The sequence below is a fragment of the Phasianus colchicus genome, chromosome 12 (genome assembly GCF_987193195.1).
Source record: "Phasianus colchicus chromosome 12, bPhaCol1.hap1.1, whole genome shotgun sequence".
NCBI lineage: Eukaryota > Metazoa > Chordata > Aves > Galliformes > Phasianidae > Phasianus > Phasianus colchicus.
Window position 1 is genome coordinate 15527553 of NC_143447.1, and position 104817 is coordinate 15632369.

The 104817-nt window shown below is 41.0% G+C and overlaps 1 protein-coding gene and 2 long non-coding RNA genes across 23 annotated transcripts; all 3 read left to right on the forward strand.

Annotated features, from left to right (window-relative positions):
• Nucleotides 1-286: 286 nt before the first annotated feature.
• On the forward strand, nt 287-10273 carry LOC149916288 (uncharacterized). Of its 3 annotated transcripts, none has more exons than XR_016470523.1 (6): nt 287-348; nt 2769-2871; nt 5063-5182; nt 5733-5814; nt 8202-8323; nt 8909-10273. It is a non-coding gene; the product is annotated as an uncharacterized LOC149916288 (long non-coding RNA). The 3 variants fall into 3 exon arrangements; XR_016470524.1 differs by lacking the exon at nt 287-348 and adding an exon at nt 2461-2531; XR_016470525.1 differs by lacking the exon at nt 5733-5814.
• A 45-nt stretch (nt 10274-10318) lies between these two features.
• Nucleotides 10319-23461, forward strand: LOC149916289 (uncharacterized). Of its 5 annotated transcripts, none has more exons than XR_016470530.1 (5): nt 10319-10824; nt 11526-11579; nt 15588-15826; nt 20770-20864; nt 22372-23461. It is a non-coding gene; the product is annotated as an uncharacterized LOC149916289 (long non-coding RNA). The 5 variants fall into 5 exon arrangements; XR_016470529.1 differs by lacking the exon at nt 22372-23461 and adding an exon at nt 21028-22311; XR_016470527.1 differs by lacking the exon at nt 22372-23461 and having other exon boundaries at nt 10319-10512; nt 10628-10824; nt 20770-22311.
• Nucleotides 23462-26281: 2820 nt separating this feature from the next.
• LOC116225415 (uncharacterized) lies at nt 26282-88530 on the forward strand. 15 transcript variants are annotated; one of them, XR_016470438.1, is made up of 10 exons: nt 26282-27142; nt 27414-27536; nt 31377-31677; nt 33641-33790; nt 38307-38405; nt 48502-48592; nt 60183-60333; nt 61917-61992; nt 70928-71031; nt 71553-71676. XR_016470438.1 is itself a non-coding variant. In XM_090149066.1 (8 exons), exons 1-6 carry the CDS (start codon nt 44992-44994, stop codon nt 71577-71579), a joined length of 453 nt encoding a protein of 150 aa, XP_090005192.1. In that variant the 5' UTR covers nt 44660-44991; the 3' UTR covers nt 71580-71630; nt 72651-72850; nt 88401-88530. The 15 variants fall into 15 exon arrangements, 8 of the variants coding, with proteins under 8 accessions (XP_090005192.1, XP_090005194.1, XP_090005196.1 ...); XR_016470437.1 differs by having other exon boundaries at nt 48505-48592; XM_090149066.1 differs by lacking the exons at nt 26282-27142; nt 27414-27536; nt 31377-31677; ... (1 more) ...; nt 38307-38405; nt 60183-60333 and adding exons at nt 44660-45069; nt 45196-45258; nt 72651-72850; nt 88401-88530 and having other exon boundaries at nt 71539-71630.
• The last annotated feature ends 16287 nt before the right edge of the window (nt 88531-104817 follow it).

The following is a 104817-nucleotide window of genomic DNA, read 5'->3' on the forward strand; positions in this document are numbered from 1 at the left end:
CTCTGAGCCACCTCTCCATTCTATTAGCAAAGGGACAGCAGGGCTCAACCCCAGCAAAGCTCCAGGTGCAAAGCAGTGTACAGCTCCCGAGGATATGCTGAAAATTGTTCTGGGGATTTGCACATCCTTACAACAACGGAGAGTCTGTAATGAAATGTTTGCTTATCATCCATTTAACCCACTTGGAAGCAATCTGAGCCTGCATTGTAACCTTGGGTCAAAACTATTTTGGATAGCCGAAACTCATGATAAACACATGCTTTTGGAGGTTAGGAAGCCATCACTGGGAGACATCAGATTCACTTCTTTACTATTAGAAGGGAAGAAAATCCAGGAGTGTTCAGAGTGGTGAGTTTTGTATAAAACATGAAAAGCAGGCAGGAGGAGGGGGCAGGAGGAAGGAGGAATCTTTTTTGATACCAAACAACATTGCTTCTGCAGCAAATCCTTTTCCTTGTCATTTAAGATTGCACTTGAAATAAGGAGCCAGCTGCACCCGGGGGGAGCAGAGGGCAGCCTGTCCTTTTGGGTGCTTGATTGGCTCTTTCGTGTATACCTGATAATTACTGGGGAGCTAGAATCCAATTGTCCAGCTTCCACGTGCTCTGAGTAATGCTATAGTCGTGGCAGCCCAGTTCTGTCTGAGACCTCCAAAAGCAGGGCACAGAGCACAAGCCTTTCCTAACAGCAAGTTCTGTCTTACCTGAACGTCACTGTAACCAGACCTGCTCAAGGTCTGTGCCTGCAGTGGGATTTTCAACTTGAATTAAGAATGCTTGATTTAGGAAGTACACTTTTATTTCTAAGCTTCACATTGGCATCCTTCTGCTTTGTAATAAGAGAGCAGTATGTCAGGTGCAATCTCGTGGATGTCTCTTTTAACCACTCCATTGGAGTCTGGGACTGGAGACTGAAACAATGATGGGGCATTTCTTCCCAAAAATCACAGACCTGTACCTTTAAGCCACCCAACCTGAAGCAGTTTTCTGACTGAAGGGCAGAGCTCTGTGCTGCAGCTTTTCCCTTTCTCCCCAGTACCAGCCATATACTCAGCACAACCAACATCACACCCTTGCAGAACTGCTGCCTCTAATAATCCCATTCTACAAGGTTTCCTACCATAGCATCCAGCTACAGGTGCAATCAGCAAAGCAAGCTCGAGGGATGCTAGCAGAGCAGAAAGGCTGCATTGCCTCTTCCTGGGGCCTCTGGGTTAAGTGGGCTCTGTTTCCAAGTTGGAAGGTGCTGGTTTGTCGTTTTTTGTTTTTTTTTTTCCTCCTTTACTTTTATCCCTTAATGGTCAGAGATGGCAAAATCCCTCTGGGATCTGTGCATTCAGCTTTGTTCTTTCTCCCTCTCATGCTGTCGCCAGTAATTAAAGCTGAGTGAAAAACCAAACATGCTATTTTTTGAATAGATATTTGAAATTTAAAGTGGAAAAAAAAAAGTTGTGAAACTTGTCAGATCAATGATTTGACACATATTATTTAGCTGGCTCTAAATATTCTGGAGTGAGAACTTAGCTAACAACTTGTTAACAAAGCATAATTCGTAATAAAACCAATCTCTCTTTCCTTGCTGCAATTTGCAATATGGAGATGATTCTAATAACTGTCTTAAATACTGATGTGGTCCTTTCCACTGCAATTTCTAAGAGTTTCTGCCACTATAATGCACAGCGGTAGGATGGAAATGAAAACAGAGGTGCTGTCCTGTAAAACCCAATGCTCATGGTGCTGCTGGACTTCTCTGAGTGTCAAATTGGACATTAGGAAAAACTTCTCCAAAAAACTGGTCGGGCATTGGCCCAGGCTGCCCAGGGAGGTGATGGAGTCACCGTCCGTGGAGGGATTAAAAAACCTGGGGATATGGTGCAGAGAGATGTGGTCAGTGGGCACTACTGATGGTAGGTGGACAGCTGGACTAGGTGGTGGTCTTAGAGGTCTTCTTCAATTTCTATGATTCTGCCTTGCCAAGCCACACGCAGGACATGTGTTGCACAGTTAGAGCCAGATCAGTGCTCAAAGCAATGGCTCATCCTTCTAAGAGTAATTGAGCAATAACGTCTTTGATGAAAACATAAAAGTGGTCATTTTTCTCATGTCAGATCTGTGCTGTAGTGTACTGGCTCTGGTCAGGCCACGATGTCTTTGGGCATCTTTTAAAGATAGATCAGCTGTCCTGTCTTTCTCTAAAGTGCACCTGTTCCACCTCACACCTGTAAACCATGGGCATTTCCATACAAAATGAAAGGAAGAGCACAGCTCGTTACCAGATTTAACTCTGTAGAGTGATGTAGCATGTAATCTCTATTATTTTTCCTGTGATTTGTTAGTGACTGTTGCTAGGTAATGCCTTTTCCACTAAGCATAAGTGAGCTAATGTGAGGGCTTCGAGAATGTTTCATTATATAATTAAGCCCTTGGTGGTGCTGCCTTCTACTTTACAAAAGTCTAATATCTTTTCCTTGTGAGCAAATGGAGCCGTTACAGAATTATGCATGGGGAAACTGAAGCCAACACATTTTCTTGGTAATGTTACCGTGTCCTCCCTTCTTTTATTATTTGTTACACACAGCTATCTACTTATCATGGCAGATTTGAAAGTGTTTAGATGGAAAACACAACAAATGCATGGAATGCATTACCCACCAGAATCATCAGCGGGTGCCATTGATGCGTCTCCGGATACCAAATGGCATTAAACAAATGTGGTACCATTATTTGACATCTGAACACTCAGTCTAACTGTGACCTTTTGCCTCCTAGGGATAGGACTGAACTGTAGAAGAGCTGCTTCAAGAGGACGTCACCAGACTGAAAGACAGAGGCGAGATTTTTCCTTGACATCTTCATGCTGGTGAGCCTCAAGGTACAGTTTGCTTTGCTTTTCTTTTGAAGGTGGGATAAAGAAATGCATGGAGGGCATTAAACTGAGAAGATGTAAAAAAGCAAACCCCAAAGCACGGCAGGAAGATTTTGTTTTCCATCAAGCTTCACACTAAATATCACTATCAGTGTCTTCAGTTGGAGGGGGGAATATTTGGACTGTGAGGCATTAAGCAACCCTGAGGCAAATTTGCTTAGCATCAAGGATGCCTAGCAAATAAGCAAGAAAAAAACCTGTACAAGGCAGCATTGATCAGCCTTGGCACTGCAGCTTAGTTGGAGAGTGTCAGGGTAAGTGAAAGGAAGTGCCTTTGCAATTTTTGTTGTAGACTTATGTCACTCATTCCCTTCATGTTCCCCGTTCAATTTGTAAGAGATGACAAGTCATTTAAAGTACTTCTGTTTATAGAGAGCCTCAGTAACCCAGCGCCATGGCCAGGCACTTTCCATGAACTACAGATCCTGTGCTGACAGGTGGGGTTTGTGAGCGATTATTTGATGGGCAGTGTGGGTGAGCCTGGAGGGGAATAGCAGGAAAAAGTGGTGCTGAGTTTTTGGAGCAATATTACCTAACATCAATTGTCTTCTTGCTATGCAATCTTCAGGCTACTGCAAAGCATAGAATGGGTTTTGGAATGCTAATAATTATTTGTTAGGTGTATCAGAGTGCTCAGGATCCCAGCCACAGGTTCCCTTACATTTGAAGGCTGTAAAAACCAAAGAACAATAAAAGAGTCCTCAACCAACGCACTCAACAAGTAAGAGGGCCATTGATAACAGATGAACATCAACAGTCAGAGTGCTGCACTAGGAATGACTATAGCAGAACGTCAGCATGAAATGCAGTGCTCATGGAATACATTTAATGTAGCCAAAAGGGATTATTCTTTTTCTGGACAGTCCACTCTTCCCCCTGTCTCACAAGATGGAGCAAGGTGCATTCAGAGTCAGGTGAGAGAGATGAGAGTTCCCAGCCTCTTAACAGCTAGACCGAAGCAAAGGGCAATCTCCAGGATGCCAGCCTGAGGCATCTCACCTTGAAGCAGAAAACAGCGTTGCCACTCAAAACAGCAAGTTCCCATCCACAGTTAGGGCTGATCTTAAAGATGAAATTCTCTTCGATCTCCATCACACAGGTCAAAGCAGAGAAGTTCAGCACTTCAGAACATCAAGCTTTTCATTCATCTACATGCAGGACATCATTCTGAAATTCCTTTTGATCAATAGGAAAAAAAATAGAAAAAACAATTTGATAGCTTTATAGTAAATGGGGTTGTCATCTTTCTGTTAAAATGGAGGGAAAAGAGAGCCCTGTAGTCTTTAGCTGTTGGCTGTGTGTGCCCATAAATGCACATCCTCACCACAACAGGTAAAGTATGAATGAGAGCCATGAACAAATATTGATAATCATTTCCTTCTGTACTCATGCAGGAGCTTGGTCACATCATTCTTGCTTCGTTAATTTACAACCAAGTCGTTAGCTCTATTAGATCTCTGTTTACTGGGATACCACGGGCTCAAAACCACTGTTTTTCACAGCAAGTGGAAGTACATCATGACTGTAATTTACTGCACGGTGTACCTATGTGCTCCCACATTAACTGTAATGTGTTGTGCCCATGCCAATGTTTCAGCAGCATTTGGCATTTCACGAATGCAGTATTTATCACTGAAGTTCATACAAAGTTGCAAACCCTAACAAGGCTTATCAGCTTTTACAAACCATCTCTGCCCACTGGAGTGTGACATGCTGAGGATAATTCCACTTGCTGTGCAACCACCAAATGCAAAAGGAGAAGGGGGGGCTTTAAAGCAGCATTTCGGATCACTTTTCATGCAATCAAATGTCCATGTAGCCTTCAAGTTCCCACAGGTGAGATATAACCTGCAAGTTGGGCACTTAGAGCAGTCTCTCAGTCACTTAAAGTCTTGTTGACATTACTGATGCGGTAGTTATGCCCTTAAAAAGCACAGTGTGTGAAGGGAGCTGGGTCATAATGCTCAGCTCCAGTGCTTGCCCTAGGTGGTCGGGGCACACCAGGGCTCTCTGCCTCAGTTTACTCACTGCCAAGATGGAAATTGTTGTTTCTGAATTTATTTCATATCAGGAAGTGTGTTAAATATATAAGCATATAAAACTCTACTTCTTAATTATTTATATATGTATTTTTCAGGTTGGATATTAGGAGAAACTTCTCAGAAGGAGTGGTGATGCAGTGGCACAGGCTGCACAGGGAGGTGGTGGAGTCACTGTCCCTGGAGGTGTTCAAGAAATATGGGAGTGTGGCACTGAGGTACGTGGTCAGTGGGCATGGTGGGGGTGGGCTGACAATTGGACTGGGTAATCTTAGTGGTGGATGTATTCTCTGACAGGGAGACATGAAATGGTTGAAGAACAGGCTAGGAATTTGAATTAGGACAGCACTTTGAATTAAAAAAAGTCACATTTAACTGCATTTGCAAAATCCAAAACTTAGGTAGTTTGGTGTGTGCTGATGCACAGCTGCAAACGCATTTCCTTCCTACAAGTGTTTCGGGGACACTGGTGTGTCTGTTTAATTGCCATTCCTGCATTTATTTGTTGTACTCTGGCCACAGCAGCCCGTGCTACTGAGCAGTCACAGCCCCAAGCTGACTCCTTCAGCTGGCCGCAGGAGCCCCATGAAGAGCATCCCTGCAATTAAAACAGACACTGCCACACCTACGGGCAATGTTTCCATTGCCTGTTATTTATCATCCACTGTGCGTGGCAAAAATTTCCATAGTAGCAGTTTGAACAGCTTCAACAAATGTTGTTCATCAAAAAGGAACACTGATACGGTTTTACTCCAACATTTTTTGCAGTTAGTGGGATCCCAGGCACAGGCATTGCTCCCTGCCTTCCTCCACGGCTGACTCATGCTCCAACCTTGGTCAGGACACCAAGGTGCTGTTGCTGTTTTCTGTTTCTCATTCTTTTAAATGCATGTTCTGTCCTCCTCGCAGTTCTGACATCATAACATCCTCTTGGCTCTAACAGTAATCTGTCTCATTTCAGATACACATTATCCTCTACAAAATTATCTCCCCACCCTCGTCCCCTGAAAAAAAAAAAAATAAAATCAAACTAGTCTAAACTCCAACTTAAAATTGAAAATGGAGAGCTGTGTGGATAAGAGGATGCTTTCCCATTGTGAGCTGATAGCATTTTTTCTCTTGAAGCACTCCTGGGAGTGCTGGACCACCCAGCAGCCCAAGCTGGGATGTGTCCTTCAGCTTTCTGCCAGGGATGGAAAGGATGGTTTCACTCCAGGTGTCGGATGGCTGCAGGACAATGCCCTGTCCCTGTCCACCCCATCCCATTCCATGCATCCTTCCTGCCTGCTCCCCACAGCTGCTTTTTGCATTACTTCTGCTGCCGGCTGCTTGCTGCCTCGGCTCCAGCAACAGAGGAAGAGGAGGAAGCAAGAGCAGACAAAACAGTCTTCCTACTGCATTTCAGCCTGGCTAAGCAAACATTTGCAGCAGCTAAAAACGGCATACAGAAGGAGATTCATGCTCTAGACCTGTAATCCTGGGCTGGAAAACTCTATTCAATCAGCAGATCTTGCTGCCGTCCTGTTAATCCCCTCTCCTTTCCCACCTTGCCCCTGCCAAAGCTCAGAGCCCATGGCCAGAGCTGCTTTGCAGCAAGATACTCAATTCCTCCTCATTTTTCATTCCTCAAACATTTTTGAAGTACTGACCAGAAGCATTTAATGAAAAAGTAAAAAACAGGCTTTGCTGAATTCTGCAAGGAAACGAACCTGAGAATTTCCCACAAGATTCAGGTTTTAGAGGGTGATGCATCACTCACTTGAGGATGCTTTGTTCTTCTCTGACTGCACAAGGTGCCCAGACACCTTCTGCAGGTGTAGGCAGGCTGAGTCAGGCCCCAGCTCCCAGGTCCATCTGCTCTGCACAAAATGGACAAGAGGTAATGGCCTTAAATTGTACCACGGGTGGTTCAGGTTGGATATTAGGAAGAATTCTTTCTCAGGAGCAGTGATGCAGTGGCACAGCTGCCCAGGAAGGTGGTGAAGTCACTGTCCCTGGAGATGTTCAAGAGCCGTGGGGATGTGGCCCTGAGGGATGTGGTCAGTGGGCATGGTGGGAATGGGTTGACTGTTGGACTACAGGATCTTAGGGGTCTTTTCCAACCTTAGTGATTCTGTGATTCTAATGGTGGTCCCTGGCCCTGTTTCATACCAAAATACCATGTGGCACGCACTAAATGCCATCCTCTGAGTTATTTAGGTGTAGATGCTGCACAGTAAATATGTATCATTAGCATTTAGCTAAACGCTTGAGCCACCACCACCTGAAGAGAGCTTGGCATCAGCAACTCTGCTCCTCCACCAACAGGTTTCTGGTGGCACCAAAAGGCATCAGATGTCAAACCCTGATGGCAAACCATGAGGGAAGCCAATGTTCCTTCATGGAGATGGCCCCAACCTCAGATCCATAAATAAGTCACCCTCTATCCAGCTTGTCTATGTGCCATCTTGAGCACAAACACGGGGAGGCTGTCAGTCTGAGCACAGCAGCAAATCTTCACCGTCACAAAGAAGCACAGAAGGAAAAGCAGTCTGTAAGATAGAGAAGGACACATATCATGCCTTTACTTTGTACTGCAATCTCTCGGTATTTTGTATGTGCTTATTGCTCTGAGTTTGTATCCCTTTCCCACCTGTACTTACACTGTCTTTTTTCTGTGGCTTGTTATTATTTCTATTGAGCAATCTTCAGCCGAACTGGGAGATCTTGCAGTGACTCACTTACTTGAACATTATTGCCTAGTTCTTTACACAAGACAGATTGGATATGAATGAGATCTCTTGTCCTCATGAGCATTGTATTTATTTCACAAGACATTTTCTTCAGAACTCTCCCTGCAATAAATTATGTGGTATATTTATTTTTTCTTCTACCATGCTATAGCTCTGTGCTTTTTTTGTTGTTTCTCATTTTTCAGACACTGCTTCTTCTATGATCTGCTGTTGTTGTTTTCTATTTTTTCTTCTTACAATCCCTTAACTATATACTTGGGACTCTTTCCCTTGTGCATTTTTAGCACGCTGCATGCATTTGACGTAGTCAAACTGAAAGCTTGAGATAAGTATTTAAAGTAACAAAATGAATTTCCTCTTTTATCTTTCAGACTTTGTGTAATGACTGGGGGGGGGGGGGGGGAAAAGAAGGAAAAAAGGCAAGCAGGTGATATGTTTTAAATGAAGCCCAGAACTGTAAGGAAATATACTCTTATGCATCATTTTCTGTTCACCATAATGTCAGCTGGGTGAAAGGCTTCAGAGTGGTTTACTTCTGAAGAATCACTTGCCTGGATTTCAGCAACTGCCTTTGGGAAGAGCCTGGAACAACACATCTGCTGACACCCCTGTGTAATCAAAGGGAGGGTGAGTATACTTGGGACTGATGACCCTGAAATAGGACTTGGGGGTATCATATGTCCGAGGTATTTATAGGAATCCCATCTTGGGACGATTTCTCATTGCCAATGTATCCATCAAAACTTCGTCGTGTTCCCTTCCTTCCTAGCACTCCTGCTTCATCTGTCAGTCCCTCTTGGCCTTTTAACTCCCACATTGCTTGGTGGGGATGTGATAGCTAACCCAGATTAAGCCCAATTCTGGACTTTCTTTGGTGCTGGAGGAAAGCATGGGTTGAACCTGCTCCAATGCAGGTCATCCAGTCCACGATTTTGAAATCCAGTTACAAACTGAACCTGAGCATTGCTGCTCAGTTCTCTTTCTATTTTCAAATCAATTATTTGAAAGCCTTGCCAGTCACTGCTCAGGGCAGAAGGCTTCTAACCTGCTTTACCCCACTATACCAGCTGTTTTTAACTTAAGTAGCATCTCTGGTTGACAAAGGAACATGTTAGGAGGGGATTTGTCTCATACATGTCATGTAAAGTTAGAACTGACTTTAAGAAGGTACTGATGACTCTTTATTTTATTTTTTTTTATGTTTTTGTGTAGAAATTTAAGTACCAAAACATCTGCTTCTGAAGGGAGCCTTGGGCGATCTCTATATTAAAATGCACTGAAGAGTTACCTGTGGGACAATGCCTGTCCTGCCTGAGCCTTCGTGTCCAACACGTGCAGTCAGAAGGAATAAGAAAAATACAGAAGATCTCAGACCATTCCTCCAAGGCTGGTGTTGTACCATGGACAACTAAGAACTACTTTACTGGTTCATGCTTAAAACTAGAACTAAACTTCTTCACCCAGAGTGCAGCGCAGAAGTAGGACATGTCATTCAGGGAAGGGGTGGGATTTCTCTCCCTGGTGACTTTCAGGGATCATCTACACAAGACCGTCTCCGAACTGATCTAGTGTTGATGTTAATACTGCCTCAAGCGGAGGTTGGCCTAGAAACCCCCAGAGGTCCTTTTCAAATGGTTTTGGGTTGGTTTTTTTTTTCCCTATGATTTTACAGTTCTGGTAAGTGTGTGACAGTAAAATAACCAGATGGATTTTTTTTGGAAGTATAGAACAGATACCCTGAAGGCAGAAAGCAGTATGGGGAGAGAGAAGACAGGGGAAGAAAAAAAAAAAAAAAAAAGACACTCACTTCTTTCCATTTATGAGTTCGAGAACCAGGACTCCTACAAGGAGTTGAGAAATTTGTCTTGATTTGGAGATGAGAAAAACAAACACTTCTAAGTAGCTTCTCACACTCAGCCTGCCCTCCTTGTGATCCTCGTCCTGTCTGGAGAACGGTAGACAGTGTTTCAAATGTTGGGGTCAGGCTGGTGCCTGCTCTGTCTAATCAGTTCAGTGTACATATCTTTCCAGTAGGGATTAAATATGTCTTGTCGCCTGTGGTTTTATTAAAGGGCAGAGAGGAGGCAAAGGAGCCTTTTACTTCTGACAACATTTCGGCTGCTTGCCTGAAGTATCTGCTGCTGGGAAATGGGAGGAATGGCCAGACCTCACTGGTGGAGGACTGTGTCCATGCTCACTGCCTCTGTGCATGGGGAGAATTCTGTGGGAGAGTAGAAACAGGTTAGAAATGGGATAGTTCAGACAGCACCCAGCGTCCTCCTCCATTACCTCAGCCTGGGATGGGAAACTTAATTTCACCCTTGGCACAGGCCAGTCTCCTTTGCTCCCTTTCCCCTGTGTGTTCCTCTTACTGGATTAGGCAAAACCCACTGCTGTCACTGAGACAGATGATTTTTCATGCAAAGTTCTCTCAATGTGCTCAGGGCAGGGCCAGCTCTGGCTCTTCTGCCAGTAGATGTCCCTGCTCACACAGCTTGCTGTCTGCCCTAGGAAACTGGCTTCCGAGATGCTAAGCTTCACATCTTTTCTGATCGGAACTGTTCATATAGAGGTGTTGTGGGGTTTTTTTTTTTCCTTCCCTTTTAGGCTTCTGGTGTAAAGTTTAATCGAAACCTTTAAAGGCTGACACTGAAATTAAAAAGACAGATCATTTTTTATTTGCAATGAATTCTTTCTGTGATCTGTAAGTATTTCCGTGTTTGTTTATAAGGGAAGTTGGAGTGCTGACCCCAGGCAAAGACCCTTTTCTGTTACTCTGTTCTACCCTTCACTCCTGCTCTGCATCATGCATCCATGTAAGTTCTATGGTTAATAGGGCAATACTGTTAATATTGGACTGGATGATCTTAGAGGTTTTTTCCAACCTTAACGACTCTGTGATTCCATAGTTTTCTCTTTCTTGCTTTGCAGCATTTTTTCAAGCAGACATTGTTTTGGTGCAGTGCTTTGAACAAAACAAGAGCAAACAAAACCCAACAGTGCTGAATGCTGCACCCTTGCTGCATGGTGAAAGTAACTTGAGTTTACTGAGAGTCTCGGAGTTCAGCTTTGCAATACATCTCCTCTAACATGAGGATTGATCAGCTTGCTTTCATAGCCACATATAGGTGAGTTTTGTTCTTTTGCTTAGTGTTCTCTATTATAGCCTTGCAATTATATACTCCTGAAAATTACCACCGGAAAGTTATCCTTAAAAGAGCAAAGAGCACCACTGCTCTCCACAGAAATAAGGGGATGATAATTGCTACGGAAGAAAAGGAGCTTTGCATAACACTGCCTTTTTCACCCCTTTGCTGTAGGTGCTGGGTTGGGTTTTCCCAGGGCAAGGCAGGATGGCTCTGGCTGCGCTCTCAGATCAGGGCTGCATCTCTCCCCGGCATCCAATTGCTCTGGCTTCAAAAAGATGAACACCACAGCCATGAGCGGGGGAACGGCTCATTAACTGATTGGTGGAATAGAAGTAATCATTGATTTCAGAGCATTCTTTTCTTGTGCCTTGCCTTTGTCTTCTTGGGCAACTTTCTTTAAAATTTATGTCCCACGTTGTCACATCAGGAGGAAAAAAACATGAGAAATGTTTTGTTATTTCAAATTTATTGCATATTACGTCAGCTGGCATTGTGGACTCACAATATGTAATGCTTCATAAATTATGAAAAATAAATGCTTTATGGGCTTACTACGCACTCTGTTTGAAAATCGTTGAGCTGGGGAGACTCAGTGACCCCCGTACAAATTAATGTGCACATTATTTTCATTATTGCAGCTCATATGGGAAGTTTGAATATCTTTATTTCTTTCTATAAAGGGAAATGAAAATAGAAGTTGCTTGAATCCTGTTAGCTCTTCTGGCAAGAAGCAGGTATGGTTTCACCCAGCTCGTAACCTATTGCTTCCCTCACAGTCCTTGTTATTCCAGGCCAAAGCTTAAGCTCCAAATCGGAACTGCAGGGACTTAGAATGCTCTTCCAAAGGTCAGATCCTGCAGCCAGGCAAACTAAACCTCCACCTTGGTAGGATTGTGTACAAAGACTGCAGGGTTTGCAGAAATGTAGGAAAGCACAAAGCAGCCTCCTACAGCAAAGAAGGCGGTGGGGCAGGGTTCTACCCAACTTCCTTACGTGTGATGGGCAGACTCAACCAGACAGTGCAGCTCAGCCATCAAGGGGCCTCACCAGCAGCAAAAAGAGAAATCTCAACAATGTTAAACCTGATCAGAAAATGGCAGCCTTCAGCTCCAAGCTGCAGGAAATGGATGCAAACGTCCTTATCTGCCTGCACGGGAAAATGTGTTGTCCCATTTTCTGAGGAGCAAAAGTTCACTGCAACATGTGGTGCATGGGAGGCGTGCATGCTTGAGGGGAGAAGGCACCATAACGTTAGGTAAGGGAACGGTGAAGTGCTCTCAGCTGATTTTTTTTTTTTTTTTCTTTTCCCCCTTTGCACCCGACTATTTCTGTGCCTTGCAAAAGGAGGTCAGGTGTTGCAACTCTCCCCCTTTTGGGGCTGTTTTTTTGGTACTGCACCGATCCACCACTGTGCTTCTAATAAAGTCATCAAGAGCACAACTAGGAGCTCCCTGTGCAGCTTATGTGATGGAAATTGTTGCTCCAGAGGGCTCCTTAACTTGGGGCTAGATGGACTGAAAACCTTTCCAAGTTATTCTCTCCTAATTCAAGTCAGCTGAGGCATCAAAATGTCGGGCAGATGGACAAGAGCTTTTGCTGGAGCCAGCCAGCTTGCTGCTGCTGCTAGGGCTATTGCAGTCAACACTTAGAGGTTTCATTTTATTTATTTCTGAGCTTTGCAGAAATTAGCCTTTACAGAAGCACATTAAAGGAGACTCTTGAGTGCAAGAGCCCGTGCTCTCAAGTCCCTAACTTTGCAATAAAATGGATTAAACAAAGCCCCTTAATTGTGCCTCCTCCCAATAGTTTTTCTCCTGTCTGTAGAACTCTGCAGTTCTACAAGGAGATAATTCTGTTTAGAAGTTATTGCCTGAACAAGGATCAAAACAGCCGTTTGGCTGGGATGGAGTAAAAGTGATTTTCCTGGCACCCATATATTCTCAAAACGATTCACTCCAACCATGCCAACCCCGGGGACTTTTTGTGTTGGGGACAGGTAGGAGAAGAGACCAAATAACCGAATTACACCCCAAGTTCGTACTTTCTTTTTGTCGGTAAAACGAAGGCGTGCGTTTGCCTCTCGCATCCAGCGGAGGGCAGTTGAGCTCCACGAGAAGGAACGAAGCGGAATTACACGGCGGGGTGAAACTCCCAAGGAGGCAACGGAGGATGGAAATTAACCGTCCTCTGCCTGCCTGCGTGAAGATCGCTTAGGAATACCTGCAGAATTAAAAAGGAGGGAATGGAAGGCTGCTCGTTTTGAACTGCTTTGTTAACGGGGAAGGAGAGATCTAAAAGTTTTGTTCAGCAGTCGAGGAAAAAGTCTTAATTCGTATATACGTGTTTCAGAGGGTTCTGTTTTATATGTTAATCAGAATTTCCAGTATGTGGGTATTAATGAGGGAAGTTCCTGATTTTCCGTTGGCTTTTTGACCTCAGCAATATTTAGGTTTTAATTTAGCACTCATAATTTCAGTGTGAAGAACAATTTTTAAAGGTAAACGTTCTTTTCTTGTTGTCTCAGCTGTAGCAGAAAGAATAAAGGCAGATCTCAGGAGCTGAGCCTGTAAGGCAAATCTGGCTGGGGCTGAAACTGGGACCAGTTTGGAAAAGTTCCTCTACAGGAAAACTTTTAAGCAAACATTCCAATCAGAAACAGCCCTTACCACGTTCCTCTTAAAATCTGCTCTCCTCCAGTTTATAGCATGGACCCTTGGGCTACGGCAGTCTAGAAAAATCCGAAATAAAAACCATGCTGTTTTCTGGGTCTGATCATGCAGCACTCCTTCAAAACAAAACCCAAGGAATACGAGGTTTAGGCCTTCCTGACACACGTTGTTCTTTTGAAAACTCTCCAGCGTGTCTTTATTTCAAATGCATCATTTTAGGTGCGTTCGCTTTGAATGGAATCACAGGTGGGTGGAAGCAGAAAGCTTTCAAATGTTTGCAATAGCAGTTGCATGTAAACGCTGTGATGGTCAGCGTTGCAGTTATTTTTCACATTAGCAGGCTTATTTATTTCTCATATTTGATTTGCTTCCCCTTGCTGGCGTCGTGCTGCTGTAGTAGGAGATCAGGCACAAATAAGTGCTTACACTGAAAATTAAGTTTCTGTAAGTAACTATTTTAAAATGGTTGCTTTTATGTTTACTGCTGAAGGATCTCGAGCACTCCTGCCAGAAAGGAAAGTATTTATTATCTCTCTTTTACAGATGAGGAAACTGAGACACTGTGAAATTAAAAGCTTGGGGAAATTAGTACACAGTAAATTACGGTGTGAATTTACTGTGTACGAACCACCCTGCACGAACTCATCAGGCGGACTGGCAAAGAAAAAGGATTAAAGTCCTTTAAATTATCTTGCATTTGCCATGGACAGACAGCTAGCACGGATCAGCCCCTTTGGAACCCGCAGCGAGCCGTCCGTGAGGCAAATCCCTGGGAGGAGAGGAAGGACAGAGGGATTGCAGGCTGCATCCAGGGAGCACGTGGGTTAAAGCAGTGAGTTAGAATGGTGAGGTGGGAAAGTAGTTCCATCTGTCCTGGGAGCCCCACCATACACCTCTTCCAGCCCTTGGGCTGGGTCCACGTGTGAGCATCCAGGCTGCACGGTGACCACCTTGCCAAGTCCCCTTCACTCCCATCACTGCCATTTCTGGTCGTGGCTCCAGCAGGGGCTCGGGAATCTCTGAGTGCGGCCTCCTCACCTCACAGCACGCTGTAGGGCCAATGTTGAAGCATCTTTGGCAGGAGTGTTTCCCATTGTTGCTGACCCCAGCTGGGCAGAGGAGCATAGAGGGAGCTGGGGTGGGAGCTGGTGGGAAGACAATTACTGACAAGTTCGTTCCACTAATAAACAAAGACATAAATGACGACACTGTAAAGAAGAAGCAGGATTCTGTGGAGAAAGCCCTAGAGAGAGACCTAGTGAGAAGAGAGATGTTTAGACGACAGTTTTACATTACACCACTTTGTGAAATATGTGCTATTTTAGCTCCGAGCTGGAGTCCAGTTAGAGCTGCATCAGGACTTAGGTAGCAGAATGTATTTTAATGCCCTGTGAGCAGGAATAGCTGATAACTAGTACATTTAAATGTGAAAAGCAGAACTTTTCTCTGGGGGATGTATTATTTTTTTTCATATGAATTTAGTCGTCGTAGTTTACATTACAGCTCTAGCGCTCCACTGGCAGTCATTTATCTAATGACTTACATCTTTCAGGCTGCAGAAAATGTAGGATAAGAGAGGGAGAGAGAGCAAGAGGTGGTAGAGGGGAAGTTCTTTATAATTTGCATTTCAGGGCTGAACCTAGGATCATAAATATACAGAAGTTGGATCCTTCCTAACATCCCTCAGCTATCTTTTTTTTTCTAGAGCATTACGATATGAAAACAATGGGATTAGGGCACTATATGCTTCAATCTCTCTCACTCCCGATCCCTGAAATAAGTGTAAATAGAGCTGGATTTGCTTCTGGTATAGCTGAAATTAAGACAAAAGGGTATGTCTGAGATAATTCATTTTTTTTTGCCTGTAAAGCTTAATCATAGAAAATGCCTATCTGTGCTGGGGAAATGGATTGCACGTAATATGAAAACCATCTTTTATAGAGGCAAACCAGGCTCACTGGGATCTAATGTTGTAAAGGAAGAAGTTTCTCAGGTATAATTAACCTGTGGAATGCCCTACTGTGAGATGCTCTTGAAGTGTTGGCACTAATACCATCTGTCTTCATAACTTAGGACATCGGTGACTCGCTAGCTGAGAGCGAGAAGCAATCTGTAGTGTCCCATGACTCTGCTGGATGAACAGTGTGGTCACAGTGACTTTTGGAGTGACGGTCACTGCTGGAGTTAAAGGAAGTTTTGGTTCCCAAAACCAGAAAGAAGGAAGTGGAGGAGGGAGCAGCGTGAGAGCTATCACAAGAATGTGATAAGGAAGGGAAGAACTGCACACGTGCGAGGCGATGCCAAGGAGTAAGGTAGGTTACAATGGTGTTACCCATATTCCTCAGTTCTCAAACAGATTAGAAGTTACTGATTGAGATGGTGGCTGATGCAAAAGGCAGGCAGTTGTGTCATCACTTTTCTGAAATATCAGAGGTCTTCGAGCCCACGTGAAGGATGTGTCTCATGCACTGGAGTGTAACTGCGGGTTGCTGTGCGTGTCTGTGGGGCTGGGGTTGGGAGAAGGACCACCAGACCGTGGCTGAATTGAGTTGTTTTACTAAAATGTTGAATCTACTTCGCTGAACAAAAGCTTATTTGGAGAGAGAGAGAGAGAGAAAGGTAGAAATGAGTATGTGGATAAAGAATTGCCAGAGAGATAATCTGAGGATAAAAGCGTTTGGAGATGAGCTGGACTTCTGTTTGGTGAGGACCTATAGAGCAGTACACGGTCCAGCAATGCTGGTCATCAGGAACTTTAATACCAAAACCATGAGAAACGTTTGAACTTCAGATGACTCCAGAATTCAATTGCAGTTTAGCAGGTTTTTAAGGCTGATGTTTTATATATGTAAAGCATACATAAATACGCACACAGACAATATATATATTCATGTGTGTACATATATATTTTTATATATATGCTTTAGTTTTTTTCTCTTCAGTCAAATAAACTCAGTAGCTTTCCCTTAAGCTAGAACTAGGGGAGCCTTTTTGGTAGAGAGAGATTTGATGGAGCCATGCAAAGCATTGAGGAGTCTGCATGAGAGTTCTTCAAAGATTTCATTCAAGGCCAACTCATCATTAACCTGAATATTTGATTTGAAATCATGCTGGTTTCACATGTCACGCTACCCTGGCACTGCGTGAAAGTGGTGAGAGGAGGGACTGGAGGAGGGAACGAGAAAGCAGGGAAGGATTTGGTTATCAAAGCAGAGGACTTAGATTCAAAAGTAATCGACAGAAGGAGATTACTTTGGCTCACAGTCCAGACAGGGGCTCTATCCCAGTAAATAAGCCACCCCCTCGTACAGACACAAACCCCTACGTGTGCATTACCAGCCTTCATGCAGAGACAGGGAGATGGTGCCATCACTTTGCTGCCAACCTGGCCAAACCTCGGGTTTTTGCTGAAGCCTGACTCAAGGATATTAATAAAAAGAAATGATTTTACCCTTTCTGGTCTCACTTACAGCAGGCTGCTAATAATGCCTTATGAGGCCGCTACACAGTTCAATCAATAGTTTGATTTTTCTGCCCTAGAGCTGTCAGAAACACAAACCCCATGCTTAGCTGGCTGAGTGAGGACCTGACCACAGCGATGGAGAGGAAATGTGGGACAGCAGAGCTTTGTGACTTATGGGTAACTTGGGCATGGACCGCTCTTGCCAAGCCCTATCTTCAGCCTGCTCCCACGGCTGCATCCTGCCAAATCCACCAATGATGCTCAGCACCAGTTATTTATTTCCATGTCACCTATGGAAACGTTCAGGTTTGACAAAGGGGGAAAAAAGCGATTCAGCGTCTTTTGATAGAGGGAGGCTGATTTTCATTCGAGACAGAATGGCTCATTTTTACCTTTTTAGCTCCTGGAAGAGTAAAAAGTGAGAGGTCAAACCTGCATCACCATGACAACCCCTGCAGTGAGGAGTTTGAGCAGATGAAGGGGAGTGATAACAGAGCTGAAGTTTCTCCCTGTTCCTGTCGTGGCAGGGATTTTTGCTTTCCTTCTTTCTTCTCCTTAGGCCTTGTAAGGTGTGGCCCCCATTCATTTCGCAAGGGTTGAAGGATGACGTTGGCTGGTTTATAATGCTGCCACTCTCCATTTGGGGTCAGGCCTTGATATAGCACTGCCTGGTGTTAGTCATATCAACCATGTGAAAAAGAGCATCGTTGGAATGCAGAAGATCAAATATCACCTCACTTGCATTTCCTACTGTAGTGCAGATACATGATGCCAGCAAGTGCACTCGTATTACCAAGTTTGCATCAAAGGAAGCTGTCGTCTCTGCCTTTCCTCACAGAACCTTTGGTGTGTACAAATAAGCTCAGTAAAACGGCCCTTCATTGAGGAGAGAAGGGATTGCACTAATGATGCAGTCCAACATAGAGTGGGGGCCCAAGGCAATGTGCTCAGGAGGGATTGCAGGTGAAACTGGGAGCTTATTTGAGATGCTGAGCTCATCTCCTTATTTCCTAGACCAGCACAAGAAGGAATGTGCAAGAGCAGACTGCAGACAGTTGAGGTTACAGCCCTGAGTAAAAATGAGTGAAACTGAAGTGACACAAAAAATCCTCCGAATTCCTTTCTACCTAGAAACTGAGCCTAGTCCAGTGAGAGGATGGGACACCAAAACAGCAACAACAAAAACAGATTACGCATTTTTCAATTTTTTTTTTTTTTGCTACGTATTTACTAAACCCTGTATTGCCGTAAGGTGAGAGGCCCTAGACAGGAATGCACTTCCTTTGAGTTGCATATGTAGCACCTGCAGCAGGCTGTTCTCAAACCCCATCTAGAGCCTCTAGATGCGCTTGTGAACACCAAGCTTCTTTGGAGTCTTCCTGAGGTTGGAAACATCCTTTTGTTGTACAGCCACACTGTTGTGGTTTGCAACAAAAGAATGGAAGAGAGGACAAGGAATGCCAAAGCAGATATTCCAGTGTCAAAGATATTAATTTTACTGGAAGATCTGTCTCAGAGTCATGAAACTTCGGTGACATTTATACAGTGATCAGTCAGTTATGCAGAGAAGAGGAATAGTCAGAGTTAGCACTAAAGAAGTTGTCAATGGATATAAAATCTCCAGCTGAAGCTGTTCTCTGTGTCCAAAGGATGACGCTGAAGCTTTCTCAGAGGCGATGAATTACTGCGTTTCTGCTTTGTGAAGGGTTTCTCATATCTTCTTCCAAGTGGTAGACACAGCCCTTGTGTCAGAATGGAGCCCATCAACCAAACAGGCAAACTGCAAAGAAAGAGTTTGGCTATGGTCGGCCTACCACAAGATTTGGGACAATGGCTACATTAACATACCCACTCAGCAGGAAAGCAGAGCTGGGCTATTGGGATCAGCCTGCAGATAAATCAAAGCAAATCTGAGCGATAGTGATATGATGTTGCAATAGTAATTCGCTCCTGATGACGATTTAGAAGAGAAAGCCAATTCAGAGTTTCACAAGCATACAGCCCTGTGGGACAGTATGAAAGAAAATAATCAGTTTAGATGGAAAGAAAGTGGAGGTTATCAACTGCATAAATAGAAGCCTGGCAGAAAACAGACGAGATAATTTCTGAACAGGCCTTGGACTGTAGTCTGTGTTTAGACAACCGATTTATGAACTGCTGGACACTTGTATATTAATCAACAAATCTGAAAAATTAGGTTAAATATGAAACCCCTCTACGCAAGTGCATTGCAACAACACTGATTTAAACAAGATGTTAGAGCATGACAGAAAGTGCAATTTCATCCTGACAATGATGAGCCAGAAACCTCAGCTTTCCTCTTCCCGTGGTGTGACTGGGCTCTCTTCAGTCAAATTTGAGCATTCGTTATGATCTTGGAAAGGGGCTGGTCTCCCATCTGCTGGTGCAGCTCCAGCAAAACTCTTTTGGGGATCTCATTCTCTGTGGACAAAATAATACATGCCAATCACCTTGGCACCAGATCACTTGGATGCTTTAATTACATTTATTTTATTTTTATTCCTCACCACAACTCTGCTTAGACGTATTCAGCCATAGTGGAGTCAATGAAATCTGATGCTGGTCTGAATTTACTAACAGCTCCTTGAAAATCAGCATATTTCTGTGTGGAATGTTCTGCAAACAACTTGCAACGATCTCCACCTTTTCACCCCTCCGTCCCCTAAAGAAAAGGAGAGAAATTAAATTATAGAGCTTTATTTTACACTTTACTTGGATAATATTTGAACATAAAGTGATATGTGACGACTGTGTTTTCTTTGAAATTGTACATTTAACATTGTAGATGATGTAGGTGGAGCTCATAAACTTTGAACGATTTTAAGAAAAGAGCTTTCCTATGGTATCTGAGTACTTGGTCACAAAGAAAACCAGCCCAGGAAAGGCCAAGGGACCTAGTAAAGAAAGTGCGAAATACCATATTCAAAATGGAATTAGCTGAAGCTCCAGAGAAGAAAACCACAAACAACACATTTCTCTCTTCAGAGCTACTCACGCATACCCTTCATCCATTTGTGCTGGCATGGCAAGCAAATATTGCTGTCCAGAGGTTAAAGTTCAAATGCATCACTTGAGTCAATGAGGAGTTCCACCAGGGCAGGATGAGCCATTTCCTTTGGGAGTGGTGACGGTGGGGTGGGATGGGGTGGGGAGAGATGTGGGTGTGTGGTGTCGGATGTAGACACAGCCCTTGTACAGCAATTACCATGAAGTTTAAATAAATACAATAGCCTAATTTTGCGTGGAAGTACACTTTAATTAAGTTGCTGCAGAACAATGAGCTGCTTCCATAAGAGCTGTGAAAATCATCACAAGGGACTGTCCAGAGGAAGAGAGAAACAAACAAGAGAAGCTCTCTTTGTATAGAAAATATGCACAGGAAGTATGTTGAAAAGCTGCTCCCAGTTAATTTGCTTAGGAAGAATTAATAACAAACTCCAGCCTTTTGCTCTGTTTTCACTCCCTATCCCAAAGTCTCATTGTGTTTACCAGGCTGAGGGAGATGCAATTCATTTGCAGAGTAATGCCAGAGCGTTGCAGCATACTGGGTGTGATGCACACCAATGAGTTTAGCCAGGTTGAGATGAGTTGCTTCTGGGCTGGAAAACCTCATGTAAGGTCAGTGCTAGATGTATGAGGAAAAAACCCTAAAGAGAAACGTCTAAAGAGTTTGTGATGCATTCCTCCTGTCAGTATGGTCAGATGTAGAGTGCTAGAAAAACATCACATTTTTCCATTACTTTCTTTAATTCTTCTAATTTCTTTAATTAGATCTGAGTTCCTATTGTACTGGAACTGCTTTGTGAAAACAAATTTGCCTGAGTGTTTCTACCAAACCCTGAAGGCTTGAGCACAGGCAAACACAGGTAAGGTTCAGCCCTTGTTCACCGCAGTATTGTCTTCCTGAGACCAGAATGCCCAGTGAAGGACACTGAGCAGCTAGCAGTCCCATCAGATATGTTATAGCTTGGGATGACTTTGGGCTCAATAACACCTACAGAACCTGTTGAAATGTTTCCTAAATCCTAGCCAGATGTAAACCCTCCCATAACAAGGGTAACAGAGCAGCCTGATGTTTCCAGAGTGTGATTTTGCCTTGAAGCCTTGGTGAGTAACGGGTATAAATTACCAATGGTCTACTTATTTTTTGTTTTACCTCATGTTATATTATTGGCTATTCTGCCAACCGATAGCTTGCAGCTATGCAAGCCTCAGACAGACAGGCTAGATCTAGGGAAGCACAGAATGACTTGATGCTTGTCTTATATCTAGATTGTAAAGGCTTAGACCAGGAACCGCCTTTGTTTGCTTTTATGTTTTTTTTTTTGTGTGTGTAGCTAGGTAACATAGCTTGGCCAACTCCATGACAGTTGTCTTGGGCATGGCTGCACTGCAACCAGAAAGTCATTACCAGCAGACAGTCAGCCCTCAGTGCATGCGAGTTTCTGATGCTTGTTTGAGAGCTGAAGCGCTTGTGGAGGTTTAATCGAAATCTGAATACATGTGACTGAAATTGGCTCTCTGTGATTATTTATACAAGTAAATCTGCTTCTCAGAAGTTCCCAGAAATCAAATGCCAGCCTTGTCTGATCATTTTTTTAAAGGAGTAAATATTTGTTGAAAAATTCTTTGCTATATTAATTTTGCTCTGCTGCCCTGATAGGGATGAGGAGGGACTCCTGGTGTGCATCAATCAGCCTTCAGTGAAGAGGGACCAAAATAGCTGATTACTTGGTCCATAACATGCTATCCTCAGAACAAAACCCAGACCTTTCAGGTGTCCCAGCAAAGATCTTAAAGTAGCTCATTTTCCCTCATACATCTGCATAGGCAGCTAAAATATTCCAGGAAATGTTCCTCATATCAACACTAGGTACGTCAGGTAAAGGTATTTTAAGCAGGAGGTAGTTTAAGCAGAGTGACACATATTTCCATGTTTTCATAACCCCCGCTTGAAAGCACATCTGCCAGTAAGTGGTTTGTAACTTGACAGTCAGCCACGGCTATTTTTTCAGTGCTGTATAATGTTCTATAATGTTCTCATTCCCTGTTGCTGACCTTTTTTTCTTTTCTTTCACTTTCTCTCTCTTTTTTTTCCCCCTCTTTTTGTGGTAACCCTTTTACCTTCTTTTCCCCTGCTTAGACCCATTAGCAGGATGTTGTGCAATATGGTGCTTGTCATCTGTTTCAAAGACACAGTGATGAGATACAGGTATGCCAGATGGATAAACCTAGTGTGACTAATTATTGTGTATTTGCCTTTAATTATTATCATTTATTACCAGAGAAAAGACAATAGAGGTTCTCAGACTCAGAAGGGAATGTCGGCAGAAGGGGATTGTTTTCTTTCTTTCTTTTTTTTTTTTTTACAAGAGAGTGGTACATCAGCAGGAAAAGTTTTCTTCCTGAGGAGAAATGTAAGTAAACGTTGAGACAAGAGAAGTCAACGTGACCCGTGCAAGGCTTTCCTTTCCCTGACATTCTTGAGAATCAGATATCTCAGAGGTAATAGTTTATTTGTGATTATAGATCAACTTTTCCTTTGCTTGAATGGGTTAATGAGTATGTGGGTATCCTTCAGTCATCAACACGGGTATTTCCCCTGAGAGAAATGAAGTCCCTAAGTTGTAATTTTAAAATAAATTAGGCTCGGGGTAGCAAATATCATTGAAGATTTCAGTGCCATCAGGCTGAGCCTCCTAGTCTTTGAATTGAATTTGCCTCCATATTTGATGCAAACATATAGGATCTCTCTGGTGCTTGGGATATGTGTAGATATTTCTCTTTCAGTTATCATAACCTTATTATCACCAAGAATCCTTCAAAAATGCATATAAAACATTTCAAAATAAAGAGGACATCTCTGTTGCGTCTATGTTAGTCTAGGCCACTTTGCTCAGCTCAGGATCTACAGCCAGGCATCCTGGGCTACTTTGAGAATCATAGAATCATAGAATGTCTTCGGTTGGAAGGGACCTTAAAGCTCACTCAGTTCCGACCCCTGCCGTGGGCTGATTGTCCCCCACCAGACCAGGCTGCCCAGGGCCCCATCCAACCTGGCCTTGCATGCCTCCAGGGATTGGTCACCCACAACTTCTCTGGGCAACCTGAACTAAAGGTTGATATCATTAGAAAACTTTTGGAAATGTTAATAATATAACCCCCAAAGGTGCTTTCATTTTGCAGCTGAATCATTTATTATTTACTAGCACAGGCAAGATTATGATGGCTCATAACTTTGATCTTCTTGCTTATGGGGCACAGCACTTTAATTTGGGAGCAGCCATACTGATTTGGTAAATAGATTGAGGAAGAGCTTCAGACGTGGGCTTTAAAATTCATGAGGATCTGATTTAGTACATCTTACACCGATATTTTTGCATATTGACTCTGTGGCTAAATCACGTCATAACCTAGAGGACCAGTAATCACCATGATCTATCATAGATAGTACAAGGCATAATCAATGTTGCTAGTCTGCTGAAATATTTCTATATATAGTATTTGTCAGAAGAATACATGCAAAGCTACTGAAAGAAACAAAGTCCGTACATGGACGATTTACAAACAGGAGAAAGGGCTAAATTTGCCACTGTTTGCCCTGAATAGCTTACCCAGATTACAGGCCAATTTTGTTTTGGACAGAAATATTTTCCATTGCAGAGTCTGCTAAAGTCAACAGAGTGCTATTCCTTTGGCTGCAGGATGGGCTGAAGGCTGGGTCATATTTTGGGTTTGGCAGCTCTGTCCATCTCCCTTTAACCCATTTGACCGCAGTTTGACTGGGACTTGACTAAGCACTTAATTCTGTGATTGCCTTGATTGTGGACTCCTGCTCCTAAACCTATTGCAATATTGTTAATATAGAGCAATAAAAAGCTGCCCCTGATAACCAAAAAATATTGTATTAAGTTGACAGACCGGGTATTAAAAATGCAGAACCAGCCTAATGAAATAACTTGCCTTTGGTTGCAAGAACCTTCATCATAAGAAGATTTAAGACTAATCTGACTTGGAGCTGCTTCATTCCAATTATTTTTCAGGAATTCTGGGGGCTTTATTTTTCCTTTCAACATCATTATTCAGTCTTGACAGTTCTTATTTTGTTAATTTTTTTCGCATATTGAGTAAATGAGAAATCAGTTCACAACCATTCTTAAGGAGAAATGAAATGCTCAGTAATCCAATTTTGATCAAAATGCATCTTTGCTTTTCAGGGACCGACCAGCCTGTGCAGTTATCTCCACTTGCACAGAGTTGATAATAAAGCAAAGTAAAGCTCACATTCTTTTCCCAGTGAGAGAAAATCTCACTTGGTGGGAACCGGGCATTGTTCGGCTGGAGAACAATGTGCTGTTCCCCCAGCGTGTGGCAAAGCAGAGAATGACAAGATGATTTCTCCCTGTGCTTCTACTTTTGTTTCTCAAATGTTTACAGGCCCGGAGTAAGCCTTTTCTTCACCCTAGCTGGGTGGTTCTCTTTCCTGCAAACCTTTCTTTCTCTCTCTCCTGACGCCTTGTGTTTGCAGAAGATAGTTCGCTACTGCAGCGCTTTTCCCAAAAGCAACCTTGGGAAGAAGAGACAGACCCAGCTGTCTTCACAGACCTGTTTTAAAGCTCCTCCACCTTCCCTTTCAGCATCCATTGCCACTTCGTTTTGCAAAAAAAAAAAAAAAAAAAAAAAAGCCCACAAAAGAACAAATACAGAAGAAGCCAAAATGCACCACACAAAAAAAAAAAAAAAAAAAAAAAGTGTCTGCACGTTGTGTCTCACATGGTGCATAGAAGTATTTCTGTAGTCCATTGTTGTTGGTTTTTTTTGGAATTGTGCTGGCTTCAGTGATTCCAGCTTAGTCCCTAACTAGTATTTATTCACCTTTGCCCTTTAGAACCTATACCTAAAGGAGCCACTGCATTTCTCTAGTGCAACATCAGCAAAATTGGTGGCTTTGAAATGTTTTCTAGCAATCAAGAAAAGCTGCTCCACTTCTATGAATGTTCTTCCTTTCTACCACCCATTTCCTCACCAACTCCTCCTAACTATTGAACAGTTTTCTCCTGTTCATTTTTCTCTGCCATCAGTTCACTTCTCCATGTTTTCAGAGTTCCTGAGTGTGTTTCTGCACCTTCTGACTTCAACGGCTGTGCACTGATGTTTATTCAGATGAATAAGCAATGGAGAGAGAAAAACTAAATGGTTTGAGGACTCTATATGAAGTATATGAACAGTTATTGGATGGAGGTGTTGGATGGGTATGGATAAACATGTATATGCACAAACGTATTGGATGATAGGTATACAAATGGAACCAGATGCACTGTATCTGGGCATTATCTTCCATTAGGGTCTCAAAGCACTTTGATACCCTGCTGAATTGTTTTTAGATTCCTCCACCTGGGCTGTGGTGCAACTGTATTTATGCTGCTTAATGAGCTGATTCCAGGGTTGAGAGTAGACTTTGGATTTCCAAGCTTCCCATTAATTCCTCAGTATTTTATCTGTATTTTAAAGAGCTCTAGCAGCTTAGAAAAATAATGGCCACTGTCCATTAGTTCGAGAGAAGGCAATGCAAAGGGCATTTTTCCAGGATGAGGCAGAGTATTGAACAGCAACAAGTTTTATCAACTGACAGAGCTTATTTCCCAAGTATCTGTCAGCGTATCATCACCCATCTGTTTAAACCACTTGGGATTCTGAGCCCACATGATTCTGTGAAGAAGGTTGTAACAGAGCAGTGCACTCCTGTGTGCTCCAAAAGAAAGTTGGCCACACACCTGAGTCTGGGTTGTCACATGAAGCAAGTATTAGATGCGAGAATCCGTTGTTCAGTAATCATCTTGACGTTATAAGTAACAGCCAATTGTTTCCTAAAGGGGGAAGATGAGAGAGAGAACAAATCACTATGGGATATTGTGAAAAGGATCTCTTCCTAGACCGACAGTAAGTGGCTTCTTTTCCATGGCACTAGGAAACAACCATGCTTACAACTAAAAAACTGAACTTTTCAAACATATTCTGTTGCCTTTCCAAGTTACCTTTATTTACATTTACTCATCACTTATTACTGTCTTATTTGTATCTATTCTTTTCAGGACAACTTGTGGTTTCTTGACTCTTCACCCTTTCTATTTTCCTCACCATCTAACCTTAGAACATTCCTCTTTTTTCTCTCTGAAAATCTGCCTGCTGGTATTTTCCATGAATCCATCTGCATTGAATTATTTATAGTTACAATAAAGTCTGCTTTTGTCTAATGTTTATTTTCTTTAATAACAAGAAACATGGGGAAAATGTTCCAAAGAACCGAAAAAGGACTTGACTTTTCCTGGACGCTAGGCAACGGTAGCCAAAAAGCACAAAACAAGCCATAGGATGTTCGTAAGATGATTTCTAAAAATAATAATACTTAGTACTTTGGTATCTAATGCACTTTTTTGCCTTCATCATATTTCCTAAATCTGGGCCTCAGTTATAATGTTGTCATGTCACTCTAAAGGCTGCAGTAGACAAGGAACTACTGTAGAGGCAACCAGGAGCAATAAGCAGATGGATACAGCTGATAGAGGCCAGGCTTCAGCTTCTTCTCCTTGTCCTAAGTGTTTTATATAGGTCATTGAACTCTCTTATGCTGGTCATTCCTGGCCAGTGAGTTTATCCTGTGTCTGGTAGAAATTAGAGCAAACAATGTATCTTACCTGATGAGTTATTGCTAGTTCTTTCTTACCTTTTACTGCTTGTTTAAGTTCAGTTTTCATTATGATTGAAAAGCTTTTTCCAGTGGAGGGTTTATGTTGCTCATATGCCTTGTTTTCTCTTCAATTATGTGAGTTGTGCAAGCATTTCCCCTTGAACACTTTCCAGCACCCCCCCACCCCATATCTCACCCCTCCATGTCCTCCTCCTCGTTTACTCAGCTCCATTCTCTTATGCATTTCCTGCACTGCCTACAGTAATTGCACGTAGCGTGGATGCTATGGAGGAGGGAACATGAGAAGCAAGAAGGTAAAGAAAGGACTTCTGTGGAATCTTCATGAGCTGAAACGTGACAAAGGCTGAAGTTATAAAATAAGCAACAGGAGGAATGGAAGAGAGGAGCAAGTTAAAGTCCAGGTCCTGAGTGACAAGAGACACCCTCAGCATGGAGGTATGTTGGATCTTGTTCCCTAGAGGGAGCAAGGGGAGGAGATGGGAGCTCAGGAGATGTGGTCCCCACTCCACCTGCCTAAAGCAAAAGCCAGAGGGTGAGGCTCACTGAGCCCTCCTTACCACTTCTCCTGGCAAAAGGTTATTCAGGTTGTAAGAGTGGTTATTTTTCTCTCTCAATCATTCTGTTTACTTCTCTATTCCACACTCCTTGACTACTCACATTATTGCAATTTCTTGGTTAAAATATCTATTTACTGCTTCTGTTCCAGCTTTCAGGCTTAAATCACAGCAGAAAAGTAGGATGCTGGTACCACAGAACTAGTGTGCACCAAACTTTGGGCTGTACCTACTGGCCAGGGATGAAATCTGCCTCCAGGCCTAAGCTCCCCAAGGTGAGTTATGGCTGTGGACACCACCCCTCTTTCTGAGAGCATCTTTTAAGTTCATAAACACATACCAGCAATCAGCCTAAATAAGAAACAAGCCCTTAGGGACTGGTAGGTCCAAAAATCAGCCCCCAGAACTCTCTGAAACTACACTTGTTCGCATTAAAAGGTACACAGATGCAGAACGCTTGAGCTGGATGAGCTGCACATCTGTGGCACTGTACCTGCTTATTTATTTGTTTTTCACTCTTACCCTTGCTTACTTTAGCTGATCTCCAGCTATTAAATTATGATGGAGCAAATGCAATAAAATGACCGTAGGACAGAAAATCCTGCCTGAAGTTCTCCCATGGCTCAGCCAGAACGAGGAGATGCACAATTCAATTAAAAGAAATACAAAGTTTTCCTCTTTTCACCTTGCCACTTTTCCCATCTCTTCTGTGCTTTGTATATCCATACATATATATAGAAATAAATACACATACGCACGCGCATACGCACATACACGCACAAACCCACCCCTCCCCTTTCCAATCCTTCCTTTAAGGTTTAATTTAACAATAACATTTGCGATCGGGGTCCTGAGCATCTCAAGGGCATTGCGCTTGAAATTGCACACACTCCGCACCATTTATCATAGCCTGACATGTGTCATGTTCCAGACTGCAGCTCCAAGAGGTTACAGCTCACGACTGCTCCTTTGTTGATCAGCTGCCGAGACAACTGAGGCACCTTTCTTTCTTTTTTTCTTTCTTTCCTTCTTTCATTTTTTTTTTTTTTTATTATTAAAGCTGCACCGTCCTCTTTTCAAAGGGTTCGTTCTGACACAATAGAGAAAGCAAACAAATCCTTCTCCACTCTCTGCAGCCTCCCCTTCTAATCTTTGTCAGCACCAGTTCAGACCCCATTTACCATGGGTTTGATAGGAGAGCCTGTGATGGTTAATATTACTGCTTAATATTGACTATGGGGTGCATAAACTCTTTTCCAGTTACCTTTCTACTCCAGAGTGCTGCTAAGAGCTAAAGATAACAGATATAGAGTTAAGGGAGTTTTCCAGTATTTTCCAATGGCAAAATCCAGGCAAGATTTTGCCAAAACAGCAAGCTTCTTCCATTGCTGAGCTTCAGTCTTGCAACTTCTTGGGCAAATTATTTTTCTCTCCTCCAGAGCTTCTGATTCCTTTTCTGAACTCCTCCTCACTTCATTGCTGTCTTGCAGAGCTCTTGCTGCCTGCAATGCACTTGAGACCCGCATGCATCTTTGTAGAAAAGATGCCTACTGCAATTCAAGGAAGCAGGCTGTTCATAAGGCATATTGACAAGCGCTACTGAATCGTATTCATAAATCACTTGTAGACCTTCTGCCAGTCACCATCCAATCAGCCCTCATACAGGATATGAGTGTGGATGTTATCGCAACTTAATGGGTCAGGGATGCAAGGTGCTATTGGAAGAAAGAAGTGGGTTTCAGTAAGTCTAGCATCTGAACAAAAGAGGATTTTCTTTGTAGTTTTTTGTGTTCTAGAGAAGGTATGCATGTCAGGTGAGCTGGCCATTTCTTTTGTAACTATTTGAAAACCAACATGATTTTAAGGCAAGAAATGCTGAGCTGGAGCTGATATATCCATTTCCTCTCCCCATTTTCAAATTCAGGTCTGTCCTGGAAGACTCAGAGCTCAAATATTCAGATCATAAAGCTTGGCTGTGTTTTGGAATGATATTTGATCTTTCAGATTCCTATTCCCCTCTGAGCTCTAAATCATGCAATGTTCATTGCCACCTGTTAGCATCAAGCACAGCCTCTGGAGACACAGTTGGGGTTGCCTTACATTCTCCCTTTCTCAGCTCTTGTTGATAGATATTTTTGGATGTTTCCTTGGCTTTAGAGTCTTTTGATTAATAAGAAGTGCCAGATGGGATGGCTCTACTACTACCACTACATTTGTGTCACGCGCCAATTAGATTCACAAATGGAGCTTTTATTTTTTGCCCCTTGCTGGCAAGATTTGGCACTCCATTCTTCACTGTGTGTTCATCACAGCCACCCATCATGACCCTCTTTGCCTTCCAGTTCAGCCTGGGTTTCATTTGTAGTTCAACCAAAATGGCACTTTTCTGTGTGAAGCTGGCTCTTTTTTTTCCCTTTACAGAGTTTCACAGCCATAGCTGGGTAGTCCCGCACTCACAACATCCTCTCTGAGCTGCTCCACGTGGCTCTGGCTCCCCTTACATCGCCTTCCTGACCTTGACTCCTGGTTGATCCCGGCTGGCACTGCATGGATGATGTAGTGCTGCCAGCTGGGACGGCACAACGCCACGGCAGGGCTCAGCCAACTTTCAGTCACATAACTCTCCCTGTCCCAGGGAACGCAGCCACCTGCACGGCCTCGCCTTCAAGGATAGAAAAAAAAAAAGGGCTTGCAAAAAGTGAGACGAGGCGCAGAGCACTGCCACGCATCAAGGCAGAGATCACCATAAATGTTGCTGCCCCATCAGTTTGCCAACTTCAACAAGGGCCTGATGCTGGCACCATTCCTCTGCCCCAAGCAGAGTGAAAGGTTAATACTGATGGGATACATGGACTTAAGCATATGTAATGACTCCCCACAACTCCTAGTGAGGCTTACTCAGGATATTTAAGAGGGTTGGAGCCACACTATTTATGGAAGGGGTTGTGCCCCAGGTGCTCTCTCTTTCTAGGACAGCTGTTCCCTTGAAAGCCACTACTGGTGTTTTAATTCCTTGCTCCAGAAAGTGCAGTGGCCAGTCTAACCCATAGTAGTTTTAAATGTAAGGTAAATAATCTTAAGGGTGTTTCGTGGATTTGTAGACAGAAGCAAGGAGGCTACAGGAACAAAAAATGAGAGTCAAACCCCATAAGAAAAAAATCCCTTCATGTCCCCTGCCTCCAACAAAAAATACTCAACATAATATTGCTCAGAAATGAGTTTCCTTTGGGCAGGGATACGCAGATACTCTGAGCATAATAGAAACACGATGAAGAAATTGGCTCACACAGCAATCAGAGAAGTGGTCAGTTCTCCAGCGGAGACTGTCCTCTGAATATCTCAACCATGAAACAGTGCTATGAGTGGATTCAGAATTGGCTGAACATCCTGGTCTCCCTCTGGAAGGAAATACGGCTACAGCAGCCTCTATTTATTGAGATGGCATTGGGGGAGCCTGGAAGTTAATTGGCTCCTCGGATATGAAGAATAAATGTAACCTTGAGTCCCTCTCCTAATAAGAAAAAGAGATAACCACCAAGCCCTGCAACATATAAATAAGTGGAGAACCAATAATGACTTCAAAAAAGTATTTAAATGCAATCAGACAAAGCTGCTTGAGACATCAGAGGAAAGAATAATGGCGTGTGTACAGTAGACACAATGTAGATTACAATTTATAACAGGATGCAGGATGGAGCCAGCACTTGATTAGGGGACCATGTTACAAATTTTTCAGCATATGTCCTCTGTTTTTCTTTGCCTTGGCATAGATGGCTGGGCACTGCTGGTAAGTAAATCAGATCGTCAGAAAATGCCCATGTTGATGAGAACTGAAGGATCCAAGGAAATTAACTTGAGTTGTATTTTAGACAATTCTGCCATATCCATTCCTTGCCCAGAGCTGTCAACTGCGAAAGAGTTGTGCCCACTCACAGCTTAATCAGAGATAAAAATTATCCCTAGTTGATGAATATGTTCACCATGAAGCCAGTGGCAGAGCACAGATTCCCAGCACTCTGCATGTCTCGCACTAAGACATGACATATACTGATGTGTTTTTTTTTTTCCTCTGAGCAGCACCCTCATACTCAACACTTTGCCCTGCTCTTCCCCAGATACACAGAAAGCCTGGGCAAGGGAAGTTCTCCAGGATGAAACATGGGAAGCTCCTGCTGATGAGCCTGTAGGACCTTACAGTTCTTTGTGTGTCTGCTTGAAATGGCTGCACAGGAGCTGTTCACCTGATTGCTAGGGATGACGTCAGGAAGGAATTCTTCCCCTCCATCTGATCACAAAGGCTGATTCTTTCATCTTCTGCGATTCGAGGCTTGGATTCCCTCCTGGATGTGTCCGCAATCACACTCTCTGCTGTTGTTAGGACCTGATATGTCGGCATGGCTCTCGCTCTCTCCTCATGTAAGTTGTGCTCTGCAGTGGGCTGGGGGAGGCTGTGACATGCCATTTCTTATGGACAGCCAGGCTGTTAAATGAAGCACTCTTCCTGGTTTGGGTAATCCTTTCCACTTTTAAACGTATTTTTCTTGCCATCCTTGTATCCCACAATCCACAGAACACCCTAAATTAAAGAAACCAACACCAGAAAAATAGCCAACAAAATCAGGAATGCGACAGGCAGAGGAGTAAAGCAGAGAGTAAATGGTTGACAAGGGATGTTTATGTGTCACTCTGTGTTATTTTGGCTGCTCTGCTTGTCCAAATTCCCCCTAGGAAATGGAGAGAGCACAGGCAGCTAAATGAAGGCTCTCGCAGGGCAGGGGCTGGCCGGATTGCAGTGTGCGTGCAGACTGGTGTGGGTACAGCGGTGTGTATGGCGGGGAGGAGGGAAGCTTGTCACTGTGTTTTCTTTCTAGACAGACATAAACACTCCTGTTTATTTCCAGCGTGCCATCTAAATTCAAAATTAGCATAAGCTGATGATGTTAATTGAATTATATGCATGCAAGCAGTGCTTTATCAAAGGTAAGGGACATAAGGTCATTCCCCTAAGGGCCTCCAGGGAACAAGTACCCATCTGAGATAATATTGAGATTGGCATAGTTGGGTATAAAACCACTTCCAAGTATGAAGAAATTGAGTTCTTTGTCATTAGGAAAAAAAAAATCCTATTAATACTGTAATTCTCCTTTTAATAAATCTGCTCTCATTGAGGTCTAAGAAAGAGCCCTCCAGGTCCAACAAGGGGTGGCATGGGCTGCAGCTGGCAGTCTGGCTGACTTCCCAGAGCAGAGAGAAATCATATTGAATTGGCCATCTGAGCAAGGCACTAGGATTTTGTTCCCTTCAGGTCATTGTACCACAGCTATCGTGAAAGTGTCAGTGTGCTTCCTTGTAGGCTAACAACGACACTGAGACAGATGAAACAACAGAAAGTTCTCTACTTTCTAAGGAATTTTATGAAGATATAATTCCACAAAAGATGTTATTTCATTTAATTATCCTCTGGAGTCATACTGAGAGCAGAGCCAGAGGGTCTCAGCTTGCAAGCACCAAAGGAAGGAAAATATTTCCCATCTTACTTAGCCAGTAGCTTAAAAAGAGAAAAAAGGACGGAGGGAGTCTCTAATATACTGTGGCCACCACTCTTGATATTGGTTTTCATCGCATAGTTAAAAAAAACTTTTGCTTTTCTAAGCATGAAAATTGGAAAATCTGAGTTGACAATTCTCTCTCTCTCTTTCTTTCTCTTTTTTTTTTTTCTTTCTTTCTCATTTTTTTTTTTTTTTTCCCCCCTGGGTAAATCTGTGAAATCCAGAAGTGAAATATATCTCAAAAATCACCGTCCTTTTGTAGGCAAACCTTCCCTGCCTGGCAAATAGGGAATTTTGCCCTCCTTAATGGGAGCTACACTATCTGATGGCTGCCTGATGAAGTAGGAGCTCAAGGAGGCCACCTCTACACTAAACAATCCCATACATCAGAGGCCACCCCTTTGAATTCAACATTTTTTTCTGGTGCTAAGAGAGGATATTGAAAACCTGGCCTTAAACCACACTTTTCAGGTAATAAGCAGCAATGAATGGAAGAGAAAAGGAAGTCAGGAGGCTTATAGGATTTAAGGAGCTTCTTTAGGAAGAAGAATCTGCCCTGCTGCTGATGGCCACATGCTCATGTGTGCCTGGAGATGTGCAAATAAACATAGGGTGTAAAGCTGTTAGCAGTGGTTCACGGCAACAGACTAACTTCTGTCAAGGAAAAGCAGGTTAGGTAAACTTTTCAGGTGTTTGGAGGTGAATCTTTTCATTTGTGCACAGCCCTTGGTTGACCCAACTATTTCACATCATTACCAATTGCTTTGTTCGTATGTATCAAACTTCCTTCTTGTGCTTTATTGGTTTTTGCTCTCGCTGACCTCTTCCAGCAGTTTACTTTCTAACATCCTGAAAGCTTCATCATGACTGCTCAGTGCACCTCACCCTGGGCTGAGATTAAAAGTTAAAAAAGAGAAAGAGTGAACACAACGGGAGAGAAAACAGAAGAGATTTTGGCAGCAACCTGGTGACACACTGAAGTAAGTGAAATGGGATGGGTAACCACCTGGAATAATGGTGGGGGGAAAAAGAGAGAGAAGAAGCTCAGGGAATTGGCTCAAACAGCAGGGCCTGGGCAAGAGGATTAGGGGAACTAGCAATGTGAGCAGACCTCAGGAATGGAGAAAGCAGAAAGCATATCATCTCAGCTCTCTGTTCCAAAGAGAGATGCCAAGACCAGTTAAAATGGAATATGGGCTTGTCTGAGTCACAACACAAAGCCCCAGTTCCTCGGATCCAGTGCTGCTTCTATCCCAGACTAAAACTTCTAAGGTACAAGAGGAGTCACAGAGTTATCCAAAGTGAGAGGAAGAAGGAGAGAAAGTGGAAATCAAACGGGAGAGCAAATCTGCTTTCCACATCTTACCGCAGCTGCAGGACACTTTGCTGTAGCACGGCCAACAGAACATCAATAATATCCATCCCCAGGGGTGCCTCAGAGTGACATTTGCGGCCTCTCTCTGCACACTGGGGTGTGGGGGACAGAGGGAGGTGAGAGTATGTCAGCCTGGCCAAAGCTCACTCAGGCTGAAAGCAGGACCTTCTGCCATTTCTATTCCAGGAACTCACCGTGGGGTTATGTTTGGGTTGCCTAAACAGAACGTTGCTGCCATTGGTAGAGGATAAACATTTTATTCAGTAGCAGTGGGGGGAGATTTGGGAGTCTGACTCTGCTCTGAATGCGGGTGACAATTGAAACATTCAGTATTCTTGCCAGGAAATATCTCAAGATCCATTTAGTGTCAATAATAGAAAAAAAAATATTTTGACAAAACTGGAATATTTCACTTTTTTTTTTTTTTTTTTTTTTTAAATTATCGAGTATATGGTAGAAAATTAAAGCACAAAGCCAAATATTGTTGTGTCCTCTCGGAAAAGTTGGCCTGGGTTCTCTAGCACAGTCAGAACCTTTCTTGCAGTTTTCCTCCAAAAAGTAGTGCTGACAAAATCAATTTGTTGTTATGAAGTTTTTCACTGCTGTTGGAATCACATAACTTATAGTTGGTACATGTATGATTGTCTCTAGCTCTAACACACTCCAGGTGTTTGTTTCTCAGGTTATCATCTGAAAATTGCAAAATTTAAGCTTTGCTTTACGTTTACAGTACCATGAAATGTCATAAAGCCCAGTGATTCTTGGATTGGGACTTTTGATTTCAACACATGGGAACAAAACGCTGTGAGTTCATGGTAATTGAGAAGGAATTCCAAGAAAGACCAACTGGAAGTCTATTGCGTGATACTAAATCACCAGAACTGCATGAAGTCTCTTAGCAAAAGACACTGTGTAAAATTCAAAGGATTTTTGTTTGAGAAGGAAAAAAAAAGCACTTTTCCTCCATTCTTTTTTTTACAAAGTATATGATGTTGGGTTTTTTTGGTTGTATTTTTTTGTGTGTGTATATTCTGCTTAATTTATAATGCTAATGAAGAATTAAATTGCTACATCTTCAGACTAATGACCCTTTTCAAGGCTATTTTAACGGTGCCTTCCCATCTTTTCCAAATCCCTGCCTTGCATTTAGGAGACAGAGGGAAGTTTAGATTCCATGTCTGCCTTTGGTGTTTCTGCCAACAGCAGATTTGAGGAATGCAATGCCATGTCCCAGGGTACAAAAAGCTTTGCTTTGGCATCCTTGACATCTTTGGTCCTTGTTGTGGCTATCTCATAATTCATGCAAGTGTTGCTATACAACTGCAAGCTTTTCATGAGGTCATAAAAGTGATTTATAGAGGTTTTCCCATAATCTCCAAGAAAATTAAAGAAGGCTGATGGAGCTATTCAACTCAGTGTTGCCTCAACAATGGTTTCATTCAGAAATGACACTGAGCAAGATTGAGGTATTAAGATAGCAAGAATGTCCTTAGGAAGTCTTTTCTGTCTGTAAAAAATGGGATGCATTCAAACTAAAAAGAAGTGTTGTTTCTTCTGTACATTTTGATGATTTTACCCATGACAACTACTTTAAGATTAGTCAGAGACTTTCTTCCTTCACTTTCTGCTTCCAAATGCAAAAGGCTGATTAACCCACTGCAGATCCCCGCTTCGCAAAATAATTTCTTCTGAGATATCTGAAGGTAAAGATTACCTTTCCTTCGACTACTGTTTTATGTTGATTTTTTTGCTTTTAAAATAATTTTACAGTGATATGGCAAGATCTATATAATTGGAGATATGTAGATGCTTTTGTAAAAGATAAAAACTGAAGTATAACACAAGCATCAAGCTATTGCTGTTTCCAAGCTGTTTAAATAGGACATTTCAGAACTGTGAGGACTTGGTGCTTCCAACCTTACTTTTGAAGCTGTATGTAAAGTGGTTTCATTTTTACAGAACTATGTAGTCCAAATGAGCTTTCACTAAACTGCCTCCAACCTCAATATATTCCCTACTTCCGACATGGAGAAAGCTTGGATGTAGTTCCCACCTCTGAGACTGGGGCTGAGTGCCAATTACACAGCACCCAGTGGCCTATGACTCTCTTTTTCACTTCTAAGAATCTCTCTTTCCTAGCTAAATCTTCAGGACACATTGCAAACTATTTGCTCTGGAGTTGAAAGTAACCTTGAAAACACTACTCCATAGTAGTAACCAATGGGATTATCCCATCCTTTCTCAAAAATGGTGGTATATCTTTCCTATCTTTCCTTCTCAAACTCTTCCCAGCAGGTTTCTGAAGACCTTTTTGAGGTAGGTGATATAGTTTTTTTCCTCTTACATTTGAATATTTCATCTCAAACTTCACAGAGAGACGACTATCTCCTAACTGCGTGTAAAAAGCTAAGAGTGTTTTTTATGTATGTTCTAAAGCATTTGATGCAATCTATACAATGATTATATATAAATAAAGAGAAATTCTTTTAAAAATTGCCTTTTTATTGGAAGAAGTGGGCCTTTTAGAGGAAAGAGACCATAAAGGTCATACATAAATCAAGAAGGATCTAAAGGTGAGAAATTTGAAGTACTTTAAAGACTATTTGAAATGCAAACATTAACACAAAACAGAGGACAGAAGACACCCTGACATCAGAAAATTAGTCCTCAGAATGATTCCTCGAGTAATGTGAAAGTACAACTGAAAATACTGGGCCAAATTCTGTTCTCACAGTTTGTGAATTAAAAGTAACTTGGCAATGTGAGTTCATTAAAAGGGAGATGGCATCAACCTTGCCACGTTCAAGGCAGGTTGCAAGTAGATTCAAGTATATAAATAAAAGATAGGTTCTTTGACACACACTACCAAATGGTATTTCAAGGCAGTGCTGTCTCACAGCCAGTGTATTCTAGCAGGCTCATAAAAGAAAACAATGAAATGTGGCCTTGCATCTTATTTTTGGTTCATGTAAGATTAAAAAGAAAACATTATTATTACTATAATAATAATTATTGTTGTTGTTTTATTGTTACTATTATTAATCCTTGCAGTTTTCTCATGGCATTCCTTAAAGCCTCAGCTACTGGAATGAAGGAATCATTGGAAGAATTTCAAGTTTGTTTGTTTTTATGTTGTGTTCCAGTTTTCCTAGTTACAAAAATAAACTCAAAAACATATTTTGAGTGCAACTAACAAACGAAATGAAGGCACATAAAAGGCATCTGATGTTACACTTCTACATCAGACGTTATAAAGAACAAATCTCATTTAAATGTCCATAGTGTCAGTAATTAGAATGAACCTGGCATTCCTTGTTACCCTGTGAAATTACTTGCAAGGCCTTTTCATATTGTTTTCTTGCCATTGCTTTCATGCTCCGTAGAGCATTAAGAGTCAGTGATGGGCAGCTCTTGTGTTAGTCAATCTATGAGTCGTGGAGTATTCTCCATTGGCAGCTATTGGAAACACCTCCAGGTGTTTATTGTTAAATATTTCCTAAAGACCTTTGTATTAGAGAATTCTCCTTTCTGCCTGCTCTCTAGTACCTATAAGGCCCATCTTTTCCATAAAAAATATAAATACTTTTTTTTTTCTTTCCAGAAGCCTCTGTAATATACCTTCAATAGAAGCTATGGATGAAGTATGCTTCCAGTCCAAAGGCACTCAGTCCTCCAGCTTTGAGCAGTGCAGTGCCATTTCCTCTCCATTTGTTTCTATGGAGCTGACTGTGTGTGCGGTCATCCATAAGGGTGCTGAGATACCCTGGAGAGAGAAGGGATGGCTGGAGCTATTTTTCATTATTTTATACTACACTTCATAATAAATGAGATCCATAGCATGTGAACACTGGTCCTGTAGCTCATCATATCAGCAAGCACAAGGAACCTTATGTGCTAAATAAAATAAGTAAGCTTGAGAAAAATTGTCTGGTGAGGCAGTAGAGTGTTCAGTGTTCAACTGTACAGTGCAATCTCTCTGACTGAGAATGACATTAAGACCTACAGTAACTACAGAACAACCAGTTTTAGAGCTAAAGCAGTCTATAATTTCTATCTATCTACATTCACAGCCTTTCTTCCACAACAAAGATGTACTGACTTAAATCTCCATTGTCTTACAGAGGCCTTTGGGGTAACAGAGAACAGCAAGCAACTTGTGATCCACAAAGGAGAATGGCAGCAAAAGCAACAGGATTGAACTTCTGCCAATAGTGGTGATGGTGAGTGCTGGGTATCTACAGAACAGATTGCACAGGTGTGTTTTTTTAAGGTGCAGCTTATAACAGGTCTGGGTTTTAAGAAATATCCACAGGCTTACATGTAGGATGTATGTCTGTCCACATCACAGTGCTATAGTGTTGGATGGTCCTGCTGAGAGCCTGAAGAGTATTTCCAACTCTGGTAGGCATTTTGACCAATAATCTGAGGATGTGAACTATTGAACAGCTAACCAGTGCAAAGAAAATTATGGACATCTATTCCCAGAACAGCAGTTAAACTCCAGGAGATGAAGTATGCTGTTATTTCCACAGTTCAGTGATGCTTTGGTACCTCCTGCCTTTGCATAACGATCTGGTTTGGGAACCACTAGCAGCAATTCCCAAGACTTACTTGATTTTCTGTAAGCAGAAGTGCCAACAAGAGCCTCCAGAGTGCCAAAATTCAGTTCTAAAAAGCTGCACTCCGCACCACAGAGCATCCCAAAGAGAAGAAACTGAGAGAAAGTATATAGCATTTTAAAACAGTGCCAATCTGCCCAGAATAAAATGTTTAACCCTTTACTACAGGAGGCACAGCAAAAACATTTCAATTTGATAGTTTAGTTACTTTTCCTGATCTATTATTAGTGATGTTATGTGTTTGCCCTCATTCTGAAGAAGGAATAGGACTCGTGTGTTAGCAGCTGAGTGCAGTGCCTCCATCTGATGGCTATTCACACTAGGTGGGGTTGGCTTTCTAATTTTGGTGGGATTTGCAATCTCATGGCAGATTATAAACACCTTATAAAATCTTCCCGGTCAGAGACTTCTGGAGGTGAGGGCTCTGTATAACAATTCATTTGGCATCATAAAACTGTAAAATCACACTCAAAAACACACATACACACACACACAAACACTCACTTCTACCATTTCACAAAGCGCTGTTTTTTTCACTGTTTGCCTTGGAGTGAGTCGAGAGAATTCTGGTTTGGTTAAACTTTCTGCCTCTCAGATAAAAAACAGCAGCAATTTTCTGCTTGAATTTCTCTGTGACTAAATCCATTGATCATCCTTTCTCTCTGTGAGTGAGGAGTGTGTTTTCTCTTTAATAACTCCTATCCTTCTCCCTGAATATTTTTTTTCTCTCCTCTTGGCTTGTTTGTGTTGTGTTGGTCAGTCCACTGCACTATTCCTCCGAGAGACAGAGAAAGCGCAAAATTGAAGTTATTTTATGCTTGGTCTCCCTCGGTCCCAATTTTCAAATCTTCATGTCAATTTTCACACATCAGTGTCATATGGTGAACGCTATGGAAATTTCAGTGGGGTCCTTGGGAGACAATTTATACGTGACCCCCTATTCCCTCCCCCAGCCAGGCTGTAGCCCCTGCCTTTATGAAGAGTATGTAGGTTTATAATTAATGTGGATTTTTAAATATAACCACATTCAGAAATTTTCCCGTTGTTTGTCTCTTCTGCAATGCAAGTGCAAAGGAACACAATCTCTCTCCCTCTCTCCCCTAATAAATTGGCTCAAGTTAAATGAATAAAAATTACGGCATGCTGAAGGAAAAGATCAACTCATTACTCATTTTACTTTTTTTTTCCCCCCTAAAAGGTATGTTGAAAAAGGTTTATCATGCAACTAATTTGGTAATCACCAGTTAGCAAATGCACTCATTGCCACCTACCTAGGTGAATCAGAAGGTTAGTAGCAAATGAAACATGGTGCAGTTTGGATGGGTAATTATATCTTCCTGTAAACTAATGAACATACATCACCTTAAGAGTCCTTGGTGAGTAAAATCCTAGCAACGGATGCAAAAGCTCAGCTGACACCATTGGAGCATTTCAATCATTGACCTTAAAATGGGCCCCTGACATCAGAAAGGGGTGCACTGAGCCTACTGCATTTTACCGTGTTAATTATCCTCTCTGTGGGGGGGAAAGAGATGATAGATTGTCCAGATTATATCACAGAGCATCTTAAACCTCAGCCATTCATGAGGAGATCTAAACTGCCCCCTGATCCTCAGTCTTTTGATTTTACTTAAATAGGGTATCAGTGCATCGCATGGACCTGATTCTCTGTCTTGCCTACCACTAATGCTTAAAGGAAGACTTTCTAACCATGCCATCCATGCAACCATGCCATTCCCCCCTCCTTTCTTTTATTTTTTTTTAATTTTTTTTTTTTTGCAAAACAGAGTAGTAGCAGGGAAGATCTGCTGCTTGACTTCCAAAGGGCCCCATCTTCCCTCTGCCCCACATCTTGTATGGACACTCCTTCTGCCGGCCCCCTGTTCTGCTATCTGCCCAAGAAACTTTTTACCACTTGGTTCCTGTATCTCCTTCCCTTCAGCCTTGTCTGATTTTTTTGTAATTTTGGGAAGCTCTTCAGCATCACAGTGTTAGCGGGAGCGGGATGGCTGAAGGAGTTTTCCTCATGAAAAATCTGGGACTCCAGTTTGGACTTTGCAGGGCAATGCCAGATCCAGGAGATGTAGTAATCAGATCACATCATCGTCCAGTTTGTTGAACTTGCATGTTCAGACCAGGTGAAGTCCTGAAGGACAATTCAACAGGGGAAAAGGAGTATATCACAGATGCTAGGTGCAGGTGCCTCTGGATTGCTATAGTGTCAGCCACTCTCACAGAGGTCATTTGGGACTGAGGCGTGAGAAAACCCTGGATATAAAGTAAAAAGCTCTAGGAGATGCAACAAATCTGGTGACAGACGAGGTTTGGAATCTGGGTCAGCTTTACACCATGCAGTTGCAGCAACATCAGCTGAGAGCTGCAAACCCACTAGGGCTGAAAGCCAGTGCTTCTCACAGCCCATGGCACTTCCAGTACAGTCCTTACTTCTCCATCCCAAGAGGGAGATTTGCCAATTTCCCTGGCAAATACTAATGTAGATGTGCTAAGTGCTCTAGATTCAGCTGGATTATGATGATTATCAGGACGATGCATTTTCCAGCTCTGAGTTGTATGGGATACAGAGTGATGTAGCCAGGACCAGCAGTAAGGCACTACACTAAGAATTGTTTCTCTGCCTCTGTTTATTGTTGCCTTAAGGGTGATGGGTTTTTACATTTCACTCTCATAAGTTCAAATGCCCCCATAGTTTATCAGGATCTAATAGAAGAGAATTTGGTCTTCACTATATTGGCTTGAGAAGGATTTGAATCAAAGACCTCACAAAAAAAAAAATAGAAAGGACTTTTGTGTTTCTGCCAAGAGGAAGGCAGCACATGTGGCAGCCAGCAATGCCTGCTGGGGGCCCGGTTCCATGAGGTGCTCCAGAGAGGGCAATGATCCGCCATTCTTGGGGCTGAAATCTAGCTCTGCTGCAGAATATTTTCAAGATCTTAATCGGTGGTTCATTATTCTTGCATCTCAGCCACCCTTTCTAAAGGTACGAGTTACTTCACTCTAGGGGTTGTTGAGAAGATTGACTAATTGTAGAGATTCTACTACAATTAACCCAATAATTGCTGTACCAAGGAACAAACACATAGATGTGGATAGGGATGATTTGCAGAGATGGTCTTGCCAGTTCCTGCTGAAAATCAGAACAGCCTGTGTCTAGAGTCAAATCATCTGAGATGAAGTCTGCATTACACTGATGTAGTTGGAAGAAGGATAGAGCCCTTAGCTATATTATATATATTTTGATATAGACAGAGGCAATCCACCAAAGCAAGACGCTATAGCACATAACTCACATGTGCCTGTGTGCACCTGGGTATGTGAGAGACAGAGAGAAAGATGAGATATATTGGGAAACATATGAAAGATGAGACTGGAGAGATAATTTCCAGAAAGTACAGCCACCATCAGAAACTCTGTCTTTCCAGCTGGCAGGTTTTACCTTGCTGGCGTTTCTCTCTTAACTTGACAGCTCAACTCTTAGCCTAGCTGATAGTCCTTGCCTATAAACTTAATTAGAATGGGGGTAGAGAAGGCCTTTTTGGCTCTTGCCATAGAGCTGAAAATAACTGAGTTTAATATCTCTGGTACTGAAGCACCTGCTAAGGACACAAACCACTGTACAGCTGATTGACCTATGTGTTACTTCTCTTGTCTTCAAGGTGTGCCACCTGGCTGTGGAATCCAAGGGTCTGTGTTTCCTATGGTACAAGATAGTATGAGAGAATGCGATAAGGGAGAGATTCAGGCTCAGCAGTGGCTGAGTGGGCCTTGGATATTTCATTTTTCTCTTTCTGGTGCAGTAGGTTATTTTCTGTGCTTGCAAGTGAGTGCTGTGCTGCAGTCAGCCGTGAACATTTCAGTTGGCCCAGCTGGCCTCTGGCTTTAATGTTCTTCTCAGGGCTTTCTGTGGGTAAAGAGGTGAAATAAACAGATTGGAACCTTACACTCATATATATATTTAACCGTGTACTGATTTTATGCTAGTGAAAAATAATAGTTTGCTTATTTCTGGCAGAAAACTACCAGCTGAGGCAGTAGGCTAGAGATTCCTCCAGTACTGTTTCACAGAATCATAGAATCACAGAGCATCCTGAGTTGGAAAGGACCCACAGGAATCATAGAGTCCAGCTCCTGGAGGGGATTCTTTGAGGTGTAGCAGCTCCCAGCTAAGTGCTGACTTATTAACAGAGATGGAGCCCTTGATGCCATTTCTGATAACCTCCAGGTGGTAAGGAAGCCATGTAGTGATTCTGGGGTATTTGGCCTTTTTCCTATACGTGCTGCAGGGAACCATCTGTGATGATGGCTTTAGGTCGTGGGGTTTGGGTCTCTCCTCAATGAAAAGAGAAAGCCCCAGAGCGTCTCTTGCACAGCCCAATGGTGTTATGGTATCAGGAATGGAGATGAAATCTGGATATGTTCAACTTTTACAGAGCCGGCAAAACCAATGTTGCTGCTATGAGAACTAGTTTTCAAAAATGTGGTGGTGGTTGTTTTTCAACTGTGGTTGAGTTTAGTCCAAATTTAATTCAAATTAGGCTCATCAAATTTATTTCTAAATCAAGTTTAACCCTCCAAAAATTTGTAGTCATTTTTACAGCCCTTAGGGAAGGACTGAGCGGAGCTGAGGAAGTGGCTACCAGTGCTTTGATGTCATCTTCCTCACTGCCTTTCCTTTTAGTGTTTTTCTACCATGCACCATGAGGATATTGCCTTGCAGTAGACATGTTGTAGGAACCAAGAATTGTAGACCAGCTTGGGTTGGAAGGGAGCTCAAAGATCATCTAGTTCCAACCCTCCTGCCACAGGTAGAGATGCTGGCTGCTAACTCAAGCACTACATTTGAATATTTGCTGAGTTCTGAGCCTGGTCCAGCACACCCATCCTCCATGCAGGGCACTAAGACAGCAAACAAGGATCTTGTCACCCTTTCTATCAACAATGCAAGACAAAATAGCATTTAAATACACTACTGAATCATGCAGTATTGGACCTGTTCAGACTTAAGAAATGCCTTTAAGTTGGAGATCAGGCTGTGAGGTACCACCATTGTAATTGTGACTATACAACAGTCCATAATGCATCAGCTCTAATGTGAAGTTATTACCGGAGTCTCAGTGTTGATACCTGTGTTAAGCCTCTGAGCACTGCCCAGTGTGAACTATGTGTTTCCACAAGACTGAGCAGACCCAGACAGAGCTGATTGCTCTTGCAGTTAATAAAAAGCGCTGCACTTTCTCTCTTGACAATCCCGACACCTGAGTGCTTCCTACGTATGACAGTTAGCACATTCTGGTTGCTCAGTGGCCTGTGAGAAATGAGCCTCTTCTCAATTTAGTTCCTATCATCAGACAAGTGGTACACACAATAAAAAACACACCTTGACAGTCAGCCCCCAAAGTAGCCCCGGGGACTGAGGGCTTGGACTTCCCTTTCTCTCATATATGATCCCCATTAAATTGATACAATTTATTGGAGACGATTCTCTCCCTACCACCTCCAGGTAAATCAGGTAACTTCACTGAGGTCGCCCCAGTTTGGTATCAAGGCACAGCATAGCCTGGAGGAGGGGAAACTCTCCTGACCCCACCAAGTTTCTTCTTGAGCTTGTCAGGCTCCCCACAATCAGGGAAGCATAAGAGCACTGTCTATGCATACGACAGCATTTCTTACTTCTTCAGCTTTCCACTTTCGACTTTGTGTCATTGGCCAAGGAGCTGCCTTTCCTGCAGCTAACAGCATTGGGATGGGTAGGATCTCCTTTCTTCCCAGGACAGAGAGAAGGGCATATGGCAAAGGGCTGGGGAAGGGGGAAGCGGGTGGATGCTGCATGGGCATGGCTTCAGCCCAGCTGAGCCCATCAGGTCATGTCAAACAGAGCTAATATAAATGTCAGTGTGCTGTTTCAGTGGTGAAATCTCTGTTTGTTGCAATGCAGTTCATTTTCAGTCTTCCAGCTCTATGGATGCTATCAGCTGACAAGTCTGGCCAGTACCTTCTGCCAAAAATACACACGCGCTCAACATTTCTCAGGAGTTCCCCCCCACACACACCGCACCCTATGACATACTTCTGTCAGATTTCTTCTGGACACTGTGAGACATGAGACTGTCCACACCTTCCAGATAATGAGTTTAACGTTTCAAGGACAGAAGCTCTCAATCTCAGCGAGATGCGGGAAAGATCTGCAGCCCTGATTTGGGGCAGGTGCCGACAGTGGCGGTGCTCCTTTGGCATTCTCTGTTTTAAGGTAATCAAAAGCAGTAGTAAGGGATGACGCAGAGCTCAAAGTCCCATCGTTACTATTGTTACAGATAAACAGGATGTCGTTATTAACAGTAGCTTAAATTCTTTTCTCACTGTTCCTTGCTTTCAGAATAAATGTGATGTCCTTTTGACAGCTCAGACTGGAGCTGGAATTTTCTCTGCTCCCATCCTGGTGAGTTGTCTGGTCCACTCCAGCTCCACTTCTCCACATATGAGCAATTTTTGTCTCCTAACAATGTGCTCTCCTCCTCCAACCCTGGTCCCAGCTTCTAACATTTCCTCCCAAATGCATTTTTTTACTTTTTCCTCTACTTTCCCCTTTTTGCCTTCATTTATAGCACACTCTGTGTGTAATAAATTAGAGGAAGATGAACAAGTTGAAGGTACTGTTTACGTTAGAAGTCTTAGTATGTGTGTGCAGGTCATTGCAGAAGTAAGAAAAGAAAGATTTTGTGGAGAGAAAATTAGAAATTCGTGGTCAGCTTAAGATGATGGCTCACCATTCATGTGTAAATGTAAAAGGTACTCCTGGAATTTTACTTTAGAACAAAACAATTGCCTCACTTGACATATATTGTTAAATTCCAGCCCAATTTCTACAAAAGAGGACAGGTTCTAAAATAATTTTTTGTTCTCCTTTTTTCCTACACTAAACTAAGCATATTTTCTTACATTTGGTGTGCTTTACTGCATAATAATAAATTTATAAGAGCTCCCCTACCTGTCACTTTCTGGAATTATAAAACACATGCACCCACCTGCAGTCTACAATACCAGTATTTACAAGCTTGTATAGGAATTGCAATATTTTTCCTGCAAGTTTGTTCTGTATTTTTCATTTCCAGCTGCTAATAGCTCATAGAATTTAGAAGATCTTGAGGTGAAGGTGTGACTTAAACACATACTATAAAACTCTGAAAGTACCCACTGTACTTCAGCGTAAAGGTTGTATAGTTTATTATATCTACATATTCTCTAGAGCTTTAGTGACTGTTTAGAATCACAGATTCTTGGGTTGGAAGGGAACTTAAAGACCAGCCAGCCCCAACCCTCGCCATGGGCTGGTTATCACCAACCATAGCAGGCTGCCCAGTGCCCCATCATCCAACATGAGATATGAAGACCCCACTGCCACTATATGGCTGCTTCTACAAATAAACTCTGGATGCTCTTCCTGACTCCTCTGAAGTGAAAATTGAATCAAGTCGTTCTGCCCTTCTTCCTCCTTCCACCATCTCAGTGTCAAGCATTTTTCTTCTCTTTTTATACCCTTATAACCTAGAAGTCTAATTTCAAGTCTTGATCTTCGGTTTCCCCTCTCAATTTCTTTTTCATGCTCCTGATCCTTTCAGTGTTCTCTCTGTTTCAGCTCTCGCAATAATGTGCTTTATTTTTTCAAGTTGTAAGTTTTTCTGCTTGTCTAATATGCATCTCTGGAGCTCTCTTTCCTCTCTAGGCTTGCACTGCTTTCTTTCTCCACCTCCTTTGTCCTCTGTACCCAACCATACCTCTCACTGAAATAACTCTCAAAAAAACCTTCCCCTGTTTCTTCTTGGGCAAAATCTAAGAGCAGAGTGCCAGCCCCAAGCTCTTGACCCATCAGCCACTTTTGACATCATTGCTTATTCTGTGAATTCTGCACATCTGTGACTCAGTCCTTCACTGATACTGCTCTTGTTGACTGAAGGAAGCCCTTCACCTCCATCCCCACCCTCCAATTTTGTGTTGACTTTGCAGATGCTAATCCTTTGCCTCTTCTGCTCCCATACTTTTCTCTTGGCAATCCTGTTTATGCGTACAAACCCAAATATAATTGCTATGACAATGACTCACAAATCTGTTCTGAGCTTTCTTTCTTTTATACAAAACTGTGTCTATTTCTTTCAGAGTTTTATTCATAATGAACAAATAGAAAAGATGCTGAATTTTCTGGCCCTCCACAAAACTAAAAATCTTGCAGAGGATTGGGATTGCTTGCTTTTATTCATGGAAACATCCCGTTTTCTGGACAAATTGGATCATATGCCTGTGTTTCAAAATTGCTCTGTAAATGCAATTTCCCTAACTTATTGGTGTGACCAAGTCACATCTGTCTTGGCTACATTCCCCTGGCAGCCTTTTTTTCATGGCAGTTCTTCTGCTTCGTCAAATTGTTTCACCAAACACAAGCTACTCTTCGCTTTGAAGACATCCTCCTAATTCACATACATTGTACAGCTATAGCATGGTCTGCTGAAACCCTGCTGGCCATGCTCAAATCAGAATCAGTTCCTCCGGTGCTTCTCTTTTGGCAGCCAGCATCATTCCAGCAGGCAGCACAGGGGAAAAGCAGGCACACACACAGCCCTCTACTGCCTGTGGCAGCCAGAGCACCTCTCCTCATACTGCCTCACCTGCTGACACAATCCATCAGCGCCCACCGAAATCAAATGCAGCTAATTGGAAGGTGATGACAGCCAAGGGACTGCTGGATTTGCATGCTAATTCCTCTATTTTAGCATCCCACAGCCAAGCTACAGGTAAAATGAGACTGAGCGCTTCATTCCAGACGATTTCCTGTCTTCTATTCCACAGCACATATACCCGTATATTTTCTCTTGGCTTTGCTGTCCTGAAGCCAGAAATCAGCTGGAGATTGCATTACACGTGCTTTCCAAAAAAGCCAGCCAAGAACTGCACGGGGCAACATGTTTTTGTCCTCTCATTGGGACAAGGCTGCAGACTGCAGCTGTAGATGAGCCTTTATACATCAGAGCAGCACAACTGCTGACTGCAGAGCGGAGCACTTTCTGCAGGCTGGGTTACAGCTTCCTTGTGCCTTTTATGCCAGGGCATACAATGGATTCTCGGCTCTTGTTTCATGCAGAATTGTTGCATTATGCTTTAAGTATCCAACCTCTACTACTGTTCTACCTCTGGCGTCTGCCCTTGCTCCAAGTCTACCAATTATTTCCTTTAAGTGTTAGCAGCACACCAGGCACACAGAGATATAACCTTACTTCAAGTTGATGCTGTTAAACTATTGCTTGAAACTGTAGTCGCAGTTGACAAGTGCTACTTCAGTCACTAATAACAACTTCAGAAGTGCTAGTGGTGTCTTGGCTCTTAATGCTGTGGCTCAGAGCTCTGGGAACATCTTTCCAGGTCATTTAGAGCCATCCATCTGATGTGAAACAAGAGCAGTCAGTCTCTTCATAGGCTCTGCTCCTTGCTTGCTGCAAGGTCCTCTGTTCATCCCCTCAGGGCTGCAGCAGGTGAGGGGTCCACTGTCTTGTAGCTGAATACAGCCCTTTTGTGGGAGGAGGCTCTTGTCTCCTTGCCCCATCATGATTTTTCTTTGATTTTAATTTTAACTTTAATTTTAACTTTTTAACTTTTTTTTTTTTTTTTTTTTTTTTTTTTTTTTTTTTTTAAGCAGGTTGAACTCTCTCCTGAGAAAGTCAGTCTGTCTGTATGGAAGGAGCAAGACAAACGCTTGGACATGAGTCCCAGCTTTGCAGCTGCAGGTAGGAAATACTTTTCCTTTCCTTTCACACTCCCTTATTTTCAGGCCCAGCTCCTTCAGACTAATCAAGACATTTGAAATATCTCAGAGCGAGAGGCTTCACTGTTTGGCAGGGGTCACAAACATTTCCATTATACTTTGGCAGGTTTTTGGCACAGTCTAAGGATAAATTGGGAAGAGAGTAATTTAAGACAAGGCCAGATCATCTAGGTCACTGAGCCTTCTGCCTTCTGAGATGCTCAGTCCAAAACAACTTCCACTTTTCCTTTGCCTCTTGCGCATAACAAGACACAGTGTGGTATAACAAACCAAGTATGGCTTTCCAACAGAAGAAAAATATGTCAGGTTTTAAGTCTCCTTGTCATGTCAGAGTCTTCATCTAAATTCTGAAGCTATCTTTTGTGTAGCCCAGCCTTGGTCTAATGTCTTTTAGAAAATGATGCTCATTTAATTCCTGAAATGTGAAATCTAGGTCTCGGGTCAAGAGCATGGATGTTCTTTAGCTGAAAAATTCAGATCCATCAGAGACTGTCTCAAGGAGTCTATAACTTCTCAGACTTTGGATTGCACCTTGACTCTTGCATCCATATATATAGTCTTTTGAAGAGTGGGATCTAAATAAAAATAACCTTGAAGGATGGGGAACATTTTACACCCCCACCCCTTCAATTTATTGGAAGGTAAAAGACTTCTTCAGGGCCACAACTTGTCTGCACAGAACAAATAGCCAGGCCTCAGCTTAATATTTATCCCTCCCTCATTCTGTATCCAGACCAGGACCGCTTTGTCAGGCAGCAGTTGGATGAGACTTGATGGGAGAATCACCCAAGACAAGGAGTGCAAAGGGGTTTACCACTGCAGAGACATGGGAGCACCTCAGCTAGGACAGCACTGTTTCATTGAATGATGCATGTGCTCCCAGTAACTCAGGTCAGAAAGGAGCTGTCAGAGACCTGCCTCTCTTGAAAAGCATGTGGATTTCATCTACACAAGCATAACTGCTATTACTGTCAGTGGTAATATTCCCTTCTTGACACGTATGTATTATTATTAATCTTCCAAGCTATTTCTAAGCTATTAACTTTACAAAACCCACAGAGACTGTTAAGGACAATGGAGTTGAGCCCGTTCCACAGGCAGGGAAAATGTACTAGATGCTATCGTTAGATTGATTTGGGAGTAAAGAAAAAATAAACCCAGTTCTTCTCTTGGTAGTCATATGGACAACTTAAATCTAGTTTCAAACAATCAAAATTCATCCCTTCATGGCTGCTAGATGACAGATCTCTGGCCAAGCCACATACGCTCTGGTAGCAATAGGCTTAGATACATTTCTTGCCAGGCAAGTTTCTAACCTTCAGAAGCTGTGTTAGCTATGGGCAGGACGTGGCAATAGCACAGGGAAATTTTCATCCTCAATGAGAAATACCTCTGGGACAAAGGAAAGATTGTGTGGCATTTAGAACAGATTGTGTACACGTATGAGAAGGCAACAGAAAGCTCATTCAGAAGGCAGCTGCTTCTTTATATCCTCTCCATGTGTATGAACTTATGGTTGTATGAAAGCCATATCCAGTTATTGAAGTATTTGATGATCCAAAGTGCTCACGGCCTTCTTATTTCACCTCATTCATCACAGAAGCTTAGTACAACCTTTATACAGGTGTCAGCCCCCAGTAAATACAATAGCTCACCAATAAAGGATGGTCTCTCCCTCTGTCGGGAGGACTGGTATTTAAGAGGTGGTACTTTTGATATGATGCTTATTTAAAATTTGTAAAAGAAAAAAAAAATATGTAATAAATCTATGCATTCTTCCTAAGCAGCCATTGAAAGTCTGAATGCTCTTCTCCTCTCCAAAAGCATCAGGCGTTTAATGTTTGCTAAGTTGTTTTTACATGAATTAGGGCGTTTGAATGAAGCACTGTCAGTTACAAAATCACGCTGTTGTCTCCAGCTAATTTTGTGTTAGCGGCTCTTTTAAACTGCTAAATCTAGTTTTTAGTGTATGATGATTTTGTTTTGTGATGGTGTAAAACAGCTGCTACTTTTCTGATGAGTTGCCTATTTTCCATTTTATGTCTCTGCAAGATGTTGAGTTTCATCATGGCCCAGTCTGACAGGCAGCTGAGAAGAACCTGCAAAAAAAAAAACAACCAAAATTACACAAAAAGCAAAGATCCCTCAGTCCAGGACTTCAGCCATCCTTATGTCCAGACTTCAGAATGATTGATCTTCCTTCCTTTCTTCTCAGTTTTAACCCTGAGGTCATTAGGGCTCTTCTGAACTTATTGGGCACCAAGCTCTTATCGTCATCACATTGCAGCTGTTTTGAGTCAGGGAATGGAAGCATGAACCAGACTGCCCGTGAATCAGTACCCCCCACTTCTGGGCATCTCTCTTAAGGCTAATTTCTATTGCCTTTCTGCAAGGTGTCTTGCACTTAGTGCTTACCAGAAGTGCTCATGGGGTGCTCTGTATGTTGCCCTGTAGGTACTTTGCTACAACTTTCCTGTGGAGATAAGCAACCCTTCTTTATTCAGCGCCGTAAAGCTGAACAATTATCTTTGGTCTCTCTTGTCTCCTGTGTCCTCCTGTTCCATGTGCACAAAAGCAAGAAAATGGTGAAGCATGAAAGCAGTGCTCAAGAAACTCCTCAAAGTGACGAAGACTGAGACCTTACTAATAATAAGCCACACTCCATAAAAAGGCCTTAGATTTGGGCAGACAAATTGGAAGCATCTTGCCTCCCCGATTCTTCCTTCCCTTTGTCCTCATACCCCTCCCCAGAACAGCACTCAGGCTTTCCCAAAAGCTGTGCAACCCATTGAACAGGAGTGGTCCAAACTATTATGGAGATCTTAAACTGCCAAATTGATACAAGCTAAAATTGATTGCCTACTGAGCTTGTGAAATGAAGTGCTAGAAAGCGCATAGAGAGAACTAAGGAAGGAGTGCTAAGGAATTTGCTTCTTTATGCTTCTTTTTTCCCCTACTTTTCCTTTGCATGCAACACCTTCATTATCTTTCCAAGTCATCTTGCCTTAATGAGTTCTGCATCTCCCTCTCTCAATAATCATTGGACTGTTTCTCCTGGTATTTCCAACATAAAAGGTATTCTCAGTTTGTCTTCTAATTTGCCTGTTGCCGTGTCACTGCTGAAGAACTGCACAAGTGATTCAAAGTCAAATCCAGAGGGAAAATTGATGATGTGGACAGTATGACATTTAATCCCCCCTCAAGCTAAAAACCCTTTTTAGCTTTATAAATCTAAAAATCCTCCCTTACTCTGTTTCATTCTATTCTGCATTGGTTTTATTAGCACCCTCATCACCAGAGCATCTGAACACCTTCGAGTAGTACATTAAGCAACGTGACTAACATCTGTCACATATAGTTTTCTTGCTCTCTCAGCATCCTTAAAATGAATTTAGTGCTTGTGTTGGATCGATAGCGCTGGAGACAGATGGTCTCTGTTCAGCCCCAGCAGGGGCACAGCATGAGGGAGACCCCTGGGTGGACCCCCCAGCCTGCTGCCCTTCTGCCATCACACCCTTTTTTGGTCCAGATTTGGACCAAATTTACTCTTAGCAGGACAGAGAAGTCAGAGCAATGCTGGGAAGTCAGATGAGACACTCAGTAGGTAAATTTCTGCTGCCGGGAGCCTTCAACAGAGACAGCAGTTTGAGCCACTTGAACTCATGTCAATACAGGTCCTGTGTTTGGTAGGATGGTAGCTGTATCCTATGGAGCAAAATCTGAGCATCCTGAGGCACTGTAATTTCAAGCAATGTGTTTTCTTAATGGGACAAGTATGCTTTACCTAATTTTGCTTTGAGTGCATGGGATTGTTATTGCTCAGTGGCCTCACGCAGGTGTTTAAGCAGTTCTGTGGTGTGATTTTTCAATAGTGGCATAAGGTTTTATTGACTGTTACCTAAAGAGTAACTTCAGAGTAAATGAGCATATGCAGCCAATTGTGATGGATGCACGTGGGGCTATGGCAGAAAACTCACGAGCTGGTGACCTCTTTGTCACAGTCTGTTGTGTTTTGGATAAGAGTATAATGTAACTGGAACGGGACTCTATTTTTCATACAGTAAGAAGAATTGGGAGAATTTATTTGTTTCCCCTGAAAACTGTTGGTTTTTCAGTTCTGGTAATGTGAACATGCTGAGGAAAATTCTAGGTAAATAAAATTCTGATGTTTGTGAGAATACTGGGGTATGGGGGTATATTTTGGTTTATGAATATGCCTTATATGGCTGACTAGGGGACTCTGTGTGATAACTGAGATTAGAGCAGTTTTGAAGCATGATAGAGCTCTGATCCAACGTAAAACTTTGCCTTGTTCTGTGCCCCATCCTTGCAGATATTCAAGGCTAGGCTGGACTGGGCTCTGAGCAACCTGATTGAGCTCTAGTCGTCCCTGTCCAGAGCGGGGAAATTTGACTAAATGACCTTTAAGGGTCCTTCCACTCAAATACTTCTATAAAACCCAGAGGAGTAATAACCTTTACTTCTCACTGTTCCTTCCAATCCTTAAGAAGCCAGCCAAGGCTGGTTGGAAACCCTGTCCCTCCATCAGGACTCAGTCAAGGCACGGTCTGAAGCCCTTCCCTGTACAAAACCCTAGACTGTGCTACAGACCTAGCAGTAATGGAAATATGAGATATCTGATCAAGAAAGATAAATACATCTATTTCAGAATTCATAATCCTACCACATATGTGAAGTAGTTTAACCATTAGCAAGTTGTCAAGTGTTATTGAATGGAGTTAAACTCTTTATTTCTGTGCAGGATCAATTCTGTTTTCCCCCCCTTTTCTCCCCTTTCCAGTACAGTGAGCTTTTATACGATACACATTGCAGCGCCTGGGGCAGATGACACTTGCCAAGGGGCTTGATGATCAATTCTGATACAAATCTGACATGAAAAGTCTTGAGAGAATCTGGATCAGATGATCAATGGGAGACAGAAATCCACATTTAATGCTGTGCTGCTCCTAAATGTCTATGCCTGTCTCAAACCGAGATCCAAAAGCAAGCACAATCCACAAAGACAACATATGGACGGGTACATGGACAGAGGTGTGAGGATGGCATTTTACATGCCCTTTCTGAAATGAATGTCGTGGAAGTATTACATGTAGGATTGACAGCCCTTCAGGTTTAAGTATGAAGTTAATCATAAAAACATGGATCAGAGAAATGCTAGTGATCACTTTACCACCACTCTGCGCTACAGAGTCCATGGGCAGAAAATAGTTTCCATTTTATTTTTATTCCTGTAAAAATCTGTTAGATTTGCGTCTCTGATTCAAAGATGAAAGAGAGACCTATTACCAGCTTCAGACCTTGGAGCCATGCCTTCATTTACCACCAGTTGGTTTTGCTCCTCTCCCTACTTCTCCCCAAGCCTGGCTGTATCTGAGTATTCATGAATGCACTTTATTATTTCTCCCCTCACAGTTGCTTTTTTCTTCCCACACCTGCCAACATTAGCTCCCTCCCTTGAATCGTGCTGCCATACAGCCTAATGCATGTGATCTTCATGCCAAGACGTTATTTAATTTCCCAACCAAGTTCTTTTGGCGTGGAATGAGCAGTAAGAGCACAGGAGGGGAGGCATAGATGGAGTGGGAAGGGAAACGAGAAGGAAGAAGGACTCCAGTGTATATTGCCTCTGGCTTCAGACATGAGTGGCTTTGGGAAGTGGCTGGGGATCAGCATGGATGGGGTGGCGGTGGGAACAGGGGGTTTGTGGATGGCAGGTTGCTGAATCAGGAACCCTGACACTTGTGAAGTACTCTGTCAGGAACATTAAGTATCCAAAAGTGATAAAGCTTCAATTTGCTAGTCCATTAGACTAATTACTGCAATAATTAAGTAACTACTTGATTAGAACTAATGGGTACCTAATTATCCAGGAGAAAAGTATCAGGTGGCAATTATCAGGTGGCAATTAATAGACTGGAGTTAATGTCTTAGCACTGTCTTTGTATGAATTCATAAGCAAGGTAAAGAAAACAAACAATAACTTATTAATATTTATTGGTGCCACAGTGTTTTTCAGCTTGTTTCATTTACACAGAACCAATTAGTGAAAAGACAGTTATTGTTGCAAAGACGTAAAGTGACTGAAGCAGGAGTTTGATTTTAAAGTAACAGGATCACATTAACACTTATAAGCAAAGACAAATGGATATCAGCCAGGGACTTGGTTCTGGTGCTGCTAATTCATCAACAGAAGAAATCAGAGTAATTGAGCTCAGTATTAATAATGAAACACACAGGAAGGCAGCTCCGGTCTTAATGGGGTTCACTTTGGTATTGGACCCTCCCTGGATCTTCATCAGCATTTTCTACAGTGCATGGAAAACAGAGAGAGCACCTGAATGAGTGAGAGCATCCTGTGGACATGGGTGGGAGACACCATAATAACATCTTTCAGATCAATGCTGCAAGCTTTCTGAAGGAGACAGCTTTCCTGGGCAGATACTGCCTGGTTGCAAAGTTGCTACAGATGCAGTTTCCATAATGAAGGCAGTGGAACTCAATTCTTGCCTGTATGCTGGTTTACCTCTGTAAAGAAACCATGGGGACATTCCCATTCCCAATATTTCTTCTTAGTTTAGCACCCATCTGAAACACCGCTGGTAATTTGTGTGAGAGAGATCCAAAGCCAAACTGAACCTGCTTTGGAGCTCAATGCTTTGAGTGTATTTTTATAGTTGTTGTTTTCTTTTGTTGGCCATGCAAAGGGCCAGCTTCTCAGATTATGTACATTGATGTGCTTTCTTGGATGTCAACACAACAGTAGTGATTTACGTGGAATCAAACTATGACCTACGATCTACATTTCCCACTCTCCAAATTCAAGAGGCTTTAAATTTCCCAACAGAAAAATGAGAAATCACAGGGAATTCCTTCCTATGTATTTTTATGATTGTAAATGATTATTGTTCTTCTTAAATGAAATTCAGACCAAAACTATTGTGTGTGCAAAGGATCTCCTCGTCTCTCTGCAGGAGAGCTCATATTAGCAATAATTACTCTCGTGAGTAAGGGTTTCTACAGTGTGATATACAGTGAGTTGGCAACTGCTTTTAGAGCACAGAATGAAGTCTGGGTTCGCTCATAAACTTTAATCCTTTAAAATGTAACTGTTAGCAAATGAAAGACCAAATTATCAGATGGATTTATGTCAGCGCATTGAGATAGAGCTCTGCAAAGCTCCGCGTTGTAGAGGCTGAGGATCTGGCCCTTGCAAAAGCTGTTCTCCCCCCTCTATCCTTTTCTCCATGGTATAAATAAATGAAAGGTGTCCTAATCATATTTTAGACTGTGTGCAGAGTCACATGCTAAACCATAATGTCTCTGTATTAGAACATGCGGAATGATAAATGGAGATAAATCTAAAATTTATAGAACATGAACATTTGCATAAACTGCAATATCCAAACATATAGGCTGTTAAGTAACAATTGTCACAAAGGGCATAAAAAATTCAACTTTGTTTCATAAAAAGAACTCAAATTCCTAACATGATTAAGATAATATATCATATGTTCCTATCTTATTAAAGGCGTAATTGTTGTTAGACACAGAAGTGGCATTAAGTCTAATCTGGCTTTATATATGTACAAATAGAAGGGGAGGTGAATGTGAAAATTGATGCTTTTGGTGATCCATAGGCATTTTATTAATGTTTGAATAATAACTGCCTGGAGGGCCTGTTATAAATTAAAGGGACGAATTGAGATATAAATTTTTATGAGGACTAGTTATACATTTCCATTATGTGTTTAAAAATGAAGGAATTACTGTGAACACAGCAGAACTCACATTTATTTGAGGTGATTTGGATGGAAGGGAAGGTGCAGTGAAGGAAGCTGCATGCTGGCTGTAAGAAAGATGTATCTGTCCCTTTGAAGAGATATATCATATGTCATGCATGAACTCGGTTCTACAGGAGACTTTTCTCTGCAGCTGATTTCGCGTGATTATTTATTTGACAACAGCAAGTGATGATATAGCAATGAGTTTTAGGCCACTTAGAGAAGAATGCTTATTCCTAAATCACAGAGGAGTTCCCAAAACCCAACCATTGTCAAACCAGAGTTAATCTAACAGAGGAACCCAATAATCTCTTTGACATTTATTTCTCATTATTCCTCCTGTCTGAATATACACATCTTCATTTGCAGTGCATTCACATGTCCTGCAGTGTATCTCAGAGCTTCCCCCTGCCCCTTGTGTCTGATTGCAGGGACTCAGCTCTCATTGCTGGGTGGGCACCGTACTCCCTTTGCTGTCCACCAGAGCAGATGATGTCCTGTAAGACCACAGTTAGTCCCATCAATGTGCTTTTCCCATGACATGGAGGGTGAAGATAACCCAGTATCTTCAACGAGGCAGGCTGTTTGGTCTGAGAATACATCCTTTCATGACAGAGAGGGTGCATTATCCCAGTACTTAGGCAATCACTTACTGTATAGGGGAACTCTTTCCCACTTCCTTGTTTATTGCTGCTGACCTCTGAAAGTGAAGCCTTTTAGATCAAATTCTTCAGGTTATTTTGTATTTAACCTTTATTTAAAGCCTTGATTTTTCTTGATTTTGGTAGATGCAAGGAAACTGATATCCTGGAGGTCCTGAGCTATTTTCTCTGTGTGGCAGTTCATTGTCTGTAAAACAAGGAGACTCAAACAAGTGGTTTGAGGAGGAAAGTGTTCATTGGTTGTGATGCTGAGAGAGATGATTACGTAGTACCACCTGCAAATATGCCAGACCTATATAGCAGTTGTGCTAGTGTGTTCTGATGGTGTTTTATTGCAAGACACACAGCGCAGAGGTCTTCCATTCTGCTGTCTTTCATGTAAATGAATTAATTTGCAATTTTTTTGTTGTTGCTCCTCCCAAGCACCACTGTAATCAAACTCGTGAGGATTAGGCAAGTATTTTCTGTTTGGACTAGGCCTGATTCCTTGTGAAATATGTTTGGCTGGTGCTCTTGGCTTGCAGAGAGCCCAAAATCTTAAAGAAACTGATAAAACACTGAGACTTAGCTCAGCTTTGGTTCTCAACTTTGAAGCATCACTCAGGGAGTGATCACTGCGTACACTTGGAGAATAGTGGCTGGGAGTGTGCTTTGATCTACAAACAACACTTATTTTTCCCTCAGGTGGAAATGAAAAAAATGACAAAATATCTTCATGGTTTTCATTAAAAGTCCAACTTTTAGCAGCCCTTTGAATCTGGATCAGCTTCCTCAGTAGATTACTCCCCATGTAGATCACTCTGTAACCTCACTTTGTGATAGTAGGAGGAATGATCCACTTATTCCCTTGTTTGTTGATGCACTTGGTTCAGTTTTCTGGGACATCGTTTCTTCTTTTGCAGTCTTAGAATTTGAAACCCTCCAAATCTTTCTCAGGTCAAGTTCAAGTGTGCCCTTCCTTCAAGGATAGAACCGTGCTTGCAGCTATCATCTAGTAGGTACTTGCATAATGAAGCTTTCTCTTAACTTCATACAACCGTCCTGATTATGTGGGATCTGTTTTTGAAAATATCTTCTGACTAGCTCCAAAGCAGCAAAACCTCTTTTCCAGTCAGTAGAAACCTTTTCTAAATGTGCTGGACAAGTGAATAATTAGACAAAAGGATCCCACTGTTTCCCCAAAGTATATTTTCTTCTCTGTGTGTTATTCAAAGGACAAATTCACAAGAGTTTCTTCAGGCAAGGTGCAGGGGAACATTATAGAGAGTAAGTTCTATGACAGAATTAGCAAATGTATTAAGTACAGTGCCAATCTGGTATAGCAGAAATGACTAAATACCCATCAGGGCCTGTCACTCGTCAAGAAGCGAAATCTTAGACCCATTTAAGTCAATGACAAATGTTCACAGAATCTGGCTGCAAGTTAATAAATGTTTGGAGCCTGTATAACTCAGACTCTGATATTTGTCAAATTAATTATTTGATTGATCTTATTGTCTGTCAAAAAATTCTTTGTGGAGTTGGAATGCTTTGTGTTTTACTATCTATTATTTTGATGAAGAAAACCTCATAGAAGAATAGGGGATATATCATTGCAAGTTTTATGCTGGGTCACAGACAGTTATTATACATAATATGAAATAATGTAGCTGAATATGGAATTGTAAAATGTTCAAAATGGACCAGCTGGGGCTCTATCTTCTGCCTCCTTTTGGTCATTTCTTGGTTTGGGAGTGCTTTAATATTCAATCTGAACTTTCTTTTATCATATTCTTTTCACTAGGCTACATGTACACAAAATGAAAGAAAATAACTCCACACGTACACCAATTCCTTCAGCTTACCCTCGCCTCTAACACAAAACACAGGATTTCAAGACTATATACATCAGGTGTTTTCAGCAAAGTAGCAGCAGCAGCAGCAAATCATAGACATTTGTCATTCCTTGGAGCTGTCTGACAGTTCTGACAATTCATTAGGCTGGGCTGAAAAGAGGTTTAGAAAGCAAAGGAAGGATCACAGGTAGTGGAGTTGCTTTTGCATGATCCAGTAATAGCTGATTTGTATCATTTTTGGTGATGGATACACTGTTCAGATTAAACTCAGCTGAATTTTTCACCCTTATTCTTCTCTTTTTCTCCTCCACAAGGAGCTTCAGGGCACATTAGTCTAGATTTAGACCTCAATTTATCCCAAGAAGTAGATGCCAAGAAAATTTTTCCCGGTAACTACTGATATCTGTGGCTTATGAGAAGTGCGGTGAGTTTTGCTATTCAGTTTCTACCCAGAGAGGCTTTTTCTTTTCGTCATGTTTGAGGTATATTCTTCTGCACAGCTATTTCATGACATGTGTCATTCTTCAAAGTCAGAGTCATTCCCACCTGAGTGTATGCAAACCAAACCTCTGCCTTTGTTCAGTGATAAGTGCCTCCATTATCCTGCTCTTTCCACTTACTGATTTGCTTTTGAGACTTGTACACAAGCAATTTTTTGACTTGAAGGCAAATCTGTTGCAATAACGCTGAATCTGCAGAATAGACCACCTGGAAAATATTTGATCTTTCGCTGGAAAACATTTTGCTTTTGCAGGTTGGTGGACTGTCTCAAATAATGCCACAATGTAAAATGTCTGGGTCAAATTTTGAGTTGATGAGGCAACGCTGGCTGACCAGAATATCCTTGGGGTCAGGGAGATGATGGTCTCGGGGATCAGTGCTATCATGGAGCATGCTTTGCCCTGCAGACAATGAATAGGTTTCCATCTTCATTGTATCTGTTTTATAGCTGCCACAGAAGAAGTGCTCTGAGATTGATCCTGACCCACTACTGTTACATGTATGTCCTACAAGAGCAATGTTTGATCTTGATAACCATTGGAATGTACTCATTTAAAGAACTGTAACGCAGCCCCAGAGGAAGACCTTATAGATATGTATATATATATTCTTTTTTCATATGGGAATTTTCCCAGAATCTCAAAACCATTGGTGAAGTTGTAACCAACTCTAACTTTTGCATTTTTCTTCCTCCCCCACCGCCCACCCTGTGATTACAAATGCCAACAACACCACCTGAAAATCTATCTCAGATGCCACTCCTTCTTCAAGCAGAGTTTCCCACTTGTATCGAACCAGGGGTTTTGGATCATCATGGGACTACCTGCAAATAATGCTGTGGTTCTGATTCCTCCTGTGTGTCTTCATAGACCTGATGTCAGCTTCTTTCTTGTGGAGATGAAGGTATTTCTGACTCTGTGATCCTGTGGGTAGGACTGTAAAGCGATAAATGGTGACACTTGTGGATGTTGGTTTGTGTGTTGTGTTGCCTGTTATGCCTCCTTATTTGCTTATAGGTTGTGTGATTTTAGCAGTTGGTCATGAGTGGCAGGCAGCACTTGTTGGTTTGTTACTCTGGAGTTATGAGTGTGGGCTGAACTGTTGGCATTAATTATTTTTAATAGTGAGTCAGACACTGAATTATAGGATCTTTTCCATGGATAGGAGAACAAACAAAGAAACAAATGGCCCTCCTCTTCCACCCCCAACATAAGTCACATTTTGTCTCCTCTGACCTCAACCAGCCCCTTAAATTTTGTATCAAACATTAGAAAGAAAGAGGTCAAAGTAGGAACCCTGTTGTAAAAATACAACACAGCCAACCCATATATGAACTATGGGAACTTGTCATCTTATCATCCTAATTGAAGTCATTCTGCAATGTATGACAGTCCATCATATATTCTGCCAGTCAGTGTGTCATACATGATGTGTAACGAGAGAGCTCATAAACCCAGAGGGGAAGCCCCTTCTCTTTTATTACTTTATTTGATCATTTTCATAAAAATTCCCCTTGCACAAAACAGAGGGACATGTTTATTAGCCACGTTAAAGCTCTGTCCATTCATTTGACACTGTGATTTACACAGAATTACCCACAAAAAAAATCCCATTATTTCCATTCTGGAGAGGTGGTTTTTTTTATATATATTTTCATTGTGTGATGAAATCTATGTATCTACTGCCACAGGTGATGGCAAAGAAAGAGGAGGTTGTTGTCAGAAGCTCAGAAGTAAACAAAAGGTTTCTTTAGGTATAATTGACTCAGAGAGAGAAAACATTCCCAGTAAACACAGAAATATAAATAAATAAAGATGCTCTTCCCAAGGAGTGGGAATTGAACCGTCTCAGCTGAACTTTTTTTTTCCTATGTGCCTTCATTAAAAACAGCAGAATTTGGCAAAAATAAAAAAAATAAAAAAAAAATAAATCCCTCTGTGTTCTACTCACGAATGTTTCTAGAAAATATCAGCTTTCATACGCAAATATTCTTGAAGTGAAATTGGTGGCTTCCTTTGAACACAGCTAGTGCCTCAAATCCCATCTGCTTTTCCTACAACACGCCCACTCATTATCTAGCTTATTTGGCTTTATTTTTTTTTTTTTAAATGAACACAAATTAAGCTATTTAATCAAATATGTACATGATTACATGGCATTTTTGCATAAGAGTTATACACCCACGGAAATCATTAATCACAGATAACAACACTACGTTAAAATTAGACATTTTGCTTTCTTTCTTTGTGTGGATGTGTGTGTGCTTTTTACCATAATATCCTGCATAGCTCTAATTTCACCTCCACTCTCATTTGAATAAAGCAGGATTGTTTTACATCAAATTATTCATTTGTCTGTAGCTCTGATAATTAGTATTTATGTTTAGGCTTGATCTCAGAGGAATAATAATACAGGACTTGAAAATAAAATTGGAATGGATCAGGTCTTTTTTGTTTGTTTGTTTCTTCCCTGTTTTGCTTCCACAGAATGTCACCATGAATGTCCATTGGCAAACTGGATAAGAAAGAGTGTCACACTGCAGGACAACCTAGAAGATGACAGGTATTTCCAGGCATAGCAATGATGAGATCAAATTCCCCTCAACCTGCCTTGTTTGCTGATCTTTTAATCAGATTCAACTTCACTGCAGCTACAGCACAAGGTTCCCTGACAATGTATGACAGCATGTGACAGAAAAATATTTTGATTTTTTTTTTTATTTGACCATTTGATGCTATTTCAGATATATCTGAAGCCCTGGCAGCATCTGCTAAATCTACTGAACTGTTTTAGTGGAGGTTTTTAAACGTGCATAATTGAACTGGAGGGTTTGGGGGTTGCGTTCATGTGCATGTAGGGGAATCCAAACAGGAAAGCTGGGAAATGATCTAAACCCTTTGAGGTTAACGTGCCATGAAAGAGCATCAATGACCGAAGAGGACATTATTAAAAAGCAGCCAACCCAGCTCAAAAAGAACCACTCTGTGAAGCAAGAGCCTGCAGAACAACACCCAGGGCTGTTTGTGATCCCACTGGGATATGTATTTCATCCCCTGTCTTCATATCTCCAGATTTCCTCTGAACTGCTTCTGAGACGCATTCTCGAAAAAGAAAAACACCAGCAACTACTGAATGCCTCTTATCAACCTTTTCCTCGCAATCTGTTTCGTATTCGTCTCACACCCTTGTTCTCGCAGTGTCTTGGGGAAATGCTCGGATCAAAGATAAGAGAGAACAAGGAAAGGAATGAAGCAAGAGGCAAACAACAAAACAAAACCGCCCCCCACCCCCAAACTTCTTGACTAAACTCTGCAAATCGTGTGCATGATTACAGCGCTGTTAAAACTGCCTTCTTCTTTGCCAGTACTTAATTCCTGCTTTTAAAATCAGGCTTACTTTGATCTTGAGGATTGAAATGATCTGGAAATGAAACAGCCATTGCTTTGCAGAAAATCTGGATAGGGTCCCAGGCATGGCTTTTACCTGGAAGGATTCCAAAATAGGATGAAATCTCTCCGGTTTCAGAACAAATTGCAAGATTTTTCTCTATGTCTAGTCCAACTGTGGAACTCCAGCCCTGACGTCTGCTAGTTTCCAAAGCGCAGATGTAATAACCTCTAAGTTGAACTGTGAGCCCCATTCCTCCATTTTCTTCCCTCTGCCTCTCCTTCAAGGATCAAATGTTTGGAGAATCTTATTAAAACAAAGGCTTAAATTTCTGAGCAAACTTAAGTTGAGGAGACAGTTGCTTATAACCTGGGCTAGGTTCAGCCACAGGGGGGTTGAGCAGGACAGAGGACCAGGAGCATCTGTAACATCTGGATCTTGTTGCACACGCAGAAATATCTGCCTGGCTTTGCACAACCTGATCCCAGAGCCAAAAGGGCTGAGAAATGCAGTTAAAAGACATTGTGAAGCCAGCTTTGCCCTACCAAATAAGTCCCACTGAGAAAGTAAGCACATCAATATTTCTTTGAGTGTTTTTCTTCTAGTTAATATATTTCCATATGTTGCATGAATATTTCTTTTATTGGGGATTGCAAGTCCATCTGGTACTTGTATTGGGAAGGCTTGAGCTGGCAGATCCCTACTCTGTGCTCTGTTGTAGAGATTTGGACTACCCTTACAGGAATCATAGAATCACAGAATCATTAAGGTTGGAAAGACCAATAAGATCATCCAGTCCAACCATCAACCCATGCCTGTGACAGCTCTAGACCACATCTCCACGTGCCACATCTCCATGATTCTTGAGCACCTCCAGGGACAGTGACTTCACCGCCTCCCTGGGCAGCCTGTGCCAATGTACCACCAATCTTTCTGAGAAGTTTTTCCTAACATCCAACCTGAGAACAGTTGTTGATTGGGTTGAGACAACTACTCATCAGCCATCTTTTTAGTTAGAACTTCCAAAAGAAATGCAGGCTATCAAGTTACTTTCTATCAGTATGTTCCCACAGTGTCATTTTTTTATGTTGTAAAATAAGTATGGGCTTTGTATCTGAAGGACAGCAGTCAACAAGAAAGAAACCTCTTTCTTTGTATGCACTTCTCAGTGCACCAACTCTGACCTAGGAATAATAAAGGAGAAAGGAGCCTGAACATCAATACTAAGCAGAAAATGTGCTGAAATGTCATAGTTTGCCAAGACAATGAGAATCACTTTCCCTTGTATGTATTATTACAGAACAGAGGAATAATTATCTGCTTTCGTACAAGCTTTTTCCTTCTGCATGATTAACTTCATTGATATCAATAGAGAGTGTGATGACTCTGAAATGACAGCTCCTGGTAGCACGTTCTGGGATTAGCACAAACAGGTTGTCACTGTACCCCAGTTAGGAACAGTCAGTCTTGTCATGCTGAGTGCAGGACAGAAAAGCCAGGCTGGACAGCAGACATCTGCCAGCACCATGTCTGTCTTCTTACTGGCTGGCTCCCAGATTGGGATATAGGGCTGGCTACCTCAATGGGGCACAAGGGCCTTCATGCAGACCCACATGATGGTGGTTGAGAATTTTCCAGATCCAAATCACCTGGTCATCCAGGTGCTAAGGGATGACTTGCAGCCTAAAATCTGCATATTTCAGCTCATGGAATGGTTGGATGGAGAGGAAGGTCAAAGATGCAAGAGAGCAAGTTGAGGTACTGGTATGAAACAACCAAACTATCTGTTCACTAAAGTTGTAAAAAAATCTGTCATAAGTCTCCTGTGGAAATTAATCAATATGTGGAAAACTGGATAACAACTATGGGGACAACAGGAACGTGCCTATACATTAAAACAAGCTATTGTGAGCATGCAGAGCTATCTGGAAAGGCACTGGGGCAGGGTAGCAGTGCTCAGTGGAGCTAGGACAGGGCCCACATAAAGGGATTCTTCAGCAAAGTCCATACTTTGTCAATGTCAAGATACATGGGAACTGTAAAACAAAGCAAACTGTGTGCATGGAATGAAAATAGAAATTTAGTCCAGCATCGTGTGCCTTTGAAAGCGTCATAATCCTTTTTAAAAAGATGACAAAAAAGCTGTGTATTTTTTAAGAAACATAGCAGGTGCAAGGATTCATTCTCAAAAATCCATGAAGTGTACAGTGATGTGTTATTGAGGATTGGGGGGGAGGGTGTTTTTGTAATTCTGTAGGCATCTCAGTCCTCTGGTGAAATGATGTATGGGGCAATCGTCTGGTAGGGGCTGATGGGATGTAAATGAAACTAATTAAGGAAATGTCAAACATAATTAATAAAACAGGTTTAAGTTGCAAAAGCACTGTCAGCTGAATGAATGGGGAAGAGTGTGGCATTCCCATTGTTGTGGGGCTTGCTTACTTCTTTATATATTTATTTATTTATTCCTTGCTCACCCCCTTGGCCTCCTACCAGTTCTGCAGTTGCATCATTCAATTAGATCTCGGAAAGCTCTTGCTAGACGCTTGCATTTCCTCCTTGCCCCCCTTCTGAGCTGGGGTCCCATAGAATAGGAGGAATATAAATTTGCCCTGTCGGTTTGCAGCCTGGGAAGAAGAAGAAAAAAAATTAATTGCTAACTCCTCATCTTCCCTAAGTACTACAGGACATTAACATAACCAATTTGCTTGAACTCCTCACTGGCTGCTTAATAGAGCATCTGACCAGCTGATAAGACCTGGGTGCTGCTGCCTATGATACCTTGTTATTAGCATTTTCATAATATTCAGATATTACAGCCCCATGATTCACTAGCCTCCATTCATTATTGATAAGTACAAAAAATAAATAAAAAGGGTTTATAAATTGCAAAAGGGGGTGAGCGACCTATAATTATGGCAAGCAAATTAGGGTGCATGGTAGAGTCAGTTACATTTGCCTAGGAGTAATGATGCTCAAGAACTTTTTCTCCCCAGGGACAAGAAAAATAATGGATTCCCTGGCAGCTGCAGATGGGCTAGGAAAGGCTGTCATCCAGGACACTGTTTATATAAGTTAGGCTGAGCATATGGCTCTGCGTCCTGCCTGTAGCCATCTCTAGATAATGCTATTTCAATGACATTAAATAAATACATAAATAAAAATAACTGGACAGCAGTGGTGGCGGTGAAGGGATACGAGGAGGAGAAAAAGCAGGTTCAGACTGTCCACAGCAAAGTTTCTACTGAGAGCATTCCCAGCAGCTCAGCAATCCCATAGGGGTGTAACCCATAAAAGCAGAGTCTGCCCAGCTGAATCACTGCAGAGAAATAGATGAAATGCTATTTCTGCTAAAACAAAACCTTTTCCATGTTCCAGTCTAAGACAGATGTATTTATACACCAAAGCTTTGAGCCTGAGATGATAGAAAACATGGTTGCAAGTAGGAGCTACTAGAAATAACCACTGGATACTTTATAATTTAGTCCCTGTGGTTTTATTTCCATTAATCCAATCAAAGGCCTTTTTTCTTTACTAATGAAACTGGAATGAAACACAAAAGGGAGGCTGACCTGTTAGCAGGTGACTGTTTCTTATAAGTTATTCATTAAAAACACCCCAACGCTCTGGTGCTGAAGGAGACCATACCTATTTCTGTATAAATTAAACATAAGTGACTCGGTTGCAAGAAAAAAAAAGTTATTTCTCTTGGCTTCAAAACACTGTACAGCACATGGAGGAAACTGCACCCTTGCAGACGTTTGCAGAGAATTAGAGACTAAAGTTACATTCCAGCTGCTCCTACTATTTTCTGTTCCAAGCAGCCCTAAACATCTACTGCAGGCATGGATATTGCCAATGTTTTGCAGACAGCATGCTTTAGGTAAGTTAGAAATGAGCCTCAGTTTGGCCCTTCTTGTGAGTGTTAGAGGAGGCTCAGGAATAGAAGGGAAGAACTTTGCCAGAAAAAGTGCAGGTGGAAAGGCTTCTCCCTTTTATTTTACTTTTTTTTTTTTTTCTTTATTAAATTCAATTACATCATTACTGAAATTGCTTTTGGCATTGTACTGTTGATCTGCATCATTCAGTCCTTCTCTTGGGAACGCTGAAGAATGTCCCATTGGCAATATCCACTATCTGCAAATGCTTACCTGCCTACAAACTCTACTGTTCATTTTTGAATTTCCATGGATGTTCTCAGCATTTTTATGGGCCAGAATTACTAGCAAGTATCATCCGTGGACAACATTCTTATCAGAATACAAATTTCTTGAGAACTTTATCTTATCCAAAAGGAAAAAAATAAGAGAATTTACCAGAGCAATCTGCCAGTTTGCTGATCTGCATTCCTCAACAGCCTATCCTTAGAGCCTGGTTCATTTTGATTTATCCAAGAAAAGGCCCAAACTCAAGCTTATTCATTCTTACACTTTGAACTCTGGTATGGTTCACAAAGTGGACAGAAGCTCAGCAACGAACCTTACTTCTGCAGCAAGCAGAAAGAGAAACTTTCTCCACCAAACATCCCCAATCCTGTACAAGTTCAGGCCTGGGCTTGAGCCATCCGCCTTCAGCACGAGCATCCATCTTACAAAGGGATCCTCAGGCAACCTGTAGATGGTTGGTTTTTCTTGGATCGCACGTTAACATCATGGAAAAGAAATGCAAACCCAAAGTGACACAGATTCGCGCGTCTCTTCCTTTGTGTTTAAGCATAGCTTGTCGCTTTAGTGCTGCTGCATTTTGGCCAATATAAGCAGCAAAGTACTTATCTGGAATATGTATCTTTTCTCCAAGCCCTCAAAGTTTTAGGGTTTTTTTTTGGAGGCGAAATGTCTTTCTTAAGAATAAATACTGTGTTTCCATGCATCTTGATCTAATCCATTAGTCCTTATAATTTATTGTTAACTGCTTCAACGTAGGAACCATGGCAGCTCTGAGTAAAGCATTTAAGCAGGCATCTGCTTTGTATAAATTATAGGAAACTTGGTCACACAAGTTTTCAGAAAGAGATAAAGGTCTCTTACCAACATCTGTGGCTTTTGGGATAGCATTTTTTTTTCCACTGTAAGAGGCTTTGGAGCTTGGAAACAGAGCAAATCTATGAGCTACCTGCAGCCTTGTTATTTACATTTGTATTTGGTATTGTGCTAATGGCTCCAAGGAAAGAGGAATGAGATTGACATGGGGGTTGGAAGCTGGAAAACACTTTATTAGTCTCAAATCAGCTCCTTGGAGGCTAAAGCCCTGATTAACTATAACTGGAGTGGATTGTCTTAATCTGACTGCTGTAGTATTTTATGTCTAGTCATTCAGGCTTATTTCTGTAAATACTTAGATAAGCTTGAATCAATTACTTCAGTGTCTCCCTTTGTCTCCTACCATCAGAAATGGCATGGTATCATGATCTAAGCAGGCGGAAGGGCAGGATCAGAGAAATGATACCTTATTGCACACTGACCAAGGAAGACATATGCCAGCATGGCTTCTTATACACAAATGGGGATGCTTCACGGTCTTTAATCAAGAGGGGCTGCAAAATCAATGTTATTTTGTATATTAGACTGTCCTAAAGGACAGGAAGGAGGTTTTCTCCCTCATTTCTGGCTTTTGACAGACTATGAGTTGTCTGAGAGGACAGCAGGATCTTGCTGATGGTATGTAGTTGGCCAAAGGTCTGATGTGCGGATGCTTTTATTGCTTCTTTGCTTGTGCTGCTCAGAGATTAATTTGGCTCGTTCGTGAAGCTCTATGCACTGCACATTCCCTGACTGAAACCAAAAAATAGACCAGCAAAGCAAACTAATTGAAACATGGTACTCTGCATCTCACTTCAGCACCATTGCTCCACTCTAGAGCTGCACAGTTCAAAGTTAATAGACTGCAGTGTCAGGGATGCCACTCACCAGGGTGAAATGCAATGCAATGGTGGGTAAGCCTGGTGAGTGGTTTTTGTCTTCCAAAGTAGCTTGGAGACACGACTTCACTCTCTTTAGTACCCCTGGATGCACAAAGGCATAGCTGTGAAGGTGATGGGATTGTATCAAACCTACCCAAGTGCAGAGCTTTGGTTTAATTTTTTTTATATCGGTGCCTGGTCTCAGCTCTAATTAACCTACTCCCCTATCAGTCCATTCCCTCCCCACATGCCGTCTTTTCCCCCTCCTCTCTGTGATCTCCATTTCACTGCAGAGATGGCCTGGCAAAGAGATATTATTCTATTTAGAAGCTGAGCACCTCACTAGGGGTGACAGGCCTGTTTTTAGGTCATTTATCTAATTGCTCTTTGCAGATAAGAATTAATTAGCCCGATTATTTTTCTTAGTTTTTGGATGGGTTCCCCACCTGGAGAGAAGAAATTCCTCCATGTCAGTGATTAATTGCTGAGCCAGAAGCTTACTGCCTTGCATTTGTAATAAATGCCGACTGGTTCTTTAGGTCACATTAGGAACCAGGCAGATTGTGGTTAAAATGCACAGGATAATAAAGCATTTGTACAAACAAGATCACTGCCATTAGATTTTGATTAAATATTTTAATTTATCTGGAGGTTGAAGGACTGCGGGAATCAAAAGGTTTAAGGATTCTTTTTTCCCAGTACTTTGCAATGAGAGTTGCCCTATAACCCTTTGATCTAAAACAGATGAACCTCATGGAAAGGCTTCAGTTCAGGATTTGGCACAGCTGGTTTGTCTCATACAGGCCTGAGTGCTCCGAGGGTCGCCAGTGTGAAGCCAGCTCAACTCAGTGATAACATTTTGTGATCTAAAATGGAGCAGGAGTTTGGTTGAGCAAGGAGAGGAAAGGCTAGGATTTGTCTGTGAAATTATGGCAAGTTTATATCCAGCTGAATTTAATGCAGAAGTAGTCTTTTTCTTTTTTTCCCTTTTTTTTCTTTTAATTTTTCTTTTTTCTTTTTCCTTTTTTTTTCCCCTTTCATTTTCTTTTTCCTTTTCCCTTTTTCATTTTTTTCTTTTATTCCTCTTTTTCTTCTTCTTTTCTTTCTTCCTTTTCCTATTTTACTTCCTTTTCTTTTTCCTCCCCCTGCCTCCCCTACCCTCTCTTTCTTTCAGATTTGGAACTTTCAGCTCAAAGAAAATAATGCCTATCTGCAGGAAATACTAAAGAAAAGCACCACGGCCTCAATTCACAACCTGGCCATCCTAGGACAGTCCTCTTTCCAGGATTATATAGCAAGTCAGACAATGTGATCTCTGACAATGTGATCTCTTGTGCCCTTAAAACCTGATTTCTGCCCTAGAAAGTTCATGGAAGAAAATGGGAGTCTTGCCATTTATTTCACTGTGCTCATGAACTGCTTGAAGCCCCTGATGGCCCAATAGGAGAAATTAATTGCTGTGTTTCTCTAACACAGCTGATCACAAAATACATTGAGCTGCCTACTTCACAGTGATCACTGCCACCTAAGAGACAAGGACTGAAAGGGCAGAGCAGTGAGGTAGTGTCATCCCTTGATCTGACTCCTACCTCATAGCTGAGAGATGTTAGGAGGGCAGTACTGAGGCATCTGGAAGTGGATGCTTTCCCTGTGTCTGTTCTCCAGAAAAAAATAAATTTTCATTATCCTTAAACACTTACACTGCCTTTAAGCTGAGGAGAAGTAAATTAGGGTCCCTGAGTGGAATTTGTTGTAACTGGGTAGAGCTATTTCATGGCTTGTTGTTTGTTTGTCTTTTAATGGAAAAAGGAAAAAAATAAAAACTGAAAACATGACAATTTCTCTCTGATAAGCTGCAGACAGAAGGGGGAAACTGATATTTCTCCAATGTACAGGAGCAATATTGCTTTGTAAAAAGAAGTAACTTTCTTTCTTACTCAACCACAGTGTTTTGAGAATACCATTCCCAACTGTGATTTACAGACAGAAAAATCTATGACTACACCAATGGATTGTCAAAAATCAGTTCTTAACCATTGCTCTTACCTATAGCACTTCCAGCTATAACATGTTATTTTGGCTTTGAGCATTAAGTAAAACCCAGTTGATATTTCTCATTAACTACGAAGAAATCAAATTCCCTTTTACCAGTTCTTTTATTAAATTGAGATTTCATTGGGGTCACCACAGCTGCATGCATTTCAAATCCAGGTCTGTGAGAATACACACCCAATGCAGAGGACCTATACATTTTTTCGTGGATACCAAGGAGAGTCAGATACATGGATACCAAAGAGGAGTCACTGATACCAAAGGTGAGTTCAGGGAGAGTTGAACTGATAAATACTCTTTTCTGTTCTTTTTTTTTTTAAATTTAATGTTAACTACTGGATCGTGTTCTAACTGATATATTATGTAATAATTTGGAATAAAGACACCATCTCACCATGTCACTGGGAGGATATATTGTGACCTCTGTCTTTCAGGTGTGGAAATGAGAGCTTAGTTCTTTCCCTAATTCTAAAAAATGTGTCACTGAAAAAACTTCACACAGAACCTTAGCAATGTCTGCTCTTGTTTTAAGCCCACACCAAGCTATTTAATTTAAGTAAGATTTACCTCCCCCACCTGCAGTGTCATTTCTGGCACTGAACATGAGGAAATTTAACAATATTGGGTGGCCCGAGTTATTATAATGAAAGATGGTTGCTAAGAAAAACTATGATGATAGCCAAGAAATTAATATTACAGAGATGAAAATCTTCGTATAGACCCAAAATAATAGATGTTCTATATCAATATATGACTAATCAGCACTCAAGGATTTATCTTTCAGATTACTGAACATGGTGGAGACATTTAATGCAATATGGTCTTCCTTCAGAGAGACACAGTATGTGACTAAATATCTCCAGTGAGTAATATTCACACTTACTCAAGTACTGTAAATATATCCCTGATAAATCTGGAGAGCGATTTCTTGTAAATTCTTGTTTAACACTGTAAGGAAGCTTAATAACTTTCCAATCTATCAACATGTTTTAATTTCCTACTGTGCAGTTTCTAACTGTAGCAGGGCATTTGACAGTGGAGACTCAAAACCAGCGGCGAATGGGCTATCATGTATCATCTCTGTTAGAAAACCTTGGTATCAAATATGCAACTGCCTTACTGCGTGAATTTGGGCAGGAGGATTTTGAATGCAAGTGTTTCATTGCAGCTATGCCTAATTACACGTGCAATATTTCATGTAAAATTAAGTGCAGGTGCAATGTGAGGATTAAAAAGTAAAAGAATAAAATATCTTTACTACTAATGAGGGGAAATGTGTGAGAACCTGATGCGTAGCTAGGTAGCTACATCAGCAAGTGACATTATTTATACTTAGTCAAAATTTCTACGGCCCCAAATGCAGACTGAACAGAAATATTGATGAAAACCATGCCACACATAATAGCATCAACATATTTTCAAATGGGATATAAGAATGTACATTTAGAGGGCTTGGAAAGGTACAGATTGGTTTGTGTAGGTCAGACAGAGCCAGAGAATTTGGTCTTTTTAGGTCTGGTAGGAAACAAATGTCAAACTGATGATACCATCACCAAGATATTGTTAGGATAGGTTTCATCTGACTTAAAGTACTGCATATTCATAGATTAGAGTAAATTACATATTGCTCTCCTCCAGTGCATGAGAACAATTGAACTTAGCATCAGACGTAAAGCAGCTGGGATAGAGCCATGCAAGGCCATATGGAGCACTGAAAAGAAATGAGAGCAGCTTTTTAAAATCTAGAGGAGGATCACGGAGATGCCCAAACTGTAGATATTACATTTGGGTGTTACCTGACCTTATCTTTACTGATACAGCTGAAAATTTCTCTCTTTTTTTTTTCTTTTTTTTCTTTCTTTTTTTTTTTTTTTATGCACAGGTGGTAATTACCTCTGGCAATCTGCATTTTTTTTCCTCTATGCTTCAGGATAAATTTTATGTGCTTTAATTTCATGAACTTTACTTATTCCTTCTCAATAATATTGTATTGCTGCCCAGAGTTTGTGGCCTGCTGCACTGGCATTTTCACTGAAGACTTATTACTTCTGCAGACATCTTCAAGGGAGTGAATTTAAGGAAGTGAGTAGCTACGCTTTTATGAAAGGAAATGCATAAAGAGGCTGTATACTTCTTTATGAAGTGTTCAAGGGTTGTGGGTTTTTTTTTTTAATATAAATTATTCAGTTACAATGATGATGCTACTTTGGATATAAACACGTTTCCAGTCCCAGAATGGGCATAAACTACTTGCTCTGAATAGCAAACATCAAAGAAAACAACTGAGCTGAGAAGTAGTGACGCACCATTTCTGTTTTTTCAGCTCTAGTGGTTTTGGAAAAGAAACATCTTCCTACGAGTGATAGTATGAAATCTTCCTCCTACTTGTCTTGTTTCTCCATGAGGTCTCTAAACTAACTTCAAGTATTTGAAGAACTTGCTACATTTTTCCCTGTAATCTTCCAAAAAAAACATCTTCCTTTTGTCTATTACTCATGTAACTAGCAACGCTTCAGCAATTCACAGCAATCATTTAAATGCGAGTATTATCAATACCAATACTACCCTTTGGATAATGCTTTCCTATACATCTCTTGTTCTGATTCACACCTATATGGTACAATTGAGCTCCTGTTAACTCTTCCAGAAGTTCTGGAGCTTACATTTATTTCTGTCATTTCAGAATCTTCTTTGTATCGATGAACATCTTTTAATATCTTTTGCCTGGGTGCAAAGGGTGACTCTGCTTTTTGCAAAATTCTCCTTTGCAAAACACACACTGAGTGTATTAAGGTCCTCATGTGATAGAGCACTAGGGAGAGAAATCTTCAAACGTTGCTTTTTCTCCTCCATAAAGTGGAAAATTTTAAATGATATTGTTGATTAGATGCAGCATATTGGTAAAGGTCTTGCTAGCTCTCCTGAGCATGTCTGTTTGACTTCTAAATTCACCGCACTAAAATGTTGTCATCCCCTTTCCTTTCACTCCCCACTTAATCCTTAAGCATTTTCACCTTAATCCAGAAGTTTTCAAGTGCTCTGACAAACCAGCTAAATGTAAAGAAATAGCTGCTTCTCCTAGCTTTTTTCCCTGTCAATCATTTAAAACCCAGTGGAATGTGTGATGAGGATGACTCAGTTTGTACAAAAGAAGCAACTTAGCAGTTGGCTAATGTTGTGTGAGTTGCTCAGTTTAGACAGATGGAATACTTGCATTTCATATCTCTTCACCATCCCTGATTATTGTTTTTCAGTAGTCCCAGGTACTAACTATCTCAGCATGGGAAGAGATTGGTGGCGGTCTGGTGTTCGCAGCTTACTTGTGATTCTGTAAGATTTTCTTATTATATTCAATAGTTCTGTCAGACAGGTGTTAGAGGGATGCAGTTGTACTTTGGGGAATAGCAGGTAAATTTATGCATCTTTAAAGAACTGGCAGATTCAGCTGCCTATATATGATTTAAGGTCCTGATCCCAAACCCATTAAACTTAATGGGAGTTTTTCATTGACTTAGTTGGCTTTGGATTAGCTCCTAAGTGAATTTCCAGTAGAAGGCAAAAACGCAGCCAACAAACCTGTCGATTTCTTGGCACTCTTGTCTCCTTTTAGAGAGCAGTGGCACAGCCAAATCTTGCAGAGCTGCCTAGTGAAATTATTCTGACAAATACAACTTTTATCCGCAGACGCTTTCACTCCAGAATCCTGGATAAAAGGTTGAAGGAATATATTGCAGGATTTTCCCCAAAGAAATTTTGATAAAAATGGAAAATCGAAATGTAGGCTTTATCTAAAAAGGAATCATCTATTGTCTTAGATTAGGGAATTGCTGCACTGCATTGAATCTAAGGCCCATATTGCTCTAGTGTAGTCCCTGTGAATTCAGCAAATAGCAGACATCTGGGGAACAACGTAAGGATTTTTTTTCTAAAATACTTTGCTGTTCTTCAGTGACTCAGAAACTTCCTGAACAAGAGAAGAACTCTATGCATTGAATGGTTCTCAATGTGTTTTTCTTCCATGAATTTCCCCATAGATTGTTTTTGAAAGTATTTGACCACCCCTATGTCTTGTGGCAAGGAGTTTTACAAGTTGTCTTTGTGCTGCAAAAAGAGAAGTCTTGTTCATTTTTAATATACCCCTTGCTAGTTTAATTTGATGACTTTTAAGTCTTAGATTACTAGAGACAGTGAGCACTCATTATCTGTTTGCCATTTCCAGGCTAGCCAGAATGTTAAAGACCTGTATCTGACCTCCTCCTCCCCCTCCTAGGTTGTTCTCTTTCAAGATAAAAAGCTCCGATCTGTTTAGCTTAACTCAGACAATATAATGTAACTTTTCCTAACCTCAAATAATTATGGACCTGCAATTAAATTTTGTGGCCAACTTGGATTCAATCAATACATTAGGCTTACTGGACGTGGTGATTTTGTTCTGACTTTTTTTTTTAGTATGGAAATTAATCTGACTCAACCTTCTATTTGAGATATGGCGGAGGAAAATACAGGGGAAAAAAAATCTCTATTTTGAGGATTCTGACCAGCACATTAGTTAATAATGAGGGACATATTAGTATTCTTGAAGTTCCTATAGTTTGTATGCTTCATACAGAGCTGTAAAATAAAACAGCCATACCCATTAATATGCTAATGTTATATGCTATGACCATGATGCTCCCTCTCTGAGGATCTCCACTGTTGTCCTGTCTCTTTCCACATCACATTAACACTCCCTGGGTGAAATCCTGACCCTGATGAAGTCGATGGTAAAACTCCCATTGACTTCACTGGAGTCAGGATTATCTCCTCCAAGGAGCTTTATGGCCTTAGTTCTGACTGTTTTTCAGTTTTCACATTCCACTGCATCCCCTACTTGCTCTTCCTCTTTGCTGATGAACGCTCACTCTCACACTCCCATTTATTCTCATAATGCACTCTTAATTCTTGAAATGAGTCTACCAGCAAGGGAAAGTCTTACTCTGTTCTGCCTGTCCACTGACTCACTCCTCCTGCTGTCAGATCCTGCTTTAATTTTGTATGACTAACTGCTAGCTACTGCTCAGGCATTCTCTCTTTTTTTCTACATCTGATCATGGTATAGGATATACTAAAACTACAAGAATGGGTGGAAATTGCCTGCCTGCCTCCTCAAATTATTTCAGTCAAGGTTTTCATATGCACATAGTTAGGAAAACGCTTCCAAGGCATTTTCTCTCTCTCACTCAATTTTCCACCTTGGATTCCGTATTTGCATTCATTAGACCTGTAATATTAATTCCTTACAGTCCCGCCTTGTATTTTTAATTTCATTTTATTAAAGTTATGCACAGTTATAGAAAAATAAATTACCCTAAAATTAGCATGTTGAACAGGCTGAGGAATATTTAGAAATGAACAGAGAATAATGCTTTGTAGATAATTTATCATGCAGGCAAGAAGAAAGTGTTTGCCTGACTAAGGGCTTCAGACCCTCCATGAATACATAGTATAATCAGTAAAGTAAGGAGTTTGCATGATCAAGTGCTAACCAGAAAAAGGTCACAACAGAAAGTTCACTTAAATCAATAGAATGGTTTTGGATAGAAGCGTAAGAAAGGATTTCAAGATTTGACCCATTGTGTTGCACTGCACAGAAAAAAAATGTGCTTCTTTTTTTTTTTTTTCCTTTAACTGAAGTCTATAGGTTGAACAGCTTTATACTGTTGACTTTGAATAGTTTTGAGTCTAAGCTGAAAGACCCCCGGAAACTATTAATAACCTCCAGAGAAATATCAGCCTGCAATAGTGAGTATGGATCCCTCTTGTTGACCTAGTTTATATCTACAGAATCAACCTACACAATTCTTTTCACCAGCTGCTCTGTGGCTTAGGGAGATGGGGTGTTAATTAATGAGACATTTGTTGAAATTTATAAGGGCTTTTCCTATCCAGGTTAGACATAAATTATGAAGGCTCTGGCAAAGTGGGCAGAATATTGTTGACTGTAACTGTTTTGGTTATTTTAGTCAGTACAGGAGAAAATAGGTCTTCAAAGAACAATTTACGTGCAGGAGCAAGCTTAATGAGAAAAACAGAAGTTTTTTTGTGTGTCCTTTTTCAAAAGAAAATGATAATACCAATAGGTGTAGTGATGTTTTTTTTTTCCTGTTCATTGCACTACTACTTTTGCCATTTCTTTTTCAGTAAGGCCTTTTTGTCCCTTTTGTTGTGTTAGGCACAGCATAATCCCATGTTTATGGGATTGCAATCTGTTTGAAATTACTGTGATGTCATACAAAATTTACATACATACAAAATTTAGTGATAAATACACTGGAAATGCACACAGAGAAAGAAAATTAGATAGATTTGTTTTGATTATCTGTAGTCTTCTTTTTAATGTTAATTTCTCACAAACATTCCAGCATGGGAATTTAATGACAGACATGTTTGTAGAGATAGTTCGTGCTTTTTAAGTGAGTGTTGGAGAACAGTCGTTTTCTTAATAATGAAAAGCAAATTCCCATTTCTGAATCATGAGCATTGTCATTGTCAAGCTAATTCAAAGCCTGACATTTTACCAGTCAGGAAAAGAAACATGTAACATGCATTTAATTAATATCTCTCTCTGAGTGTTCGAGCACAGGTAGGAGTCTGTGATAGCTATTCATTTTAGAGCCTTTTCAGCTCAAGCAGTAGATCCAGATCTGGAGGTCCCCCATTGCCTCAAACCTTCTCTTTTCTTATGATATTTGCTGAATCATACAATGATAAGGCAAATATCTTTCATTTAACCATATTTTGATCAGAAAATGCCGATTCACCAAAAGCAAAATGTTCCAGTGAAACAGGTTGCTTCTCATGAGCTTCTATTAAAATATAGGTGGGCTCTGCAAAGTGTTCTTTCTCTTTTCCCATCCAGCTTATCTGAAAGCTCCTAGGGCCTGCCTGAAGTTCTGAAAACTCCAAACATGAGATCACAAGTTCCCAATAACTCTGAAAACCCTATAATCTCCCTGGAGAGACAAGGACCAAAAGTTCTCATTCAAAACTCAGGTCCTTGCAGATCTAGAACAAGTAGGAAAGCCTTTCCTTTGGGGGCTTGTCTTACAGGTTCAATTTTACTCTGTACATTTCCTTATTTCCCCTAATTTTTCTCTTTCTGCATAATTTTGCTTTATTCCAGAAGTAAAAGCAAACAAATGAAACAACGTATCCCTTCCCTGATCATTCCACACTTTCTTCTTGCTTTTTCTCCAGAATTTCTAACAGAATTACTTTTTTTTTTTTTTTCTTTTCATCAGTTTGAATCATAAAAATTTTCTTCGATTGTCATTCACAGAGCTGCTTCACAAGCCAATCTGATGAGACATGCCACATGAGAATCTGAATTTACTCATCAGGTTGTTTCAGTCACTAGGAGTTTCCACAAGCAGAAGGAGAAGGATGAAATCCATCAAACAAATATCTTTATGAATTACTACTATAGCAAATCTTGGGAGTAGCATCTTTCTTTTGCGTGTGATAGGCTGATAATAAACATGATGCAAGTCTATGTCTTGTGGACAAGGGTTCAGACTAAGCAAAGACAATTCATGAGCTCCTGTAAATGCCACTGTCAGAGAGAATGTAGGGTTCCCATAGACTTGGAAATCAAAGAACATCTGCTCAAACTGCTTGCAAATCCTTTGCTCTTTTTCTTACCACAGCCTTCACCCTGGGGCTATGTATATTCCCTGCGAGCCATGTGGGCTCCTTGCAAGTCCCATTACTGCAGAGGAGCGGTGATCTGTGTGGCAATCAAAGAGGCCATTTCATGTTCCTTGTCAGGCATCAGGCCTCCTGATCTCTTATCAATTATCTGTCAAAAGAAGAAGGTGTTCTTCTTCATTAACACATTGCAATGAGGTAATTAACAACCAGATAGTGCAGGGCTTAAAAAGTGGCCTCTCTTGACCACTTATTCAATAAATATTGACATAAGCACCAGTAGAAATATGTCATATGGGTCTTAGATAAAAACAACAAGCAAGAAAGTAGGAGAAAAGCAAACAAAGTGCACCACAACTTGTTTTCTGAAGGGGCCTCTATCAGATTTTAACAGGAAATGGAAACTGCTGTTTACCATTTAGGCATTATAAGTGAGGTTGCCTTGTTTTGTGTTTCTCTCTTGACTAAAGATGCTTCCCCCTCCCCCTGCCTGTGGTTGGGGGGCAGAAAGGGGAGGTTACCTTCCTGTTGAAATAAGCCAGCAAGAACTTTGTCAAGGAATGAACTCTTACTGTAACCCACACCTCATTTGTCACCCTGATGGGCTGAGGAAAAGTGACATTTACAAACTGAGAATGAAAGTACATCCATTTCACCAGTCTGACACCCTGATATAATAACTATTTACCTTGAGAAAGAGGGACTGAGATTTCCGATTCTTGTGAATCTTCTCACTTTGGCACTTATTTTCTCACTCTGTCAAACAGCCCCAGATTAATGGAACAATTTGTTCAACAAATCATATTAGCAGAAAGCGCACAGGGTAAAGAGAAGGAGGCGGGGGAGCAGGAAATTTTTACTCATTCATAGCAGTGGTATCTCTGCAAATAAAAATGTAGTTATGCCTGACATTTACAGAGGTACAATGTGAAAGGGAAAAAGTGTAATGACTTTGGGCAGTTGAGGGATCACTTTGCAAGAACAGTAGTGCTCAAAAGGGAATAAGATAAAGTTACACATAACATCTAGATTGAGCTTCTTTCTGGAACATATTTGTCAAACACAGCAGGATCTGTCTGTGTTTAAAAAAGAGTTTTCCATTAAAATTAAGCACTATGTGCTTTCCTTACTATGAAGGAATGCTCCCTTACAGTCTGCATTTCAGAAATGGTAGGTAAAGAATTAAAGTAAGTCAGAGCCATGTGGTGAATGCTCGGAATCCTTCTTCCAGGTTTGATAGTGTTTAAGGGACTGATCCAACCCCTCTGTGAGTCGGTGGAGGATTTCCCATTGATTTCATAGGACTGCAAACTGGGCCTAGAGTAATAAGAAATCCAACTCTTTTTCTGTGACTATTGCTCATTTACAGTGTGTGACACCATTGGAAAAGCAGTGCAGACAAGCAAGATTTTGTTGTTATACATGTATGGCTCTCAATGTGAAGGCAAGAGAATTGCAGAATACAAAAATAGTTATTGGAGCTTTATAGGAGCACAAATGTAAGCAGCGCTGATCCCGAAAAGTCATCTTAAGTGTATGTTTTGGTTAGGAATTGGTAATGAGCTAAGACTGTATTGATGAGTGATTTGCTGGGCAGCAAACTCCACTTATTCTTTCATTTCTTTAACCCAGGGCTCCTTGTAAAACTGTGTGCCAGTATTTATAGTATATCCTGAGTAGATTATCCTTTAAAAAGTGTGTTTCTTCTTAAGTCTGCAATGTCTTCCTGCTAGCCATGAAAATATAAAGAGCAATGTAGCATCACCCCCCCCCCCCCCTCATGCATGCTCACACACTTTTACAAACACATTTGAAGAGGACACTCTAAGTTTGCCCTCACATTAATTTATTTCTGTTAGTTTGGTACAGCAGCACTGTACCCTGCATCTTCAATGAAAATTGACGCTCCCTTGTTCCACATTTCTTTATGCCATGACCTTGGGTGTCAGGGGAAAATATTGCTTTGCATCCTTGTGTTGCTTGAGTCCTGCTTCTCTCTTTATAGCTTATTACTTGGCACACTTCAGAGCACTGTGTACTGCAATGAGATATGCACTGTACAGCTGGCAACGCTAAGAATACTTCAGGCTATGGAGATAAGGAGAGCTGAGTCTGATGTGCAAATAATGTTTTGCCCCAAATTCAAGAATTTAAATGTATGGTTCAAACATCTTTGATGGTAAACTGTCATTTTCCTAATAAAATTTCTTCTTTTATGGCTTGTCCTATAGCCCAGTGAAGCCATAGATCAGCCTTTTCCATGAGGATACCAATTCTCTCAGGATATCTTGGGTACTTTTGTATTCTGAGCAGGATGAATGGGGGGGAACCAGCCTTCTACATGACTGGAAAAAAAGAGCAGAGACGTTAAAGTCATTACTTATTAATTCAACTTTTTTTTTTTTTTTTTTTTAAACCAGTGTTTTTGAAGAAAATACATGCATAATTTGCTGAGGATCTGAATCAAGGAACCCAGCACATTTAATGTAGTCAAGATATACAGCAACACTGAAGAGAGCAGAATCTGGCCTCTTCACAATGTAGCACAGGTTAAGGGTGTCCACTGCCGACATTTCCTGAGCAAGCACAGCAAAATAAGAGTTGCTAAAGCTAACTTAATTTGAAGTCGTTCAATCTCTTCAGCCTATTTCAGTAAATCGAGAGGTTCTGAGAAAATGTTGACCCTTCCCCTTTCTACCTGCACCATGTTGAGCAGGACCCAGACCTCAGAAAGGCTTATAAGTGCCTCTGCTGACCCCTCTCTCTCCACAAACCACTTTACTGTCTTTAAGTTTTGTGAATTCCTAAAGTTCCCATTTCTAGATGGCCCTGAGGCCAGAAACATTGACATCCCCTATGGCTTGAACAGCAACCAAAGATGGTAGTAGAGGCTGTTCGGCTGCTCCTCCTTGGAAATCTCCAACCTAGCACAGGCACAAGCAACAACATTAGTTCAGAACAAAAAGGGGTTTTGTACATTGTGAGGTTTACACCCCACTAATCCTTCAGGATGCATCCCTGCATAAGGATTCAGCTGCATGAAGAAATCTGTGAGATATGGCAGAAGCTGTGGTCAGATGGCAAGTTCTCCTGCCAGTCTGCAGCCCCCAAGGTAAACAGAGATCAATCCCAGCCTGGTAGGAGAAGTTTCAGGGGATTTTCTTTTTTAATCTCAATCCTATTCTTTCATTTTGGTAGAATACCGCAAGAGGGGAAAAAATCTGGCTTTATATCTTAAGGGTTCAAGACAGTACTGGATGCAAAATTTTGTATATGGAATATTCTGACTTTTTTTCTTTTTTTTTAACTTTTTTTCTTTTTCTTTTCTTTTTTTTTTTTTTAATATATGCACTGAAATAAGCTTCCAGTAAGGGCTATCCTATCTCACAGCAACTTTAAGAGTGATGATGAAGATGTCAAGATGGATATAGTGCCACAGAAATGAGCCACAAGGAGATTAAAAACAAAACAAAAGTCAAAACCAAAACAGCTCTCTCTAGAGAACTGGAAAAGAAAGAGACACAAAGAACTGATTGTGAGTCTGCCCTTCCCAATGCATCTCTGTTTGCCAACATATTTATATTACAGAAGCAAGCGCTCTCATCTTTTCCCAGCTGAGGATTCTCCATCTCTCCGGGCCTATTCTCTTCCCTCTAGTCACAGATGGAAAGATGGGCTGGAGGTATTTAATACCTTATGTAATTTTCTAGGAAGGACTAGAAGGCATAAGGACTCTTTTTTAGAAATGGATGCTAGTTCAGGGGTCAATTTGCAGGCTATTGAATAGTGAGGGATGCTCCAAGAAAACATACAGAATCCATAAGAAATTAAAACAAATTAAAATCTGAATCTCAACAACTAAATCCACACATTAGAGAGGGAGAATGCTTTCTTCAAGAAGAGTTAAATATCGACCTGTTCGAATATTTCACATTTTTATTGTCATGGTAACTGGTATTTTTTCCTTTAGAAATATCAGCAATTCAAACAATAATTCCCTTTCCTTTCTGGCTCCTCCATATCACTGGATAATTCTTCCCCCCAAAAATTCCAGTAAATGGTCTGTGCTCCCACTGTATCACTGAGATGATACCCCTGTGCCAGGGTAAATGATGCCTATCTGAGCACTGAAGTAGCTCTCCAAATCAGAGAGATAGATTGACGTCATGGCTGGCTGAGTGATGTCATGACCAGCTGGGTAGATGAATGGAGAGCAGTGGATGCTGTGTACCTTGAATTCAGCAAGGCTCCCATAACATCTTTGTAGGCAAGCTTAGGAAGTGTGAGAAAAATGAATGGACAATGAAGTGGGTTGAGAACATCTTCATTAATAATCTGCAGGTTGGCCATGAGCCAGCAGTGTACCCATTTGGCCAAGAAAGCCAGTGCTATCTTGGGGGTGCATTAAAAAGAGCATGGCCAGCAGATCAAGGGACATTTAGGACTAAGCTTTAAACCCCAAGTAGAAATATTAGTTCATGTGTCATGTGGGATGGTACTGGTCATGTGGGAATGCAATCTCCTGAAAGCTGAGCTCTGCTTAGAGCTGCAAACTTACTTGCATATAGTTAAGGGGAGAATTTTGTAAACAAAAATAAAGCACTTTAGGTAGATAGGCAGAATTTATACATATACATATTACAGAGAAAAATGTAGCAGATAAATATGAATTAAGAGAAGCATTTTCCTTCTCTGGTTACAACCTTTATAGTTTACACTCTGTGATAATTCTTTAGAATTCTTTAACCAAGTAGCTCCACAATTGGACAGAGCAAAGCCTAATGAAGATTTTTAATGGATAGGTCCCTTGTGGTTGGATTCATTGTTGTCTAATAAGGTGAAAATACTGAAAGAAGCTATTTCTCCAGGAAGCTTTTCCTGGTCTAGGGACATTCATAACGCTTCTCTCCTGTGTAAATTATCTGATTCCTAATGGTGACAGACGTGTACACACATACACAGACTGTGATTGCATAAGCCTTGCTTCCCGAGTAAACCATGCTGAAAGAACCCATCAAGAATGCTAATCAGAATTTAAGAGATCTTCAAATGCCGTATGTACAACATAGTTACATAGTTGCAACTTTTCATGTACTGAAAGTCGCCAAACATAAAATTCATAAGCGTATATCAGTGTATATAGAATTTATAGAAAAATGCATATGTATTTGTGTATGTATCTATACGCAGAGTTTTTCAGGTATTAGAAAGAAACTCCCTTCTTCAGGCACCGCATTATCAGTTTGTTTGCCTGTGCCAAGGAACATGTATTAATTTGATGCGGCTCAGCTTGCTGTATGACTCACAGAAAATATGAAAGTGGGCAGAGTGGGTGAGTTGTGAGATACCCATAATACAGTCGGGGCAAATGGGCCGTGGACACCCATGTATTTAGAAATCCAGAGTACTCGTGGATCCTTTTTTTACACTTTAGGGGAATATGGAGGCATGTGTAGATTTTATATCCTCTGCTCATCAGGATAATGTATAGAGACTTGTTGAACTGAGATATGAATATGGCCTAATCACCAAATGTGGATTCAGGTCTCCCCTGCTGAGCAGGTAAAATCTAAAGATGCCTGCCCAGCATGGGGTATCTTAATCAGTGGCTCATTCTTGCACTTCTTCCTTCACTTTGGTGTACAGAGACAATGACCTCAGGAAGATGATTTTATTTTAGTGTTCAAATTTGCCTATATGAATATATTCTTAACTCCTGCATTGCCCTGTGGATGGGCACCACAGTCTCTGTACAAATGAAAAAAATGTCTTTATGAAGGGATTAAGGAGAAGTCACCAGATTCAAGGATGAAAATTGAGCACCATAATGACCAGTTTAAATGGCTTTTTTTTTTTTTTAATGTTGATAATTTTAAGCCTAAACTGGACATTAAGCCAGATTTACAAGTCTGCAAACACTCACAATCTAGCTGGGGGGGAAATATGTTACTCAACTGTTGAGCACAGACAGTGTGGGTACAGACTTATAAAGAAGTCAGCAGCTGCTTTTTGAATTACAACCATGTTTGTGGCTGCTATTCCCTCTGAGAAGGCCTGCTGTTCTGTGGGAGCCTGGCTGCCCTTGGAGGAGCCCTGGTGCTTATAGAATTATATGATCACAGAATCATTAAGGTTGGAAGAGACAACTGAGGTCCTCTAGTCCAACCATTAGCTCATCCCCACCATGCCTACTATCCATGTCCCTCAGTGCCACATCCCCATGGTTCTAGAACAGCTCTAGGGATGGTGACTCCACCACCTCCCTGGGCTGCTGTGCCACTGCATTGCTGCTCCTTCAGAGAAGAAATTTTTCCTGATATCCAACTTGAACGTCCCCTGGTGCAACTTAATGCCAGTACTTCTTGTCCTGTCTCTCTTACTTGAGAGAAGAGGCTGATTCTCACCCACACACCAGTTCCACCTTCCTACAACTTCCTCTCAGGGAGTTGTAGAGGTCACAGCAGTAGAAAACCTGTGGATTTCATACACGTCTCATACATTTATGACAGACTTGAACAAAAGCATTTGCACCATGATTTTAGGAAAGACAGATGGACTACAAAAGGCCCAACCCCTGTCCTTCCCGCAAACAGAGGCGGGAGACACCACGTGTCCCCTTTCCAGGTAGGGATTGCTGCTGGCTGCCTTGGCTTTGTTTCCCACTTTCACCGCAGCAGTGGCAATGGGAGGCCTTATCTTGGCTTCCCAGCATTTCCCCCGGCATGCGTGTGGGAGCCGGCATGCCACAAACTTCCAGCAGCGGCCGGGCCGACAGGAAGGCTCTCTCGCCTCGTGCCCGAACGCCCGGGCCGCGTCCCGCCGGCTGCAGAATTGCAATCTGGCAGCTGCAGGGATTTCCCGTTGCTTCCCTCCATCTCTTCCTCCAGGCCTCAGGAAGCTGTGAGCGGCGGCAGGCGGGCAGGCGGGGGCGAGGAGGTGATGGTGGCCAAAACCCATTTGTTTGGTGGCCGTCGCACCGACACGCGCTGGCTGGGCCAGGGGAAAACAAAAGGGGGATGTCTGCTTCAAAAAGGCAGGAAATGAAGCAGCACAGGGGACGAGAGATCTATTGGGACTGGGCTGGGGCTTTTCTCTCTTAACCTATTGTTTCATGATATACGAAAAAAAAAAAGTAAAAAGAAAGAGAGAGAGCAAAAAAAAAAAAAAAGAAATTGAACACATCCTGTGACCTCTTATCAAGCCATCAGGAATAAAAACAAACAGCTCATTCATCTGAGGGCTGAGGGTGTTTTTGATGTTTTGCCGGCCTCGTTCAATTCACCAGGCCAGACGGGCTGCAGAGGGGTCACCGTGCTGGCCCCCCCACCTAACACGCTGCCCGGCCGCGGTGCCACGCGGGAGCTGTTTGTATGTGAGGGTTTCTATATACAGCGCTGCTCGTTTCCCAGCCGGCCGCAGCCCCCCTGCCCCTCGAGGCCTCTGTTCCCTGTGTTCAGGAAGTCTTTCATTCCCCTCTTATCTGCAGACCAGAAGATTTTGATGCTTGCGTCCCCTCCCTTTTTTTGGCCAGACACCTATGATTTTCCACTCTTCTTTTTCTTCTAAAGGAGATGACGTTTTAAGGGAAAACAATGCCGTTGCTTTATTTAGCTCCTACCTATGATTTTGTTTTTAATTATTCTTTTATGGCTGTTATATTTGTGAAGAACAACTCCAAACTGCTGCAGATCTGACCTAGCAGCACCTCAGCGATCCTGGTTCACACACACATTCACATAAACTTGTTTACATCATGCCTATAAAAAAGCTGTATTCACTTTGTAGATCTTTGACTAAGCTCTTAGAATTTTAAAGCCAAAAGGGGTCATCAGGTCACCTATGCTAAGCTGCTCTGTAATTCCAGTCTTAGTATTTTGCCCATTTCCCACTGTAGTGAGACTAATAAATCATGCTCAGCTAAACAATATCTTTCAGAAAGGCATCCATTCTTGATCTGAAGACTTAAAGAGGTGGAGAAGCCACCACATCTGCTAGTAGCCTGGGTCATTCAGCTTTAGCAGAGCACTTAAAGTATCTTCTGAGGAGATCTCCGCTGATGTGCTGTTCTGACACAGCATGTACTATAATGGGCAGGTCTTTTTCAGCTTCAGTGCAAACAGAAGCTGGTCTGCAGCAATCTAGGGTCCAGGACTCTACCTGTGGCACAATCTAAAAGAGATGGGGAACATTTCTGCATCCTTTCTCCCTCAAATTTTGATGTAAGACAAAACTCAGATGTAGCAGGTACCTGCGAACAAGATGATGTTAACCCACAAATGCTCTTTTCGTGCTTAGAAATTTCCAGCAGAAATTTTCTTTATAGGAGATATAAATGAAACTTATAAATGCATAAAAAAATCAGGCGCTGTTAAGATTATTTTGTTAGGTGAACAGTTGGCATTGGTGCTTCATTTTCTAGAAAACAGGCCATAGTATAAGTGCAATGATATATCATTGTACAACATTGTTTGGAAGCTCACTTGACCTTTCAGTCTTGGTTCTTTCTATATTACTCCCATGCTGCATAAATTATAAGAGGGAAGATAAATATTTAGCTTCTTACTTCTCTGAACAAAGTCCCACAATGTTTTCTTTGCAAGCTGAAGCAATTCATAGGCAACCAGGAAGGAGGCAGACAGCCCAACTGTCTTCCCATGATACTGTTAATATAGACTGCACATCTAATTGCAAAAACAGAGAATGAGGAATTGTAGACAGGTTTTTTTGCTTTTTTTTTTTTTTTCTTCCTCAAATATTCAAAGAAACATGAATACAGGAAAGTGGAGAGAGAGAGGGAAATAGGAAACATAAGGAAAACGATTTTATTCGATTCACTGATATTTTGGGCCCTAAATTTCCTATGGATTTATGCAAAGACTTCCAGAAAGGCAAAAAGGCTTTAAGCCCTCACCCCAAATTAATACTCAGTACAAATTACTTTCAGAGGCTTTGCACATTTCCCCACAAGATGCTTCAAAAAAGAAAAACAGCCCCCCCCAAAGTAAAACACACAACTCAGAAACTGATTTTCTTTTGCTCCATCATCTTAAATTAGGATTGTTTGGTTGGAAAACTTAGATATGTGTATGCAATTTTTTCTCTTATTTCCACCATGCTATTGCATTCAAAAACATTTCAAGAACTTGATAAAGTTGCCCAAAGCTCTAATGGTTAACCTGAAGCAATTATTCTGAGTAACATTAGTGCTCTCTTTAACTAACTTATCCTTTGCTAAATCTTCACTGAGCTAAATATGTGTTCTGAACCTACTTCTAAGTTCCTATGAAGTTTACCTTCATTTTTTAGTTTCAGAGGAAGCAAAAATTGCACAGTGTAGGGACTGAGGTAAATCACTACTGCAAATGATTGTGGATCTACAAAGAAAGGGGTCAAGGTTGGGTGTATGGTATCACTCCTGAAACTGAAGGGAGAGAGCAGAGACATGAGGAAGGAGAAAGGCAGCTAACTAAAAGCTGCTATCCTGTAATTTCAAGAAAGCTTGAAACATACTTTAACTTTCCCTTGTTTTTACCAGTGCTGTCAATATTCTTTCAGAATGACCGATGCTATGAAATTCTCAGTTTCAGATTCTAGAAGAATTGACACCCTTCAAATAAGCATTCAATTTTTCCATGAAGTGGACGTGGAATCTGTAAAGGATCTTCAGCTACTGAGACTCCTTGATTCTTCATTTCATTAAAAACACAATATATTCGTGGCTCTAAGGGGAAAGAAAAGACTTCCAAGGCCTTTAGAGGGAGTCCTATACAAAGTCCAAGTGTGAAGCTCTTGAAGGCTTTCTTGTCCCCTTATTGAGTGTTAACGGGATTTGTATTGATTAATTGATGGGAGATTACATTCCTTAGTGTCTTTGTCATTAATACTTATTGATAAAATGTATGATGTGTGGAAGGTCAATATCTCATCCATATTTTTTTTTTCCTAGTTTGCTTTCTAGTAGTTGGAAAAGTGGCTCTGAGACAGCAGCCAACTGCAGCAGGGGCTGTTAAAGAAGGCCTTATTTACCAGCAGCCAAAAGGATATCTTCAAACATAGATTTTCATGCACAGATTGGCTCCACTTCTTCCTATATATACAGTACCAGAATGATTAAAAAAAAAGTTAGACAAATATTTATACATATGGCTAATTAGAACACCTGGCATAGCAGACAAGGAAGCTAATGGGAAAGAGACGGGGTGGATGTGGAACTCACAGTGCATACTGCATCCTAAAATGCTTGTTTTTTCTATGATGTCTCTTGAATGAGACTCCATTGCACAAATGTGCTAGATCTACAGCCCTTGAAAACAGTCAGGTTACCACTTGTATGAGAACTGCTGAGTCACGGCCTGAACCACTGATTGAGCACTGGGAAAAGGACCCAGCCAGCCCTGGGAGCACAGGTGAAGGCAATTCAGCTGTATGACCAGAAGGAGTGGAGCCTTGCTGCACCTCTCTTAGACTTCATTGAAGGGCTGACTGCCACTGAGGAAGGATCTCTTTCTGGAGATACCTCCTTGGTGAATCATTTCCTTGTAAACCTCCTGATACAGGTGAGCAATCTTCTTTCCTTCCATTATACTACCTTTCTATTGTGCTGGTCCTTCTGTCACCACACCTTCGTTGTAACAGCTTTCCCATTTTATCAATCTGCCTTGTTGCTGTACTCTACTCCAAGACAAAGGGGGAAGCCATCCCACTTTGAATGAAGTTTCATTAAAGTCTTCAGATACCCACCCTCTTGCAGAGAAGTCTAGCAACCTGGTGATGGTATTTGGATCTAGACAGATGTCTCCTAGGACCCAAGCTGGCACCACCAATTTATTTCATGTTGGCTACAAAATAGCCATCACATTATAAAGACTTTCATTTATTGCTAGTGACTAGTGAACCTCTGGAGGTTTGCTTGGGACAAATATCAGTTCAGCTGCCAAACCTTATCTGAACCATCTGAACTTCTCGTGTCTAAAAAAATTGGGCTGGAAAGCTCATCAGATAAGGATTTACTCTGTGACTGACTCTAGTTATTGCCTCCAGAAGGGCTAGCGTTACTGCCGTAACAGCATTTTTGTTTGGTAGTTGATGTGTCCAGTTTTGGCTCAGTACCTAAGAAAAAACACATAGGTGACCAAAAATATGCATGTACTTTTTTATTGTATAAATGTAAATTGATCTTCACTTTTTCAGGTTTCATTTTCCAGTTTCCATGTCCTGGTGGTTCCTGAAGTGAAAACTTGCGTTTGTTTTGTTTTCTGTTCTTCTGCAGACAGAATTCTGATTGATTCCAGAGAAATCTTTTGATACTGGTCAGCCTTCTTCAATAAGAGTCATGGTTTAAAAAAAAAAAAAAAAAAAAAAGCAGATCGTCAGGAAGGTAGGATGGATGGCCATACAGTCCCATTTAGAAGACCTACAGAATAATAAGCCTGGGTATGTAGAGATAACTGGAATTTTCTGTCTGAACTTTGGAACTTTGACTTTTTTTTTAATATGAAAAGAGGTCAGATAAACAAACTAGTCTGTTCAAAAGACACCTACTGCAATTCCATATATAAATATTTCCTCTGATTATTTAAATGTTTGCAATGTACTCATATTTTGAAGTATAATGTTTCAATTTAGCCAAACAAATAGATATATATTTTCATTTCTTGGTTTGCTGATGGTTTTGGAAAATGTTTGGTGTTGACTGACATTACTGGCCACCTTGTTGTTGTTGTTGTTGTTGTTGTTAACAACCAGAAAATGGGAAACTACTTTGTCCTGTTCTTGTGAAATAAAATCAGGGCTACTCTAGCGATAAACAAGTAACCAAAATCCTCCAAGAAGTCAGCGTCATTAGTAAGATTGAAAAGACTATGACTGATTGTGGGTCAAATCTCTGAAGATATGTCGAGTTGAGCTTCCTCATTCTCACAAGAAGTGCAAGAATCCATCAAGGAGATGAGATAATCTGGATGCCTTTTTAGTGTCAAGTCTTCACATAGACCATGTTAAGGACTAGCAGATGTACCAGAGGGAGAAGTTGGCAGGTTTGAAAAAGCAAAATGTATCTCACAAATGAGAGGAAAAAATGTCCCATTTCAGTAATCTGTATAATCTGTAACATGTCCACAAGCACCATGTAATATTGATGGCACAGCATCTTCATGCAGAGTCACCTAGCTCATAGGAAGAGAGGAATTCCCAACTGCACACAGGTCAGTGGTCTGGCTCATGTTCTACCCTATCTCTGACAGTGCCAATTTTGAAAGATGAACAGTGGAGTAGTGTCCCAAGGGAAGTAGTGGTAGTCCCATGTCAGAGGACTTATACAACTACACCAGACAAAACACTAGAAAATGTACTGTAGCTGTAGCAAGCAATTCTGCATCAGCAGGGAGATGGATTGAATGATCTAATATGGCTCTTCCATCTGCAATTCCTGGGAGTCTATGAATCACATTTCTGTGTGGCAATGCAGTCGAGTAAATACAGCACAGAGCAGCATCATCAGCTATCTTGGTGTCTCTGTAACAGTAACACAAGTAAATTAGGCAGACAAAATTCCAAAAAGGGATATATTTGACTCTCTGGTTCTAAATCCATCTGTTCAAACTGGCGATAGTACAGTATGCTATTGCTAATTCCTAAGTGGTTCAAACTGGAAAACAAGATGCTTTGATTCAGGTATGCTATTAGTGAAGAACTAAACAATTATTAGCTCATATTTTGTTCTACAAAGTTAGAGTTTTCTAATTTAGCTGGCACGTTTCAGATTAATAAGAAGAGTGGCCTGGCTATCTATAGCCTCTGTGAATTTTAACTTTAGCCATATGGAAGAAACTTGTAAATGTAGACTGTAAAAATGGAAAATATGTCAGTTTAGGATGCAAAGTGTCTTCTGACTAGAAAATGAAGGTTGGAGGGATTGAAGCATTTTATTCCCAGGCAACAGAGCTTAAGCTTCTTCCTGGTCCTATGCCCAGATAATCCAGACAAAAATGAAATCATTGACACTTGAGGGGATGTCAAAGCTAACCAGATGCCATACGTACCAAACTTTGCTTTCCTGCACTTAATGAAGCAGAGTGGATCAGTTAAGTTTAGAAAGATAACTGATGATGTTGATCATTTTGGGAAAGGGAAGTATTAAACATTTCAAACTTCAGCACTGACAGTCTTCACTACTGAGAAGAATTATGTGCAATACTTCTGCGGAAATAAGGGTTTTATACAGAGATGTTACAAAGTTGACAAAAAGTCCAGTGTTTCATCCTGATACATTTACTTGAGAGTCAAAAAAAAAAAAAAAATCTAGCAACTAGGAAGACGCTTTTAGCTGTTTTTCATAAATCAAACAGGAAGAAAATGTTTATGACCTTATGTGTTCTTTCTGGTTGTGAACTCCCACAACGCCAACCATCTATTGCTTATGTTCTCATCACCACTTAATCCCTCCCCTCACTGTCATAATCTTTCCATGTTCCCTCTTAACTCTCTTCATTAAGTGTTTCTCCATTTCCTGGATTTGTAGTGTGACGTTTCTGCCACTCTTGTGGGATTGTATTTGAGGACATACAGTCCCAAAGAGCCTTGTCCTCCTAACTGTCCTCTGACCCCAAACTCTGTGGGAGTGCAAATGTGTCTCAGCTGCAGAGCCTCATGTCTAGTGGCAGATGCCCAGATCCATAGGAGATTGGTTCAGAAAGATAAACCTCATTAGATTTCTGAGAGTTGACATTACATTTGAAGTTCTTCTATCTCAAGTGCAAACAGTGTGATTCAGGAAGCATACATAGCTATTTATGTACATCTCTACGTAGTTGTATGATCAGAAAATACTCAGCACGTGAACAGAAGAGCTGGACACTTACATGGGACATCGTTCAAGACTGTATGCATACATTCATAAGTGTGTGTGGTTTTTATATGTTCAGAGCAGATCACCGAATGTGCAAGTCTTTTGTCAACAGGCCTTCCTGAAAACCCTGACTATTCATGAGGATATTGCAGAAGTCAGTTTCATGACATTTAGACCTGTTGATTTATTCATTCTAAACTGCGGCATCATTTCTTTGCTATTCTTCATTCATTTTTCCCTTGTTTAAAAAGTTTCATTCAGCCAGTCATAAATAAATAAGTAAATAAATAAATAACCAGCACGTGGCTTGGGTAACCAATTCCACACCTTTTTGGAGGCTGAAATTGAACTATCCATAAATAAACCATAAGCTGAAATATGTTTGCATAAACTATTTGATAAACACTTAGGAAAGGAACTATTGGGGGGGGGAGGGGAGGAAATCCATCTTCGTATTCATATTCTTCACTGTAAAACCGAAAACCATTTTGGGGGAGGGGAAATGTTTGCACTTTTTCTTCTATTTTTGAATTGACTCTGTGTAAAATCTAATATCAGAAAATGTTGAAATTGCTAACGGATTACTGCTGGAACAGAAGCGTTATCCCACTAGTACTAAAAAGAAGGGGTTGCTAAAACGTATAGCTGTTGAGGAGAATCCTCTGTAGCTGTTCTATATTTTGGTGCCTGATCTGGTTTTATAACCCCTCCTGATAGTGAAAGGAAAGAGTCGAGTTCTTCCAAAGGAATGCACAGTCCAGCCCAAGGAGGACACTTTCTGGTAGGTAGTACTAAGAGCTGTGGAAAACCAACTGGGACAAGCAGCTTTGATATCTAGCTTTCGGCTGGCTGAAGCTGTATTGGATGAGCATCTTCATAACCAAACCAACATAATGTTTATTTCCTATGTTATTTACAGTTGCAATTCAACTACCAAAAGACTTACGGACATCAGGTGAACTATATCTGTGTAAACCCATTAATAACAAAATGCAGCATGCTTGCCACAGCGGTAAATAGACTGCTAATATTTCATAATTAGATGAGAATATTTACATTACATCCATTTTGTACCTGGATTTACTAGGAAAGAATCTACAATTACAACAAACAAATCATTTATAAGACTTCAGGGTGAAACAGACTGCAAAGACTGTAGAACTCAGTAAGGATTTTTATTACCTGTGGGTTTCTAGATTAGGAAGACATACGCTGAGAGGTTTGTACTACAATATAGCCCCAAAACCTAAATGTTGTGACATTACCAAGTAGCTTGTAATTAAAGTATGTTGCCATTTCACTAGGCTTTCATTTGTAGGAGAAAGTGCAAATTCTGTTCTGTGTGAACTTTAGATACATCCAACTTTTTTCTTTGTTCTTTTCTTTAAAGCTTTGCAACAAATGCATCTCCATATGCTTATATTAGTTAATCTGGTATTAAACATATTGGCTGTGCAAAATGTTGGCATGCATTAATAAATGTTTTCATTTTTTTTATTCTTTTTTTCCCCCTTACTTTAAATTCTTCCTTTGACTACACAAGCAACAGCTGTCTAGCTTCCTGTTCAGTACTGGATCTAATGCCTCTACAGAAATCTAGGTCAAAACACTTGGAATGCATGAATATCAAACAGAGTTTTCAAAACAGCAAATGAATACATCTTTAACTGGTGACATTTTCCTGTAGCATATGGCTGCAAACTCAGGGGACTGCATGCTTTTTTGATGAATATGTTCCGTCAAAAACTAAGGAATGGCAGTGGGCTTATATCACCTTCTGTTTTGCCTTATGAAATGATAATGCAAACTCATAAATGGATACTACTATCATAAGACTTTTACCTTTGTCCAATCCCAGAGTAGTACAAGGCCTAGTGGTTAAGAGACTAACTCTTTGGTTGTGTTAAAATATAAAAGATAACCGTCAAAGATGCTTTTTTGTAAAGCATTTGCCCATGTCACGGAGGGCATGTGATTACCTGCATTTCCATACAAGTGGAAAACAGCAACATACGGTACCAGGAGAGAGATACAGATTAATTCTAAAAATCTGCAAAGACATTAAACCATGCAAATAATTTCTGCACTGTGGCATGGCGTTGCAAAGGTAATATCAATATAGTTTCCTTTCTGGCACAAGTGTGTGGAGAAAGTTTTACATTTTTAATGATAGCAGCAAGAAAATAAAATAATAAGATAAAATTAAAGTGCCAGCATGTAAATAAACCCTCTATCAAAGCTCAAGTGACAGTCCAAAGAAAGCTGCTTTAACAAGCTCACCTGTTATTCTCTGAGAAGAAAGCATGGGTTTGGCAGCAACACCAGAGCCTGTTGAATAATTAATCGACTACCATTTCTGACCAGTAGGAAAAGATGGAGTTGTCATTACTGATCGTGTATTCATCTCTTCAAATACGGAAAAGAGTTCATTTCTAATATCTCTTTACACTGATGAAGCAGGTAGGAAATAATCTGATTTAAATACTCTTGAATATTCCGTGGGACAGGAATGATAACTGTCAACAGGAAACATGGAGTGTTTCACTCTCTGGCCTTGAAGGGAACTGCACAAGAAGTCAAAGTTTGACTGTGCCTGAGGTCTCTGCAGTTCTCACCTCCAGTATGGTGGTGGGATGGAGCAAGGCAAAAAGGCATGGATTCAAATATCAGAATGGAACCCACCTCAATAAGCTACATTCTGTAAAAGTGCGCAGTCTGTATTGAAAGTCTTGCTTTAAACATCTACTCGGGCCACTCTACATTGCTGAATAAGTATCGAGATTTTCGTGATGGGGTTCTTTTGTATTGTGGACCTCTTTTCAGTTCTGTAGGCTCCTGCTATTTTTCATCGTTTCTTCATCTCCCAAGCGCTGTATTTAAACAACCAAGATCATGACTTTCATCACTTCTCTGATATTCCACTAATCCCACGCTGCTTTGCTGTCTCAGCTTGCAGCTCTGGGCTGAGAAGAAGGAAACAAAAAGTAGAATTTGGTACGTTTTGAGTAATTTTTTTACCAGTTCTTGTTAGCAACGTGGGGATGTTCACTTTACTGAAAGATGAAGGAATGGATAAATTAAATACACAAATAAAGAATGGTAATTGTTACCTTCCCATGAGATGCATGCCTCACAGTTTAGAGGAAACATACCTGTTTTCAAAGCCATTTCAAGTACCTTCTTGATATATATTTTGGAAGAAAAGCAATTGGTTAAATAAAAATGAAAAATATTGATTCTTCTGAAATAGTTTCATTTTCTCTTCATATTTCTACCAGTTCTACATTCACTTTTGAAACATGAAGTGTCTCTTTCTTCCCCCTCTTTGTCTCTCTCGCTGTCTTTTATACATCTTATTGTCACTCTGGTGGAATATTGTTAAATTTAACCCTACAAAGGGAAAAAAAACAGCAATTGTTGAATCTTCACACTGAGCAAACAAATTTCTGAAAAATATACCTATCAGTATAGTGTATATATAGTAGGGTTTAACTGATTAGATTATGCATGTGTGTATTTATTTACCTGGAAACCTAAAATCACTAGAGATCCCTCCTTCTATTATCCAGTGGTCCACTTAATAATTTCTTCTCATCTGAGAAATACTAACAGTTCCTCCCATGCTACTCATTTGAATTACTGTCCTTCGGTTTATCCATAGAAAAAGAACGAAAATTTGCACGAAATTGTTCTGTGAACTTAGATGATGGGTTTTGTTTTGTGTATTTGTTTAATACGTTCTTTGCGCTTAAGGCACTGCAATTTTTTATTGTTTTAACACTTTAACTTTGGTACATTTGACTTATCAGGAAAGCTATCAGATGCGCTTTCCTTTGATATTAGGGAAATGAGCTAAAATGCCTGGCTCAGAAGGATTAAATCAAATTGCATCATTTTGAAGATGAAGGTCTATTTTCTCTGAAATCAATGGAAGAAAAAAAATTACAATTTATTTGTACCTCCCTTAGTTTTAGATTTCCTATATTAAGTTAAACACGAAGACTGTATACTGACACATCTGTCCAGCACTGAGAATGAGAAGGGTAACAGAGCTACACAGCTAGCTGAGCAGGGACAGTAATATTTGAGTTATGAAAGCAAAGCTCATTTATGTTCTAAGCTTATTTTATTTTTCTTAAATCAACATTAAGAAGGAAAAGTTGAGATATTAATTACCCGTATACTGCCAATGTAGTGGAAAATGTAATTTATAGACCACTTGCAAAAAAGTGCTTGCTTAATTTAAGAACTCAAATTATTCAAATAACATTTTGAATTTGATTATTCGTATAATTGAAATGTTGCTTTTGCAGCCTGAATTGCTTCTCTGAGTTACAACGTCAGCAACAGTTAACTAAGACCTCACTCACTGTGGAGATGATCACAAGTGTGATAAGGAAAGGAAAGAGAGATGAAGCCAATGAACAGTATTTACCTGGATAAATTTACAGGCAAATTGAATCACAATTTAATTTGAATCTGGGGTTTCTACAGGCGTTAGCATCTCTGTGCAAACAGAGCTCTTTCCTCTCTCCTTGTTTTTTCATTCAGGCTAGGATCAAATATTTGCCGATGTGCAGAAACCAAATCATCTGTGCCTGAACTGGCTGATTGTGCCTTTGGTCAAGGTGCCAGTTTTCTACCTAACTGTGCTCTTGGGTTGCTCCAGGCAAATCTCCCCCTTCACCTGGAACCCAAATGCTGTCTTTTTCCCACTCCAAGACACACAAAGTTGACTATACATCAACAGCATTTGCAAAAATGAGACTCCTCTTTCTCTAGAACAGCTGGGTATGGGTTCAACCAAACTTATTATTCAGGATTCAAGAATGCAGAAATGTTGGAAATGGAGCTGTGTATATTTTGACCTAAAGTCCAATCCCTACCACTGAGCCTCCTGAAACGTCTACACTGTGGTGAAGTGGTGAAATTGTTTTAATCCTGTCACCAAATACATTCTGTGGAGAACTTACACTGAGATCAGGAACCCCTCCTCAGAAATCTCAGACATGAATAACACGGCATGTATTTCATACTGTCTCTTGCAATTCCAATAAAAACAAGGCTTAATAAACACAGGCTAGATACAGGTTGTCTATGAAGTAAAATCTTATGTTTACATTCAAGGATATCAGCCTATATCTTTCCAAATTCAAAAATAAGTATTTCCTATACATAGTGAGGTGGGGAGAAGAGATTAATGGGATGAAAGATAAATGCAACGTTTCATACTTGGCACCTATAGCACTCAAGGAGATAAACCTGCAGAAGCACAGCTCGAGAGAGGCTTTAGTGAAACTGGAGAAGACCTACTTTATATTTCGGAAATGGATTAAGATATTTAAACAATCTTGCATCTATAAGGAAAAAGAGTCTCACCCGGCCTCCAGTGTACTTAGATTTTCTTAGTAATAACATCTCAGCTTTTCCAGGACTTAGAAAAGAAATTCAGACAGATCTAAGTCTTAAGATTTCTAGTTGTATATCGCTTTGAAATTTTCTGTAGTAAATTAATGTCAATTTGTTTTCCTTAGTATACAAAGGAAGTCAAAGTTATTAGTTAGATGTAATAATTAAAATAATTTTAAATTTATAATTTTTGGCAAAATTGCCATGGAATTCTCCTCTCTCCACATGGCTTGTTTTAAAGCCAGAGGATGCTCAGGAGATACAGGAGCTCATGTTTAGGTATGTGAACACTAGAGAAATCCTTCAGGTTTCCTTCCTGTCAAAGGAGGAAGCTCAGATAGGTGGCAAAAATGCATAATGAGTTATGAAGCCCTCCACAGTCTGAGAAATCTAAAAGATAGTGGTATTGTTCCGGAATTTCTATAATATCTCTTCTACAGGTATTACTTCAAATGTGTCTAAGTGGAGATGAACGGTGCACATTCTTTAACTTCAGCAAGCAAAATCATTTATTTCATTCTATCTCAAAATAATTGAATACTCTTTTTTGTTGAAATATATAAATAATGCAAAAGAATACCTCAACCTGAGGGGTAGTCAGGAAGCTTAGCAAGTGTTCACAAATAAGTAAAATTTTTGTAGTACAAAAGCGTCACACACCTTTAAGTGTTTTTGTTTATGTTGGATAAGGCAGGAACTTCTTGGAAACGCATGTATTACTCTATCATGAAAACTCTGGACTCTGGTGTTATTATTATGAATCTAATGGAGCTCTGAAAAAGGAATCAAAACAGACTCCAAAGTGCAGAATTTTTGAAGAAAATGAGATGATTCATATCTCATTCCGTTTAAGCACCTAATTTTATCAGAATTTGAAAACTTTGCCCATAATCAGAGACTTTATACATAACAAGTTGGAAGGCTTTTAAATGACAGATGAGCTTTGAGAATTGTGGATGAAATTAAGTAGGAGAGTTTTTTTTCCCAAATTCTCAATGTCTCCAACAACTATGCTTCATACTTTGCTGCTGAGAATATGAAACACTTGGACAGCCAATGGCATGATGTTTTCCGTTAGGTTTTTTTTCACACCCTTCTTTCCCAGCTTGTCTTTTCTTGTCTAGTCTTTTCTTTTCTAAACAAGTCTAATTCACTCTTCACATTTCAGATTCCCCATCCTCCAGTCTTTATTATTCCTTCCATCTACTCAGCCTCCTTTCAGCTAGGAAAAAGACGGGTTAATAAAGCCATGATTAAGCTGTAAATGGCTGACATTTAGATATCAACTACAAATCAACAGCTAAAGTATCAGTGCAAATGATTTCTTTCTTTTCTTTTTTTTTTAGCATGGGCTTGCAGCTCTTTTTTCTCCCTCTTATATTCCAGTTTTGCAAGGTGCAAAGGGACAAACCGCAGGTTGTGCTAATGCATCCACGGCCTTCTCCTATTGCATGTCTGCATTCAAAAACTTGATAATAGAAATTCAGAATATTTTTGCCTGAAAAAGTAAGGTGAAGTTACGAAAGGCAGCGAAGCAGCTTATCTCAGGAGCATTTCATCCTGCTCACAGGCAGCCGGTGGAGGCGCAAGCCAAACAAGGCAGAGAGACAGAGCCCAAGCGGCACAGAAACCCCATTAGCGATTCCCCCGCCGCGGTCTGAGTGGCAGCTGGGAACAAGGCACTGACTGTTTGCCCATTGCCCATTCTTGTGTTATTGGGTAAAATAAAAGTTCTTTTATCTGAGAATCTTTGTACAATAAAACAACTCTCAGTCATCCGCGAGTCAGGGGCGAAGAGAAAAGGGCCTCAGTGTAAAGTGCTGCAAACTGGCACATTGTTTCCAGTCATTTTCTCACTATTCACATATAAGGGGAAAGAAGGGGAAAATAAAAAAGGGCAGAGGGATGAGAAAGGAGAGGGGGAGGAGGGGTGGCTTAGGGTATCTTTTGACAGAAATGTCAGATGTGTGGGGCTGCTGGGGGAGGAGAAGCTAAAGTGAGCATCTAAAACTTCAGAGTTTTGCCTAAAAGTCCTCAGCTGAGCTCCTGGCCACATTATGCCCCTGGCTTTGACTCTTTGCCCATCCCAGTTTTCTCTCCTTGGCTGAAGTGGGATTGAAAACATCTCTCTGAGATCCAGAGATCGGAGTGCTCCGCAGAGAAAGAACAAGATGGACACTTCCCTCCCTCCCCTTGCTGCATTTCTCATGGTTTTCCTAATAAAAGACACACTTAGCATTTAATTAGGAAAAACTCGGCAGAGCTGAAAGTCTGATTCCTGCACATGACATCGTATATTTCTGGGGATCAACAGAATAATAAATAGCCAGACAAAGGTTTTTAATGAAATCTTTTATTTAAGAGTCTCACAGGAACTTTGCTCATATTAGATGTTTCCAAAACAACAATAATAATTAAAAAAACAAAGATCCATGTGACATTAGCTAATGTAAAAAGCAGGACACAGCAAAATGTCCTGTAAAATTAAGTGATATAACTCCTTCACAACCTTAGGTAACTTTAGTGGCACTACTGGAAAAATTCTAGTTATTCCTTCATGGTTGCTCTAATGAAGGATAGACAAAAGCATCTGAAGAGAGACAAGAAAACTACTAATACAAAATAAAGGAAAGATTAGAGGACTGACAAAAAAGAGGAAGCTGACAATAAGGCAAACCATCAGAATGTGGAAAATTATGGCACATCATTAGCTTAATGGCTAATTTATACTCATGCCATGGCCTGGAGGTAGACCCAGTCTGAATGCAGAGACTGCTGGACTCCTTGACCACCAGCACCACGTGCTCCATGGGTTGGTACTACTGGGAGTGAGAGAGGGCATGGCTGTAGCTCCCTAAAACCCTGCACGCATAAAGGCCATATACAGTTACACACATAATAGAGTCTGCACTGAACATCCCTTGTTCAAGTTTGACTTTGTTGTTTATAACTTGAATTACCATAAGATTTCAATTCAGCAGAGGGAGCTGTGGGTGAGAGTGATGCAGTTACAGCCGAGGGAAGATTGTGCTCATTCAGCCCCACAGCCTGGAAACGCTCCGTATTTATTTTATTGAAGTTCTTGTTACAACACATCCCTGAGTTGCTAAGTGTATGGGAACTGCTGAATCACAGCCTGAACCTCTGATTGACCACCTCAGGCAAACAATGAGACAGGCCTGGGAGCTGACTCCCAGGTGGAGGCCATTCACCTGCGTTACTGGAAGGGGGTGGAGCCTTGCTCCACCTCTCCTAGACCCCCATTTAAGAGCTGACTACCTCTGGGCTTGGTTTTTTTTAAGGAGATTACTCCTCTTGGAGTTTTCTCAGTGAGCCCAGGGCAAGGGTAAGCTTTCTGTTCATTCTTCTTTAGCATGATAATCTGTTTAGCCTAACTTTCTTGTATATTTCTTAATTATAACATCTGTGCATTCGTTGATTCTACACCACGTTATTTTTTTCACTAGCAAAAGTTCTTTCCTTTTCCTTGTTTGCTTAAGGATACAATCAGTCACAAGAGCACTCTGGTATTTCACTCTGTTTTGTCCTTCCTAGTGCCCATTTTGTTTCATGATGGCTATGTGTATTACAGGAGAGAGAGCTCAACATTTTTCAGAGCTCATATAGTCTTGGCTGCCATTAGCTTATATTTAAATATGGTACCAAGCTGGATCAGATACATTCCCTGCTTTGGGATGGCCTGGACCCATGATCCGAGCAATCCAAACTAGGTTATCTCTAACAGCATTGGCGTGCTTCTCTGTTTAGCAAACTGGTGTTAAAAACAACATGTACAGTGGTTTCACATCATGATTACAATGACTTCATAGCTTCGTGGGTGCCAGTTAAGCCATACAAAGTGCTAGGGAAGTAGTTCTGTCATTTGAACTGTTGTTCAGTAAAAATAAAAATTATTGGCCAGAGACTAAAGGATAAAGTAAGTTCAAGTACTGGAGCAGTAGTTTGTGAGCCAGAACTGAGCCAGCAGAAGCTGGAAGTGCATTTGCACGTAAGCTACTAAATTATGTATTTGTCCACTTGGTAATGTAATAAAAACATAAGCCCACTCAGAAAGAGACAATGTGTCTCAATGAGTACTTTTTCCTTTAAAGCAACTGGAAAACTCTAGTTTTTTTCATACCTTCCCAAGCTATCTGAAAGTTTTAGTTGAACGTACCCTGCAAACTCTGTTGGGCAAGGGTTAGTACAGCTGGCCTCTCAAGTCTGCTCAGCAAAACCGAAGCAGAGTTCTCTTCAAGGCTTCCCTGTGCTCGACCTTTTGAACACAGTCAGTCTTCTGAGGTCACAATTGGGCTGAATAAATACCACTGCCATTAATAACTTCCAGAAAACTTTTGTACAAAGTAAACAGGAAAATCAAAAATAGTATAGTAGTAACTGTTTATTTACACTAATTTTCCATTTCTTCAATTTTTTTCTAACTTCTTTCTTCCCATGTGGTCTATTAAGGCTGAGAGTGTATTTGTCATTAAAACATACAGTTCACTCAGATGTCTATCCCACTTGCTCATCAACAGCTCACACTAGCTCCACAGGTTCAGCTGTGTCCTTACACAAGACAGTGATGACAGTTTTTGACAGAACATTGCAGAATAACAGTAAATGAAGTAAGGACAACTCTGATACTGCTGTATGTTCAAACTTGAAAAAAGCCATGAAATGTCAGTTTTACACTGAAATTTCTTGATGATTCTAATGCTGTTGCTGAAGACTACTTTAAATGTGCATTGTGGCAATGGCAACAGTGGTGGGTATAGATTGACACTCCAGTTCTGTGGCTGGAGGTCCACCCATATTTCTGTGGAAGGGCACCTGAGAATCTTTGTTTCAATTCAGATGAAAATGGCTCTATTTGTGATTCCTTAAAGGATGGGGGGGGGGGGTGTTGAAACTGGTTTGTCTTGTTAACCTGGTCAACAAACTCTTGTAAACGTGAATTCATGTTCATAAGCAATGGATTTTGAAGTAGTGAGCAGAGAAGACAGGATCTGAACATAAAGAGGGACATACTGAAACTAATTATGTGCAATTAAAACTATCAACACTATTATTTTTATTATTATTATGCATTGCTCTACCATGGTGTCAAAAGGCTTTAAAACAAGAAACAACAGGAAATTTGGAAAACATCTTGAAATTAGCATGCAGCTATTAGGAAAGTCTGTAAAAAAAACTTATGGCCCTGTTAATGCAATGTTGTGTGAAAAATCTCTCAAGAGCATCCTGAATTGTTTGCTATGCTATCCGGGTTTCAGGAAGTATCCTATATGGCACAGAATCTCCCAGCTAAAACATCACTGCTTTTAGCAGTCATTGCCAGAGCAATGACCGAGGTACAAAAACATGCTAGAACAGAAAACTGTCTGCACCCATGAACTGCATATCTGTAAGCAAATAGGGTGTTTTAAACCAGAGAGAAACTAATCTGTTATTAGTGTGATATTTACCAAAAAATAATTACAGTCATTAATATCAGAGAAGTGTCCTAGTCTGGCTTTTTGTAGGTCTCCAGAAAAGTTTTGAAAGCAAGTTCGTATCATCTGAACTGTTCCTTAAATACAAGCTCTGACTTTCAAGTGACTTTCATAGAATCACAGAATCATTAAGGTTGAAAAAGACCACAAAAACCACCAGTCCAAACATCAACCAATCAGTCTAGTCATCAACCCATCATGTGCATCTCCACCAGCATGCTTGTGCACGTGGTCTTTCCTCCGGATTTGACATATGCTCTCAAAAGTAATGGACTCACCTAAGAATCATTTAACTGAGAATCTGTCTTTCTTGGATCACCTCTTACCTGTTGTTATTTTTAAACAAAAGCAAGTTAACGCTTCCACGCAAATCCTTAAAGCTCTGAATAAACTCATAACTCCTTGTGTACAGCGTTACTTGGAAGAGCTATGGGGCTGCATAATTACCCCAACTCCTGCATCAGGCAGGGAAAGTTAGTGACATGTTGAGGGAAATGCTACACTGTGTTAATAACGGTTTTGAAAGAAATCAGAAAAGTTAATCATGTGTGGACACAGGGTTAAGAAGCAATGTAACAGACTATTAAGTTTAATATAGATATGTGATATAAGCATATGCAGACAGCCATTAGCATAAATTCATGTTACAGAAGAGCAGTGCAGCATACTGCGCGATGGATTTATAGCACACGTGGTGTGCAGGACGGGCACCAGAATGAGGGAGAAATGGGTCAACAAATTCAGACAGGTCTGGAGTCAGATTGGCAGAACCGGGGCAAATGCAGCCAGGCTGCTTCTCCGTGGTGATGTTGTCTCGGAGTGACTATCTATCACATAACAGTCAAATTGCTTGGCTGCTGTTTTCTATGGGCTTCAGCACGAAGGCATCAAAGTCTGGAGTGCACTTGAGGTCCTTTACTTTGCATTCCTGCTGTGTGACGAGGACAGCTCTCACAGATCAATTTCTGCTCCCTGTTTCTGTAATGGAGATACTGACAAAATCTACAAAGGCAAAAAGTCCACTGCTGCTCACCAAGAATAAGAATTGCGCCCTGAAGTCTGCTTATTTTTGTCTCGTTTACCTGATTCCATGATCCCTCATTCATGCTGTATTGATTTTGCTTAGTTACTAGCAGAGCTGAGCAAAGAATCTGTAACAAGTTCTGTGAATTTGCCTTTTTCTCCTCACAGAATGTCAAAATTATTCATTACAGAGATTCACTGATGAATTCCCCCAATTTTCTAACTGCCTGTCTTGCTATTTGACTTCATCTAAATATATGTGGTTAAAACTGGCTCCTGCTAACTATTCTTACTTGTAAAACTTGATTGCAAGTGCATTTCCAAAAGACAACAGAAAAAAAAAAGTTCAAAACTGTTTACTGTTAGATTATTCACCAATGAATTCTGGCACATCCTAAGCAAAGCCAAGACAGAATAATGGGAGCTCCTGGGGTTTGTTTATAACAATCAGCATTTTACCCTCCTCATCTAGTGGTTACTGCAATGCAGAATAATTGGTCAGAGGCTGCAACTGGACTTTTGACAACATTTACAGCACGTATAAATTGCATTGAACCACTTGTCCTTCATAATCCCAGAAAGTGCTTTTA

Coding starts and splice junctions, on each gene's coding strand:
- LOC116225415 (XM_090149066.1), top strand. CDS start 44,992: ATGCGGGAAAGATCTGCAGCCCTGATTTGGGGCAGGTGCCGACAGTGG. Junction 48,593..61,916: donor TCCCAGCTTTGCAGCTGCAG/GTAGGAAATACT, acceptor TTGCTTCCACAG/AATGTCACCATGAATGTCCA. Junction 61,993..70,927: donor GACAACCTAGAAGATGACAG/GTATTTCCAGGC, acceptor TTTCAAATCCAG/GTCTGTGAGAATACACACCC.